Source organism: Corythoichthys intestinalis, chromosome 4 (genome assembly GCF_030265065.1).
Source record: "Corythoichthys intestinalis isolate RoL2023-P3 chromosome 4, ASM3026506v1, whole genome shotgun sequence".
Taxonomy (NCBI): domain Eukaryota; kingdom Metazoa; phylum Chordata; class Actinopteri; order Syngnathiformes; family Syngnathidae; genus Corythoichthys; species Corythoichthys intestinalis.
Window position 1 is genome coordinate 64978063 of NC_080398.1, and position 144179 is coordinate 65122241.

Here is a 144179-nt window from a genome sequence, read left to right on the forward strand (position 1 = left end):
TGACTTTTTTAATTAAGTTTGATGATTGCGCTCAAACAAAATTTCCTAGAACAAAATTTTCAAATGTAACTACTAGATTGTGATACAATACACTATTGGGTGAAGTTTGGTTGACTTCTGCGCAGCGGTTTGGGAGTGAACATCAAAATTACATTTCTCGGCCATATCGCATAGATCTCACTGTGAAAAGGCTTAAATGGCTTTTTTGACCTAAGTTTGAGGATTGCGCTCAAATCAAATGTCCTAGAACCAAATTTCCACATGTAACTACTAGATTGTGATAAAATACACTAATGGGTGAAGTTTGGTTGACTTCTGCGCAGCGGTTTGGGAGTTAACATCAAAATTACATTTCTCGGCCATATCGCATAGATCTCACTGTGAAAAGGCTTAAATGACTTTTTTAATTAAGTTTGATGATTGCGCTCAAACAAAATTTCCTAGAACAAAATTTTCAAATGTAACTACTAGATTGTGATACACTACACTATTGGGTGAAGTTTGGTTGACTTCTGCGCAGCGGTTTGGGAGTTAACATCAAAATTACATTTCTCGGCCATATCGCATAGATCTCACTGTGAAAAGGCTTAAATGGCTTTTTTGACCTAAGTTTGAGGATTGCGCTCAAATCAAATGTCCTATAACCAAATTTCCACATGTAACTACTAGATTGTGATACAATACACTAATGGGTGAAGTTTGGTTGACTTCTGCGCAGCGGTTTGGGAGTTAACATCAAAATTACATTTCTCGGCCATATCGCATAGATCTCACTGTGAAAAGGCTTAAATGACTTTTTTAATTAAGTTTGATGATTGCGTTCAAACAAAATGTCCTAGAACAAAATTTTTAAATGTAACTACTAGATTGTGATACAATACACTATTGGGTGAAGTTTGGTTGACTTCTGCGCAGCGGTTTGGGAGTTAACATCAAAATTACATTTCTCGGCCATATCGCATAGATCTCACTGTGAAAAGGCTTAAATGGCTTTTTTGACCTAAGTTTGAGGATTGCGCTCAAATCAAATGTCCTAGAACCAAATTTCCACATGTAATTACTAGATTATGATACAATACACTAATGGGTGAAGTTTGGTTGACTTCTGCGCAGCGGTTTGGGAGTTAACATCAAAATTACATTTCTCGGCCATATCGCATAGATCTCACTGTGAAAAGGCTTAAATGACTTTTTTAATTAAGTTTGATGATTGCGCTCAAACAAAATTTCCTAGAACAAAATTTTCAAATGTAACTACTAGATTGTGATACAATACACTATTGGGTGAAGTTTGGTTGACTTCTGCGCAGCGGTTTGGGAGTTAACATCAAAATTACATTTCTCGGCCATATCGCATAGATCTCACTGTGAAAAGGCTTAAATGACTTTTTTAATTAAGTTTGATGATTGCGTTCAAACAAAATGTCCTAGAACAAAATTTTCAAATGTAACTACTAGATTGTGATACAATACACTATTGGGTGAAGTTTGGTTGACTTCTGCGCAGCGGTTTGGGAGTTAACATCAAAATTACATTTCTCGGCCATATCGCATAGATCTCACTGTGAAAAGGCTTAAATGGCTTTTTTGACCTAAGTTTGAGGATTGCGCTCAAACAAAATGTCCTAGAACAAAATTTTCAAATGTAACTACTAGATTGTGATACAATACACTATTGGGTGAAGTTTGGTTGACTTCTGCGCAGCGGTTTGGGAGTTAACAACAAAATTACATTTCTCGGCCATATCGCATAGATCTCACGGTGAAAAGGCTTAAATGACTTTTTTAATTAAGTTTGATGATTGCGTTCAAACAAAATGTCCTAGAACAAAATTTTCAAATGTAACTACTAGATTGTGATACAATACACTAATGGGTGAAGTTTGGTTGACTTCTGCGCAGCGGTTTGGGAGTTAACATCAAAATTACATTTCTCGGCCATATCGCATAGATCTCACTGTGAAAAGGCTTAAATGGCTTTTTTGACCTAAGTTTGAGGATTGCGCTCAAACCAAATGTCCTAGAACGAAATTTTCAAATCTAACTACTAAAATGTGATACAATACACTATTGGGTGAAGTTTGGTTGACTTCTGCGCAGCGGTTTGGGAGTTAACATCAAAATTACATTTCTCGGCCATATCGCATAGATCTCACTGTGAAAAGGCTTAAATGGCTTTTTTGACCTAAGTTTGAGGATTGCGCTCAAATCAAATGTCCTAGAACCAAATTTCCACATGTAACTACTAGATTTTGATAAAATACACTATTGGGTGAAGTTTGGTTGACTTCTGCGCAGCGGTTTGAGAGTTAACATCAAAATTACATTTCTCGGCCATATCGCATAGATCTCACTGTGAAAAGGCTTAAATGGCTTTTTTTACCTAAGTTTGAGGATTGCGCTCAAACCAAATGTCCTAGAACGAAATTTTCAAATGTAACTACTAGAATGTGATACAATACACTATTGGGTGAAGTTTGGTTGACTTCTGCGCAGCGGTTTGGGAGTTAACATCAAAATTACATTTCTCGGCCATATCGCATAGATCTCACTGTGAAAAGGCTTAAATGGCTTTTTTGACCTAAGTTTGAGGATTGCGCTCAAACCAAATGTCCTAGAACGAAATTTTCAAATGTAACTACTAGAATGTGATACAATACACTATTGGGTGAAGTTTGGTTGACTTCTGCGCAGCGGTTTGGGAGTTAACATCAAAATTACATTTCTCGGCCATATCGCATAGATCTCACTGTGAAAAGGCTTAAATGGCTTTTTTGACCTAAGTTTGAGGATTGCGCTCAAATCAAATGTCCTAGAACCAAATTTCCACATGTAACTACTAGATTGTGATAAAATACACTAATGGGTGAAGTTTGGTTGACTTCTGCGCAGCGGTTTGGGAGTTAACATCAAAATTACATTTCTCGGCCATATCGCATAGATCTCACTGTGAAAAGGCTTAAATGACTTTTTTAATTAAGTTTGATGATTGCGTTCAAACAAAATGTCCTAGAACAAAATTTTCAAATGTAACTACTAGATTGTGATACAATACACTATTGGGTGAAGTTTGGTTGACTTCTGCGCAGCGGTTTGAGAGTTAACATCAAAATTACATTTCTCGGCCATATCGCATAGATCTCACTGTGAAAAGGCTTAAATGGCTTTTTTGACCTAAGTTTGAGGATTGCGCTCAAACCAAATGTCCTAGAACGAAATTTTCAAATGTAACTACTAGAATGTGATACAATACACTATTGGGTGAAGTTTGGTTGACTTCTGCGCAGCGGTTTGGGAGTTAACATCAAAATTACATTTCTCGGCCATATCGCATAGATCTCACTGTGAAAAGGCTTTAATGACTTTTTTAATTAAGTTTGATGATTGCGCTCAAACAAAATTTCCTAGAACCAAATTTCCAAATGTAACTACTAGATTGTGATACAATACACTAATGGGTGAAGTTTGGTTGACTTCTGCGCAGCGGTTTGGGAGTTAACATCAAAATTACATTTCTCGGCCATATCGCATAGATCTCACTGTGAAAAGGCTTAAATGACTTTTTTAATTAAGTTTGATGATTGCGCTCAAACAAAATTTCCTAGAACAAAATTTTCAAATGTAACTACTAGATTGTGATACAATACACTATTGGGTGAAGTTTGGTTGACTTCTGCGCAGCGGTTTGGGAGTTAACATCAAAATTACATTTCTCGGCCATATCGCATAGATCTCACTGTGAAAAGGCTTAAATGGCTTTTTTGACCTAAGTTTGAGGATTGCGCTCAAACCAAATGTCCTAGAACGAAATTTTCAAATGTAACTACTAGAATGTGATACAATACACTATTGGGTGAAGTTTGGTTGACTTCTGCGCAGCGGTTTGGGAGTTAACATCAAAATTACATTTCTCGGCCATATCGCATAGATCTCACTGTGAAAAGGCTTAAATGGCTTTTTTGACCTAAGTTTGAGGATTGCGCTCAAATCAAATGTCCTAGAACCAAATTTCCACATGTAACTACTAGATTGTGATAAAATACACTAATGGGTGAAGTTTGGTTGACTTCTGCGCAGCGGTTTGGGAGTTAACATCAAAATTACATTTCTCGGCCATATCGCATAGATCTCACTGTGAAAAGGCTTAAATGACTTTTTTAATTAAGTTTGATGATTGCGCTCAAACAAAATTTCCTAGAACAAAATTTTCAAATGTAACTACTAGATTGTGATACAATACACTATTGGGTGAAGTTTGGTTGACTTCTGCGCAGCGGTTTGGGAGTGAACATCAAAATTACATTTCTCGGCCATATCGCATAGATCTCACTGTGAAAAGGCTTAAATGGCTTTTTTGACCTAAGTTTGAGGATTGCGCTCAAATCAAATGTCCTAGAACCAAATTTCCACATGTAACTACTAGATTGTGATAAAATACACTAATGGGTGAAGTTTGGTTGACTTCTGCGCAGCGGTTTGGGAGTTAACATCAAAATTACATTTCTCGGCCATATCGCATAGATCTCACTGTGAAAAGGCTTAAATGACTTTTTTAATTGTTTGATGATTGCGCTCAAACAAAATTTCCTAGAACAAAATTTTCAAATGTAACTACTAGATTGTGATACACTACACTATTGGGTGAAGTTTGGTTGACTTCTGCGCAGCGGTTTGGGAGTTAACATCAAAATTACATTTCTCGGCCATATCGCATAGATCTCACTGTGAAAAGGCTTAAATGGCTTTTTTGACCTAAGTTTGAGGATTGCGCTCAAATCAAATGTCCTATAACCAAATTTCCACATGTAACTACTAGATTGTGATACAATACACTAATGGGTGAAGTTTGGTTGACTTCTGCGCAGCGGTTTGGGAGTTAACATCAAAATTACATTTCTCGGCCATATCGCATAGATCTCACTGTGAAAAGGCTTAAATGACTTTTTTAATTAAGTTTGATGATTGCGTTCAAACAAAATGTCCTAGAACAAAATTTTCAAATGTAACTACTAGATTGTGATACAATACACTATTGGGTGAAGTTTGGTTGACTTCTGCGCAGCGGTTTGGGAGTTAACATCAAAATTACATTTCTCGGCCATATCGCATAGATCTCACTGTGAAAAGGCTTAAATGGCTTTTTTGACCTAAGTTTGAGGATTGCGCTCAAACCAAATGTCCTAGAACGAAATTTTCAAATGTAACTACTAGAATGTGATACAATACACTATTGGGTGAAGTTTGGTTGACTTCTGCGCAGCGGTTTGGGAGTTAACATCAAAATTACATTTCTCGGCCATATCGCATAGATCTCACTGTGAAAAGGCTTAAATGGCTTTTTTGACCTAAGTTTGAGGATTGCGCTCAAATCAAATGTCCTAGAACCAAATTTCCACATGTAACTACTAGATTGTGATAAAATACACTAATGGGTGAAGTTTGGTTGACTTCTGCGCAGCGGTTTGGGAGTTAACATCAAAATTACATTTCTCGGCCATATCGCATAGATCTCACTGTGAAAAGGCTTAAATGACTTTTTTAATTAAGTTTGATGATTGCGCTCAAACAAAATTTCCTAGAACAAAATTTTCAAATGTAACTACTAGATTGTGATACAATACACTATTGGGTGAAGTTTGGTTGACTTCTGCGCAGCGGTTTGGGAGTTAACATCAAAATTACATTTCTCGGCCATATCGCATAGATCTCACTGTGAAAAGGCTTAAATGGCTTTTTTGACCTAAGTTTGAGGATTGCGCTCAAACCAAATGTCATAGAACGAAATTTTCAAATGTAACTACTAGAATGTGATACAATACACTATTGGGTGAAGTTTGGTTGACTTCTGCGCAGCGGTTTGGGAGTTAACATCAAAATTACATTTCTCGGCCATATCGCATAGATCTCACTGTGAAAAGGCTTAAATGGCTTTTTTGACCTAAGTTTGAGGATTGCGCTCAAATCAAATGTCCTAGAACCAAATTTCCACATGTAACTACTAGATTGTGATAAAATACACTAATGGGTGAAGTTTGGTTGACTTCTGCGCAGCGGTTTGGGAGTTAACATCAAAATTACATTTCTCGGCCATATCGCATAGATCTCACTGTGAAAAGGCTTAAATGACTTTTTTAATTGTTTGATGATTGCGCTCAAACAAAATTTCCTAGAACAAAATTTTCAAATGTAACTACTAGATTGTGATACACTACACTATTGGGTGAAGTTTGGTTGACTTCTGCGCAGCGGTTTGGGAGTTAACATCAAAATTACATTTCTCGGCCATATCGCATAGATCTCACTGTGAAAAGGCTTAAATGGCTTTTTTGACCTAAGTTTGAGGATTGCGCTCAAATCAAATGTCCTATAACCAAATTTCCACATGTAACTACTAGATTGTGATACAATACACTAATGGGTGAAGTTTGGTTGACTTCTGCGCAGCGGTTTGGGAGTTAACATCAAAATTACATTTCTCGGCCATATCGCATAGATCTCACTGTGAAAAGGCTTATATGACTTTTTTAATTAAGTTTGATGATTGCGTTCAAACAAAATGTCCTAGAACAAAATTTTCAAATGTAACTACTAGATTGTGATACAATACACTATTGGGTGAAGTTTGGTTGACTTCTGCGCAGCGGTTTGGGAGTTAACATCAAAATTACATTTCTCGGCCATATCGCATAGATCTCACTGTGAAAAGGCTTAAATGGCTTTTTTGACCTAAGTTTGAGGATTGCGCTCAAACCAAATGTCCTAGAACGAAATTTTCAAATGTAACTACTAGAATGTGATACAATACACTATTGGGTGAAGTTTGGTTGACTTCTGCGCAGCGGTTTGGGAGTTAACATCAAAATTACATTTCTCGGCCATATCGCATAGATCTCACTGTGAAAAGGCTTAAATGGCTTTTTTGACCTAAGTTTGAGGATTGCGCTCAAATCAAATGTCCTAGAACCAAATTTCCACATGTAACTACTAGATTGTGATAAAATACACTAATGGGTGAAGTTTGGTTGACTTCTGCGCAGCGGTTTGGGAGTTAACATCAAAATTACATTTCTCGGCCATATCGCATAGATCTCACTGTGAAAAGGCTTAAATGACTTTTTTAATTAAGTTTGATGATTGCGCTCAAACAAAATTTCCTAGAACAAAATTTTCAAATGTAACTACTAGATTGTGATACAATACACTATTGGGTGAAGTTTGGTTGACTTCTGCGCAGCGGTTTGGGAGTTAACATCAAAATTACATTTCTCGGCCATATCGCATAGATCTCACTGTGAAAAGGCTTAAATGGCTTTTTTGACCTAAGTTTGAGGATTGCGCTCAAACCAAATGTCATAGAACGAAATTTTCAAATGTAACTACTAGAATGTGATACAATACACTATTGGGTGAAGTTTGGTTGACTTCTGCGCAGCGGTTTGGGAGTTAACATCAAAATTACATTTCTCGGCCATATCGCATAGATCTCACTGTGAAAAGGCTTAAATGGCTTTTTTGACCTAAGTTTGAGGATTGCGCTCAAATCAAATGTCCTAGAACCAAATTTCCACATGTAACTACTAGATTGTGATAAAATACACTAATGGGTGAAGTTTGGTTGACTTCTGCGCAGCGGTTTGGGAGTTAACATCAAAATTACATTTCTCGGCCATATCGCATAGATCTCACTGTGAAAAGGCTTAAATGACTTTTTTAATTAAGTTTGATGATTGCGTTCAAACAAAATTTCCTAGAACAAAATTTTCAAATGTAACTACTAGATTGTGATACAATACACTATTGGGTGAAGTTTGGTTGACTTCTGCGCAGCGGTTTGGGAGTTAACATCAAAATTACATTTCTCGGCCATATCGCATAGATCTCACTGTGAAAAGGCTTAAATGGCTTTTTTGACCTAAGTTTGAGGATTGCGCTCAAATCAAATGTCCTATAACCAAATTTCCACATGTAACTACTAGATTGTGATACAATACACTAATGGGTGAAGTTTGGTTGACTTCTGCGCAGCGGTTTGGGAGTTAACATCAAAATTACATTTCTCGGCCATATCGCATAGATCTCACTGTGAAAAGGCTTAAATGACTTTTTTAATTAAGTTTGATGATTGCGTTCAAACAAAATGTCCTAGAACAAAATTTTCAAATGTAACTACTAGATTGTGATACAATACACTATTGGGTGAAGTTTGGTTGACTTCTGCTCAGCGGTTTGGGAGTTAACATCAAAATTACATTTCTCGGCCATATCGCATAGATCTCACTGTGAAAAGGCTTAAATGACTTTTTTAATTAAGTTTGATGATTGCGTTCAAACAAAATGTCCTAGAACAAAATTTTCAAATGTAACTACTAGATTGTGATACAATACACTATTGGGTGAAGTTTGGTTGACTTCTGCGCAGCGGTTTGGGAGTTAACATCAAAATTACATTTCTCGGCCATATCGCATAGATCTCACTGTGAAAAGGCTTAAATGGCTTTTTTGACCTAAGTTTGAGGATTGCGCTCAAACAAAATGTCCTAGAACAAAATTTTCAAATGTAACTACTAGATTGTGATACAATACACTATTGGGTGAAGTTTGGTTGACTTCTGCGCAGCGGTTTGGGAGTTAACATCAAAATTACATTTCTCGGCCATATCGCATAGATCTCACTGTGAAAAGGCTTAAATGGCTTTTTTGACCTAAGTTTGAGGATTGCGCTCAAACCAAATGTCATAGAACGAAATTTTCAAATGTAACTACTAGAATGTGATACAATACACTATTGGGTGAAGTTTGGTTGACTTCTGCGCAGCGGTTTGGGAGTTAACATCAAAATTACATTTCTCGGCCATATCGCATAGATCTCACTGTGAAAAAGCTTAAATGGCTTTTTTGACCTAAGTTTGAGGATTGCGCTCAAATCAAATGTCCTAGAACCAAATTTCCACATGTAACTACTAGATTGTGATAAAATACACTAATGGGTGAAGTTTGGTTGACTTCTGCGCAGCGGTTTGGGAGTTAACATCAAAATTACATTTCTCGGCCATATCGCATAGATCTCACTGTGAAAAGGCTTAAATGACTTTTTTAATTAAGTTTGATGATTGCGCTCAAACAAAATTTCCTAGAACAAAATTTTCAAATGTAACTACTAGATTGTGATACAATACACTATTGGGTGAAGTTTGGTTGACTTCTGCGCAGCGGTTTGGGAGTTAACATCAAAATTACATTTCTCGGCCATATCGCATAGATCTCACTGTGAAAAGGCTTAAATGGCTTTTTTGACCTAAGTTTGAGGATTGCGCTCAAACCAAATGTCATAGAACGAAATTTTCAAATGTAACTACTAGAATGTGATACAATACACTATTGGGTGAAGTTTGGTTGACTTCTGCGCAGCGGTTTGGGAGTTAACATCAAAATTACATTTCTCGGCCATATCGCATAGATCTCACTGTGAAAAGGCTTAAATGGCTTTTTTGACCTAAGTTTGAGGATTGCGCTCAAATCAAATGTCCTAGAACCAAATTTCCACATGTAACTACTAGATTGTGATAAAATACACTAATGGGTGAAGTTTGGTTGACTTCTGCGCAGCGGTTTGGGAGTTAACATCAAAATTACATTTCTCGGCCATATCGCATAGATCTCACTGTGAAAAGGCTTAAATGACTTTTTTAATTAAGTTTGATGATTGCGCTCAAACAAAATTTCCTAGAAAAAAATTTTCAAATGTAACTACTAGATTGTGATACAATACACTATTGGGTGAAGTTTGGTTGACTTCTGCGCAGCGGTTTGGGAGTTAACATCAAAATTACATTTCTCGGCCATATCGCATAGATCTCACTGTGAAAAGGCTTAAATGGCTTTTTTGACCTAAGTTTGAGGATTGCGCTCAAATCAAATGTCCTATAACCAAATTTCCACATGTAACTACTAGATTGTGATACAATACACTAATGGGTGAAGTTTGGTTGACTTCTGCGCAGCGGTTTGGGAGTTAACATCAAAATTACATTTCTCGGCCATATCGCATAGATCTCACTGTGAAAAGGCTTAAATGACTTTTTTAATTAAGTTTGATGATTGCGTTCAAACAAAATGTCCTAGAACAAAATTTTCAAATGTAACTACTAGATTGTGATACAATACACTATTGGGTGAAGTTTGGTTGACTTCTGCGCAGCGGTTTGGGAGTTAACATCAAAATTACATTTCTCGGCCATATCGCATAGATCTCACTGTGAAAAGGCTTAAATGACTTTTTTAATTAAGTTTGATGATTGCGTTCAAACAAAATGTCCTAGAACAAAATTTTCAAATGTAACTACTAGATTGTGATACAATACACTATTGGGTGAAGTTTGGTTGACTTCTGCGCAGCGGTTTGGGAGTTAACATCAAAATTACATTTCTCGGCCATATCGCATAGATCTCACTGTGAAAAGGCTTAAATGGCTTTTTTGACCTAAGTTTGATGATTGCGCTCAAACAAAATGTCCTAGAACAAAATTTTCAAATGTAACTACTAGATTGTGATACAATACACTATTGGGTGAAGTTTGGTTGACTTCTGCGCAGCGGTTTGGGAGTTAACATCAAAATTACATTTCTCGGCCATATCGCATAGATCTCACTGTGAAAAGGCTTAAATGGCTTTTTTTGACCTAAGTTTGAGGATTGCGCTCAAACCAAATGTCCTAGAACGAAATTTTCAAATGTAACTACTAGAATGTGATACAATACACTATTGGGTGAAGTTTGGTTGACTTCTGCGCAGCGGTTTGGGAGTTAACATCAAAATTACATTTCTCGGCCATATCGCATAGATCTCACTGTGAAAAGGCTTAAATGGCTTTTTTGACCTAAGTTTGAGGATTGCGCTCAAATCAAATGTCCTAGAACCAAATTTCCACATGTAACTACTAGATTGTGATAAAATACACTAATGGGTGAAGTTTGGTTGACTTCTGCGCAGCGGTTTGGGAGTTAACATCAAAATTACATTTCTCGGCCATATCGCATAGATCTCACTGTGAAAAGGCTTAAATGACTTTTTTAATTAAGTTTGATGATTGTGCTCAAACAAAATTTCCTAGAACAAAATTTTCAAATGTAACTACTAGATTGTGATACAATACACTATTGGGTGAAGTTTGGTTGACTTCTGCGCAGCGGTTTGGGAGTTAACATCAAAATTACATTTCTCGGCCATATCGCATAGATCTCACTGTGAAAAGGCTTAAATGGCTTTTTTGACCTAAGTTTGAGGATTGCGCTCAAATCAAATGTCCTATAACCAAATTTCCACATGTAACTACTAGATTGTGATACAATACACTAATGGGTGAAGTTTGGTTGACTTCTGCGCAGCGGTTTGGGAGTTAACATCAAAATTACATTTCTCGGCCATATCGCATAGATCTCACTGTGAAAAGGCTTAAATGACTTTTTTAATTAGGTTTGATGATTGCGTTCAAACAAAATGTCCTAGAACAAAATTTTTAAATGTAACTACTAGATTGTGATACAATACACTATTGGGTGAAGTTTGGTTGACTTCTGCGCAGCGGTTTGGGAGTTAACATCAAAATTACATTTCTCGGCCATATCGCATAGATCTCACTGTGAAAAGGCTTAAATGGCTTTTTTGACCTAAGTTTGAGGATTGCGCTCAAATCAAATGTCCTAGAACCAAATTTCCACATGTAACTACTAGATTGTGATAAAATACACTAATGGGTGAAGTTTGGTTGACTTCTGCGCAGCGGTTTGGGAGTTAACATCAAAATTACATTTCTCGGCCATATCGCATAGATCTCACTGTGAAAAGGCTTAAATGACTTTTTTAATTAAGTTTGATGATTGCGCTCAAACAAAATTTTCTAGAACAAAATTTTCAAATGTAACTACTAGATTGTGATACAATACACTATTGGGTGAAGTTTGGTTGACTTCTGCGCAGCGGTTTGGGAGTTAACATCAAAATTACATTTCTCGGCCATATCGCATAGATCTCACTGTGAAAAGGCTTAAATGACTTTTTTATTTAAGTTTGATGATTGCGTTCAAACAAAATGTCCTAGAACAAAATTTTCAAATGTAACTACTAGATTGTGATACAATACACTATTGGGTGAAGTTTGGTTGACTTCTGCGCAGCGGTTTGAGAGTTAACATCAAAATTACATTTCTCGGCCATATCGCATAGATCTCACTGTGAAAAGGCTTAAATGGCTTTTTTGACCTAAGTTTGAGGATTGCGCTCAAACAAAATGTCCTAGAACAATATTTTCAAATGTAACTACTAGATTGTGATACAATACACTATTGGGTGAAGTTTGGTTGACTTCTGCGCAGCGGTTTGGGAGTTAACATCAAAATTACATTTCTCGGCCATATCGCATAGATCTCACTGTGAAAAGGCTTAAATGACTTTTTTGACCTAAGTTTGAGGATTGCGCTCAAACCAAATGTCCTAGAACGAAATTTTCAAATGTAACTACTAGAATGTGATACAATACACTATTGGGTGAAGTTTGGTTGACTTCTGCGCAGCGGTTTGGGAGTTAACATCAAAATTAAATTTCTCGGCCATATCGCATAGATCTCACTGTGAAAAGGCTTAAATGGCTTTTTTGACCTAAGTTTGAGGATTGCGCTCAAATCAAATGTCCTAGAACCAAATTTCCACATGTAACTACTAGATTGTGATAAAATACACTAATGGGTGAAGTTTGGTTGACTTCTGCGCAGCGGTTTGGGAGTTAACATCAAAATTACATTTCTCGGCCATATCGCATAGATCTCACTGTGAAAAGGCTTAAATGGCTTTTTTGACCTAAGTTTGAGGATTGCGCTAAAACCAAATGTCCTAGAACGAAATTTTCAAATGTAACTACTAGAATGTGATACAATACACTATTGGGTGAAGTTTGGTTGACTTCTGCGCAGCGGTTTGGGAGTTAACATCAAAATTACATTTCTCGGCCATATCGCATAGATCTCACTGTGAAAAGGCTTAAATGACTTTTTTAATTAAGTTTGATGATTGCGCTCAAACAAAATTTCCTAGAAAAAAATTTTCAAATGTAACTACTAGATTGTGATACAATACACTATTGGGTGAAGTTTGGTTGACTTCTGCGCAGCGGTTTGGGAGTTAACATCAAAATTACATTTCTCGGCCATATCGCATAGATCTCACTGTGAAAAGGCTTAAATGGCTTTTTTGACCTAAGTTTGAGGATTGCGCTCAAATCAAATGTCCTAGAACCAAATTTCCACATGTAACTACTAGACTGTGATAAAATACACTAATGGGTGAAGTTTGGTTGACTTCTGCGCAGCGGTTTGGGAGTTAACATCAAAATTACATTTCTCGGCCATATCGCATAGATCTCACTGTGAAAAGGCTTAAATGGCTTTTTTGACCTAAGTTTGAGGATTGCGCTCAAACCAAATGTCCTAGAACCAAATTTCCACATGTAACTACTAGATTGTGATAAAATACACTAATGGGTGAAGTTTGGTTGACTTCTGCGCAGCGGTTTGGGAGTTAACATCAAAATTACATTTCTCGGCCATATCGCATAGATCTCACTGTGAAAAGGCTTAAATGACTTTTTTAATTAAGTTTGATGATTGCGCTCAAACAAAATTTCCTGGAACAAAATTTTCAAATGTAACTACTAGATTGTGATACAATACACTATTGGGTCAAGTTTGGTTGACTTCTGCGCAGCGGTTTGGGAGTTAACATCAAAATTACATTTCTCGGCCATATCGCATAGATCTCACTGTGAAAAAGCTTAAATGGCTTTTTTGACCTAAGTTTGAGGATTGCGCTCAAATCAAATGTCCTAGAACCAAATTTCCACATGTAACTACTAGATTGTGATAAAATACACTAATGGGTGAAGTTTGGTTGACTTCTGCGCAGCGGTTTGGGAGTTAACATCAAAATTACATTTCTCGGCCATATCGCATAGATCTCACTGTGAAAAGGCTTAAATGACTTTTTTAATTAAGTTTGATGATTGCGCTCAAACAAAATTTCCTAGAACAAAATTTTCAAATGTAACTACTAGATTGTGATACAATACACTATTGGGTGAAGTTTGGTTGACTTCTGCGCAGCGGTTTGGGAGTTAACATCAAAATTACATTTCTCGGCCATATCGCATAGATCTCACTGTGAAAAGGCTTAAATGGCTTTTTTGACCTAAGTTTGAGGATTGCGCTCAAACCAAATGTCATAGAACGAAATTTTCAAATGTAACTACTAGAATGTGATACAATACACTATTGGGTGAAGTTTGGTTGACTTCTGCGCAGCGGTTTGGGAGTTAACATCAAAATTACATTTCTCGGCCATATCGCATAGATCTCACTGTGAAAAGGCTTAAATGGCTTTTTTGACCTAAGTTTGAGGATTGCGCTCAAATCAAATGTCCTAGAACCAAATTTCCACATGTAACTACTAGATTGTGATAAAATACACTAATGGGTGAAGTTTGGTTGACTTCTGCGCAGCGGTTTGGGAGTTAACATCAAAATTACATTTCTCGGCCATATCGCATAGATCTCACTGTGAAAAGGCTTAAATGACTTTTTTAATTAAGTTTGATGATTGCGCTCAAACAAAATTTCCTAGAAAAAAATTTTCAAATGTAACTACTAGATTGTGATACAATACACTATTGGGTGAAGTTTGGTTGACTTCTGCGCAGCGGTTTGGGAGTTAACATCAAAATTACATTTCTCGGCCATATCGCATAGATCTCACTGTGAAAAGGCTTAAATGGCTTTTTTGACCTAAGTTTGAGGATTGCGCTCAAATCAAATGTCCTATAACCAAATTTCCACATGTAACTACTAGATTGTGATACAATACACTAATGGGTGAAGTTTGGTTGACTTCTGCGCAGCGGTTTGGGAGTTAACATCAAAATTACATTTCTCGGCCATATCGCATAGATCTCACTGTGAAAAGGCTTAAATGACTTTTTTAATTAAGTTTGATGATTGCGTTCAAACAAAATGTCCTAGAACAAAATTTTCAAATGTAACTACTAGATTGTGATACAATACACTATTGGGTGAAGTTTGGTTGACTTCTGCGCAGCGGTTTGGGAGTTAACATCAAAATTACATTTCTCGGCCATATCGCATAGATCTCACTGTGAAAAGGCTTAAATGACTTTTTTAATTAAGTTTGATGATTGCGTTCAAACAAAATGTCCTAGAACAAAATTTTCAAATGTAACTACTAGATTGTGATACAATACACTATTGGGTGAAGTTTGGTTGACTTCTGCGCAGCGGTTTGGGAGTTAACATCAAAATTACATTTCTCGGCCATATCGCATAGATCTCACTGTGAAAAGGCTTAAATGGCTTTTTTGACCTAAGTTTGATGATTGCGCTCAAACAAAATGTCCTAGAACAAAATTTTCAAATGTAACTACTAGATTGTGATACAATACACTATTGGGTGAAGTTTGGTTGACTTCTGCGCAGCGGTTTGGGAGTTAACATCAAAATTACATTTCTCGGCCATATCGCATAGATCTCACTGTGAAAAGGCTTAAATGGCTTTTTTTGACCTAAGTTTGAGGATTGCGCTCAAACCAAATGTCCTAGAACGAAATTTTCAAATGTAACTACTAGAATGTGATACAATACACTATTGGGTGAAGTTTGGTTGACTTCTGCGCAGCGGTTTGGGAGTTAACATCAAAATTACATTTCTCGGCCATATCGCATAGATCTCACTGTGAAAAGGCTTAAATGGCTTTTTTGACCTAAGTTTGAGGATTGCGCTCAAATCAAATGTCCTAGAACCAAATTTCCACATGTAACTACTAGATTGTGATAAAATACACTAATGGGTGAAGTTTGGTTGACTTCTGCGCAGCGGTTTGGGAGTTAACATCAAAATTACATTTCTCGGCCATATCGCATAGATCTCACTGTGAAAAGGCTTAAATGACTTTTTTAATTAAGTTTGATGATTGCGCTCAAACAAAATTTCCTGGAACAAAATTTTCAAATGTAACTACTAGATTGTGATACAATACACTATTGGGTCAAGTTTGGTTGACTTCTGCGCAGCGGTTTGGGAGTTAACATCAAAATTACATTTCTCGGCCATATCGCATAGATCTCACTGTGAAAAAGCTTAAATGGCTTTTTTGACCTAAGTTTGAGGATTGCGCTCAAATCAAATGTCCTAGAACCAAATTTCCACATGTAACTACTAGATTGTGATAAAATACACTAATGGGTGAAGTTTGGTTGACTTCTGCGCAGCGGTTTGGGAGTTAACATCAAAATTACATTTCTCGGCCATATCGCATAGATCTCACTGTGAAAAGGCTTAAATGACTTTTTTAATTAAGTTTGATGATTGCGCTCAAACAAAATTTCCTAGAACAAAATTTTCAAATGTAACTACTAGATTGTGATACAATACACTATTGGGTGAAGTTTGGTTGACTTCTGCGCAGCGGTTTGGGAGTTAACATCAAAATTACATTTCTCGGCCATATCGCATAGATCTCACTGTGAAAAGGCTTAAATGGCTTTTTTGACCTAAGTTTGAGGATTGCCCTTCAAACCAAATGTCATAGAACGAAATTTTCAAATGTAACTACTAGAATGTGATACAATACACTATTGGGTGAAGTTTGGTTGACTTCTGCGCAGCGGTTTGGGAGTTAACATCAAAATTACATTTCTCGGCCATATCGCATAGATCTCACTGTGAAAAGGCTTAAATGGCTTTTTTGACCTAAGTTTGAGGATTGCGCTCAAATCAAATGTCCTAGAACCAAATTTCCACATGTAACTACTAGATTGTGATAAAATACACTAATGGGTGAAGTTTGGTTGACTTCTGCGCAGCGGTTTGGGAGTTAACATCAAAATTACATTTCTCGGCCATATCGCATAGATCTCACTGTGAAAAGGCTTAAATGACTTTTTTAATTAAGTTTGATGATTGCGCTCAAACAAAATTTCCTAGAAAAAAATTTTCAAATGTAACTACTAGATTGTGATACAATACACTATTGGGTGAAGTTTGGTTGACTTCTGCGCAGCGGTTTGGGAGTTAACATCAAAATTACATTTCTCGGCCATATCGCATAGATCTCACTGTGAAAAGGCTTAAATGGCTTTTTTGACCTAAGTTTGAGGATTGCGCTCAAATCAAATGTCCTATAACCAAATTTCCACATGTAACTACTAGATTGTGATACAATACACTAATGGGTGAAGTTTGGTTGACTTCTGCGCAGCGGTTTGGGAGTTAACATCAAAATTACATTTCTCGGCCATATCGCATAGATCTCACTGTGAAAAGGCTTAAATGACTTTTTTAATTAAGTTTGATGATTGCGTTCAAACAAAATGTCCTAGAACAAAATTTTCAAATGTAACTACTAGATTGTGATACAATACACTATTGGGTGAAGTTTGGTTGACTTCTGCGCAGCGGTTTGGGAGTTAACATCAAAATTACATTTCTCGGCCATATCGCATAGATCTCACTGTGAAAAGGCTTAAATGACTTTTTTAATTAAGTTTGATGATTGCGTTCAAACAAAATGTCCTAGAACAAAATTTTCAAATGTAACTACTAGATTGTGATACAATACACTATTGGGTGAAGTTTGGTTGACTTCTGCGCAGCGGTTTGGGAGTTAACATCAAAATTACATTTCTCGGCCATATCGCATAGATCTCACTGTGAAAAGGCTTAAATGGCTTTTTTGACCTAAGTTTGATGATTGCGCTCAAACAAAATGTCCTAGAACAAAATTTTCAAATGTAACTACTAGATTGTGATACAATACACTATTGGGTGAAGTTTGGTTGACTTCTGCGCAGCGGTTTGGGAGTTAACATCAAAATTACATTTCTCGGCCATATCGCATAGATCTCACTGTGAAAAGGCTTAAATGGCTTTTTTTGACCTAAGTTTGAGGATTGCGCTCAAACCAAATGTCCTAGAACGAAATTTTCAAATGTAACTACTAGAATGTGATACAATACACTATTGGGTGAAGTTTGGTTGACTTCTGCGCAGCGGTTTGGGAGTTAACATCAAAATTACATTTCTCGGCCATATCGCATAGATCTCACTGTGAAAAGGCTTAAATGGCTTTTTTGACCTAAGTTTGAGGATTGCGCTCAAATCAAATGTCCTAGAACCAAATTTCCACATGTAACTACTAGATTGTGATAAAATACACTAATGGGTGAAGTTTGGTTGACTTCTGCGCAGCGGTTTGGGAGTTAACATCAAAATTACATTTCTCGGCCATATCGCATAGATCTCACTGTGAAAAGGCTTAAATGACTTTTTTAATTAAGTTTGATGATTGTGCTCAAACAAAATTTCCTAGAACAAAATTTTCAAATGTAACTACTAGATTGTGATACAATACACTATTGGGTGAAGTTTGGTTGACTTCTGCGCAGCGGTTTGGGAGTTAACATCAAAATTACATTTCTCGGCCATATCGCATAGATCTCACTGTGAAAAGGCTTAAATGGCTTTTTTGACCTAAGTTTGAGGATTGCGCTCAAATCAAATGTCCTATAACCAAATTTCCACATGTAACTACTAGATTGTGATACAATACACTAATGGGTGAAGTTTGGTTGACTTCTGCGCAGCGGTTTGGGAGTTAACATCAAAATTACATTTCTCGGCCATATCGCATAGATCTCACTGTGAAAAGGCTTAAATGACTTTTTTAATTAGGTTTGATGATTGCGTTCAAACAAAATGTCCTAGAACAAAATTTTTAAATGTAACTACTAGATTGTGATACAATACACTATTGGGTGAAGTTTGGTTGACTTCTGCGCAGCGGTTTGGGAGTTAACATCAAAATTACATTTCTCGGCCATATCGCATAGATCTCACTGTGAAAAGGCTTAAATGGCTTTTTTGACCTAAGTTTGAGGATTGCGCTCAAATCAAATGTCCTAGAACCAAATTTCCACATCTAACTACTAGATTGTGATAAAATACACTAATGGGTGAAGTTTGGTTGACTTCTGCGCAGCGGTTTGGGAGTTAACATCAAAATTACATTTCTCGGCCATATCGCATAGATCTCACTGTGAAAAGGCTTAAATGACTTTTTTAATTAAGTTTGATGATTGCGCTCAAACAAAATTTTCTAGAACAAAATTTTCAAATGTAACTACTAGATTGTGATACAATACACTATTGGGTGAAGTTTGGTTGACTTCTGCGCAGCGGTTTGGGAGTTAACATCAAAATTACATTTCTCGGCCATATCGCATAGATCTCACTGTGAAAAGGCTTAAATGACTTTTTTATTTAAGTTTGATGATTGCGTTCAAACAAAATGTCCTAGAACAAAATTTTCAAATGTAACTACTAGATTGTGATACAATACACTATTGGGTGAAGTTTGGTTGACTTCTGCGCAGCGGTTTGAGAGTTAACATCAAAATTACATTTCTCGGCCATATCGCATAGATCTCACTGTGAAAAGGCTTAAATGGCTTTTTTGACCTAAGTTTGAGGATTGCGCTCAAACAAAATGTCCTAGAACAATATTTTCAAATGTAACTACTAGATTGTGATACAATACACTATTGGGTGAAGTTTGGTTGACTTCTGCGCAGCGGTTTGGGAGTTAACATCAAAATTACATTTCTCGGCCATATCGCATAGATCTCACTGTGAAAAGGCTTAAATGACTTTTTTGACCTAAGTTTGAGGATTGCGCTCAAACCAAATGTCCTAGAACGAAATTTTCAAATGTAACTACTAGAATGTGATACAATACACTATTGGGTGAAGTTTGGTTGACTTCTGCGCAGCGGTTTGGGAGTTAACATCAAAATTAAATTTCTCGGCCATATCGCATAGATCTCACTGTGAAAAGGCTTAAATGGCTTTTTTGACCTAAGTTTGAGGATTGCGCTCAAATCAAATGTCCTAGAACCAAATTTCCACATGTAACTACTAGATTGTGATAAAATACACTAATGGGTGAAGTTTGGTTGACTTCTGCGCAGCGGTTTGGGAGTTAACATCAAAATTACATTTCTCGGCCATATCGCATAGATCTCACTGTGAAAAGGCTTAAATGGCTTTTTTGACCTAAGTTTGAGGATTGCGCTAAAACCAAATGTCCTAGAACGAAATTTTCAAATGTAACTACTAGAATGTGATACAATACACTATTGGGTGAAGTTTGGTTGACTTCTGCGCAGCGGTTTGGGAGTTAACATCAAAATTACATTTCTCGGCCATATCGCATAGATCTCACTGTGAAAAGGCTTAAATGACTTTTTTAATTAAGTTTGATGATTGCGCTCAAACAAAATTTCCTAGAAAAAAATTTTCAAATGTAACTACTAGATTGTGATACAATACACTATTGGGTGAAGTTTGGTTGACTTCTGCGCAGCGGTTTGGGAGTTAACATCAAAATTACATTTCTCGGCCATATCGCATAGATCTCACTGTGAAAAGGCTTAAATGGCTTTTTTGACCTAAGTTTGAGGATTGCGCTCAAATCAAATGTCCTAGAACCAAATTTCCACATGTAACTACTAGACTGTGATAAAATACACTAATGGGTGAAGTTTGGTTGACTTCTGCGCAGCGGTTTGGGAGTTAACATCAAAATTACATTTCTCGGCCATATCGCATAGATCTCACTGTGAAAAGGCTTAAATGGCTTTTTTGACCTAAGTTTGAGGATTGCGCTCAAACCAAATGTCCTAGAACCAAATTTCCACATGTAACTACTAGATTGTGATAAAATACACTAATGGGTGAAGTTTGGTTGACTTCTGCGCAGCGGTTTGGGAGTTAACATCAAAATTACATTTCTCGGCCATATCGCATAGATCTCACTGTGAAAAGGCTTAAATGACTTTTTTAATTAAGTTTGATGATTGCGCTCAAACAAAATTTCCTGGAACAAAATTTTCAAATGTAACTACTAGATTGTGATACAATACACTATTGGGTGAAGTTTGGTTGACTTCTGCGCAGCGGTTTGGGAGTGAACATCAAAATTACATTTCTCGGCCATATCGCATAGATCTCACTGTGAAAAGGCTTAAATGGCTTTTTTGACCTAAGTTTGAGGATTGCGCTCAAATCAAATGTCCTAGAACCAAATTTCCACATGTAACTACTAGACTGTGATAAAATACACTAATGGGTGAAGTTTGGTTGACTTCTGCGCAGCGGTTTGGGAGTTAACATCAAAATTACATTTCTCGGCCATATCGCATAGATCTCACTGTGAAAAGGCTTAAATGACTTTTTTAATTAAGTTTGATGATTGCGCTCAAACAAAATTTCCTAGAACAAAATTTTCAAATGTAACTACTAGATTGTGATACAATACACTATTGGGTGAAGTTTGGTTGACTTCTGCGCAGCGGTTTGGGAGTTAACATCAAAATTACATTTCTCGGCCATATCGCATAGATCTCACTGTGAAAAGGCTTAAATGACTTTTTTAATTAAGTTTGATGATTGCGTTCAAACAAAATGTCCTAGAACAAAATTTTTAAATGTAACTACTAGATTGTGATACAATACACTATTGGGTGAAGTTTGGTTGACTTCTGCGCAGCGGTTTGGGAGTTAACATCAAAATTAAATTTCTCGGCCATATCGCATAGATCTCACTGTGAAAAGGCTTAAATGGCTTTTTTGACCTAAGTTTGAGGATTGCGCTCAAATCAAATGTCCTAGAACCAAATTTCCACATGTAACTACTAGATTGTGATAAAATACACTAATGGGTGAAGTTTGGTTGAATTCTGCGCAGCGGTTTGGGAGTTAACATCAAAATTACATTTCTCGGCCATATCGCATAGATCTCACTGTGAAAAGGCTTAAATGACTTTTTTAATTAAGTTTGATGATTGCGCTCAAACAAAATTTTCTAGAACAAAATTTTCAAATGTAACTACTAGATTGTGATACAATACACTATTGGGTGAAGTTTGGTTGACTTCTGCGCAGCGGTTTGGGAGTTAACATCAAAATTACATTTCTCGGCCATATCGCATAGATCTCACTGTGAAAAGGCTTAAATGACTTTTTTAATTAAGTTTGATGATTGCGTTCAAACAAAATGTCCTAGAACAAAATTTTCAAATGTAACTACTAGATTGTGATACAATACACTATTGGGTGAAGTTTGGTTGACTTCTGCGCAGCGGTTTGAGAGTTAACATCAAAATTACATTTCTCGGCCATATCGCATAGATCTCACTGTGAAAAGGCTTAAATGGCTTTTTTGACCTAAGTTTGAGGATTGCGCTCAAACCAAATGTCCTAGAACGAAATTTTTAAATGTAACTACTAGAATGTGATACAATACACTATTGGGTGAAGTTTGGTTGACTTCTGCGCAGCGGTTTGGGAGTTAACATCAAAATTACATTTCTCGGCCATATCGCATAGATCTCACTGTGAAAAGGCTTAAATGACTTTTTTAATTAAGTTTGATGATTGCGCTCAAACAAAATTTCCTAGAACCAAATTTCCAAATGTAACTACTAGATTGTGATACAATACACTAATGGGTGAAGTTTGGTTGACTTCTGCGCAGCGGTTTGAGAGTTAACATCAAAATTACATTTCTCGGCCATATCGCATAGATCTCACTGTGAAAAGGCTTAAATGACTTTTTTAATTAAGTTTGATGATTGCGCTCAAACAAAATTTCCTAGAACAAAATTTTCAAATGTAACTACTAGATTGTGATACAATACACTATTGGGTGAAGTTTGGTTGACTTCTGCGCAGCGGTTTGGGAGTTAACATCAAAATTACATTTCTCGGCCATATCGCATAGATCTCACTGTGAAAAGGCTTAAATGGCTTTTTTGACCTAAGTTTGAGGATTGCGCTCAAACCAAATGTCCTAGAACGAAATTTTCAAATGTAACTACTAGAATGTGATACAATACACTATTGGGTGAAGTTTGGTTGACTTCTGCGCAGCGGTTTGGGAGTGAACATCAAAATTACATTTCTCGGCCATATCGCATAGATCTCACTGTGAAAAGGCTTAAATGGCTTTTTTGACCTAAGTTTGAGGATTGCGCTCAAATCAAATGTCCTAGAACCAAATTTCCACATGTAACTACTAGATTGTGATAAAATACACTAATGGGTGAAGTTTGGTTGACTTCTGCGCAGCGGTTTGGGAGTTAACATCAAAATTACATTTCTCGGCCATATCGCATAGATCTCACTGTGAAAAGGCTTAAATGACTTTTTTAATTAAGTTTGATGATTGCGCTCAAACAAAATTTCCTAGAACAAAATTTTCAAATGTAACTACTAGATTGTGATACACTACACTATTGGGTGAAGTTTGGTTGACTTCTGCGCAGCGGTTTGGGAGTTAACATCAAAATTACATTTCTCGGCCATATCGCATAGATCTCACTGTGAAAAGGCTTAAATGGCTTTTTTGACCTAAGTTTGAGGATTGCGCTCAAATCAAATGTCCTATAACCAAATTTCCACATGTAACTACTAGATTGTGATACAATACACTAATGGGTGAAGTTTGGTTGACTTCTGCGCAGCGGTTTGGGAGTTAACATCAAAATTACATTTCTCGGCCATATCGCATAGATCTCACTGTGAAAAGGCTTAAATGACTTTTTTAATTAAGTTTGATGATTGCGTTCAAACAAAATGTCCTAGAACAAAATTTTTAAATGTAACTACTAGATTGTGATACAATACACTATTGGGTGAAGTTTGGTTGACTTCTGCGCAGCGGTTTGGGAGTTAACATCAAAATTACATTTCTCGGCCATATCGCATAGATCTCACTGTGAAAAGGCTTAAATGGCTTTTTTGACCTAAGTTTGAGGATTGCGCTCAAATCAAATGTCCTAGAACCAAATTTCCACATGTAATTACTAGATTATGATACAATACACTAATGGGTGAAGTTTGGTTGACTTCTGCGCAGCGGTTTGGGAGTTAACATCAAAATTACATTTCTCGGCCATATCGCATAGATCTCACTGTGAAAAGGCTTAAATGACTTTTTTAATTAAGTTTGATGATTGCGCTCAAACAAAATTTCCTAGAACAAAATTTTCAAATGTAACTACTAGATTGTGATACAATACACTATTGGGTGAAGTTTGGTTGACTTCTGCGCAGCGGTTTGGGAGTTAACATCAAAATTACATTTCTCGGCCATATCGCATAGATCTCACTGTGAAAAGGCTTAAATGACTTTTTTAATTAAGTTTGATGATTGCGTTCAAACAAAATGTCCTAGAACAAAATTTTCAAATGTAACTACTAGATTGTGATACAATACACTATTGGGTGAAGTTTGGTTGACTTCTGCGCAGCGGTTTGGGAGTTAACATCAAAATTACATTTCTCGGCCATATCGCATAGATCTCACTGTGAAAAGGCTTAAATGGCTTTTTTGACCTAAGTTTGAGGATTGCGCTCAAACAAAATGTCCTAGAACAAAATTTTCAAATGTAACTACTAGATTGTGATACAATACACTATTGGGTGAAGTTTGGTTGACTTCTGCGCAGCGGTTTGGGAGTTAACAACAAAATTACATTTCTCGGCCATATCGCATAGATCTCACGGTGAAAAGGCTTAAATGACTTTTTTAATTAAGTTTGATGATTGCGTTCAAACAAAATGTCCTAGAACAAAATTTTCAAATGTAACTACTAGATTGTGATACAATACACTATTGGGTGAAGTTTGGTTGACTTCTGCGCAGCGGTTTGGGAGTTAACATCAAAATTACATTTCTCGGCCATATCGCATAGATCTCACTGTGAAAAGGCTTAAATGGCTTTTTTGACCTAAGTTTGAGGATTGCGCTCAAACCAAATGTCCTAGAACGAAATTTTCAAATGTAACTACTAAAATGTGATACAATACACTATTGGGTGAAGTTTGGTTGACTTCTGCGCAGCGGTTTGGGAGTTAACATCAAAATTACATTTCTCGGCCATATCGCATAGATCTCACTGTGAAAAGGCTTAAATGGCTTTTTTGACCTAAGTTTGAGGATTGCGCTCAAATCAAATGTCCTAGAACCAAATTTCCACATGTAACTACTAGATTGTGATAAAATACACTATTGGGTGAAGTTTGGTTGACTTCTGCGCAGCGGTTTGAGAGTTAACATCAAAATTACATTTCTCGGCCATATCGCATAGATCTCACTGTGAAAAGGCTTAAATGGCTTTTTTTACCTAAGTTTGAGGATTGCGCTCAAACCAAATGTCCTAGAACGAAATTTTCAAATGTAACTACTAGAATGTGATACAATACACTATTGGGTGGTTTGGTTGACTTCTGCGCAGCGGTTTGGGAGTTAACATCAAAATTACATTTCTCGGCCATATCGCATAGATCTCACTGTGAAAAGGCTTAAATGGCTTTTTTGACCTAAGTTTGAGGATTGCGCTCAAACCAAATGTCCTAGAACGAAATTTTCAAATGTAACTACTAGAATGTGATACAATACACTATTGGGTGAAGTTTGGTTGACTTCTGCGCAGCGGTTTGGGAGTTAACATCAAAATTACATTTCTCGGCCATATCGCATAGATCTCACTGTGAAAAGGCTTAAATGGCTTTTTTGACCTAAGTTTGAGGATTGCGCTCAAATCAAATGTCCTAGAACCAAATTTCCACATGTAACTACTAGATTGTGATAAAATACACTAATGGGTGAAGTTTGGTTGACTTCTGCGCAGCGGTTTGGGAGTTAACATCAAAATTACATTTCTCGGCCATATCGCATAGATCTCACTGTGAAAAGGCTTAAATGACTTTTTTAATTAAGTTTGATGATTGCGCTCAAACAAAATTTCCTAGAACAAAATTTTCAAATGTAACTACTAGATTGTGATACAATACACTATTAGGTGAAGTTTGGTTGACTTCTGCGCAGCGGTTTGGGAGTGAACATCAAAATTAAATTTCTCGGCCATATCGCATAGATCTCACTGTGAAAAGGCTTAAATGGCTTTTTTGACCTAAGTTTGAGGATTGCGCTCAAATCAAATGTCCTAGAACCAAATTTCCACATGTAACTACTAGATTGTGATAAAATACACTAATGGGTGAAGTTTGGTTGACTTCTGCGCAGCGGTTTGGGAGTTAACATCAAAATTACATTTCTCGGCCATATCGCATAGATCTCACTGTGAAAAGGCTTAAATGACTTTTTTAATTAAGTTTGATGATTGCGTTCAAACAAAATGTCCTAGAACAAAATTTTCAAATGTAACTACTAGATTGTGATACAATACACTATTGGGTGAAGTTTGGTTGACTTCTGCGCAGCGGTTTGAGAGTTAACATCAAAATTACATTTCTCGGCCATATCGCATAGATCTCACTGTGAAAAGGCTTAAATGGCTTTTTTGACCTAAGTTTGAGGATTGCGCTCAAACCAAATGTCCTAGAACGAAATTTTCAAATGTAACTACTAGAATGTGATACAATACACTATTGGGTGAAGTTTGGTTGACTTCTGCGCAGCGGTTTGGGAGTTAACATCAAAATTACATTTCTCGGCCATATCGCATAGATCTCACTGTGAAAAGGCTTTAATGACTTTTTTAATTAAGTTTGATGATTGCGCTCAAACAAAATTTCCTAGAACCAAATTTCCAAATGTAACTACTAGATTGTGATACAATACACTAATGGGTGAAGTTTGGTTGACTTCTGCGCAGCGGTTTGGGAGTTAACATCAAAATTACATTTCTCGGCCATATCGCATAGATCTCACTGTGAAAAGGCTTAAATGACTTTTTTAATTAAGTTTGATGATTGCGCTCAAACAAAATTTCCTAGAACAAAATTTTCAAATGTAACTACTAGATTGTGATACAATACACTATTGGGTGAAGTTTGGTTGACTTCTGCGCAGCGGTTTGGGAGTTAACATCAAAATTACATTTCTCGGCCATATCGCATAGATCTCACTGTGAAAAGGCTTAAATGGCTTTTTTGACCTAAGTTTGAGGATTGCGCTCAAACCAAATGTCCTAGAACGAAATTTTCAAATGTAACTACTAGAATGTGATACAATACACTATTGGGTGAAGTTTGGTTGACTTCTGCGCAGCGGTTTGGGAGTTAACATCAAAATTACATTTCTCGGCCATATCGCATAGATCTCACTGTGAAAAGGCTTAAATGGCTTTTTTGACCTAAGTTTGAGGATTGCGCTCAAATCAAATGTCCTAGAACCAAATTTCCACATGTAACTACTAGATTGTGATAAAATACACTAATGGGTGAAGTTTGGTTGACTTCTGCGCAGCGGTTTGGGAGTTAACATCAAAATTACATTTCTCGGCCATATCGCATAGATCTCACTGTGAAAAGGCTTAAATGACTTTTTTAATTAAGTTTGATGATTGCGCTCAAACAAAATTTCCTAGAACAAAATTTTCAAATGTAACTACTAGATTGTGATACAATACACTATTGGGTGAAGTTTGGTTGACTTCTGCGCAGCGGTTTGGGAGTGAACATCAAAATTACATTTCTCGGCCATATCGCATAGATCTCACTGTGAAAAGGCTTAAATGGCTTTTTTGACCTAAGTTTGAGGATTGCGCTCAAATCAAATGTCCTAGAACCAAATTTCCACATGTAACTACTAGATTGTGATAAAATACACTAATGGGTGAAGTTTGGTTGACTTCTGCGCAGCGGTTTGGGAGTTAACATCAAAATTACATTTCTCGGCCATATCGCATAGATCTCACTGTGAAAAGGCTTAAATGACTTTTTTAATTAAGTTTGATGATTGCGCTCAAACAAAATTTCCTAGAACAAAATTTTCAAATGTAACTACTAGATTGTGATACACTACACTATTGGGTGAAGTTTGGTTGACTTCTGCGCAGCGGTTTGGGAGTTAACATCAAAATTACATTTCTCGGCCATATCGCATAGATCTCACTGTGAAAAGGCTTAAATGGCTTTTTTGACCTAAGTTTGAGGATTGCGCTCAAATCAAATGTCCTATAACCAAATTTCCACATGTAACTACTAGATTGTGATACAATACACTAATGGGTGAAGTTTGGTTGACTTCTGCGCAGCGGTTTGGGAGTTAACATCAAAATTACATTTCTCGGCCATATCGCATAGATCTCACTGTGAAAAGGCTTAAATGACTTTTTTAATTAAGTTTGATGATTGCGTTCAAACAAAATGTCCTAGAACAAAATTTTTAAATGTAACTACTAGATTGTGATACAATACACTATTGGGTGAAGTTTGGTTGACTTCTGCGCAGCGGTTTGGGAGTTAACATCAAAATTACATTTCTCGGCCATATCGCATAGATCTCACTGTGAAAAGGCTTAAATGGCTTTTTTGACCTAAGTTTGAGGATTGCGCTCAAATCAAATGTCCTAGAACCAAATTTCCACATGTAATTACTAGATTATGATACAATACACTAATGGGTGAAGTTTGGTTGACTTCTGCGCAGCGGTTTGGGAGTTAACATCAAAATTACATTTCTCGGCCATATCGCATAGATCTCACTGTGAAAAGGCTTAAATGACTTTTTTAATTAAGTTTGATGATTGCGCTCAAACAAAATTTCCTAGAACAAAATTTTCAAATGTAACTACTAGATTGTGATACAATACACTATTGGGTGAAGTTTGGTTGACTTCTGCGCAGCGGTTTGGGAGTTAACATCAAAATTACATTTCTCGGCCATATCGCATAGATCTCACTGTGAAAAGGCTTAAATGACTTTTTTAATTAAGTTTGATGATTGCGTTCAAACAAAATGTCCTAGAACAAAATTTTCAAATGTAACTACTAGATTGTGATACAATACACTATTGGGTGAAGTTTGGTTGACTTCTGCGCAGCGGTTTGGGAGTTAACATCAAAATTACATTTCTCGGCCATATCGCATAGATCTCACTGTGAAAAGGCTTAAATGGCTTTTTTGACCTAAGTTTGAGGATTGCGCTCAAACAAAATGTCCTAGAACAAAATTTTCAAATGTAACTACTAGATTGTGATACAATACACTATTGGGTGAAGTTTGGTTGACTTCTGCGCAGCGGTTTGGGAGTTAACAACAAAATTACATTTCTCGGCCATATCGCATAGATCTCACTGTGAAAAGGCTTAAATGACTTTTTTAATTAAGTTTGATGATTGCGTTCAAACAAAATGTCCTAGAACAAAATTTTCAAATGTAACTACTAGATTGTGATACAATACACTATTGGGTGAAGTTTGGTTGACTTCTGCGCAGCGGTTTGGGAGTTAACATCAAAATTACATTTCTCGGCCATATCGCATAGATCTCACTGTGAAAAGGCTTAAATGGCTTTTTTGACATAAGTTTGAGGATTGCGCTCAAACCAAATGTCCTAGAACGAAATTTTCAAATGTAACTACTAAAATGTGATACAATACACTATTGGGTGAAGTTTGGTTGACTTCTGCGCAGCGGTTTGGGAGTTAACATCAAAATTACATTTCTCGGCCATATCGCATAGATCTCACTGTGAAAAGGCTTAAATGGCTTTTTTGACCTAAGTTTGAGGATTGCGCTCAAATCAAATGTCCTAGAACCAAATTTCCACATGTAACTACTAGATTGTGATAAAATACACTATTGGGTGAAGTTTGGTTGACTTCTGCGCAGCGGTTTGAGAGTTAACATCAAAATTACATTTCTCGGCCATATCGCATAGATCTCACTGTGAAAAGGCTTAAATGGCTTTTTTTACCTAAGTTTGAGGATTGCGCTCAAACCAAATGTCCTAGAACGAAATTTTCAAATGTAACTACTAGAATGTGATACAATACACTATTGGGTGAAGTTTGGTTGACTTCTGCGCAGCGGTTTGGGAGTTAACATCAAAATTACATTTCTCGGCCATATCGCATAGATCTCACTGTGAAAAGGCTTAAATGGCTTTTTTGACCTAAGTTTGAGGATTGCGCTCAAACCAAATGTCCTAGAACGAAATTTTCAAATGTAACTACTAGAATGTGATACAATACACTATTGGGTGAAGTTTGGTTGACTTCTGCGCAGCGGTTTGGGAGTTAACATCAAAATTACATTTCTCGGCCATATCGCATAGATCTCACTGTGAAAAGGCTTAAATGGCTTTTTTGACCTAAGTTTGAGGATTGCGCTCAAATCAAATGTCCTAGAACCAAATTTCCACATGTAACTACTAGATTGTGATAAAATACACTAATGGGTGAAGTTTGGTTGACTTCTGCGCAGCGGTTTGGGAGTTAACATCAAAATTACATTTCTCGGCCATATCGCATAGATCTCACTGTGAAAAGGCTTAAATGACTTTTTTAATTAAGTTTGATGATTGCGCTCAAACAAAATTTCCTAGAACAAAATTTTCAAATGTAACTACTAGATTGTGATACAATACACTATTGGGTGAAGTTTGGTTGACTTCTGCGCAGCGGTTTGGGAGTGAACATCAAAATTACATTTCTCGGCCATATCGCATAGATCTCACTGTGAAAAGGCTTAAATGGCTTTTTTGACCTAAGTTTGAGGATTGCGCTCAAATCAAATGTCCTAGAACAAAATTTCCACATGTAACTACTAGATTGTGATAAAATACACTAATGGGTGAAGTTTGGTTGACTTCTGCGCAGCGGTTTGGGAGTTAACATCAAAATTACATTTCTCGGCCATATCGCATAGATCTCACTGTGAAAAGGCTTAAATGACTTTTTTAATTAAGTTTGATGATTGCGCTCAAACAAAATTTCCTAGAACAAAATTTTCAAATGTAACTACTAGATTGTGATACAATACACTATTGGGTGAAGTTTGGTTGACTTCTGCGCAGCGGTTTGGGAGTTAACATCAAAATTACATTTCTCGGCCATATCGCATAGATCTCACTGTGAAAAGGCTTAAATGACTTTTTTAATTAAGTTTGATGATTGCGTTCAAACGAAATGTCCTAGAACAAAATTTTTAAATGTAACTACTAGATTGTGATACAATACACTATTCGGTGAAGTTTGGTTGACTTCTGCGCAGCGGTTTGGGAGTTAACATCAAAATTACATTTCTCGGCCATATCGCATAGATCTCACTGTGAAAAGGCTTAAATGGCTTTTTTGACCTAAGTTTGAGGATTGCGCTCAAATCAAATGTCCTAGAACCAAATTTCCACATGTAACTACTAGATTGTGATAAAATACACTAATGGGTGAAGTTTGGTTGACTTCTGCGCAGCGGTTTGGGAGTTAACATCAAAATTACATTTCTCGGCCATATCGCATAGATCTCACTGTGAAAAGGCTTAAATGACTTTTTTAATTAAGTTTGATGATTGCGCTCAAACAAAATTTCCTAGAACAAAATTTTCAAATGTAACTACTAGATTGTGATACAATACACTATTGGGTGAAGTTTGGTTGACTTCTGCGCAGCGGTTTGGGAGTTAACATCAAAATTACATTTCTCGGCCATATCGCATAGATCTCACTGTGAAAAGGCTTAAATGACTTTTTTAATTAAGTTTGATGATTGCGCTCAAACAAAATTTCCTAGAACCAAATTTCCAAATGTAACTACTAGATTGTGATACAATACACTAATGGGTGAAGTTTGGTTGACTTCTGCGCAGCGGTTTGGGAGTTAACATCAAAATTACATTTCTCGGCCATATCGCATAGATCTCACTGTGAAAAGGCTTAAATGACTTTTTTTAATTAAGTTTGATGATTGCGCTCAAACAAAATTTCCTAGAACAAAATTTTCAAATGTAACTACTAGATTGTGATACAATACACTATTGGGTGAAGTTTGGTTGACTTCTGCGCAGCGGTTTGGGAGTTAACATCAAAATTACATTTCTCGGCCACATCGCATAGATCTCACTGTGAAAAGGCTTAAATGACTTTTTTAATTAAGTTTGATGATTGCGCTCAAACAAAATTTCCTAGAACAAAATTTTCAAATGTAACTACTAGATTGTGATACAATACACTATTGGGTGAATTTTGGTTGACTTCTGCGCAGCGGTTTGGGAGTGAACATCAAAATTACATTTCTCGGCCATATCGCATAGATCTCACTGTGAAAAGGCTTAAATGGCTTTTTTGACCTAAGTTTGAGGATTGCGCTCAAATCAAATGTCCTAGAACCAAATTTCCACATGTAACTACTAGATTGTGATAAAATACACTAATGGGTGAAGTTTGGTTGACTTCTGCGCAGCGGTTTGGGAGTTAACATCAAAATTACATTTCTCGGCCATATCGCATAGATCTCACTGTGAAAAGGCTTAAATGACTTTTTTAATTAAGTTTGATGATTGCGCTCAAACAAAATTTCCTAGAACAAAATTTTCAAATGTAACTACTAGATTGTGATACAATACACTATTGGGTGAAGTTTGGTTGACTTCTGCGCAGCGGTTTGGGAGTTAACATCAAAATTACATTTCTCGGCCATATCGCATAGATCTCACTGTGAAAAGGCTTAAATGACTTTTTTAATTAAGTTTGATGATTGCGTTCAAACAAAATGTCCTAGAACAAAATTTTTAAATGTAACTACTAGATTGTGATACAATACACTATTCGGTGAAGTTTGGTTGACTTCGGCGCAGCGGTTTGGGAGTTAACATCAAAATTACATTTCTCGGCCATATCGCATAGATCTCACTGTGAAAAGGCTTAAATGGCTTTTTTGACCTAAGTTTGAGGATTGCGCTCAAATCAAATGTCCTAGAACCAAATTTCCACATGTAACTACTAGATTGTGATAAAATACACTAATGGGTGAAGTTTGGTTGACTTCTGCGCAGCGGTTTGGGAGTTAACATCAAAATTACATTTCTCGGCCATATCGCATAGATCTCACTGTGAAAAGGCTTAAATGACTTTTTTGACCTAAGTTTGAGGATTGCGCTCAAACAAAATGTCCTAGAACAAAATTTTCAAATGTAACTACTAGATTGTGATACAATACACTATTGGGTGAAGTTTGGTTGACTTCTGCGCAGCGGTTTGGGAGTTAACAACAAAATTACATTTCTCGGCCATATCGCATAGATCTCACTGTGAAAAGGCTTAAATGACTTTTTTAATTAAGTTTGATGATTGCGTTCAAACAAAATGTCCTAGAACGAAATTTTCAAATGTAACTACTAGAATGTGATACAATACACTATTGGGTGAAGTTTGGTTGACTTCTGCGCAGCGGTTTGGGAGTTAACATCAAAATTACATTTCTCGGCCATATCGCATAGATCTCACTGTGAAAAGGCTTAAATGGCTTTTTTGACCTAAGTTTGAGGATTGCGCTCAAACCAAATGTCCTAAAACGAAATTTTCAAATGTAACTACTAGAATGTGATACAATACACTATTGGGTGAAGTTTGGTTGACTTCTGCGCAGCGGTTTGGGAGTTAACATCAAAATTACATTTCTCGGCCATATCGCATAGATCTCACTGTGAAAAGGCTTAAATGGCTTTTTTGACCTAAGTTTGAGGATTGCGCTCAAATCAAATGTCCTAGAACCAAATTTCCACATGTAACTACTAGATTGTGATAAAATACACTAATGGGTGAAGTTTGGTTGACTTCTGCGCAGCGGTTTGGGAGTTAACATCAAAATTACATTTCTCGGCCATATCGCATAGATCTCACTGTGAAAAGGCTTAAATGACTTTTTTAATTAAGTTTGATGATTGCGCTCAAACAAAATTTCCTAGAACAAAATTTTCTAATGTAACTACTAGATTGTGATACAATACACTATTGGGTGAAGTTTGGTTGACTTCTGCGCAGCGGTTTGGGAGTGAACATCAAAATTACATTTCTCGGCCATATCGCATAGATCTCACTGTGAAAAGGCTTAAATGGCTTTTTTGACCTAAGTTTGAGGATTGCGCTCAAATCAAATGTCCTAGAACCAAATTTCCACATGTAACTACTAGATTGTGATAAAATACACTAATGGGTGAAGTTTGGTTGACTTCTGCGCAGCGGTTTGGGAGTTAACATCAAAATTACATTTCTCGGCCATATCGCATAGATCTCACTGTGAAAAGGCTTAAATGACTTTTTTAATTAAGTTTGATGATTGCGCTCAAACAAAATTTCCTAGAACAAAATTTTCAAATGTAACTACTAGATTGTGATACAATACACTATTGGGTGAAGTTTGGTTGACTTCTGCGCAGCGGTTTGGGAGTTAACATCAAAATTACATTTCTCGGCCATATCGCATAGATCTCACTGTGAAAAGGCTTAAATGACTTTTTTAATTAAGTTTGATGATTGCGTTCAAACAAAATGTCCTAGAACAAAATTTTTAAATGTAACTACTAGATTGTGATACAATACACTATTCGGTGAAGTTTGGTTGACTTCTGCGCAGCGGTTTGGGAGTTAACGTCAAAATTACATTTCTCGGCCATATCGCATAGATCTCACTGTGAAAAGGCTTAAATGGCTTTTTTGACCTAAGTTTGAGGATTGCGCTCAAATCAAATGTCCTAGAACCAAATTTCCACATGTAACTACTAGATTGTGATAAAATACACTAATGGGTGAAGTTTGGTTGACTTCTGCGCAGCGGTTTGGGAGTTAACATCAAAATTACATTTCTCGGCCATATCGCATAGATCTCACTGTGAAAAGGCTTAAATGACTTTTTTATTTAAGTTTGATGATTGCGCTCAAACAAAATTTCCTAGAACAAAATTTTCAAATGTAACTACTAGATTGTGATACAATACACTATTGGGTGAAGTTTGGTTGACTTCTGCGCAGCGGTTTGGGAGTTAACATCAAAATTACATTTCTCGGCCATATCGCATAGATCTCACTGTGAAAAGGCTTAAATGACTTTTTTAATTAAGTTTGATGATTGCGTTCAAACAAAATGTCCTAGAACAAAATTTTTAAATGTAACTACTAGATTGTGATACAATACACTATTCGGTGAAGTTTGGTTGACTTCTGCGCAGCGGTTTGGGAGTTAACATCAAAATTACATTTCTCGGCCATATCGCATAGATCTCACTGTGAAAAGGCTTAATTGGCTTTTTTGACCTAAGTTTGAGGATTGCGCTCAAATCAAATGTCCTAGAACCAAATTTCCACATGTAACTACTAGATTGTGATAAAATACACTAATGGGTGAAGTTTGGTTGACTTCTGCGCAGCGGTTTGGGAGTTAACATCAAAATTACATTTCTCGGCCATATCGCATAGATCTCACTGTGAAAAGGCTTAAATGGCTTTTTTGACCTAAGTTTGAGGATTGCGCTCAAACCAAATGTCCTAGAACGAAATTTTCAAATGTAACTACTAGAATGTGATACAATACACTATTGGGTGAAGTTTGGTTGACTTCTGCGCAGCGGTTTGGGAGTTAACATCAAAATTACATTTCTCGGCCATATCGCATAGATCTCACTGTGAAAAGGCTTAAATGGCTTTTTTGACCTAAGTTTGAGGATTGCGCTCAAACCAAATGTCCTAGAACGAAATTTTCAAATGTAACTACTAGAATGTGATACAATACACTATTGGGTGAAGTTTGGTTGACTTCTGCGCAGCGGTTTGGGAGTTAACATCAAAATTACATTTCTCGGCCATATCGCATAGATCTCACTGTGAAAAGGCTTAAATGGCTTTTTTGACCTAAGTTTGAGGATTGCGCTCAAATCAAATGTCCTAGAACCAAATTTCCACATGTAACTACTAGATTGTGATAAAATACACTAATGGGTGAAGTTTGGTTGACTTCTGCGCAGCGGTTTGGGAGTTAACATCAAAATTACATTTCTCGGCCATATCGCATAGATCTCACTGTGAAAAGGCTTAAATGACTTTTTTAATTATGTTTGATGATTGCGCTCAAACAAAATTTCCTAGAACAAAATTTTCAAATGTAACTACTAGATTGTGATACAATACACTATTGGGTGAAGTTTGGTTGACTTCTGCGCAGCGGTTTGGGAGTGAACATCAAAATTACATTTCTCGGCCATATCGCATAGATCTCACTGTGAAAAGGCTTAAATGGCTTTTTTGACCTAAGTTTGAGGATTGCGCTCAAATCAAATGTCCTAGAACCAAATTTCCACATGTAACTACTAGATTGTGATAAAATACACTAATGGGTGAAGTTTGGTTGACTTCTGCGCAGCGGTTTGGGAGTTAACATCAAAATTGCATTTCTCGGCCATATCGCATAGATCTCACTGTGAAAAGGCTTAAATGACTTTTTTAATTAAGTTTGATGATTGCGCTCAAACAAAATTTCCTAGAACAAAATTTTCAAATGTAACTACTAGATTGTGATACAATACACTATTGGGTGAAGTTTGGTTGACTTCTGCGCAGCGGTTTGGGAGTTAACATCAAAATTACATTTCTCGGCCATATCGCATAGATCTCACTGTGAAAAGGCTTAAATGACTTTTTTAATTAAGTTTGATGATTGCGTTCAAACGAAATGTCCTAGAACAAAATTTTTAAATGTAACTACTAGATTGTGATACAATACACTATTCGGTGAAGTTTGGTTGACTTCTGCGCAGCGGTTTGGGAGTTAACATCAAAATTACATTTCTCGGCCATATCGCATAGATCTCACTGTGAAAAGGCTTAAATGGCTTTTTTGACCTAAGTTTGAGGATTGCGCTCAAATCAAATGTCCTAGAACAAAATTTCCACATGTAACTACTAGATTGTGATAAAATACACTAATGGGTGAAGTTTGGTTGACTTCTGCGCAGCGGTTTGGGAGTTAACATCAAAATTACATTTCTCGGCCATATCGCATAGATCTCACTGTGAAAAGGCTTAAATGACTTTTTTAATTAAGTTTGATGATTGCGCTCAAACAAAATTTCCTAGAACAAAATTTTCAAATGTAACTACTAGATTGTGATACAATACACTATTGGGTGAAGTTTGGTTGACTTCTGCGCAGCGGTTTGGGAGTTAACATCAAAATTACATTTCTCGGCCATATCGCATAGATCTCACTGTGAAAAGGCTTAAATGACTTTTTTAATTAAGTTTGATGATTGCGTTCAAACGAAATGTCCTAGAACAAAATTTTTAAATGTAACTACTAGATTGTGATACAATACACTATTCGGTGAAGTTTGGTTGACTTCTGCGCAGCGGTTTGGGAGTTAACATCAAAATTACATTTCTCGGCCATATCGCATAGATCTCACTGTGAAAAGGCTTAAATGGCTTTTTTGACCTAAGTTTGAGGATTGCGCTCAAATCAAATGTCCTAGAACCAAATTTCCACATGTAACTACTAGATTGTGATAAAATACACTAATGGGTGAAGTTTGGTTGACTTCTGCGCAGCGGTTTGGGAGTTAACATCAAAATTACATTTCTCGGCCATATCGCATAGATCTCACTGTGAAAAGGCTTAAATGACTTTTTTAATTAAGTTTGATGATTGCGCTCAAACAAAATTTCCTAGAACAAAATTTTCAAATGTAACTACTAGATTGTGATACAATACACTATTGGGTGAAGTTTGGTTGACTTCTGCGCAGCGGTTTGGGAGTTAACATCAAAATTACATTTCTCGGCCATATCGCATAGATCTCACTGTGAAAAGGCTTAAATGACTTTTTTAATTAAGTTTGATGATTGCGCTCAAACAAAATTTCCTAGAACCAAATTTCCAAATGTAACTACTAGATTGTGATACAATACACTAATGGGTGAAGTTTGGTTGACTTCTGCGCAGCGGTTTGGGAGTTAACATCAAAATTACATTTCTCGGCCATATCGCATAGATCTCACTGTGAAAAGGCTTAAATGACTTTTTTTAATTAAGTTTGATGATTGCGCTCAAACAAAATTTCCTAGAACAAAATTTTCAAATGTAACTACTAGATTGTGATACAATACACTATTGGGTGAAGTTTGGTTGACTTCTGCGCAGCGGTTTGGGAGTTAACATCAAAATTACATTTCTCGGCCATATCGCATAGATCTCACTGTGAAAAGGCTTAAATGGCTTTTTTGACCTAAGTTTGAGGATTGCGCTCAAACCAAATGTCCTAGAACAAAATTTTCAAATGTAACTACTAGAATGTGATACAATACACTATTGGGTGAAGTTTGGTTGACTTCTGCGCAGCGGTTTGGGAGTTAACATCAAAATTACATTTCTCGGCCATATCGCATAGATCTCACTGTGAAAAGGCTTAAATGGCTTTTTTGACCTAAGTTTGAGGATTGCGCTCAAATCAAATGTCCTATAACCAAATTTCCACATGTAACTACTAGATTGTGATACAATACACTAATGGGTGAAGTTTGGTTGACTTCTGCGCAGCGGTTTGGGAGTTAACATCAAAATTACATTTCTCGGCCATATCGCATAGATCTCACTGTGAAAAGGCTTAAATGACTTTTTTAATTAAGTTTGATGATTGCGTTCAAACAAAATGTCCTAGAACAAAATTTTTAAATGTAACTACTAGATTGTGATACAATACACTATTGGGTGAAGTTTGGTTGACTTCTGCGCAGCGGTTTGGGAGTTAACATCAAAATTACATTTCTCGGCCATATCGCATAGATCTCACTGTGAAAAGGCTTAAATGGCTTTTTTGACCTAAGTTTGAGGATTGCGCTCAAATCAAATGTCCTAGAACCAAATTTCCACATGTAATTACTAGATTATGATACAATACACTAATGGGTGAAGTTTGGTTGACTTCTGCGCAGCGGTTTGGGAGTTAACATCAAAATTACATTTCTCGGCCATATCGCATAGATCTCACTGTGAAAAGGCTTAAATGACTTTTTTAATTAAGTTTGATGATTGCGCTCAAACAAAATTTCCTAGAACAAAATTTTCAAATGTAACTACTAGATTGTGATACAATACACTATTGGGTGAAGTTTGGTTGACTTCTGCGCAGCGGTTTGGGAGTTAACATCAAAATTACATTTCTCGGCCATATCGCATAGATCTCACTGTGAAAAGGCTTAAATGACTTTTTTAATTAAGTTTGATGATTGCGTTCAAACAAAATGTCCTAGAACAAAATTTTCAAATGTAACTACTAGATTGTGATACAATACACTATTGGGTGAAGTTTGGTTGACTTCTGCGCAGCGGTTTGGGAGTTAACAACAAAATTACATTTCTCGGCCATATCGCATAGATCTCACTGTGAAAAGGCTTAAATGACTTTTTTAATTAAGTTTGATGATTGCGTTCAAACAAAATGTCCTAGAACAATATTTTCAAATGTAACTACTAGATTGTGATACAATACACTATTGGGTGAAGTTTGGTTGACTTCTGCGCAGCGGTTTGGGAGTTAACATCAAAATTACATTTCTCGGCCATATCGCATAGATCTCACTGTGAAAAGGCTTAAATGGCTTTTTTGACCTAAGTTTGAGGATTGCGCTCAAACCAAATGTCCTAGAACGAAATTTTCAAATGTAACTACTAAAATGTGATACAATACACTATTGGGTGAAGTTTGGTTGACTTCTGCGCAGCGGTTTGGGAGTTAACATCAAAATTACATTTCTCGGCCATATCGCATAGATCTCACTGTGAAAAGGCTTAAATGGCTTTTTTGACCTAAGTTTGAGGATTGCGCTCAAATCAAATGTCCTAGAACCAAATTTCCACATGTAACTACTAGATTGTGATAAAATACACTATTGGGTGAAGTTTGGTTGACTTCTGCGCAGCGGTTTGAGAGTTAACATCAAAATTACATTTCTCGGCCATATCGCATAGATCTCACTGTGAAAAGGCTTAAATGGCTTTTTTTACCTAAGTTTGAGGATTGCGCTCAAACCAAATGTCCTAGAACGAAATTTTCAAATGTAACTACTAGAATGTGATACAATACACTATTGGGTGAAGTTTGGTTGACTTCTGCGCAGCGGTTTGGGAGTTAACATCAAAATTACATTTCTCGGCCATATCGCATAGATCTCACTGTGAAAAGGCTTAAATGGCTTTTTTGACCTAAGTTTGAGGATTGCGCTCAAACCAAATGTCCTAGAACGAAATTTTCAAATGTAACTACTAGAATGTGATACAATACACTATTGGGTGAAGTTTGGTTGACTTCTGCGCAGCGGTTTGGGAGTTAACATCAAAATTACATTTCTCGGCCATATCGCATAGATCTCACTGTAAAAAGGCTTAAATGGCTTTTTTGACCTAAGTTTGAGGATTGCGCTCAAATCAAATGTCCTAGAACCAAATTTCCACATGTAACTACTAGATTGTGATAAAATACACTAATGGGTGAAGTTTGGTTGACTTCTGCGCAGCGGTTTGGGAGTTAACATCAAAATTACATTTCTCGGCCACATCGCATAGATCTCACTGTGAAAAGGCTTAAATGACTTTTTTAATTAAGTTTGATGATTGCGCTCAAACAAAATTTCCTAGAACAAAATTTTCAAATGTAACTACTAGATTGTGATACAATACACTATTGGGTGAATTTTGGTTGACTTCTGCGCAGCGGTTTGGGAGTGAACATCAAAATTACATTTCTCGGCCATATCGCATAGATCTCACTGTGAAAAGGCTTAAATGGCTTTTTTGACCTAAGTTTGAGGATTGCGCTCAAATCAAATGTCCTAGAACCAAATTTCCACATGTAACTACTAGATTGTGATAAAATACACTAATGGGTGAAGTTTGGTTGACTTCTGCGCAGCGGTTTGGGAGTTAACATCAAAATTACATTTCTCGGCCATATCGCATAGATCTCACTGTGAAAAGGCTTAAATGACTTTTTTAATTAAGTTTGATGATTGCGCTCAAACAAAATTTCCTAGAACAAAATTTTCAAATGTAACTACTAGATTGTGATACAATACACTATTGGGTGAAGTTTGGTTGACTTCTGCGCAGCGGTTTGGGAGTTAACATCAAAATTACATTTCTCGGCCATATCGCATAGATCTCACTGTGAAAAGGCTTAAATGACTTTTTTAATTAAGTTTGATGATTGCGTTCAAACAAAATGTCCTAGAACAAAATTTTTAAATGTAACTACTAGATTGTGATACAATACACTATTCGGTGAAGTTTGGTTGACTTCGGCGCAGCGGTTTGGGAGTTAACATCAAAATTACATTTCTCGGCCATATCGCATAGATCTCACTGTGAAAAGGCTTAAATGGCTTTTTTGACCTAAGTTTGAGGATTGCGCTCAAATCAAATGTCCTAGAACCAAATTTCCACATGTAACTACTAGATTGTGATAAAATACACTAATGGGTGAAGTTTGGTTGACTTCTGCGCAGCGGTTTGGGAGTTAACATCAAAATTACATTTCTCGGCCATATCGCATAGATCTCACTGTGAAAAGGCTTAAATGACTTTTTTGACCTAAGTTTGAGGATTGCGCTCAAACAAAATGTCCTAGAACAAAATTTTCAAATGTAACTACTAGATTGTGATACAATACACTATTGGGTGAAGTTTGGTTGACTTCTGCGCAGCGGTTTGGGAGTTAACAACAAAATTACATTTCTCGGCCATATCGCATAGATCTCACTGTGAAAAGGCTTAAATGACTTTTTTAATTAAGTTTGATGATTGCGTTCAAACAAAATGTCCTAGAACGAAATTTTCAAATGTAACTACTAGAATGTGATACAATACACTATTGGGTGAAGTTTGGTTGACTTCTGCGCAGCGGTTTGGGAGTTAACATCAAAATTACATTTCTCGGCCATATCGCATAGATCTCACTGTGAAAAGGCTTAAATGGCTTTTTTGACCTAAGTTTGAGGATTGCGCTCAAACCAAATGTCCTAAAACGAAATTTTCAAATGTAACTACTAGAATGTGATACAATACACTATTGGGTGAAGTTTGGTTGACTTCTGCGCAGCGGTTTGGGAGTTAACATCAAAATTACATTTCTCGGCCATATCGCATAGATCTCACTGTGAAAAGGCTTAAATGGCTTTTTTGACCTAAGTTTGAGGATTGCGCTCAAATCAAATGTCCTAGAACCAAATTTCCACATGTAACTACTAGATTGTGATAAAATACACTAATGGGTGAAGTTTGGTTGACTTCTGCGCAGCGGTTTGGGAGTTAACATCAAAATTACATTTCTCGGCCATATCGCATAGATCTCACTGTGAAAAGGCTTAAATGACTTTTTTAATTAAGTTTGATGATTGCGCTCAAACAAAATTTCCTAGAACAAAATTTTCTAATGTAACTACTAGATTGTGATACAATACACTATTGGGTGAAGTTTGGTTGACTTCTGCGCAGCGGTTTGGGAGTGAACATCAAAATTACATTTCTCGGCCATATCGCATAGATCTCACTGTGAAAAGGCTTAAATGGCTTTTTTGACCTAAGTTTGAGGATTGCGCTCAAATCAAATGTCCTAGAACCAAATTTCCACATGTAACTACTAGATTGTGATAAAATACACTAATGGGTGAAGTTTGGTTGACTTCTGCGCAGCGGTTTGGGAGTTAACATCAAAATTACATTTCTCGGCCATATCGCATAGATCTCACTGTGAAAAGGCTTAAATGACTTTTTTAATTAAGTTTGATGATTGCGCTCAAACAAAATTTCCTAGAACAAAATTTTCAAATGTAACTACTAGATTGTGATACAATACACTATTGGGTGAAGTTTGGTTGACTTCTGCGCAGCGGTTTGGGAGTTAACATCAAAATTACATTTCTCGGCCATATCGCATAGATCTCACTGTGAAAAGGCTTAAATGACTTTTTTAATTAAGTTTGATGATTGCGTTCAAACAAAATGTCCTAGAACAAAATTTTTAAATGTAACTACTAGATTGTGATACAATACACTATTCGGTGAAGTTTGGTTGACTTCTGCGCAGCGGTTTGGGAGTTAACGTCAAAATTACATTTCTCGGCCATATCGCATAGATCTCACTGTGAAAAGGCTTAAATGGCTTTTTTGACCTAAGTTTGAGGATTGCGCTCAAATCAAATGTCCTAGAACCAAATTTCCACATGTAACTACTAGATTGTGATAAAATACACTAATGGGTGAAGTTTGGTTGACTTCTGCGCAGCGGTTTGGGAGTTAACATCAAAATTACATTTCTCGGCCATATCGCATAGATCTCACTGTGAAAAGGCTTAAATGACTTTTTTATTTAAGTTTGATGATTGCGCTCAAACAAAATTTCCTAGAACAAAATTTTCAAATGTAACTACTAGATTGTGATACAATACACTATTGGGTGAAGTTTGGTTGACTTCTGCGCAGCGGTTTGGGAGTTAACATCAAAATTACATTTCTCGGCCATATCGCATAGATCTCACTGTGAAAAGGCTTAAATGACTTTTTTAATTAAGTTTGATGATTGCGTTCAAACAAAATGTCCTAGAACAAAATTTTTAAATGTAACTACTAGATTGTGATACAATACACTATTCGGTGAAGTTTGGTTGACTTCTGCGCAGCGGTTTGGGAGTTAACATCAAAATTACATTTCTCGGCCATATCGCATAGATCTCACTGTGAAAAGGCTTAATTGGCTTTTTTGACCTAAGTTTGAGGATTGCGCTCAAATCAAATGTCCTAGAACCAAATTTCCACATGTAACTACTAGATTGTGATAAAATACACTAATGGGTGAAGTTTGGTTGACTTCTGCGCAGCGGTTTGGGAGTTAACATCAAAATTACATTTCTCGGCCATATCGCATAGATCTCACTGTGAAAAGGTTTAAATGGCTTTTTTGACCTAAGTTTGAGGATTGCGCTCAAACCAAATGTCCTAGAACGAAATTTTCAAATGTAACTACTAGAATGTGATACAATACACTATTGGGTGAAGTTTGGTTGACTTCTGCGCAGCGGTTTGGGAGTTAACATCAAAATTACATTTCTCGGCCATATCGCATAGATCTCACTGTGAAAAGGCTTAAATGGCTTTTTTGACCTAAGTTTGAGGATTGCGCTCAAACCAAATGTCCTAGAACGAAATTTTCAAATGTAACTACTAGAATGTGATACAATACACTATTGGGTGAAGTTTGGTTGACTTCTGCGCAGCGGTTTGGGAGTTAACATCAAAATTACATTTCTCGGCCATATCGCATAGATCTCACTGTGAAAAGGCTTAAATGGCTTTTTTGACCTAAGTTTGAGGATTGCGCTCAAATCAAATGTCCTAGAACCAAATTTCCACATGTAACTACTAGATTGTGATAAAATACACTAATGGGTGAAGTTTGGTTGACTTCTGCGCAGCGGTTTGGGAGTTAACATCAAAATTACATTTCTCGGCCATATCGCATAGATCTCACTGTGAAAAGGCTTAAATGACTTTTTTAATTATGTTTGATGATTGCGCTCAAACAAAATTTCCTAGAACAAAATTTTCAAATGTAACTACTAGATTGTGATACAATACACTATTGGGTGAAGTTTGGTTGACTTCTGCGCAGCGGTTTGGGAGTGAACATCAAAATTACATTTCTCGGCCATATCGCATAGATCTCACTGTGAAAAGGCTTAAATGGCTTTTTTGACCTAAGTTTGAGGATTGCGCTCAAATCAAATGTCCTAGAACCAAATTTCCACATGTAACTACTAGATTGTGATAAAATACACTAATGGGTGAAGTTTGGTTGACTTCTGCGCAGCGGTTTGGGAGTTAACATCAAAATTGCATTTCTCGGCCATATCGCATAGATCTCACTGTGAAAAGGCTTAAATGACTTTTTTAATTAAGTTTGATGATTGCGCTCAAACAAAATTTCCTAGAACAAAATTTTCAAATGTAACTACTAGATTGTGATACAATACACTATTGGGTGAAGTTTGGTTGACTTCTGCGCAGCGGTTTGGGAGTTAACATCAAAATTACATTTCTCGGCCATATCGCATAGATCTCACTGTGAAAAGGCTTAAATGACTTTTTTAATTAAGTTTGATGATTGCGTTAAACGAAATGTCCTAGAACAAAATTTTTAAATGTAACTACTAGATTGTGATACAATACACTATTCGGTGAAGTTTGGTTGACTTCTGCGCAGCGGTTTGGGAGTTAACATCAAAATTACATTTCTCGGCCATATCGCATAGATCTCACTGTGAAAAGGCTTAAATGGCTTTTTTGACCTAAGTTTGAGGATTGCGCTCAAATCAAATGTCCTAGAACCAAATTTCCACATGTAACTACTAGATTGTGATAAAATACACTAATGGGTGAAGTTTGGTTGACTTCTGCGCAGCGGTTTGGGAGTTAACATCAAAATTACATTTCTCGGCCATATCGCATAGATCTCACTGTGAAAAGGCTTAAATGACTTTTTTAATTAAGTTTGATGATTGCGCTCAAACAAAATTTCCTAGAACAAAATTTTCAAATGTAACTACTAGATTGTGATACAATACACTATTGGGTGAAGTTTGGTTGACTTCTGCGCAGCGGTTTGGGAGTTAACATCAAAATTACATTTCTCGGCCATATCGCATAGATCTCACTGTGAAAAGGCTTAAATGACTTTTTTAATTAAGTTTGATGATTGCGCTCAAACAAAATTTCCTAGAACCGAATTTCTAAATGTAACTACTAGATTGTGATACAATACACTAATGGGTGAAGTTTGGTTGACTTCTGCGCAGCGGTTTGGGAGTTAACAACAAAATTACATTTCTCGGCCATATCGCATAGATCTCACTGTGAAAAGGCTTAAATGACTTTTTTAATTAAGTTTGATGATTGCGTTCAAACAAAATGTCCTAGAACGAAATTTTCAAATGTAACTACTAGAATGTGATACAATACACTATTGGGTGAAGTTTGGTTGACTTCTGCGCAGCGGTTTGGGAGTTAACATCAAAATTACATTTCTCGGCCATATCGCATAGATCTCACTGTGAAAAGGCTTAAATGGCTTTTTTGACCTAAGTTTGAGGATTGCGCTCAAACCAAATGTCCTAAAACGAAATTTTCAAATGTAACTACTAGAATGTGATACAATACACTATTGGGTGAAGTTTGGTTGACTTCTGCGCAGCGGTTTGGGAGTTAACATCAAAATTACATTTCTCGGCCATATCGCATAGATCTCACTGTGAAAAGGCTTAAATGGCTTTTTTGACCTAAGTTTGAGGATTGCGCTCAAATCAAATGTCCTAGAACCAAATTTCCACATGTAACTACTAGATTGTGATAAAATACACTAATGGGTGAAGTTTGGTTGACTTCTGCGCAGCGGTTTGGGAGTTAACATCAAAATTACATTTCTCGGCCATATCGCATAGATCTCACTGTGAAAAGGCTTAAATGACTTTTTTAATTAAGTTTGATGATTGCGTTCAAACAAAATGTCCTAGAACAAAATTTTTAAATGTAACTACTAGATTGTGATACAATACACTATTCGGTGAAGTTTGGTTGACTTCTGCGCAGCGGTTTGGGAGTTAACGTCAAAATTACATTTCTCGGCCATATCGCATAGATCTCACTGTGAAAAGGCTTAAATGGCTTTTTTGACCTAAGTTTGAGGATTGCGCTCAAATCAAATGTCCTAGAACCAAATTTCCACATGTAACTACTAGATTGTGATAAAATACACTAATGGGTGAAGTTTGGTTGACTTCTGCGCAGCGGTTTGGGAGTTAACATCAAAATTACATTTCTCGGCCATATCGCATAGATCTCACTGTGAAAAGGCTTAAATGACTTTTTTATTTAAGTTTGATGATTGCGCTCAAACAAAATTTCCTAGAACAAAATTTTCAAATGTAACTACTAGATTGTGATACAATACACTATTGGGTGAAGTTTGGTTGACTTCTGCGCAGCGGTTTGGGAGTTAACATCAAAATTACATTTCTCGGCCATATCGCATAGATCTCACTGTGAAAAGGCTTAAATGACTTTTTTAATTAAGTTTGATGATTGCGTTCAAACAAAATGTCCTAGAACAAAATTTTTAAATGTAACTACTAGATTGTGATACAATACACTATTCGGTGAAGTTTGGTTGACTTCTGCGCAGCGGTTTGGGAGTTAACATCAAAATTACATTTCTCGGCCATATCGCATAGATCTCACTGTGAAAAGGCTTAATTGGCTTTTTTGACCTAAGTTTGAGGATTGCGCTCAAATCAAATGTCCTAGAACCAAATTTCCACATGTAACTACTAGATTGTGATAAAATACACTAATGGGTGAAGTTTGGTTGACTTCTGCGCAGCGGTTTGGGAGTTAACATCAAAATTACATTTCTCGGCCATATCGCATAGATCTCACTGTGAAAAGGCTTAAATGGCTTTTTTGACCTAAGTTTGAGGATTGCGCTCAAACCAAATGTCCTAGAACGAAATTTTCAAATGTAACTACTAGAATGTGATACAATACACTATTGGGTGAAGTTTGGTTGACTTCTGCGCAGCGGTTTGGGAGTTAACATCAAAATTACATTTCTCGGCCATATCGCATAGATCTCACTGTGAAAAGGCTTAAATGGCTTTTTTGACCTAAGTTTGAGGATTGCGCTCAAACCAAATGTCCTAGAACGAAATTTTCAAATGTAACTACTAGAATGTGATACAATACACTATTGGGTGAAGTTTGGTTGACTTCTGCGCAGCGGTTTGGGAGTTAACATCAAAATTACATTTCTCGGCCATATCGCATAGATCTCACTGTGAAAAGGCTTAAATGGCTTTTTTGACCTAAGTTTGAGGATTGCGCTCAAATCAAATGTCCTAGAACCAAATTTCCACATGTAACTACTAGATTGTGATAAAATACACTAATGGGTGAAGTTTGGTTGACTTCTGCGCAGCGGTTTGGGAGTTAACATCAAAATTACATTTCTCGGCCATATCGCATAGATCTCACTGTGAAAAGGCTTAAATGACTTTTTTAATTATGTTTGATGATTGCGCTCAAACAAAATTTCCTAGAACAAAATTTTCAAATGTAACTACTAGATTGTGATACAATACACTATTGGGTGAAGTTTGGTTGACTTCTGCGCAGCGGTTTGGGAGTGAACATCAAAATTACATTTCTCGGCCATATCGCATAGATCTCACTGTGAAAAGGCTTAAATGGCTTTTTTGACCTAAGTTTGAGGATTGCGCTCAAATCAAATGTCCTAGAACCAAATTTCCACATGTAACTACTAGATTGTGATAAAATACACTAATGGGTGAAGTTTGGTTGACTTCTGCGCAGCGGTTTGGGAGTTAACATCAAAATTGCATTTCTCGGCCATATCGCATAGATCTCACTGTGAAAAGGCTTAAATGACTTTTTTAATTAAGTTTGATGATTGCGCTCAAACAAAATTTCCTAGAACAAAATTTTCAAATGTAACTACTAGATTGTGATACAATACACTATTGGGTGAAGTTTGGTTGACTTCTGCGCAGCGGTTTGGGAGTTAACATCAAAATTACATTTCTCGGCCATATCGCATAGATCTCACTGTGAAAAGGCTTAAATGACTTTTTTAATTAAGTTTGATGATTGCGTTCAAACGAAATGTCCTAGAACAAAATTTTTAAATGTAACTACTAGATTGTGATACAATACACTATTCGGTGAAGTTTGGTTGACTTCTGCGCAGCGGTTTGGGAGTTAACATCAAAATTACATTTCTCGGCCATATCGCATAGATCTCACTGTGAAAAGGCTTAAATGGCTTTTTTGACCTAAGTTTGAGGATTGCGCTCAAATCAAATGTCCTAGAACCAAATTTCCACATGTAACTACTAGATTGTGATAAAATACACTAATGGGTGAAGTTTGGTTGACTTCTGCGCAGCGGTTTGGGAGTTAACATCAAAATTACATTTCTCGGCCATATCGCATAGATCTCACTGTGAAAAGGCTTAAATGACTTTTTTAATTAAGTTTGATGATTGCGCTCAAACAAAATTTCCTAGAACAAAATTTTCAAATGTAACTACTAGATTGTGATACAATACACTATTGGGTGAAGTTTGGTTGACTTCTGCGCAGCGGTTTGGGAGTTAACATCAAAATTACATTTCTCGGCCATATCGCATAGATCTCACTGTGAAAAGGCTTAAATGACTTTTTTAATTAAGTTTGATGATTGCGCTCAAACAAAATTTCCTAGAACCGAATTTCTAAATGTAACTACTAGATTGTGATACAATACACTAATGGGTGAAGTTTGGTTGACTTCTGCGCAGCGGTTTGGGAGTTAACAACAAAATTACATTTCTCGGCCATATCGCATAGATCTCACTGTGAAAAGGCTTAAATGACTTTTTTAATTAAGTTTGATGATTGCGTTCAAACAAAATGTCCTAGAACGAAATTTTCAAATGTAACTACTAGAATGTGATACAATACACTATTGGGTGAAGTTTGGTTGACTTCTGCGCAGCGGTTTGGGAGTTAACATCAAAATTACATTTCTCGGCCATATCGCATAGATCTCACTGTGAAAAGGCTTAAATGGCTTTTTTGACCTAAGTTTGAGGATTGCGCTCAAACCAAATGTCCTAAAACAAAATTTTCAAATGTAACTACTAGAATGTGATACAATACACTATTGGGTGAAGTTTGGTTGACTTCTGCGCAGCGGTTTGGGAGTTAACATCAAAATTACATTTCTCGGCCATATCGCATAGATCTCACTGTGAAAAGGCTTAAATGGCTTTTTTGACCTAAGTTTGAGGATTGCGCTCAAATCAAATGTCCTAGAACCAAATTTCCACATGTAACTACTAGATTGTGATAAAATACACTAATGGGTGAAGTTTGGTTGACTTCTGCGCAGCGGTTTGGGAGTTAACATCAAAATTACATTTCTCGGCCATATCGCATAGATCTCACTGTGAAAAGGCTTAAATGACTTTTTTAATTAAGTTTGATGATTGCGCTCAAACAAAATTTCCTAGAACAAAATTTTCTAATGTAACTACTAGATTGTGATACAATACACTATTGGGTGAAGTTTGGTTGACTTCTGCGCAGCGGTTTGGGAGTGAACATCAAAATTACATTTCTCGGCCATATCGCATAGATCTCACTGTGAAAAGGCTTAAATGGCTTTTTTGACCTAAGTTTGAGGATTGCGCTCAAATCAAATGTCCTAGAACCAAATTTCCACATGTAACTACTAGATTGTGATAAAATACACTAATGGGTGAAGTTTGGTTGACTTCTGCGCAGCGGTTTGGGAGTTAACATCAAAATTACATTTCTCGGCCATATCGCATAGATCTCACTGTGAAAAGGCTTAAATGACTTTTTTAATTAAGTTTGATGATTGCGCTCAAACAAAATTTCCTAGAACAAAATTTTCAAATGTAACTACTAGATTGTGATACAATACACTATTGGGTGAAGTTTGGTTGACTTCTGCGCAGCGGTTTGGGAGTTAACATCAAAATTACATTTCTCGGCCATATCGCATAGATCTCACTGTGAAAAGGCTTAAATGACTTTTTTAATTAAGTTTGATGATTGCGTTCAAACAAAATGTCCTAGAACAAAATTTTTAAATGTAACTACTAGATTGTGATACAATACACTATTCGGTGAAGTTTGGTTGACTTCTGCGCAGCGGTTTGGGAGTTAACGTCAAAATTACATTTCTCGGCCATATCGCATAGATCTCACTGTGAAAAGGCTTAAATGGCTTTTTTGACCTAAGTTTGAGGATTGCGCTCAAATCAAATGTCCTAGAACCAAATTTCCACATGTAACTACTAGATTGTGATAAAATACACTAATGGGTGAAGTTTGGTTGACTTCTGCGCAGCGGTTTGGGAGTTAACATCAAAATTACATTTCTCGGCCATATCGCATAGATCTCACTGTGAAAAGGCTTAAATGACTTTTTTATTTAAGTTTGATGATTGCGCTCAAACAAAATTTCCTAGAACAAAATTTTCAAATGTAACTACTAGATTGTGATACAATACACTATTGGGTGAAGTTTGGTTGACTTCTGCGCAGCGGTTTGGGAGTTAACATCAAAATTACATTTCTCGGCCATATCGCATAGATCTCACTGTGAAAAGGCTTAAATGACTTTTTTAATTAAGTTTGATGATTGCGTTCAAACAAAATGTCCTAGAACAAAATTTTTAAATGTAACTACTAGATTGTGATACAATACACTATTCGGTGAAGTTTGGTTGACTTCTGCGCAGCGGTTTGGGAGTTAACATCAAAATTACATTTCTCGGCCATATCGCATAGATCTCACTGTGAAAAGGCTTAATTGGCTTTTTTGACCTAAGTTTGAGGATTGCGCTCAAATCAAATGTCCTAGAACCAAATTTCCACATGTAACTACTAGATTGTGATAAAATACACTAATGGGTGAAGTTTGGTTGACTTCTGCGCAGCGGTTTGGGAGTTAACATCAAAATTACATTTCTCGGCCATATCGCATAGATCTCACTGTGAAAAGGCTTAAATGGCTTTTTTGACCTAAGTTTGAGGATTGCGCTCAAACCAAATGTCCTAGAACGAAATTTTCAAATGTAACTACTAGAATGTGATACAATACACTATTGGGTGAAGTTTGGTTGACTTCTGCGCAGCGGTTTGGGAGTTAACATCAAAATTACATTTCTCGGCCATATCGCATAGATCTCACTGTGAAAAGGCTTAAATGGCTTTTTTGACCTAAGTTTGAGGATTGCGCTCAAACCAAATGTCCTAGAACGAAATTTTCAAATGTAACTACTAGAATGTGATACAATACACTATTGGGTGAAGTTTGGTTGACTTCTGCGCAGCGGTTTGGGAGTTAACATCAAAATTACATTTCTCGGCCATATCGCATAGATCTCACTGTGAAAAGGCTTAAATGGCTTTTTTGACCTAAGTTTGAGGATTGCGCTCAAATCAAATGTCCTAGAACCAAATTTCCACATGTAACTACTAGATTGTGATAAAATACACTAATGGGTGAAGTTTGGTTGACTTCTGCGCAGCGGTTTGGGAGTTAACATCAAAATTACATTTCTCGGCCATATCGCATAGATCTCACTGTGAAAAGGCTTAAATGACTTTTTTAATTATGTTTGATGATTGCGCTCAAACAAAATTTCCTAGAACAAAATTTTCAAATGTAACTACTAGATTGTGATACAATACACTATTGGGTGAAGTTTGGTTGACTTCTGCGCAGCGGTTTGGGAGTGAACATCAAAATTACATTTCTCGGCCATATCGCATAGATCTCACTGTGAAAAGGCTTAAATGGCTTTTTTGACCTAAGTTTGAGGATTGCGCTCAAATCAAATGTCCTAGAACCAAATTTCCACATGTAACTACTAGATTGTGATAAAATACACTAATGGGTGAAGTTTGGTTGACTTCTGCGCAGCGGTTTGGGAGTTAACATCAAAATTGCATTTCTCGGCCATATCGCATAGATCTCACTGTGAAAAGGCTTAAATGACTTTTTTAATTAAGTTTGATGATTGCGCTCAAACAAAATTTCCTAGAACAAAATTTTCAAATGTAACTACTAGATTGTGATACAATACACTATTGGGTGAAGTTTGGTTGACTTCTGCGCAGCGGTTTGGGAGTTAACATCAAAATTACATTTCTCGGCCATATCGCATAGATCTCACTGTGAAAAGGCTTAAATGACTTTTTTAATTAAGTTTGATGATTGCGTTCAAACGAAATGTCCTAGAACAAAATTTTTAAATGTAACTACTAGATTGTGATACAATACACTATTCGGTGAAGTTTGGTTGACTTCTGCGCAGCGGTTTGGGAGTTAACATCAAAATTACATTTCTCGGCCATATCGCATAGATCTCACTGTGAAAAGGCTTAAATGGCTTTTTTGACCTAAGTTTGAGGATTGCGCTCAAATCAAATGTCCTAGAACCAAATTTCCACATGTAACTACTAGATTGTGATAAAATACACTAATGGGTGAAGTTTGGTTGACTTCTGCGCAGCGGTTTGGGAGTTAACATCAAAATTACATTTCTCGGCCATATCGCATAGATCTCACTGTGAAAAGGCTTAAATGACTTTTTTAATTAAGTTTGATGATTGCGCTCAAACAAAATTTCCTAGAACAAAATTTTCAAATGTAACTACTAGATTGTGATACAATACACTATTGGGTGAAGTTTGGTTGACTTCTGCGCAGCGGTTTGGGAGTTAACATCAAAATTACATTTCTCGGCCATATCGCATAGATCTCACTGTGAAAAGGCTTAAATGACTTTTTTAATTAAGTTTGATGATTGCGCTCAAACAAAATTTCCTAGAACCGAATTTCTAAATGTAACTACTAGATTGTGATACAATACACTAATGGGTGAAGTTTGGTTGACTTCTGCGCAGCGGTTTGGGAGTTAACATCAAAATTACATTTCTCGGCCATATCGCATAGATCTCACTGTGAAAAGGCTTAAATGGCTTTTTTGACCTAAGTTTGAGGATTGCGCTCAAACCAAATGTCCTAGAACGAAATTTTCAAATGTAACTACTAGAATGTGATACAATACACTATTGGGTGAAGTTTGGTTGACTTCTGCGCAGCGGTTTGGGAGTTAACATCAAAATTACATTTCTCGGCCATATCGCATAGATCTCACTGTGAAAAGGCTTAAATGGCTTTTTTGACCTAAGTTTGAGGATTGCGCTCAAATCAAATGTCCTAGAACCAAATTTCCACATGTAACTACTAGATTGTGATAAAATACACTAATGGGTGAAGTTTGGTTGACTTCTGCGCAGCGGTTTGGGAGTTAACATCAAAATTACATTTCTCGGCCATATCGCATAGATCTCACTGTGAAAAGGCTTAAATGGCTTTTTTGACCTAAGTTTGAGGATTGCGCTCAAATCAAATGTCCTAGAACCAAATTTCCACATGTAACTACTAGATTGTGATAAAATACACTAATGGGTGAAGTTTGGTTGACTTCTGCGCAGCGGTTTGGGAGTTAACATCAAAATTACATTTCTCGGCCATATCGCATAGATCTCACTGTGAAAAGGCTTAAATGACTTTTTTAATTAAGTTTGATGATTGCGCTCAAACAAAATTTCCTAGAACAAAATTTTCAAATGTAACTACTAGATTGTGATACACTACACTATTGGTTGAAGTTTGGTTGACTTCTGCGCAGCGGTTTGGGAGTTAACATCAAAATTACATTTCTCGGCCATATCGCATAGATCTCACTGTGAAAAGGCTTAAATGGCTTTTTTGACCTAAGTTTGAGGATTGCGCTCAAATCAAATGTCCTATAACCAAATTTCCACATGTAACTACTAGATTGTGATACAATACACTAATGGGTGAAGTTTGGTTAACTTCTGCGCAGCGGTTTGGGAGTTAACATCAAAATTACATTTCTCGGCCATATCGCATAGATCTCACTGTGAAAAGGCTTAAATGACTTTTTTAATTAAGTTTGATGATTGCGTTCAAACAAAATGTCCTAGAACAAAATTTTTAAATGTAACTACTAGATTGTGATACAATACACTATTGGGTGAAGTTTGGTTGACTTCTGCGCAGCGGTTTGGGAGTTAACATCAAAATTACATTTCTCGGCCATATCGCATAGATCTCACTGTGAAAAGGCTTAAATGGCTTTTTTGACCTAAGTTTGAGGATTGCGCTCAAATCAAATGTCCTAGAACCAAATTTCCACATGTAATTACTAGATTATGATACAATACACTAATGGGTGAAGTTTGGTTGACTTCTGCGCAGCGGTTTGGGAGTTAACATCAAAATTACATTTCTCGGCCATATCGCATAGATCTCACTGTGAAAAGGCTTAAATGACTTTTTTAATTAAGTTTGATGATTGCGCTCAAACAAAATTTCCTAGAACAAAATTTTCAAATGTAACTACTAGATTGTGATACAATACACTATTGGGTGAAGTTTGGTTGACTTCTGCGCAGCGGTTTGGGAGTTAACATCAAAATTACATTTCTCGGCCATATCGCATAGATCTCACTGTGAAAAGGCTTAAATGACTTTTTTAATTAAGTTTGATGATTGCGTTCAAACAAAATGTCCTAGAACAAAATTTTCAAATGTAACTACTAGATTGTGATACAATACACTATTGGGTGAAGTTTGGTTGACTTCTGCGCAGCGGTTTGGGAGTTAACAACAAAATTACATTTCTCGGCCATATCGCATAGATCTCACTGTGAAAAGGCTTAAATGACTTTTTTAATTAAGTTTGATGATTGCGTTCAAACAAAATGTCCTAGAACAAAATTTTCAAATGTAACTACTAGATTGTGATACAATACACTATTGGGTGAAGTTTGGTTGACTTCTGCGCAGCGGTTTGGGAGTTAACATCAAAATTACATTTCTCGGCCATATCGCATAGATCTCACTGTGAAAAGGCTTAAATGGCTTTTTTGACCTAAGTTTGAGGATTGCGCTCAAACCAAATGTCCTAGAACGAAATTTTCAAATGTAACTACTAAAATGTGATACAATACACTATTGGGTGAAGTTTGGTTGACTTCTGCGCAGCGGTTTGGGAGTTAACATCAAAATTACATTTCTCGGCCATATCGCATAGATCTCACTGTGAAAAGGCTTAAATGGCTTTTTTGACCTAAGTTTGAGGATTGCGCTCAAATCAAATGTCCTAGAACCAAATTTCCACATGTAACTACTAGATTGTGATAAAATACACTATTGGGTGAAGTTTGGTTGACTTCTGCGCAGCGGTTTGAGAGTTAACATCAAAATTACATTTCTCGGCCATATCGCATAGATCTCACTGTGAAAAGGCTTAAATGGCTTTTTTTACCTAAGTTTGAGGATTGCGCTCAAACCAAATGTCCTAGAACGAAATTTTCAAATGTAACTACTAGAATGTGATACAATACACTATTGGGTGAAGTTTGGTTGACTTTTGCGCAGCGGTTTGGGAGTTAACATCAAAATTACATTTCTCGGCCATATCGCATAGATCTCACTGTGAAAAGGCTTAAATGGCTTTTTTGACCTAAGTTTGATGATTGCGTTCAAACAAAATGTCCTAGAACAAAATTTTCAAATGTAACTACTAGATTGTGATACAATACACTATTGGGTGAAGTTTGGTTGACTTCTGCGCAGCGGTTTGGGAGTTAACATCAAAATTACATTTCTCGGCCATATCGCATAGATCTCACTGTGAAAAGGCTTAAATGGCTTTTTTGACCTAAGTTTGAGGATTGCGCTCAAATCAAATGTCCTAGAACCAAATTTCCACATGTAACTACTAGATTGTGATAAAATACACTAATGGGTGAAGTTTGGTTGACTTCTGCGCAGCGGTTTGGGAGTTAACATCAAAATTACATTTCTCGGCCATATCGCATAGATCTCACTGTGAAAAGGCTTAAATGACTTTTTTAATTAAGTTTGATGATTGCGCTCAAACAAAATTTCCTAGAACAAAATTTTCTAATGTAACTACTAGATTGTGATACAATACACTATTGGGTGAAGTTTGGTTGACTTCTGCGCAGCGGTTTGGGAGTGAACATCAAAATTACATTTCTCGGCCATATCGCATAGATCTCACTGTGAAAAGGCTTAAATGGCTTTTTTGACCTAAGTTTGAGGATTGCGCTCAAATCAAATGTCCTAGAACCAAATTTCCACATGTAACTACTAGATTGTGATAAAATACACTAATGGGTGAAGTTTGGTTGACTTCTGCGCAGCGGTTTGGGAGTTAACATCAAAATTACATTTCTCGGCCATATCGCATAGATCTCACTGTGAAAAGGCTTAAATGACTTTTTTAATTAAGTTTGATGATTGCGCTCAAACAAAATTTCCTAGAACAAAATTTTCAAATGTAACTACTAGATTGTGATACAATACACTATTGGGTGAAGTTTGGTTGACTTCTGCGCAGCGGTTTGGGAGTTAACATCAAAATTACATTTCTCGGCCATATCGCATAGATCTCACTGTGAAAAGGCTTAAATGACTTTTTTAATTAAGTTTGATGATTGCGTTCAAACAAAATGTCCTAGAACAAAATTTTTAAATGTAACTACTAGATTGTGATACAATACACTATTCGGTGAAGTTTGGTTGACTTCTGCGCAGCGGTTTGGGAGTTAACGTCAAAATTACATTTCTCGGCCATATCGCATAGATCTCACTGTGAAAAGGCTTAAATGGCTTTTTTGACCTAAGTTTGAGGATTGCGCTCAAATCAAATGTCCTAGAACCAAATTTCCACATGTAACTACTAGATTGTGATAAAATACACTAATGGGTGAAGTTTGGTTGACTTCTGCGCAGCGGTTTGGGAGTTAACATCAAAATTACATTTCTCGGCCATATCGCATAGATCTCACTGTGAAAAGGCTTAAATGACTTTTTTATTTAAGTTTGATGATTGCGCTCAAACAAAATTTCCTAGAACAAAATTTTCAAATGTAACTACTAGATTGTGATACAATACACTATTGGGTGAAGTTTGGTTGACTTCTGCGCAGCGGTTTGGGAGTTAACATCAAAATTACATTTCTCGGCCATATCGCATAGATCTCACTGTGAAAAGGCTTAAATGACTTTTTTAATTAAGTTTGATGATTGCGTTCAAACAAAATGTCCTAGAACAAAATTTTTAAATGTAACTACTAGATTGTGATACAATACACTATTCGGTGAAGTTTGGTTGACTTCTGCGCAGCGGTTTGGGAGTTAACATCAAAATTACATTTCTCGGCCATATCGCATAGATCTCACTGTGAAAAGGCTTAATTGGCTTTTTTGACCTAAGTTTGAGGATTGCGCTCAAATCAAATGTCCTAGAACCAAATTTCCACATGTAACTACTAGATTGTGATAAAATACACTAATGGGTGAAGTTTGGTTGACTTCTGCGCAGCGGTTTGGGAGTTAACATCAAAATTACATTTCTCGGCCATATCGCATAGATCTCACTGTGAAAAGGCTTAAATGGCTTTTTTGACCTAAGTTTGAGGATTGCGCTCAAACCAAATGTCCTAGAACGAAATTTTCAAATGTAACTACTAGAATGTGATACAATACACTATTGGGTGAAGTTTGGTTGACTTCTGCGCAGCGGTTTGGGAGTTAACATCAAAATTACATTTCTCGGCCATATCGCATAGATCTCACTGTGAAAAGGCTTAAATGGCTTTTTTGACCTAAGTTTGAGGATTGCGCTCAAACCAAATGTCCTAGAACGAAATTTTCAAATGTAACTACTAGAATGTGATACAATACACTATTGGGTGAAGTTTGGTTGACTTCTGCGCAGCGGTTTGGGAGTTAACATCAAAATTACATTTCTCGGCCATATCGCATAGATCTCACTGTGAAAAGGCTTAAATGGCTTTTTTGACCTAAGTTTGAGGATTGCGCTCAAATCAAATGTCCTAGAACCAAATTTCCACATGTAACTACTAGATTGTGATAAAATACACTAATGGGTGAAGTTTGGTTGACTTCTGCGCAGCGGTTTGGGAGTTAACATCAAAATTACATTTCTCGGCCATATCGCATAGATCTCACTGTGAAAAGGCTTAAATGACTTTTTTAATTATGTTTGATGATTGCGCTCAAACAAAATTTCCTAGAACAAAATTTTCAAATGTAACTACTAGATTGTGATACAATACACTATTGGGTGAAGTTTGGTTGACTTCTGCGCAGCGGTTTGGGAGTGAACATCAAAATTACATTTCTCGGCCATATCGCATAGATCTCACTGTGAAAAGGCTTAAATGGCTTTTTTGACCTAAGTTTGAGGATTGCGCTCAAATCAAATGTCCTAGAACCAAATTTCCACATGTAACTACTAGATTGTGATAAAATACACTAATGGGTGAAGTTTGGTTGACTTCTGCGCAGCGGTTTGGGAGTTAACATCAAAATTGCATTTCTCGGCCATATCGCATAGATCTCACTGTGAAAAGGCTTAAATGACTTTTTTAATTAAGTTTGATGATTGCGCTCAAACAAAATTTCCTAGAACAAAATTTTCAAATGTAACTACTAGATTGTGATACAATACACTATTGGGTGAAGTTTGGTTGACTTCTGCGCAGCGGTTTGGGAGTTAACATCAAAATTACATTTCTCGGCCATATCGCATAGATCTCACTGTGAAAAGGCTTAAATGACTTTTTTAATTAAGTTTGATGATTGCGTTCAAACGAAATGTCCTAGAACAAAATTTTTAAATGTAACTACTAGATTGTGATACAATACACTATTCGGTGAAGTTTGGTTGACTTCTGCGCAGCGGTTTGGGAGTTAACATCAAAATTACATTTCTCGGCCATATCGCATAGATCTCACTGTGAAAAGGCTTAAATGGCTTTTTTGACCTAAGTTTGAGGATTGCGCTCAAATCAAATGTCCTAGAACCAAATTTCCACATGTAACTACTAGATTGTGATAAAATACACTAATGGGTGAAGTTTGGTTGACTTCTGCGCAGCGGTTTGGGAGTTAACATCAAAATTACATTTCTCGGCCATATCGCATAGATCTCACTGTGAAAAGGCTTAAATGACTTTTTTAATTAAGTTTGATGATTGCGCTCAAACAAAATTTCCTAGAACAAAATTTTCAAATGTAACTACTAGATTGTGATACAATACACTATTGGGTGAAGTTTGGTTGACTTCTGCGCAGCGGTTTGGGAGTTAACATCAAAATTACATTTCTCGGCCATATCGCATAGATCTCACTGTGAAAAGGCTTAAATGACTTTTTTAATTAAGTTTGATGATTGCGCTCAAACAAAATTTCCTAGAACCGAATTTCTAAATGTAACTACTAGATTGTGATACAATACACTAATGGGTGAAGTTTGGTTGACTTCTGCGCAGCGGTTTGGGAGTTAACATCAAAATTACATTTCTCGGCCATATCGCATAGATCTCACTGTGAAAAGGCTTAAATGGCTTTTTTGACCTAAGTTTGAGGATTGCGCTCAAACCAAATGTCCTAGAACGAAATTTTCAAATGTAACTACTAGAATGTGATACAATACACTATTGGGTGAAGTTTGGTTGACTTCTGCGCAGCGGTTTGGGAGTTAACATCAAAATTACATTTCTCGGCCATATCGCATAGATCTCACTGTGAAAAGGCTTAAATGGCTTTTTTGACCTAAGTTTGAGGATTGCGCTCAAATCAAATGTCCTAGAACCAAATTTCCACATGTAACTACTAGATTGTGATAAAATACACTAATGGGTGAAGTTTGGTTGACTTCTGCGCAGCGGTTTGGGAGTTAACATCAAAATTACATTTCTCGGCCATATCGCATAGATCTCACTGTGAAAAGGCTTAAATGGCTTTTTTGACCTAAGTTTGAGGATTGCGCTCAAATCAAATGTCCTAGAACCAAATTTCCACATGTAACTACTAGATTGTGATAAAATACACTAATGGGTGAAGTTTGGTTGACTTCTGCGCAGCGGTTTGGGAGTTAACATCAAAATTACATTTCTCGGCCATATCGCATAGATCTCACTGTGAAAAGGCTTAAATGACTTTTTTAATTAAGTTTGATGATTGCGCTCAAACAAAATTTCCTAGAACAAAATTTTCAAATGTAACTACTAGATTGTGATACACTACACTATTGGTTGAAGTTTGGTTGACTTCTGCGCAGCGGTTTGGGAGTTAACATCAAAATTACATTTCTCGGCCATATCGCATAGATCTCACTGTGAAAAGGCTTAAATGGCTTTTTTGACCTAAGTTTGAGGATTGCGCTCAAATCAAATGTCCTATAACCAAATTTCCACATGTAACTACTAGATTGTGATACAATACACTAATGGGTGAAGTTTGGTTAACTTCTGCGCAGCGGTTTGGGAGTTAACATCAAAATTACATTTCTCGGCCATATCGCATAGATCTCACTGTGAAAAGGCTTAAATGACTTTTTTAATTAAGTTTGATGATTGCGTTCAAACAAAATGTCCTAGAACAAAATTTTTAAATGTAACTACTAGATTGTGATACAATACACTATTGGGTGAAGTTTGGTTGACTTCTGCGCAGCGGTTTGGGAGTTAACATCAAAATTACATTTCTCGGCCATATCGCATAGATCTCACTGTGAAAAGGCTTAAATGGCTTTTTTGACCTAAGTTTGAGGATTGCGCTCAAATCAAATGTCCTAGAACCAAATTTCCACATGTAATTACTAGATTATGATACAATACACTAATGGGTGAAGTTTGGTTGACTTCTGCGCAGCGGTTTGGGAGTTAACATCAAAATTACATTTCTCGGCCATATCGCATAGATCTCACTGTGAAAAGGCTTAAATGACTTTTTTAATTAAGTTTGATGATTGCGCTCAAACAAAATTTCCTAGAACAAAATTTTCAAATGTAACTACTAGATTGTGATACAATACACTATTGGGTGAAGTTTGGTTGACTTCTGCGCAGCGGTTTGGGAGTTAACATCAAAATTACATTTCTCGGCCATATCGCATAGATCTCACTGTGAAAAGGCTTAAATGACTTTTTTAATTAAGTTTGATGATTGCGTTCAAACAAAATGTCCTAGAACAAAATTTTCAAATGTAACTACTAGATTGTGATACAATACACTATTGGGTGAAGTTTGGTTGACTTCTGCGCAGCGGTTTGGGAGTTAACAACAAAATTACATTTCTCGGCCATATCGCATAGATCTCACTGTGAAAAGGCTTAAATGACTTTTTTAATTAAGTTTGATGATTGCGTTCAAACAAAATGTCCTAGAACAAAATTTTCAAATGTAACTACTAGATTGTGATACAATACACTATTGGGTGAAGTTTGGTTGACTTCTGCGCAGCGGTTTGGGAGTTAACATCAAAATTACATTTCTCGGCCATATCGCATAGATCTCACTGTGAAAAGGCTTAAATGGCTTTTTTGACCTAAGTTTGAGGATTGCGCTCAAACCAAATGTCCTAGAACGAAATTTTCAAATGTAACTACTAAAATGTGATACAATACACTATTGGGTGAAGTTTGGTTGACTTCTGCGCAGCGGTTTGGGAGTTAACATCAAAATTACATTTCTCGGCCATATCGCATAGATCTCACTGTGAAAAGGCTTAAATGGCTTTTTTGACCTAAGTTTGAGGATTGCGCTCAAATCAAATGTCCTAGAACCAAATTTCCACATGTAACTACTAGATTGTGATAAAATACACTATTGGGTGAAGTTTGGTTGACTTCTGCGCAGCGGTTTGAGAGTTAACATCAAAATTACATTTCTCGGCCATATCGCATAGATCTCACTGTGAAAAGGCTTAAATGGCTTTTTTTACCTAAGTTTGAGGATTGCGCTCAAACCAAATGTCCTAGAACGAAATTTTCAAATGTAACTACTAGAATGTGATACAATACACTATTGGGTGAAGTTTGGTTGACTTTTGCGCAGCGGTTTGGGAGTTAACATCAAAATTACATTTCTCGGCCATATCGCATAGATCTCACTGTGAAAAGGCTTAAATGGCTTTTTTGACCTAAGTTTGAGGATTGCGCTCAAACCAAATGTCCTAGAACGAAATTTTCAAATGTAACTACTAGAATGTGATACAATACACTATTGGGTGAAGTTTGGTTGACTTCTGCGCAGCGGTTTGGGAGTTAACATCAAAATTACATTTCTCGGCCATATCGCATAGATCTCACTGTAAAAAGGCTTAAATGGCTTTTTTGACCTAAGTTTGAGGATTGCGCTCAAATCAAATGTCCTAGAACCAAATTTCCACATGTAACTACTAGATTGTGATAAAATACACTAATGGGTGAAGTTTGGTTGACTTCTGCGCAGCGGTTTGGGAGTTAACATCAAAATTACATTTCTCGGCCATATCGCATAGATCTCACTGTGAAAAGGCTTAAATGACTTTTTTAATTAAGTTTGATGATTGCGCTCAAACAAAATTTCCTAGAACAAAATTTTCAAATGTAACTACTAGATTGTGATACAATACACTATTGGGTGAAGTTTGGTTGACTTCTGCGCAGCGGTTTGGGAGTGAACATCAAAATTACATTTCTCGGCCATATCGCATAGATCTCACTGTGAAAAGGCTTAAATGGCTTTTTTGACCTAAGTTTGAGGATTGCGCTCAAATCAAATGTCCTAGAACCAAATTTCCACATGTAACTACTAGATTGTGATAAAATACACTAATGGGTGAAGTTTGGTTGACTTCTGCGCAGCGGTTTGGGAGTTAACATCAAAATTACATTTCTCGGCCATATCGCATAGATCTCACTGTGAAAAGGCTTAAATGACTTTTTTAATTAAGTTTGATGATTGCGCTCAAACAAAATTTCCTAGAACAAAATTTTCAAATGTAACTACTAGATTGTGATACAATACACTATTGGGTGAAGTTTGGTTGACTTCTGCGCAGCGGTTTGGGAGTTAACATCAAAATTACATTTCTCGGCCATATCGCATAGATCTCACTGTGAAAAGGCTTAAATGACTTTTTTAATTGTTTGATGATTGCGTTCAAACAAAATGTCCTAGAACAAAATTTTTAAATGTAACTACTAGATTGTGATACAATACACTATTCGGTGAAGTTTGGTTGACTTCTGCGCAGCGGTTTGGGAGTTAACATCAAAATTACATTTCTCGGCCATATCGCATAGATCTCACTGTGAAAAGGCTTAAATGGCTTTTTTGACCTAAGTTTGAGGATTGCGCTCAAATCAAATGTCCTAGAACCAAATTTCCACATGTAACTACTAGATTGTGATAAAATACACTAATGGGTGAAGTTTGTTTGACTTCTGCGCAGCGGTTTGGGAGTTAACATCAAAATTACATTTCTCGGCCATATCGCATAGATCTCACTGTGAAAAGGCTTAAATGACTTTTTTAATTAAGTTTGATGATTGCGCTCAAACAAAATTTCCTAGAACAAAATTTTCAAATGTAACTACTAGATTGTGATACAATACACTATTGGGTGAAGTTTGGTTGACTTCTGCGCAGCGGTTTGGGAGTTAACATCAAAATTACATTTCTCGGCCATATCGCATAGATCTCACTGTGAAAAGGCTTAAATGACTTTTTTAATTAAGTTTGATGATTGCGTTCAAACAAAATGTCCTAGAACAAAATTTTCAAATGTAACTACTAGATTGTGATACAATACACTATTGGGTGAAGTTTGGTTGACTTCTGCGCAGCGGTTTGGGAGTTAACATCAAAATTACATTTCTCGGCCATATCGCATAGATCTCACTGTGAAAAGGCTTAAATGGCTTTTTTGACCTAAGTTTGAGGATTGCGCTCAAACAAAATGTCCTAGAACAAAATTTTCAAATGTAACTACTAGATTGTGATACAATACACTATTGGGTGAAGTTTGGTTGACTTCTGCGCAGCGGTTTGGGAGTTAACATCAAAATTACATTTCTCGGCCATATCGCATAGATCTCACTGTGAAAAGGCTTAAATGGCTTTTTTGACCTAAGTTTGAGGATTGCGCTCAAACAAAATGTCCTAGAACAAAATTTTCAAATGTAACTACTAGATTGTGATACAATACACTATTGGGTGAAGTTTGGTTGACTTCTGCGCAGCGGTTTGGGAGTTAACAACAAAATTACATTTCTCGGCCATATCGCATAGATCTCACTGTGAAAAGGCTTAAATGACTTTTTTAATTAAGTTTGATGATTGCGTTCAAACAAAATGTCCTAGAACAAAATTTTCAAATGTAACTACTAGATTGTGATACAATACACTATTGGGTGAAGTTTGGTTGACTTCTGCGCAGCGGTTTGGGAGTTAACATCAAAATTACATTTCACGGCCATATCGCATAGATCTCACTGTGAAAAGGCTTAAATGGCTTTTTTGACCTAAGTTTGAGGATTGCGCTCAAACCAAATGTCCTAGAACGAAATTTTCAAATGTAACTACTAAAATGTGATACAATACACTATTGGGTGAAGTTTGGTTGACTTCTGCGCAGCGGTTTGGGAGTTAACATCAAAATTACATTTCTCGGCCATATCGCATAGATCTCACTGTGAAAAGGCTTAAATGGCTTTTTTGACCTAAGTTTGAGGATTGCGCTCAAATCAAATGTCCTAGAACCAAATTTCCACATGTAACTACTAGATTGTGATAAAATACACTATTGGGTGAAGTTTGGTTGACTTCTGCGCAGCGGTTTGAGAGTTAACATCAAAATTACATTTCTCGGCCATATCGCATAGATCTCACTGTGAAAAGGCTTAAATGGCTTTTTTTACCTAAGTTTGAGGATTGCGCTCAAACCAAATGTCCTAGAACGAAATTTTCAAATGTAACTACTAGAATGTGATACAATACACTATTGGGTGAAGTTTGGTTGACTTCTGCGCAGCGGTTTGGGAGTTAACATCAAAATTACATTTCTCGGCCATATCGCATAGATCTCACTGTGAAAAGGCTTAAATGGCTTTTTTGACCTAAGTTTGAGGATTGCGCTCAAACCAAATGTCCTAAAACGAAATTTTCAAATGTAACTACTAGAATGTGATACAATACACTATTGGGTGAAGTTTGGTTGACTTCTGCGCAGCGGTTTGGGAGTTAACATCAAAATTACATTTCTCGGCCATATCGCATAGATCTCACTGTGAAAAGGCTTAAATGGCTTTTTTGACCTAAGTTTGAGGATTGCGCTCAAATCAAATGTCCTAGAACCAAATTTCCACATGTAACTACTAGATTGTGATAAAATACACTAATGGGTGAAGTTTGGTTGACTTCTGCGCAGCGGTTTGGGAGTTAACATCAAAATTACATTTCTCGGCCATATCGCATAGATCTCACTGTGAAAAGGCTTAAATGACTTTTTTAATTAAGTTTGATGATTGCGCTCAAACAAAATTTCCTAGAACAAAATTTTCTAATGTAACTACTAGATTGTGATACAATACACTATTGGGTGAAGTTTGGTTGACTTCTGCGCAGCGGTTTGGGAGTGAACATCAAAATTACATTTCTCGGCCATATCGCATAGATCTCACTGTGAAAAGGCTTAAATGGCTTTTTTGACCTAAGTTTGAGGATTGCGCTCAAATCAAATGTCCTAGAACCAAATTTCCACATGTAACTACTAGATTGTGATAAAATACACTAATGGGTGAAGTTTGGTTGACTTCTGCGCAGCGGTTTGGGAGTTAACATCAAAATTACATTTCTCGGCCATATCGCATAGATCTCACTGTGAAAAGGCTTAAATGACTTTTTTAATTAAGTTTGATGATTGCGCTCAAACAAAATTTCCTAGAACAAAATTTTCAAATGTAACTACTAGATTGTGATACAATACACTATTGGGTGAAGTTTGGTTGACTTCTGCGCAGCGGTTTGGGAGTTAACATCAAAATTACATTTCTCGGCCATATCGCATAGATCTCACTGTGAAAAGGCTTAAATGACTTTTTTAATTAAGTTTGATGATTGCGTTCAAACAAAATGTCCTAGAACAAAATTTTTAAATGTAACTACTAGATTGTGATACAATACACTATTCGGTGAAGTTTGGTTGACTTCTGCGCAGCGGTTTGGGAGTTAACATCAAAATTACATTTCTCGGCCATATCGCATAGATCTCACTGTGAAAAGGCTTAAATGGCTTTTTTGACCTAAGTTTGAGGATTGCGCTCAAATCAAATGTCCTAGAACCAAATTTCCACATGTAACTACTAGATTGTGATAAAATACACTAATGGGTGAAGTTTGGTTGACTTCTGCGCAGCGGTTTGGGAGTTAACATCAAAATTACATTTCTCGGCCATATCGCATAGATCTCACTGTGAAAAGGCTTAAATGACTTTTTTAATTAAGTTTGATGATTGCGCTCAAACAAAATTTCCTAGAACAAAATTTTCAAATGTAACTACTAGATTGTGATACAATACACTATTGGGTGAAGTTTGGTTGACTTCTGCGCAGCGGTTTGGGAGTTAACATCAAAATTACATTTCTCGGCCATATCGCATAGATCTCACTGTGAAAAGGCTTAAATGACTTTTTTAATTAAGTTTGATGATTGCGTTCAAACAAAATGTCCTAGAACAAAATTTTTAAATGTAACTACTAGATTGTGATACAATACACTATTCGGTGAAGTTTGGTTGACTTCTGCGCAGCGGTTTGGGAGTTAACATCAAAATTACATTTCTCGGCCATATCGCATAGATCTCACTGTGAAAAGGCTTAAATGGCTTTTTTGACCTAAGTTTGAGGATTGCGCTCAAATCAAATGTCCTAGAACCAAATTTCCACATGTAACTACTAGATTGTGATAAAATACACTAATGGGTGAAGTTTGGTTGACTTCTGCGCAGCGGTTTGGGAGTTAACATCAAAATTACATTTCTCACCATATCGCATAGATCTCACTGTGAAAACGCTTAAATGACTTTTTTAATTAAGTTTGATGATTGCGCTCAAACAAAATTTCCTAGAACAAAATTTTCAAATGTAACTACTAGATTGTGATACAATACACTATTGGGTGAAGTTTGGTTGACTTCTGCGCAGCGGTTTGGGAGTTAACATCAAAATTACATTTCTCGGCCATATCGCATAGATCTTACTGTGAAAAGGCTTAAATGACTTTTTTAATTAAGTTTGATGATTGCGTTCAAACAAAATGTCCTAGAACAAAATTTTCAAATGTAACTACTAGATTGTGATACAATACACTATTGGGTGAAGTTTGATTGACTTCTGCGCAGCGGTTTGGGAGTTAACATCAAAATTACATTTCTCGGCCATATCGCATAGATCTCACTGTGAAAAGGCTTAAATGGCTTTTTTGACCTAAGTTTGAGGATTGCGCTCAAATCAAATGTCCTAGAACCAAATTTCCACATGTAACTACTAGATTGTGATAAAATACACTAATGGGTGAAGTTTGGTTGACTTCTGCGCAGCGGTTTGGGAGTTAACATCAAAATTACATTTCTCGGCCATATCGCATAGATCTCACTGTGAAAAGGCTTAAATGACTTTTTTAATTAAGTTTGATGATTGCGCTCAAACAAAATTTCCTAGAACAAAATTTTCAAATGTAACTACTAGATTGTGATACAATACACTATTGGGTGAAGTTTGGTTGACTTCTGCGCAGCGGTTTGGGAGTTAACATCAAAATTACATTTCTCGGCCATATCGCATAGATCTTACTGTGAAAAGGCTTAAATGACTTTTTTAATTAAGTTTGATGATTGCGTTCAAACAAAATGTCCTAGAACAAAATTTTCAAATGTAACTACTAGATTGTGATACAATACACTATTGGGTGAAGTTTGATTGACTTCTGCGCAGCGGTTTGGGAGTTAACATCAAAATTACATTTCTCGGCCATATCGCATAGATCTCACTGTGAAAAGGCTTAAATGGCTTTTTTGACCTAAGTTTGAGGATTGCGCTCAAACCAAATGTCCTAGAACGAAATTTTCAAATGTAACTACTAGAATGTGATACAATACACTATTGGGTGAAGTTTGGTTGACTTCTGCGCAGCGGTTTGGGAGTTAACATCAAAATTACATTTCTCGGCCATATCGCATAGATCTCACTGTGAAAAGGCTTAAATGGCTTTTTTGACCTAAGTTTGAGGATTGCGCTCAAATCAAATGTCCTAGAACCAAATTTCCACATGTAACTACTAGATTGTGATAAAATACACTAATGGGTGAAGTTTGGTTGACTTCTGCGCAGCGGTTTGGGAGTTAACATCAAAATTACATTTCTCGGCCATATCGCATAGATCTCACTGTGAAAAGGCTTAAATGACTTTTTTAATTAAGTTTGATGATTGCGCTCAAACAAAATTTCCTAGAACAAAATTTTCAAATGTAACTACTAGATTGTGATACAATACACTATTGGGTGAAGTTTGGTTGACTTCTGCGCAGCGGTTTGGGAGTTAACATCAAAATTACATTTCTCGGCCATATCGCATAGATCTCACTGTGAAAAGGCTTAAATGACTTTTTTAATTAAGTTTGATGATTGCGCTCAAACAAAATTTCCTAGAACCAAATTTCCAAATGTAACTACTAGATTGTGATACAATACACTAATGGGTGAAGTTTGGTTGACTTCTGCGCAGCGGTTTGGGAGTTAACATCAAAATTACATTTCTCGGCCATATCGCATAGATCTCACTGTGAAAAGGCTTAAATGACTTTTTTTAATTAAGTTTGATGATTGCGCTCAAACAAAATTTCCTAGAACAAAATTTTCAAATGTAACTACTAGATTGTGATACAATACACTATTGGGTGAAGTTTGGTTGACTTCTGCGCAGCGGTTTGGGAGTTAACATCAAAATTACATTTCTCGGCCATATCGCATAGATCTCACTGTGAAAAGGCTTAAATGGCTTTTTTGACCTAAGTTTGAGGATTGCGCTCAAACCAAATGTCCTAGAACGAAATTTTCAAATGTAACTACTAGAATGTGATACAATACACTATTGGGTGAAGTTTGGTTGACTTCTGCGCAGCGGTTTGGGAGTTAACATCAAAATTACATTTCTCGGCCATATCGCATAGATCTCACTGTGAAAAGGCTTAAATGGCTTTTTTGACCTAAGTTTGAGGATTGCGCTCAAATCAAATGTCCTAGAACCAAATTTCCACATGTAACTACTAGATTGTGATAAAATACACTAATGGGTGAAGTTTGGTTGACTTCTGCGCAGCGGTTTGGGAGTTAACATCAAAATTACATTTCTCGGCCATATCGCATAGATCTCACTGTGAAAAGGCTTAAATGACTTTTTTAATTAAGTTTGATGATTGCGCTCAAACAAAATTTCCTAGAACAAAATTTTCAAATGTAACTACTAGATTGTGATACAATACACTATTGGGTGAAGTTTGGTTGACTTCTGCGCAGCGGTTTGGGAGTGAACATCAAAATTACATTTCTCGGCCATATCGCATAGATCTCACTGTGAAAAGGCTTAAATGGCTTTTTTGACCTAAGTTTGAGGATTGCGCTCAAATCAAATGTCCTAGAACCAAATTTCCACATGTAACTACTAGATTGTGATAAAATACACTAATGGGTGAAGTTTGGTTGACTTCTGCGCAGCGGTTTGGGAGTTAACATCAAAATTACATTTCTCGGCCATATCGCATAGATCTCACTGTGAAAAGGCTTAAATGACTTTTTTAATTAAGTTTGATGATTGCGCTCAAACAAAATTTCCTAGAACAAAATTTTCAAATGTAACTACTAGATTGTGATACACTACACTATTGGGTGAAGTTTGGTTGACTTCTGCGCAGCGGTTTGGGAGTTAACATCAAAATTACATTTCTCGGCCATATCGCATAGATCTCACTGTGAAAAGGCTTAAATGGCTTTTTTGACCTAAGTTTGAGGATTGCGCTCAAATCAAATGTCCTATAACCAAATTTCCACATGTAACTACTAGATTGTGATACAATACACTAATGGGTGAAGTTTGGTTGACTTCTGCGCAGCGGTTTGGGAGTTAACATCAAAATTACATTTCTCGGCCATATCGCATAGATCTCACTGTGAAAAGGCTTAAATGACTTTTTTAATTAAGTTTGATGATTGCGTTCAAACAAAATGTCCTAGAACAAAATTTTTAAATGTAACTACTAGATTGTGATACAATACACTATTGGGTGAAGTTTGGTTGACTTCTGCGCAGCGGTTTGGGAGTTAACATCAAAATTACATTTCTCGGCCATATCGCATAGATCTCACTGTGAAAAGGCTTAAATGGCTTTTTTGACCTAAGTTTGAGGATTGCGCTCAAATCAAATGTCCTAGAACCAAATTTCCACATGTAATTACTAGATTATGATACAATACACTAATGGGTGAAGTTTGGTTGACTTCTGCGCAGCGGTTTGGGAGTTAACATCAAAATTACATTTCTCGGCCATATCGCATAGATCTCACTGTGAAAAGGCTTAAATGACTTTTTTAATTAAGTTTGATGATTGCGCTCAAACAAAATTTCCTAGAACAAAATTTTCAAATGTAACTACTAGATTGTGATACAATACACTATTGGGTGAAGTTTGGTTGACTTCTGCGCAGCGGTTTGGGAGTTAACATCAAAATTACATTTCTCGGCCATATCGCATAGATCTCACTGTGAAAAGGCTTAAATGACTTTTTTAATTAAGTTTGATGATTGCGTTCAAACAAAATGTCCTAGAACAAAATTTTCAAATGTAACTACTAGATTGTGATACAATACACTATTGGGTGAAGTTTGGTTGACTTCTGCGCAGCGGTTTGGGAGTTAACAACAAAATTACATTTCTCTTCCATATCGCATAGATCTCACTGTGAAAAGGCTTAAATGACTTTTTTAATTAAGTTTGATGATTGCGTTCAAACAAAATGTCCTAGAACAAAATTTTCAAATGTAACTACTAGATTGTGATACAATACACTATTGGGTGAAGTTTGGTTGACTTCTGCGCAGCGGTTTGGGAGTTAACATCAAAATTACATTTCTCGGCCATATCGCATAGATCTCACTGTGAAAAGGCTTAAATGGCTTTTTTGACCTAAGTTTGAGGATTGCGCTCAAACCAAATGTCCTAGAACGAAATTTTCAAATGTAACTACTAAAATGTGATACAATACACTATTGGGTGAAGTTTGGTTGACTTCTGCGCAGCGGTTTGGGAGTTAACATCAAAATTACATTTCTCGGCCATATCGCATAGATCTCACTGTGAAAAGGCTTAAATGGCTTTTTTGACCTAAGTTTGAGGATTGCGCTCAAATCAAATGTCCTAGAACCAAATTTCCACATGTAACTACTAGATTGTGATAAAATACACTATTGGGTGAAGTTTGTTTGACTTCTGCGCAGCGGTTTGAGAGTTAACATCAAAATTACATTTCTCGGCCATATCGCATAGATCTCACTGTGAAAAGGCTTAAATGGCTTTTTTTACCTAAGTTTGAGGATTGCGCTCAAACCAAATGTCCTAGAACGAAATTTTCAAATGTAACTACTAGAATGTGATACAATACACTATTGGGTGAAGTTTGGTTGACTTCTGCGCAGCGGTTTGGGAGTTAACATCAAAATTACATTTCTCGGCCATATCGCATAGATCTCACTGTGAAAAGGCTTAAATGGCTTTTTTGACCTAAGTTTGAGGATTGCGCTCAAACCAAATGTCCTAGAACGAAATTTTCAAATGTAACTACTAGAATGTGATACAATACACTATTGGGTGAAGTTTGGTTGACTTCTGCGCAGCGGTTTGGGAGTTAACATCAAAATTACATTTCTCGGCCATATCGCATAGATCTCACTGTAAAAAGGCTTAAATGGCTTTTTTGACCTAAGTTTGAGGATTGCGCTCAAATCAAATGTCCTAGAACCAAATTTCCACATGTAACTACTAGATTGTGATAAAATACACTAATGGGTGAAGTTTGGTTGACTTCTGCGCAGCGGTTTGGGAGTTAACATCAAAATTACATTTCTCGGCCACATCGCATAGATCTCACTGTGAAAAGGCTTAAATGACTTTTTTAATTAAGTTTGATGATTGCGCTCAAACAAAATTTCCTAGAACAAAATTTTCAAATGTAACTACTAGATTGTGATACAATACACTATTGGGTGAATTTTGGTTGACTTCTGCGCAGCGGTTTGGGAGTGAACATCAAAATTACATTTCTCGGCCATATCGCATAGATCTCACTGTGAAAAGGCTTAAATGGCTTTTTTGACCTAAGTTTGAGGATTGCGCTCAAATCAAATGTCCTAGAACCAAATTTCCACATGTAACTACTAGATTGTGATAAAATACACTAATGGGTGAAGTTTGGTTGACTTCTGCGCAGCGGTTTGGGAGTTAACATCAAAATTACATTTCTCGGCCATATCGCATAGATCTCACTGTGAAAAGGCTTAAATGACTTTTTTAATTAAGTTTGATGATTGCGCTCAAACAAAATTTCCTAGAACAAAATTTTCAAATGTAACTACTAGATTGTGATACAATACACTATTGGGTGAAGTTTGGTTGAATTCTGCGCAGCGGTTTGGGAGTTAACATCAAAATTACATTTCTCGGCCATATCGCATAGATCTCACTGTGAAAAGGCTTAAATGGCTTTTTTGACCTAAGTTTGAGGATTGCGCTCAAATCAAATGTCCTAGAACCAAATTTCCACATGTAACTACTAGATTGTGATAAAATACACTAATGGGTGAAGTTTGGTTGACTTCTGCGCAGCGGTTTGGGAGTTAACATCAAAATTACATTTCTCGGCCATATCGCATAGATCTCACTGTGAAAAGGCTTAAATGACTTTTTTAATTAAGTTTGATGATTGCGCTCAAACAAAATTTCCTAGAACAAAATTTTCAAATGTAACTACTAGATTGTGATACAATACACTATTGGGTGAAGTTTGGTTGACTTCTGCGCAGCGGTTTGGGAGTTAACATCAAAATTACATTTCTCGGCCATATCGCATAGATCTCACTGTGAAAAGGCTTAAATGACTTTTTTAATTAAGTTTGATGATTGCGTTCAAACAAAATGTCCTAGAACAAAATTTTCAAATGTAACTACTAGATTGTGATACAATACACTATTGGGTGAAGTTTGGTTGACTTCTGCGCAGCGGTTTGGGAGTTAACATCAAAATTACATTTCTCGGCCATATCGCATAGATCTCACTGTGAAAAGGCTTAAATGGCTTTTTTGACCTAAGTTTGAGGATTGCGCTCAAACAAAATGTCCTAGAACAAAATTTTCAAATGTAACTACTAGATTGTGATACAATACACTATTGGGTGAAGTTTGGTTGACTTCTGCGCAGCGGTTTGGGAGTTAACATCAAAATTACATTTCTCGGCCATATCGCATAGATCTCACTGTGAAAAGGCTTAAATGGCTTTTTTGACCTAAGTTTGAGGATTGCGCTCAAACAAAATTTCCTAGAACAAAATTTTCAAATGTAACTACTAGATTGTGATACAATACACTATTGGGTGAAGTTTGGTTGACTTCTGCGCAGCGGTTTGGGAGTTAACATCAAAATTACATTTCTCGGCCATATCGCATAGATCTCACTGTGAAAAGGCTTAAATGACTTTTTTAATTAAGTTTGATGATTGCGCTCAAACAAAATTTCCTAGAACCAAATTTCCAAATGTAACTACTAGATTGTGATACAATACACTAATGGGTGAAGTTTGGTTGACTTCTGCGCAGCGGTTTGGGAGTTAACATCAAAATTACATTTCTCGGCCATATCGCATAGATCTCACTGTGAAAAGGCTTAAATGACTTTTTTAATTAAGTTTGATGATTGCGCTCAAACAAAATTTCCTAGAACAAAATTTTCAAATGTAACTACTAGATTGTGATACAATACACTATTGGGTGAAGTTTGGTTGACTTCTGCGCAGCGGTTTGGGAGTTAACATCAAAATTACATTTCTCGGCCATATCTCATAGATCTCACTGTGAAAAGGCTTAAATGGCTTTTTTGACCTAAGTTTGAGGATTGCGCTCAAACCAAATGTCCTAGAACGAAATTTTCAAATGTAACTACTAGAATGTGATACAATACACTATTGGGTGAAGTTTGGTTGACTTCTGCGCAGCGGTTTGGGAGTTAACATCAAAATTACATTTCTCGGCCATATCGCATAGATCTCACTGTGAAAAGGCTTAAATGGCTTTTTTGACCTAAGTTTGAGGATTGCGCTCAAATCAAATGTCCTAGAACCAAATTTCCACATGTAACTACTAGATTGTGATAAAATACACTAATGGGTGAAGTTTGGTTGACTTCTGCGCAGCGGTTTGGGAGTTAACATCAAAATTACATTTCTCGGCCATATCGCATAGATCTCACTGTGAAAAGGCTTAAATGACTTTTTTAATTAAGTTTGATGATTGCGCTCAAACAAAATTTCCTAGAACAAAATTTTCAAATGTAACTACTAGATTGTGATACAATACACTATTGGGTGAAGTTTGGTTGACTTCTGCGCAGCGGTTTGGGAGTGAACATCAAAATTACATTTCTCGGCCATATCGCATAGATCTCACTGTGAAAAGGCTTAAATGGCTTTTTTGACCTAAGTTTGAGGATTGCGCTCAAATCAAATGTCCTAGAACCAAATTTCCACATGTAACTACTAGATTGTGATAAAATACACTAATGGGTGAAGTTTGGTTGACTTCTGCGCAGCGGTTTGGGAGTTAACATCAAAATTACATTTCTCGGCCATATCGCATAGATCTCACTGTGAAAAGGCTTAAATGACTTTTTTAATTAAGTTTGATGATTGCGCTCAAACAAAATTTCCTAGAACAAAATTTTCAAATGTAACTACTAGATTGTGATACACTACACTATTGGGTGAAGTTTGGTTGACTTCTGCGCAGCGGTTTGGGAGTTAACATCAAAATTACATTTCTCGGCCATATCGCATAGATCTCACTGTGAAAAGGCTTAAATGGCTTTTTTGACCTAAGTTTGAGGATTGCGCTCAAATCAAATGTCCTATAACCAAATTTCCACATGTAACTACTAGATTGTGATACAATACACTAATGGGTGAAGTTTGGTTGACTTCTGCGCAGCGGTTTGGGAGTTAACATCAAAATTACATTTCTCGGCCATATCGCATAGATCTCACTGTGAAAAGGCTTAAATGACTTTTTTAATTAAGTTTGATGATTGCGTTCAAACAAAATGTCCTAGAACAAAATTTTTAAATGTAACTACTAGATTGTGATACAATACACTATTGGGTGAAGTTTGGTTGACTTCTGCGCAGCGGTTTGGGAGTTAACATCAAAATTACATTTCTCGGCCATATCGCATAGATCTCACTGTGAAAAGGCTTAAATGACTTTTTTAATTAAGTTTGATGATTGCGCTCAAACAAAATTTCCTAGAACAAAATTTTCAAATGTAACTACTAGATTGTGATACAATACACTATTGGGTGAAGTTTGGTTGACTTCTGCGCAGCGGTTTGGGAGTTAACATCAAAATTACATTTCTCGGCCATATCGCATAGATCTCACTGTGAAAAGGCTTAAATGACTTTTTTAATTAAGTTTGATGATTGCGTTCAAACAAAATGTCCTAGAACAAAATTTTCAAATGTAACTACTAGATTGTGATACAATACACTATTGGGTGAAGTTTGGTTGACTTCTGCGCAGCGGTTTGGGAGTTAACATCAAAATTACATTTCTCGGCCATATCGCATAGATCTCACTGTGAAAAGGCTTAAATGGCTTTTTTGACCTAAGTTTGAGGATTGCGCTCAAACCAAATGTCCTAGAACGAAATTTTCAAATGTAACTACTAAAATGTGATACAATACACTATTGGGTGAAGTTTGGTTGACTTCTGCGCAGCGGTTTGGGAGTTAACATCAAAATTACATTTCTCGGCCATATCGCATAGATCTCACTGTGAAAAGGCTTAAATGGCTTTTTTGACCTAAGTTTGAGGATTGCGTTCAAACAAAATGTCCTAGAACAAAATTTTCAAATGTAACTACTAGATTGTGATACAATACACTATTGGGTGAAGTTTGGTTGACTTCTGCGCAGCGGTTTGGGAGTTAACAACAAAATTACATTTCTCTTCCATATCGCATAGATCTCACTGTGAAAAGGCTTAAATGACTTTTTTAATTAAGTTTGATGATTGCGTTCAAACAAAATGTCCTAGAACAAAATTTTCAAATGTAACTACTAGATTGTGATACAATACACTATTGGGTGAAGTTTGGTTGACTTCTGCGCAGCGGTTTGGGAGTTAACAACAAAATTACATTTCTCGGCCATATCGCATAGATCTCACTGTGAAAAGGCTTAAATGACTTTTTTAATTAAGTTTGATGATTGCGTTCAAACAAAATGTCCTAGAACAAAATTTTCAAATGTAACTACTAGATTGTGATACAATACACTATTGGGTGAAGTTTGGTTGACTTCTGCGCAGCGGTTTGGGAGTTAACATCAAAATTACATTTCTCGGCCATATCGCATAGATCTCACTGTGAAAAGGCTTAAATGGCTTTTTTGACCTAAGTTTGAGGATTGCGCTCAAACCAAATGTCCTAGAACGAAATTTTCAAATGTAACTACTAAAATGTGATACAATACACTATTGGGTGAAGTTTGGTTGACTTCTGCGCAGCGGTTTGGGAGTTAACATCAAAATTACATTTCTCGGCCATATCGCATAGATCTCACTGTGAAAAGGCTTAAATGGCTTTTTTGACCTAAGTTTGAGGATTGCGCTCAAATCAAATGTCCTAGAACCAAATTTCCACATGTAACTACTAGATTGTGATAAAATACACTATTGGGTGAAGTTTGGTTGACTTCTGCGCAGCGGTTTGAGAGTTAACATCAAAATTACATTTCTCGGCCATATCGCATAGATCTCACTGTGAAAAGGCTTAAATGGCTTTTTTTACCTAAGTTTGAGGATTGCGCTCAAACCAAATGTCCTAGAACGAAATTTTCAAATGTAACTACTAGAATGTGATACAATACACTATTGGGTGAAGTTTGGTTGACTTCTGCGCAGCGGTTTGGGAGTTAACATCAAAATTACATTTCTCGGCCATATCGCATAGATCTCACTGTGAAAAGGCTTAAATGGCTTTTTTGACCTAAGTTTGAGGATTGCGCTCAAACCAAATGTCCTAGAACGAAATTTTCAAATGTAACTACTAGAATGTGATACAATACACTATTGGGTGAAGTTTGGTTGACTTCTGCGCAGCGGTTTGGGAGTTAACATCAAAATTACATTTCTCGGCCATATCGCATAGATCTCACTGTAAAAAGGCTTAAATGGCTTTTTTGACCTAAGTTTGAGGATTGCGCTCAAATCAAATGTCCTAGAACCAAATTTCCACATGTAACTACTAGATTGTGATAAAATACACTAATGGGTGAAGTTTGGTTGACTTCTGCGCAGCGGTTTGGGAGTTAACATCAAAATTACATTTCTCGGCCATATCGCATAGATCTCACTGTGAAAAGGCTTAAATGACTTTTTTAATTAAGTTTGATGATTGCGCTCAAACAAAATTTCCTAGAACAAAATTTTCAAATGTAACTACTAGATTGTGATACAATACACTATTGGGTGAAGTTTGGTTGACTTCTGCGCAGCGGTTTGGGAGTGAACATCAAAATTACATTTCTCGGCCATATCGCATAGATCTCACTGTGAAAAGGCTTAAATGGCTTTTTTGACCTAAGTTTGAGGATTGCGCTCAAATCAAATGTCCTAGAACCAAATTTCCACATGTAACTACTAGATTGTGATAAAATACACTAATGGGTGAAGTTTGGTTGACTTCTGCGCAGCGGTTTGGGAGTTAACATCAAAATTACATTTCTCGGCCATATCGCATAGATCTCACTGTGAAAAGGCTTAAATGGCTTTTTTGACCTAAGTTTGAGGATTGCGCTCAAACAAAATGTCCTAGAACAAAATTTTCAAATGTAACTACTAGATTGTGATACAATACACTATTGGGTGAAGTTTGGTTGACTTCTGCGCAGCGGTTTGGGAGTTAACAACAAAATTACATTTCTCGGCCATATCGCATAGATCTCACTGTGAAAAGGCTTAAATGACTTTTTTAATTAAGTTTGATGATTGCGCTCAAACAAAATTTCCTAGAACAAAATTTTCAAATGTAACTACTAGATTGTGATACAATACACTATTGGGTGAAGTTTGGTTGACTTCTGCGCAGCGGTTTGGGAGTTAACATCAAAATTACATTTCTCGGCCATATCGCATAGATCTCACTGTGAAAAGGCTTAAATGGCTTTTTTGACCTAAGTTTGAGGATTGCGCTCAAACAAAATGTCCTAGAACAAAATTTTCAAATGTAACTACTAGATTGTGATACAATACACTATTGGGTGAAGTTTGGTTGACTTCTGCGCAGCGGTTTGGGAGTTAACATCAAATTTACATTTCTCGGCCATATCGCATAGATCTCACTGTGAAAAGGCTTAAATGACTTTTTTAATTAAGTTTGATGATTGCGTTCAAACAAAATGTCCTAGAACAAAATTTTCAAATGTAACTACTAGATTGTGATACAATACACTATTGGGTGAAGTTTGGTTGACTTCTGCGCAGCGGTTTGGGAGTTAACATCAAAATTACATTTCTCGGCCATATCGCATAGATCTCACTGTGAAAAGGCTTAAATGGCTTTTTTGACCTAAGTTTGAGGATTGCGCTCAAACCAAATGTCCTAGAACGAAATTTTCAAATGTAACTACTAGAATGTGATACAATACACTATTGGGTGAAGTTTGGTTGACTTCTGCGCAGCGGTTTGGGAGTTAACATCAAAATTACATTTCTCGGCCATATCGCATAGATCTCACTGTGAAAAGGCTTAAATGGCTTTTTTGACCTAAGTTTGAGGATTGCGCTCAAATCAAATGTCCTAGAACCAAATTTCCACATGTAACTACTAGATTGTGATAAAATACACTAATGGGTAAAGTTTGGTTGACTTCTGCGCAGCGGTTTGGGAGTTAACATCAAAATTACATTTCTCGGCCATATCGCATAGATCTCACTGTGAAAAGGCTTAAATGGCTTTTTTGACCTAAGTTTGAGGATTGCGCTCAAATCAAATGTCCTAGAACCAAATTTCCACATGTAACTACTAGATTGTGATAAAATACACTATTGGGTGAAGTTTGGTTGACTTCTGCGCAGCGGTTTGAGAGTTAACATCAAAATTACATTTCTCGGCCATATCGCATAGATCTCACTGTGAAAAGGCTTAAATGGCTTTTTTTACCTAAGTTTGAGGATTGCGCTCAAACCAAATGTCCTAGAACGAAATTTTCAAATGTAACTACTAGAATGTGATACAATACACTATTGGGTGAAGTTTGGTTGACTTCTGCGCAGCGGTTTGGGAGTTAACATCAAAATTACATTTCTCGGCCATATCGCATAGATCTCACTGTGAAAAGGCTTAAATGGCTTTTTTGACCTAAGTTTGAGGATTGCGCTCAAACCAAATGTCCTAAAACGAAATTTTCAAATGTAACTACTAGAATGTGATACAATACACTATTGGGTGAAGTTTGGTTGACTTCTGCGCAGCGGTTTGGGAGTTAACATCAAAATTACATTTCTCGGCCATATCGCATAGATCTCACTGTGAAAAGGCTTAAATGGCTTTTTTGACCTAAGTTTGAGGATTGCGCTCAAATCAAATGTCCTAGAACCAAATTTCCACATGTAACTACTAGATTGTGATAAAATACACTAATGGGTGAAGTTTGGTTGACTTCTGCGCAGCGGTTTGGGAGTTAACATCAAAATTACATTTCTCGGCCATATCGCATAGATCTCACTGTGAAAAGGCTTAAATGACTTTTTTAATTAAGTTTGATGATTGCGCTCAAACAAAATTTCCTAGAACAAAATTTTCTAATGTAACTACTAGATTGTGATACAATACACTATTGGGTGAAGTTTGGTTGACTTCTGCGCAGCGGTTTGGGAGTGAACATCAAAATTACATTTCTCGGCCATATCGCATAGATCTCACTGTGAAAAGGCTTAAATGGCTTTTTTGACCTAAGTTTGAGGATTGCGCTCAAATCAAATGTCCTAGAACCAAATTTCCACATGTAACTACTAGATTGTGATAAAATACACTAATGGGTGAAGTTTGGTTGACTTCTGCGCAGCGGTTTGGGAGTTAACATCAAAATTACATTTCTCGGCCATATCGCATAGATCTCACTGTGAAAAGGCTTAAATGACTTTTTTAATTAAGTTTGATGATTGCGCTCAAACAAAATTTCCTAGAACAAAATTTTCAAATGTAACTACTAGATTGTGATACAATACACTATTGGGTGAAGTTTGGTTGACTTCTGCGCAGCGGTTTGGGAGTTAACATCAAAATTACATTTCTCGGCCATATCGCATAGATCTCACTGTGAAAAGGCTTAAATGACTTTTTTAATTAAGTTTGATGATTGCGTTCAAACAAAATGTCCTAGAACAAAATTTTTAAATGTAACTACTAGATTGTGATACAATACACTATTCGGTGAAGTTTGGTTGACTTCTGCGCAGCGGTTTGGGAGTTAACATCAAAATTACATTTCTCGGCCATATCGCATAGATCTCACTGTGAAAAGGCTTAAATGGCTTTTTTGACCTAAGTTTGAGGATTGCGCTCAAATCAAATGTCCTAGAACCAAATTTCCACATGTAACTACTAGATTGTGATAAAATACACTAATGGGTGAAGTTTGGTTGACTTCTGCGCAGCGGTTTGGGAGTTAACATCAAAATTACATTTCTCGGCCATATCGCATAGATCTCACTGTGAAAAGGCTTAAATGACTTTTTTAATTAAGTTTGATGATTGCGCTCAAACAAAATTTCCTAGAACAAAATTTTCAAATGTAACTACTAGATTGTGATACAATACACTATTGGGTGAAGTTTGGTTGACTTCTGCGCAGCGGTTTGGGAGTTAACATCAAAATTACATTTCTCGGCCATATCGCATAGATCTCACTGTGAAAAGGCTTAAATGACTTTTTTAATTAAGTTTGATGATTGCGTTCAAACAAAATGTCCTAGAACAAAATTTTTAAATGTAACTACTAGATTGTGATACAATACACTATTCGGTGAAGTTTGGTTGACTTCTGCGCAGCGGTTTGGGAGTTAATATCAAAATTACATTTCTCGGCCATATCGCATAGATCTCACTGTGAAAAGGCTTAAATGGCTTTTTTGACCTAAGTTTGAGGATTGCGCTCAAATCAAATGTCCTAGAACCAAATTTCCACATGTAACTACTAGATTGTGATAAAATACACTAATGGGTGAAGTTTGGTTGACTTCTGCGCAGCGGTTTGGGAGTTAACATCAAAATTACATTTCTCGGCCATATCGCATAGATCTCACTGTGAAAAGGCTTAAATGACTTTTTTAATTAAGTTTGATGATTGCGCTCAAACAAAATTTCCTAGAACAAAATTTTCAAATGTAACTACTAGATTGTGATACAATACACTATTGGGTGAAGTTTGGTTGACTTCTGCGCAGCGGTTTGGGAGTTTACATCAAAATTACATTTCTCGGCCATATCGCATAGATCTCACTGTGAAAAGGCTTAAATGACTTTTTTAATTAAGTTTGATGATTGCGTTCAAACAAAATGTCCTAGAACAAAATTTTCAAATGTAACTACTAGATTGTGATACAATACACTATTGGGTGAAGTTTGGTTGACTTCTGCGCAGCGGTTTGGGAGTTAACATCAAAATTACATTTCTCGGCCATATCGCATAGATCTCACTGTGAAAAGGCTTAAATGGCTTTTTTGACCTAAGTTTGAGGATTGCGCTCAAACAAAATGTCCTAGAACAAAATTTTCAAATGTAACTACTAGATTGTGATACAATACACTATTGGGTGAAGTTTGGTTGACTTCTGCGCAGCGGTTTGGGAGTTAACATCAAATTTACATTTCTCGGCCATATCGCATAGATCTCACTGTGAAAAGGCTTAAATGACTTTTTTAATTAAGTTTGATGATTGCGCTCAAACAAAATTTCCTAGAACAAAATTTTCAAATGTAACTACTAGATTGTGATACAATACACTATTGGGTGAAGTTTGGTTGACTTCTGCGCATAGGTTTGGGAGTTTACATCAAAATTACATTTCTCGGCCATATCGCATAGATCTCACTGTGAAAAGGCTTAAATGACTTTTTTAATTAAGTTTGAGGATTGCGCTCAAACCAAATGTCCTAGAACGAAATTTTCAAATGTAACTACTAGAATGTGATACAATACACTATTGGGTGAAGTTTGGTTGACTTCTGCGCAGCGGTTTGGGAGTTAACATCAAAATTACATTTCTCGGCCATATCGCATAGATCTCACTGTGAAAAGGCTTAAATGGCTTTTTTGACCTAAGTTTGAGGATTGCGCTCAAATCAAATGTCCTAGAACCAAATTTCCACATGTAACTACTAGATTGTGATAAAATACACTAATGGGTGAAGTTTGGTTGACTTCTGCGCAGCGGTTTGGGAGTTAACATCAAAATTACATTTCTCGGCCATATCGCATAGATCTCACTGTGAAAAGGCTTAAATGACTTTTTTAATTAAGTTTGATGATTGCGCTCAAACAAAATTTCCTAGAACAAAATTTTCAAATGTAACTACTAGATTGTGATACAATACACTATTGGGTGAAGTTTGGTTGACTTCTGCGCAGCGGTTTGGGAGTTAACATCAAAATTACATTTCTCGGCCATATCGCATAGATCTCACTGTGAAAAGGCTTAAATGGCTTTTTTGACCTAAGTTTGAGTATTGCGCTCAAACCAAATGTCCTAGAACGAAATTTTCAAATGTAACTACTAGAATGTGATACAATACACTATTGGGTGAAGTTTGGTTGACTTCTGCGCAGCGGTTTGGGAGTTAACATCAAAATTACATTTCTCGGCCATATCGCATAGATCTCACTGTGAAAAGGCTTAAATGGCTTTTTTGACCTAAGTTTGAGGATTGCGCTCAAATCAAATGTCCTAGAACCAAATTTCCACATGTAACTACTAGATTGTGATAAAATACACTAATGGGTGAAGTTTGGTTGACTTCTGCGCAGCGGTTTGGGAGTTAACATCAAAATTACATTTCTCGGCCATATCGCATAGATCTCACTGTGAAAAGGCTTAAATGACTTTTTTAATTAAGTTTGATGATTGCGCTCAAACAAAATTTCCTAGAACAAAATTTTCAAATGTAACTACTAGATTGTGATACAATACACTATTGGGTGAAGTTTGGTTGACTTCTGCGCAGCGGTTTGGGAGTTAACATCAAAATTACATTTCTCGGCCATATCGCATAGATCTCACTGTGAAAAGGCTTAAATGGCTTTTTTGACCTAAGTTTGAGGATTGCGCTCAAACAAAATGTCCTAGAACAAAATTTTCAAATGTAACTACTAGATTGTGATACAATACACTATTGGGTGAAGTTTGGTTGACTTCTGCGCAGCGGTTTGGGAGTTAACATCAAATTTACATTTCTCGGCCATATCGCATAGATCTCACTGTGAAAAGGCTTAAATGACTTTTTTAATTAAGTTTGATGATTGCGTTCAAACAAAATGTCCTAGAACAAAATTTTCAAATGTAACTACTAGATTGTGATACAATACACTATTGGGTGAAGTTTGGTTGACTTCTGCGCAGCGGTTTGGGAGTTAACATCAAAATTACATTTCTCGGCCATATCGCATAGATCTCACTGTGAAAAGGCTTAAATGGCTTTTTTGACCTAAGTTTGAGGATTGCGCTCAAACCAAATGTCCTAGAACGAAATTTTCAAATGTAACTACTAGAATGTGATACAATACACTATTGGGTGAAGTTTGGTTGACTTCTGCGCAGCGGTTTGGGAGTTAACATCAAAATTACATTTCTCGGCCATATCGCATAGATCTCACTGTGAAAAGGCTTAAATGGCTTTTTTGACCTAAGTTTGAGGATTGCGCTCAAATCAAATGTCCTAGAACCAAATTTCCACATGTAACTACTAGATTGTGATAAAATACACTAATGGGTGAAGTTTGGTTGACTTCTGCGCAGCGGTTTGGGAGTTAACATCAAAATTACATTTCTCGGCCATATCGCATAGATCTCACTGTGAAAAGGCTTAAATGACTTTTTTAATTAAGTTTGATGATTGCGCTCAAACAAAATTTCCTAGAACAAAATTTTCAAATGTAACTACTAGATTGTGATACAATACACTATTGGGTGAAGTTTGGTTGACTTCTGCGCAGCGGTTTGGGAGTTAACATCAAAATTACATTTCTCGGCCATATCGCATAGATCTCACTGTGAAAAGGCTTAAATGGCTTTTTTGACCTAAGTTTGAGGATTGCGCTCAAATCAAATGTCCTATAACCAAATTTCCACATGTAACTACTAGATTGTGATACAATACACTAATGGGTGAAGTTTGGTTGACTTCTGCGCAGCGGTTTGGGAGTTAACATCAAAATTACATTTCTCGGCCATATCGCATAGATCTCACTGTGAAAAGGCTTAAATGACTTTTTTAATTAAGTTTGATGATTGCGTTCAAACAAAATGTCCTAGAACAAAATTTTCAAATGTAACTACTAGATTGTGATACAATACACTATTGGGTGAAGTTTGGTTGACTTCTGCGCAGCGGTTTGGGAGTTAACATCAAAATTACATTTCTCGGCCATATCGCATAGATCTCACTGTGAAAAGGCTTAAATGACTTTTTTAATTAAGTTTGATGATTGCGTTCAAACAAAATGTCCTAGAACAAAATTTTCAAATGTAACTACTAGATTGTGATACAATACACTATTGGGTGAAGTTTGGTTGACTTCTGCGCAGCGGTTTGGGAGTTAACATCAAAATTACATTTCTCGGCCATATCGCATAGATCTCACTGTGAAAAGGCTTAAATGACTTTTTTAATTAAGTTTGATGATTGCGTTCAAACAAAATGTCCTAGAACAAAATTTTCAAATGTAACTACTAGATTGTGATACAATACACTATTGGGTGAAGTTTGGTTGACTTCTGCGCAGCGGTTTGGGAGTTAACATCAAAATTACATTTCTCGGCCATATCGCATAGATCTCACTGTGAAAAGGCTTAAAAGGCTTTTTTTGACCTAAGTTTGAGGATTGCGCTCAAACCAAATGTCCTAGAACCAAATTTCCACATGTAACTACTAGATTGTGATAAAATACACTAATGGGTGAAGTTTGGTTGACTTCTGCGCAGCGGTTTGGGAGTTAACATCAAAATTACATTTCTCGGCCATATCGCATAGATCTCACTGTGAAAAGGCTTAAATGGCTTTTTTGACCTAAGTTTGAGGATTGCGCTCAAATCAAATGTCCTAGAACCAAATTTCCACATGTAACTACTAGATTGTGATAAAATACACTAATGGGTGAAGTTTGGTTGACTTCTGCGCAGCGGTTTGGGAGTTAACATCAAAATTACATTTCTCGGCCATATCGCATAGATCTCACTGTGAAAAGGCTTAAATGACTTTTTTAATTAGGTTTGATGATTGCGTTCAAACAAAATGTCCTAGAACAAAATTTTTAAATGTAACTACTAGATTGTGATACAATACACTATTGGGTGAAGTTTGGTTGACTTCTGCGCAGCGGTTTGGGAGTTAACATCAAAATTACATTTCTCGGCCATATCGCATAGATCTCACTGTGAAAAGGCTTAAATGGCTTTTTTGACCTAAGTTTGAGGATTGCGCTCAAATCAAATGTCCTAGAACCAAATTTCCACATGTAACTACTAGATTGTGATAAAATACACTAATGGGTGAAGTTTGGTTGACTTCTGCGCAGCGGTTTGGGAGTTAACATCAAAATTACATTTCTCGGCCATATCGCATAGATCTCACTGTGAAAAGGCTTAAATGACTTTTTTAATTAAGTTTGATGATTGCGCTCAAACAAAATTTTCTAGAACAAAATTTTCAAATGTAACTACTAGATTGTGATACAATACACTATTGGGTGAAGTTTGGTTGACTTCTGCGCAGCGGTTTGGGAGTTAACATCAAAATTACATTTCTCGGCCATATCGCATAGATCTCACTGTGAAAAGGCTTAAATGACTTTTTTAATTAAGTTTGATGATTGCGTTCAAACAAAATGTCCTAGAACAAAATTTTCAAATGTAACTACTAGATTGTGATACAATACACTATTGGGTGAAGTTTGGTTGACTTCTGCGCAGCGGTTTGAGAGTTAACATCAAAATTACATTTCTCGGCCATATCGCATAGATCTCACTGTGAAAAGGCTTAAATGGCTTTTTTGACCTAAGTTTGAGGATTGCGCTCAAACAAAATGTCCTAGAACAAAATTTTCAAATGTAACTACTAGATTTTGATACAATACACTATTGAGTGAAGTTTGGTTGACTTCTGCGCAGCGGTTTGGGAGTTAACATCAAAATTACATTTCTCGGCCATATCGCATAGATCTCACTGTGAAAAGGCTTAAATGACTTTTTTGACCTAAGTTTGAGGATTGCGCTCAAACCAAATGTCCTAGAACGAAATTTTCAAATGTAACTACTAGAATGTGATACAATACACTATTGGGTGAAGTTTGGTTGACTTCTGCGCAGCGGTTTGGGAGTTAACATCAAAATTACATTTCTCGGCCATATCGCATAGATCTCACTGTGAAAAGGCTTAAATGGCTTTTTTGACCTAAGTTTGAGGATTGCGCTCAAATCAAATGTCCTAGAACCAAATTTCCACATGTAACTACTAGATTGTGATAAAATACACTAATGGGTGAAGTTTGGTTGACTTCTGCGCAGCGGTTTGGGAGTTAACATCAAAATTACATTTCTCGGCCATATCGCATAGATCTCACTGTGAAAAGGCTTAAATGACTTTTTTAATTAAGTTTGATGATTGCGCTCAAACAAAATTTCCTAGAACAAAATTTTCAAATGTAACTACTAGATTGTGATACAATACACTATTGGGTGAAGTTTGGTTGACTTCTGCGCAGCGGTTTGGGAGTTAACATCAAAATTACATTTCTCGGCCATATCGCATAGATCTCACTGTGAAAAGGCTTAAATGGCTTTTTTGACCTAAGTTTGAGGATTGCGCTCAAATCAAATGTCCTATAACCAAATTTCCACATGTAACTACTAGATTGTGATACAATACACTAATGGGTGAAGTTTGGTTGACTTCTGCGCAGCGGTTTGGGAGTTAACATCAAAATTACATTTCTCGGCCATATCGCATAGATCTCACTGTGAAAAGGCTTAAATGACTTTTTTAATTAAGTTTGATGATTGCGTTCAAACAAAATGTCCTAGAACAAAATTTTCAAATGTAACTACTAGATTGTGATACAATACACTATTGGGTGAAGTTTGGTTGACTTCTGCGCAGCGGTTTGGGAGTTAACATCAAAATTACATTTCTCGGCCATATCGCATAGATCTCACTGTGAAAATGCTTAAATGACTTTTTTAATTAAGTTTGATGATTGCGTTCAAACAAAATGTCCTAGAACAAAATTTTCAAATGTAACTACTAGATTGTGATACAATACACTATTGGGTGAAGTTTGGTTGACTTCTGCGCAGCGGTTTGGGAGTTAACATCAAAATTACATTTCTCGGCCATATCGCATAGATCTCACTGTGAAAAGGCTTAAATGGCTTTTTTGACCTAAGTTTGAGGATTGCGCTCAAACAAAATGTCCTAGAACAAAATTTTCAAATGTAACTACTAGATTGTGATACAATACACTATTGGGTGAAGTTTGGTTGACTTCTGCGCAGCGGTTTGGGAGTTAACATCAAAATTACATTTCTCGGCCATATCGCATAGATCTCACTGTGAAAAGGCTTAAATGACTTTTTTAATTAAGTTTGATGATTGCGTTCAAACAAAATGTCCTAGAACAAAATTTTCAAATGTAACTACTAGATTGTGATACAATACACTATTGGGTGAAGTTTGGTTGACTTCTGCGCAGCGGTTTGGGAGTTAACATCAAAATTACATTTCTCGGCCATATCGCATAGATCTCACTGTGAAAAGGCTTAAATGACTTTTTTGACCTAAGTTTGAGGATTGCGCTCAAACCAAATGTCCTAGAACGAAATTTTCAAATGTAACTACTAGAATGTGATACAATACACTATTGGGTGAAGTTTGGTTGACTTCTGCGCAGCGGTTTGGGAGTTAACATCAAAATTACATTTCTCGGCCATATCGCATAGATCTCACTGTGAAAAGGCTTAAATGACTTTTTTAATTAACTTGCTGTGAAAAGGCTTAAATGGCTTTTTTGACCTAAGTTTGAGGATTGCGCTCAAATCAAATTTCCTAGAACCAAATTTCCACATGTAACTACTAGATTGTGATAAAATACACTAATGGGTGAAGTTTGGTTGACTTCTGCGCAGCGGTTTGGGAGTTAACATCAAAATTACATTTCTCGGCCATATCGCATAGATCTCACTGTGAAAAGGCTTAAATGACTTTTTTAATTAAGTTTGATGATTGCGCTCAAACAAAATTTCCTAGAACAAAATTTTCAAATGTAACTACTAGATTGTGATACAATACACTATTGGTTGAAGTTTGGTTGACTTCTGCGCAGCGGTTTGGGAGTTAACATCAAAATTACATTTCTCGGCCATATCGCATAGATCTCACTGTGAAAAGGCTTAAATGACTTTTTTAATTAAGTTTGATGATTGCGTTCAAACAAAATGTCCTAGAACAAAATTTTCAAATGTAACTACTAGATTGTGATACAATACACTATTGGGTGAAGTTTGGTTGACTTCTGCGCAGCGGTTTGGGAGTTAACATCAAAATTACATTTCTCGGCCATATCGCATAGATCTCACTGTGAAAAGGCTTAAATGGCTTTTTTGACCTAAGTTTAAAGATTGCGCTCAAACCAAATGTCCTAGAACGAAATTTTCAAATGTAACTACTAGATTGTGATACAATACACTAATGGGTGAAGTTTGGTTGACTTCTGCGCAGCGGTTTGGGAGTTAACATCAAAATTACATTTCTCGGCCATATCGCATAGATCTCACTGTGAAAAGGCTTAAATGGCTTTTTTGACCTAAGTTTGAGGATTGCGCTCAAATCAAATGTCCTAGAACAAAATTTTCAAATGTAACTACTAGATTGTGATACAATACACTATTGGGTGAAGTTTGGTTGACTTCTGCGCAGCGGTTTGGGAGTTAACATCAAAATTACATTTCTCGGCCATATCGCATAGATCTCACTGTGAAAAGGCTTAAATGGCTTTTTTGACCTAAGTTTGAGGATTGCGCTCAAATCAAATGTCCTATAACCAAATTTCCACATGTAACTACTAGATTGTGATACAATACACTAATGGGTGAAGTTTGGTTGACTTCTGCGCAGCGGTTTGGGAGTTAACATCAAAATTACATTTCTCGGCCATATCGCATAGATCTCACTGTGAAAAGGCTTAAATGACTTTTTTAATTAAGTTTGATGATTGCGTTCAAACAAAATGTCCTAGAACAAAATTTTCAAATGTAACTACTAGATTGTGATACAATACACTATTGGGTGAAGTTTGGTTGACTTCTGCGCAGCGGTTTGGGAGTTAACATCAAAATTACATTTCTCGGCCATATCGCATAGATCACACTGTGAAAAGGCTTAAATGGCTTTTTTGACCTAAGTTGTAGGATTGCGCTCAAATCAAATGTCCTAAAACCAAATTTCCACATGTAACTACTAGATTGTGATAAAATACACTAATGGGTGAAGTTTGGTTGACTTCTGCGCAGCGGTTTGGGAGTTAACATCAAAATTACATTTCTCGGCCATATCGCATAGATCTCACTGTGAAAAGGCTTAAATGACTTTTTTAATTAAGTTTGATGATTGCGCTCAAACAAAATTTCCTAGAACAAAATTTTCAAATGTAACTACTAGATTGTGATACAATACACTATTGGGTGAAGTTTGGTTGACTTCTGCGCAGCGGTTTGGGAGTTAACATCAAAATTACATTTCTCGGCCATATCGCATAGATCTCACTGTGAAAAGGCTTAAATGACTTTTTTAATTAAGTTTGATGATTGCGTTCAAACAAAATGTCCTAGAACAAAATTTTCAAATGTAACTACTAGATTGTGATACAATACACTATTGGGTGAAGTTTGGTTGACTTCTGCGCAGCGGTTTGGGAGTTAACATCAAAATTACATTTCTCGGCCATATCGCATAGATCTCACTGTGAAAAGGCTTAAATGACTTTTTTAATTAAGTTTGATGATTGCGCTCAAACAAAATTTCCTAGAACAAAATTTTCAAATGTAACTACTAGATTGTGATACAATACACTATTGGGTGAAGTTTGGTTGACTTCTGCGCAGCGGTTTGGGAGTTAACATCAAAATTACATTTCTCGGCCATATCGCATAGATCTCACTGTGAAAAGGCTTAAATGGCTTTTTTGACCTAAGTTTGAGGATTGCGCTCAAACAAAATGTCCTAGAACAAAATTTTCAAATGTAACTACTAGATTGTGATACAATACACTATTGGGTGAAGTTTGGTTGACTTCTGCGCAGCGGTTTGGGAGTTAACATCAAAATTACATTTCTCGGCCATATCGCATAGATCTCACTGTGAAAAGGCTTAAATGACTTTTTTAATTAAGTTTGATGATTGCGTTCAAACAAAATGTCCTAGAACAAAATTTTCAAATGTAACTACTAGATTGTGATACAATACACTATTGGGTGAAGTTTGGTTGACTTCTGCGCAGCGGTTTGGGAGTTAACATCAAAATTACATTTCTCGGCCATATCGCATAGATCTCACTGTGAAAAGGCTTAAATGACTTTTTTAATTAAGTTTGATGATTGCGTTCAAACAAAATGTCCTAGAACAAAATTTTCAAATGTAACTACTAGATTGTGATACAATACACTATTGGGTGAAGTTTGGTTGACTTCTGCGCAGCGGTTTGGGAGTTAACATCAAAATTACATTTCTCGGCCATATCGCATAGATCTCACTGTGAAAAGGCTTAAATGGCTTTTTTGACCTAAGTTTGAGGATTGCGCTCAAACCAAATGTCCTAGAACGAAATTTTCAAATGTAACTACTAAAATGTGATACAATACACTATTGGGTGAAGTTTGGTTGACTTCTGCGCAGCGGTTTGGGAGTTAACATCAAAATTACATTTCTCGGCCATATCGCATAGATCTCACTGTGAAAAGGCTTAAATGGCTTTTTTGACCTAAGTTTGAGGATTGCGCTCAAATCAAATGTCCTAGAACCAAATTTCCACATGTAACTACTAGATTGTGATAAAATACACTAATGGGTGAAGTTTGGTTGACTTCTGCGCAGCGGTTTGGGAGTTAACATCAAAATTACATTTCTCGGCCATATCGCATAGATCTCACTGTGAAAAGGCTTAAATGACTTTTTTAATTAAGTTTGATGATTGCGCTCAAACAAAATTTCCTAGAACAAAATTTTCAAATGTAACTACTAGATTGTGATACAATACACTATTGGGTGAAGTTTGGTTGACTTCTGCGCAGCGGTTTGGGAGTTAACATCAAAATTACATTTCTCGGCCATATCGCATAGATCTCACTGTGAAAAGGCTTAAATGGCTTTTTTGACCTAAGTTTGAGGATTGCGCTCAAATCAAATGTCCTATAACCAAATTTCCACATGTAACTACTAGATTGTGATACAATACACTAATGGGTGAAGATTGGTTGACTTCTGCGCAGCGGTTTGGGAGTTAACATCAAAATTACATTTCTCGGCCATATCGCATAGATCTCACTGTGAAAAGGCTTAAATGACTTTTTTAATTAAGTTTGATGATTGCGTTCAAACAAAATGTCCTAGAACAAAATTTTTAAATGTAACTACTAGATTGTGATACAATACACTATTGGGTGAAGTTTGGTTGACTTCTGCGCAGCGGTTTGGGAGTTAACATCAAAATTACATTTCTCGGCCATATCGCATAGATCTCACTGTGAAAAGGCTTAAATGGCTTTTTTGACCTAAGTTTGAGGATTGCGCTCAAATCAAATGTCCTAGAACCAAATTTCCACATGTAACTACTAGATTGTGATAAAATACACTAATGGGTGAAGTTTGGTTGACTTCTGCGCAGCGGTTTGGGAGTTAACATCAAAATTACATTTCTCGGCCATATCGCATAGATCTCACTGTGAAAAGGCTTAAATGACTTTTTTAATTAAGTTTGATGATTGCGCTCAAACAAAATTTTCTAGAACAAAATTTTCAAATGTAACTACTAGATTGTGATACAATACACTATTGGGTGAAGTTTGGTTGACTTCTGCGCAGCGGTTTGGGAGTTAACATCAAAATTACATTTCTCGGCCATATCGCATAGATCTCACTGTGAAAAGGCTTAAATGACTTTTTTAATTAAGTTTGATGATTGCGTTCAAACAAAATGTCCTAGAACAAAATTTTCAAATGTAACTACTAGATTGTGATACAATACACTATTGGGTGAAGTTTGGTTGACTTCTGCGCAGCGGTTTGAGAGTTAACATCAAAATTACATTTCTCGGCCATATCGCATAGATCTCACTGTGAAAAGGCTTAAATGGCTTTTTTGACCTAAGTTTGAGGATTGCGCTCAAACCAAATGTCCTAGAACGAAATTTTCAAATGTAACTACTAGAATGTGATACAATACACTATTGGGTGAAGTTTGGTTGACTTCTGCGCAGCGGTTTGGGAGTTAACATCAAAATTACATTTCTCGGCCATATCGCATAGATCTCACTGTGAAAAGGCTTAAATGACTTTTTTAATTAAGTTTGATGATTGCGCTCAAACAAAATTTCCTAGAACCAAATTTCCAAATGTAACTACTAGATTGTTATACAATACACTAATGGGTGAAGTTTGGTTGACTTCTGCGCAGCGGTTTGGGAGTTAACATCAAAATTACATTTCTCGGCCATATCGCATAGATCTCACTGTGAAAAGGCTTAAATGGCTTTTTTGACCTAAGTTTGAGGATTGCGCTCAAATCAAATGTCCTAGAACCAAATTTCCACATGTAACTACTAGAGTGTGATACAATACACTTTTGGGTGAAGTTTGGTTGACTTCTGCGCAGCGGTTTGGGAGTTAACATCAAAATTACATTTCTCGGCCATATCGCATAGATCTCACTGTGAAAAGGCTTAAATGACTTTTTTAATTAAGTTTGATGATTGCGTTCAAACAAAATGTCCTAGAACAAAATTTTCAAATGTAACTACTAGATTGTGATACAATACACTATTGGGTGAAGTTTGGTTGACTTCTGCGCAGCGGTTTGAGAGTTAACATCAAAATTACATTTCTCGGCCATATCGCATAGATCTCACTGTGAAAAGGCTTAAATGGCTTTTTTGACCTAAGTTTGAGGATTGCGCTCAAACCAAATGTCCTAGAACGAAATTTTCAAATGTAACTACTAGAATGTGATACAATACACTATTGGGTGAAGTTTGGTTGACTTCTGCGCAGCGGTTTGGGAGTTAACATCAAAATTACATTTCTCGGCCATATCGCATAGATCTCACTGTGAAAAGGCTTAAATGACTTTTTTAATTAAGTTTGATGATTGCGCTCAAACAAAATTTCCTAGAACCAAATTTCCAAATGTAACTACTAGATTGTGATACAATACACTAATGGGTGAAGTTTGGTTGACTTCTGCGCAGCGGTTTGGGAGTTAACATCAAAATTACATTTCTCGGCCATATCGCATAGATCTCACTGTGAAAAGGCTTAAATGACTTTTTTAATTAAGTTTGATGATTGCGCTCAAACAAAATTTCCTAGAACAAAATTTTCAAATGTAACTACTAGATTCTGATACAATACACTATTGGGTGAAGTTTGGTTGACTTCTGCGCAGCGGTTTGGGAGTTAACATCAAAATTACATTTCTCGGCCATATCGCATAGATCTCACTGTCAAAAGGCTTAAATGGCTTTTTTGACCTAAGTTTGAGGATTGCGCTCAAACCAAATGTCCTAGAACGAAATTTTAAAATGTAACTACTAGAATGTGATACAATACACTATTGGGTGAAGTTTGGTTGACTTCTGCGCAGCGGTTTGGGAGTTAACATCAAAATTACATTTCTCGGCCATATCGCATAGATCTCACTGTGAAAAGGCTTAAATGGCTTTTTTGACCTAAGTTTGAGGATTGCGCTCAAATCAAATGTCCTAGAACCAAATTTCCACATGTAACTACTAGATTGTGATAAAATACACTAATGGGTGAAGTTTGGTTGACTTTTGCGCAGCGGTTTGGGAGTTAACATCAAAATTACATTTCTCGGCCATATCGCATAGATCTCACTGTGAAAAGGCTTAAATGACTTTTTTAATTAAGTTTGATGATTGCGTTCAAACAAAATGTCCTAGAACAAAATTTTCAAATGTAACTACTAGATTGTGATACAATACACTATTGGGTGAAGTTTGGTTGACTTCTGCGCAGCGGTTTGGGAGTTAACATCAAAATTACATTTCTCGGCCATATCGCATAGATCTCACTGTGAAAAGGCTTAAATGGCTTTTTTGACCTAAGTTTGAGGATTGCGCTCAAACCAAATGTCCTAGAACGAAATTTTCAAATGTAACTACTAGAATGTGATACAATACACTATTGGGTGAAGTTTGGTTGACTTCTGCGCAGCGGTTTGGGAGTGAACATCAAAATTACATTTCTCGGCCATATCGCATAGATCTCACTGTGAAAAGGCTTAAATGACTTTTTTAATTAAGTTTGATGATTGCGCTCAAACAAAATTTCCTAGAACAAAATTTTCAAATGTAACTACTAGATTGTGATACAATACACTATTGGGTGAAGTTTGGTTGACTTCTGCGCAGCGGTTTGGGAGTTAACATCAAAATTACATTTCTCGGCCATATCGCATAGATCTCACTGTGAAAAGGCTTAAATGACTTTTTTAATTAAGTTTGATGATTGCGTTCAAACAAAATGTCCTAGAAAAAAATTTTCAAATGTAACTACTAGATTGTGATACAATACACTATTGGGTGAAGTTTGGTTGACTTCTGCGCAGCGGTTTGGGAGTTAACATCAAAATTACATTTCTCGGCCATATCGCATAGATCTCACTGTGAAAAGGCTTAAATGGCTTTTTTGACCTAAGTTTGAGGATTGCGCTCAAACAAAATGTCCTAGAACAAAATTTTCAAATGTAACTACTAGATTGTGATACAATACACTATTGGGTGAAGTTTGGTTGACTTCTGCGCAGCGGTTTGGGAGTTAACATCAAAATTACATTTCTCGGCCATATCGCATAGATCTCACTGTGAAAAGGCTTAAATGGCTTTTTTGACCTAAGTTTGAGGATTGCGCTCAAACCAAATGTCCTAGAACGAAATTTTCAAATGTAACTACTAGAATGTGATACAATACACTATTGGGTGAAGTTTGGTTGACTTCTACGCAGCGGTTTGGGAGTTAACATCAAAATTACATTTCTCGGCCATATCGCATAGATCTCACTGTGAAAAGGCTTAAATGGCTTTTTTGACCTAAGTTTGAGGATTGCGCTCAAATCAAATGTCCTAGAACCAAATTTCCACATGTAACTACTAGATTGTGATAAAATACACTAATGGGTGAAGTTTGGTTGACTTCTGCGCAGCGGTTTGGGAGTTAACATCAAAATTACATTTCTCGGCCATATCGCATAGATCTCACTGTGAAAAGGCTTAAATGACTTTTTTAATTAAGTTTGATGATTGCGCTCAAACAAAATTTCCTAGAACAAAATTTTCAAATGTAACTACTAGATTGTGATACAATACACTATTGGGTGAAGTTTGGTTGACTTCTGCGCAGCGGTTTGGGAGTTAACATCAAAATTACATTTCTCGGCCATATCGCATAGATCTCACTGTGAAAAGGCTTAAATGGCTTTTTTGACCTAAGTTTGAGGATTGCGCTCAAATCAAATGTCCTAGAACAAAATTTCCACATGTAACTACTAGATTGTGATAAAATACACTAATGGGTGAAGTTTGGTTGACTTCTGCGCAGCGGTTTGGGAGTTAACATCAAAATTACATTTCTCGGCCATATCGCATAGATCTCACTGTGAAAAGGCTTAAATGACTTTTTTAATTAAGTTTGATGATTGCGCTCAAACAAAATTTTCTAGAACAAAATTTTCAAATGTAACTACTAGATTGTGATACAATACACTATTGGGTGAAGTTTGGTTGACTTCTGCGCAGCGGTTTGGGAGTTAACATCAAAATTACATTTCTCGGCCATATCGCATAGATCTCACTGTGAAAAGGCTTAAATGACTTTTTTAATTAAGTTTGATGATTGCGTTCAAACAAAATGTCCTAGAACAAAATTTTCAAATGTAACTACTAGATTGTGATACAATACACTATTGGGTGAAGTTTGGTTGACTTCTGCGCAGCGGTTTGAGAGTTAACATCAAAATTACATTTCTCGGCCATATCGCATAGATCTCACTGTGAAAAGGCTTAAATGGCTTTTTTGACCTAAGTTTGAGGATTGCGCTCAAACCAAATGTCCTAGAACGAAATTTTCAAATGTAACTACTAGAATGTGATACAATACACTATTGGGTGAAGTTTGGTTGACTTCTGCGCAGCGGTTTGGGAGTTAACATCAAAATTACATTTCTCGGCCATATCGCATAGATCTCACTGTGAAAAGGCTTAAATGACTTTTTTAATTAAGTTTGATGATTGCGCTCAAACAAAATTTCCTAGAACCAAATTTCCAAATGTAACTACTAGATTGTGATACAATACACTAATGGGTGAAGTTTGGTTGACTTCTGCGCAGCGGTTTGGGAGTTAACATCAAAATTACATTTCTCGGCCATATCGCATAGATCTCACTGTGAAAAGGCTTAAATGACTTTTTTAATTAAGTTTGATGATTGCGCTCAAACAAAATTTCCTAGAACAAAATTTTCAAATGTAACTACTAGATTGTGATACAATACACTATTGGGTGAAGTTTGGTTGACTTCTGCGCAGCGGTTTGGGAGTTAACATCAAAATTACATTTCTCGGCCATATCGCATAGATCTCACTGTGAAAAGGCTTAAATGGCTTTTTTGACCTAAGTTTGAGGATTGCGCTAAAACCAAATGTCCTAGAACGAAATTTTCAAATGTAACTACTAGAATGTGATACAATACACTATTGGGTGAAGTTTGGTTGACTTCTGCGCAGCGGTTTGGGAGTTAACATCAAAATTACATTTCTCGGCCATATCGCATAGATCTCACTGTGAAAAGGCTTAAATGACTTTTTTAATTAAGTTTGATGATTGCGCTCAAACAAAATTTCCTAGAACCAAATTTCCAAATGTAACTACTAGATTGTGATACAATACACTAATGGGTGAAGTTTGGTTGACTTCTGCGCAGCGGTTTGGGAGTTAACATCAAAATTACATTTCTCGGCCATATCGCATAGATCTCACTGTGAAAAGGCTTAAATGACTTTTTTAATTAAGTTTGATGATTGCGCTCAAACAAAATTTCCTAGAACAAAATTTTCAAATGTAACTACTAGATTGTGATACAATACACTATTGGGTGAAGTTTGGTTGACTTCTGCGCAGCGGTTTGGGAGTTAACATCAAAATTACATTTCTCGGCCATATCGCATAGATCTCACTGTGAAAAGGCTTAAATGGCTTTTTTGACCTAAGTTTGAGGATTGCGCTCAAACCAAATGTCCTAGAACGAAATTTTCAAATGTAACTACTAGAATGTGATACAATACACTATTGGGTGAAGTTTGGTTGACTTCTGCGCAGCGGTTTGGGAGTTAACATCAAAATTACATTTCTCGGCCATATCGCATAGATCTCACTGTGAAAAGGCTTAAATGGCTTTTTTGACCTAAGTTTGAGGATTGCGCTCAAATCAAATGTCCTAGAACCAAATTTCCACATGTAACTACTAGATTGTGATAAAATACACTAATGGGTGAAGTTTGGTTGACTTCTGCGCAGCGGTTTGGGAGTTAACATCAAAATTACATTTCTCGGCCATATCGCATAGATCTCACTGTGAAAAGGCTTAAATGACTTTTTTAATTAAGTTTGATGATTGCGCTCAAACAAAATTTCCTAGAACAAAATTTTCAAATGTAACTACTAGATTGTGATACAATACACTATTGGGTAAAGTTTGGTTGACTTCTGCGCAGCGGTTTGGGAGTTAACATCAAAATTACATTTCTCGGCCATATCGCATAGATCTCACTGTGAAAAGGCTTAAATGGCTTTTTTGACCTAAGTTTGAGGATTGCGCTCAAATCAAATGTCCTAGAACCAAATTTCCACATGTAACTACTAGATTGTGATAAAATACACTATTGGGTGAAGTTTGGTTGACTTCTGCGCAGCGGTTTGAGAGTTAACATCAAAATTACATTTCTCGGCCATATCGCATAGATCTCACTGTGAAAAGGCTTAAATGGCTTTTTTTACCTAAGTTTGAGGATTGCGCTCAAACCAAATGTCCTAGAACGAAATTTTCAAATGTAACTACTAGAATGTGATACAATACACTATTGGGTGAAGTTTGGTTGACTTCTGCGCAGCGGTTTGGGAGTTAACATCAAAATTACATTTCTCGGCCATATCGCATAGATCTCACTGTGAAAAGGCTTAAATGGCTTTTTTGACCTAAGTTTGAGGATTGCGCTCAAACCAAATGTCCTAGAACGAAATTTTCAAATGTAACTACAAGAATGTGATACAATACACTATTGGGTGAAGTTTGGTTGACTTCTGCGCAGCGGTTTGGGAGTTAACATCAAAATTACATTTCTCGGCCATATCGCATAGATCTCACTGTGAAAAGGCTTAAATGGCTTTTTTGACCTAAGTTTGAGGATTGCGCTCAAATCAAATGTCCTAGAACCAAATTTCCACATGTAACTACTAGATTGTGATAAAATACACTAATGGGTGAAGTTTGGTTGACTTCTGCGCAGCGGTTTGGGAGTTAACATCAAAATTACATTTCTCGGCCATATCGCATAGATCTCACTGTGAAAAGGCTTAAATGACTTTTTTAATTAAGTTTGATGATTGCGCTCAAACAAAATTTCCTAGAACAAAATTTTCAAATGTAACTACTAGATTGTGATACAATACACTATTGGGTGAAGTTTGGTTGACTTCTGCGCAGCGGTTTGGGAGTGAACATCAAAATTACATTTCTCGGCCATATCGCATAGATCTCACTGTGAAAAGGCTTAAATGGCTTTTTTGACCTAAGTTTGAGGATTGCGCTCAAATCAAATGTCCTAGAACCAAATTTCCACATGTAACTACTAGATTGTGATAAAATACACTAATGGGTGAAGTTTGGTTGACTTCTGCGCAGCGGTTTGGGAGTTAACATCAAAATTACATTTCTCGGCCATATCGCATAGATCTCACTGTGAAAAGGCTTAAATGACTTTTTTAATTAAGTTTGATGATTGCGCTCAAACAAAATTTCCTAGAACAAAATTTTCAAATGTAACTACTAGATTGTGATACAATACACTATTGGGTGAAGTTTGGTTGACTTCTGCGCAGCGGTTTGGGAGTTAACATCAAAATTACATTTCTCGGCCATATCGCATAGATCTCACTGTGAAAAGGCTTAAATGACTTTTTTAATTAAGTTTGATGATTGCGTTCAAACAAAATGTCCTAGAACAAAATTTTTAAATGTAACTACTAGATTGTGATACAATACACTATTCGGTGAAGTTTGGTTGACTTCTGCGCAGCGGTTTGGGAGTTAACATCAAAATTACATTTCTCGGCCATATCGCATAGATCTCACTGTGAAAAGGCTTAAATGGCTTTTTTGACCTAAGTTTGAGGATTGCGCTCAAATCAAATGTCCTAGAACCAAATTTCCACATGTAACTACTAGATTGTGATAAAATACACTAATGGGTGAAGTTTGGTTGACTTCTGCGCAGCGGTTTGGGAGTTAACATCAAAATTACATTTCTCGGCCATATCGCATAGATCTCACTGTGAAAAGGCTTAAATGACTTTTTTAATTAAGTTTGATGATTGCGCTCAAACAAAATTTCCTAGAACAAAATTTTCAAATGTAACTACTAGATTGTGATACAATACACTATTGGGTGAAGTTTGGTTGACTTCTGCGCAGCGGTTTGGGAGTTAACATCAAAATTACATTTCTCGGCCATATCGCATAGATCTCACTGTGAAAAGGCTTAAATGACTTTTTTAATTAAGTTTGATGATTGCGTTCAAACAAAATGTCCTAGAACAAAATTTTCAAATGTAACTACTAGATTGTGATACAATACACTATTGGGTGAAGTTTGGTTGACTTCTGCGCAGCGGTTTGGGAGTTAATATCAAAATTACATTTCTCGGCCATATCGCATAGATCTCACTGTGAAAAGGCTTAAATGGCTTTTTTGACCTAAGTTTGAGGATTGCGCTCAAACAAAATGTCCTAGAACAAAATTTTCAAATGTAACTACTAGATTGTGATACAATACACTATTGGGTGAAGTTTGGTTGACTTCTGCGCAGCGGTTTGGGAGTTAACATCAAAATTACATTTCTCGGCCATATCGCATAGATCTCACTGTGAAAAGGCTTAAATGGCTTTTTTGACCTAAGTTTGAGGATTGCGCTCAAACAAAATGTCCTAGAACAAAATTTTCAAATGTAACTACTAGATTGTGATACAATACACTATTGGGTGAAGTTTGGTTGACTTCTGCGCAGCGGTTTGGGAGTTAACAACAAAATTACATTTCTCGGCCATATCGCATAGATCTCACTGTGAAAAGGCTTAAATGACTTTTTTAATTAAGTTTGATGATTGCGTTCAAACAAAATGTCCTAGAACAAAATTTTCAAATGTAACTACTAGATTGTGATACAATACACTATTGGGTGAAGTTTGGTTGACTTCTGCGCAGCGGTTTGGGAGTTAACATCAAAATTACATTTCTCGGCCATATCGCATAGATCTCACTGTGAAAAGGCTTAAATGGCTTTTTTGACCTAAGTTTGAGGATTGCGCTCAAACCAAATGTCCTAGAACGAAATTTTCAAATGTAACTACTAAAATGTGATACAATACACTATTGGGTGAAGTTTGGTTGACTTCTGCGCAGCGGTTTGGGAGTTAACATCAAAATTACATTTCTCGGCCATATCGCATAGATCTCACTGTGAAAAGGCTTAAATGGCTTTTTTGACCTAAGTTTGAGGATTGCGCTCAAATCAAATGTCCTAGAACCAAATTTCCACATGTAACTACTAGATTGTGATAAAATACACTATTGGGTGAAGTTTGGTTGACTTCTGCGCAGCGGTTTGAGAGTTAACATCAAAATTACATTTCTCGGCCATATCGCATAGATCTCACTGTGAAAAGGCTTAAATGGCTTTTTTTACCTAAGTTTGAGGATTGCGCTCAAACCAAATGTCCTAGAACGAAATTTTCAAATGTAACTACTAGAATGTGATACAATACACTATTGGGTGAAGTTTGGTTGACTTCTGCGCAGCGGTTTGGGAGTTAACATCAAAATTACATTTCTCGGCCATATCGCATAGATCTCACTGTGAAAAGGCTTAAATGGCTTTTTTGACCTAAGTTTGAGGATTGCGCTCAAACCAAATGTCCTAGAACGAAATTTTCAAATGTAACTACTAGAATGTGATACAATACACTATTGGGTGAAGTTTGGTTGACTTCTGCGCAGCGGTTTGGGAGTTAACATCAAAATTACATTTCTCGGCCATATCGCATAGATCTCACTGTGAAAAGGCTTAAATGGCTTTTTTGACCTAAGTTTGAGGATTGCGCTCAAATCAAATGTCCTAGAACCAAATTTCCACATGTAACTACTAGATTGTGATAAAATACACTAATGGGTGAAGTTTGGTTGACTTCTGCGCAGCGGTTTGGGAGTTAACATCAAAATTACATTTCTCGGCCATATCGCATAGATCTCACTGTGAAAAGGCTTAAATGACTTTTTTAATTAAGTTTGATGATTGCGCTCAAACAAAATTTCCTAGAACAAAATTTTCAAATGTAACTACTAGATTGTGATACAATACACTATTGGGTGAAGTTTGGTTGACTTCTGCGCAGCGGTTTGGGAGTGAACATCAAAATTACATTTCTCGGCCATATCGCATAGATCTCACTGTGAAAAGGCTTAAATGGCTTTTTTGACCTAAGTTTGAGGATTGCGCTCAAATCAAATGTCCTAGAACCAAATTTCCACATGTAACTACTAGATTGTGATAAAATACACTAATGGGTGAAGTTTGGTTGACTTCTGCGCAGCGGTTTGGGAGTTAACATCAAAATTACATTTCTCGGCCATATCGCATAGATCTCACTGTGAAAAGGCTTAAATGACTTTTTTAATTAAGTTTGATGATTGCGCTCAAACAAAATTTCCTAGAACAAAATTTTCAAATGTAACTACTAGATTGTGATACAATACACTATTGGGTGAAGTTTGGTTGACTTCTGCGCAGCGGTTTGGGAGTTAACATCAAAATTACATTTCTCGGCCATATCGCATAGATCTCACTGTGAAAAGGCTTAAATGACTTTTTTAATTGTTTGATGATTGCGTTAAAATAAAATGTCCTAGAACAAAATTTTTAAATGTAACTACTAGATTGTGATACAATACACTATTCGGTGAAGTTTGGTTGACTTCTGCGCAGCGGTTTGGGAGTTAACATCAAAATTACATTTCTCGGCCATATCGCATAGATCTCACTGTGAAAAGGCTTAAATGGCTTTTTTGACCTAAGTTTGAGGATTGCGCTCAAATCAAATGTCCTAGAACCAAATTTCCACATGTAACTACTAGATTGTGATAAAATACACTAATGGGTGAAGTTTGGTTGACTTCTGCGCAGCGGTTTGGGAGTTAACATCAAAATTACATTTCTCGGCCATATCGCATAGATCTCACTGTGAAAAGGCTTAAATGACTTTTTTAATTAAGTTTGATGATTGCGCTCAAACAAAATTTCCTAGAACAAAATTTTCAAATGTAACTACTAGATTGTGATACAATACACTATTGGGTGAAGTTTGGTTGACTTCTGCGCAGCGGTTTGGGAGTTAACATCAAAATTACATTTCTCGGCCATATCGCATAGATCTCACTGTGAAAAGGCTTAAATGGCTTTTTTTACCTAAGTTTGAGGATTGCGCTCAAACCAAATGTCCTAGAACGAAATTTTCAAATGTAACTACTAGAATGTGATACAATACACTATTGGGTGAAATTTGGTTGACTTCTGCGCAGCGGTTTGGGAGTTAACATCAAAATTACATTTCTCGGCCATATCGCATAGATCTCACTGTGAAAAGGCTTAAATGGCTTTTTTGAACTAAGTTTGAGGATTGCGCTCAAACCAAATGTCCTAGAACGAAATTTTCAAATGTAACTACTAGAATGTGATACAATACACTATTGGGTGAAGTTTGGTTGACTTCTGCGCAGCGGTTTGGGAGTTAACATCAAAATTACATTTCTCGGCCATATCGCATAGATCTCACTGTGAAAAGGCTTAAATGGCTTTTTTGACCTAAGTTTGAGGATTGCGCTCAAATCAAATGTCCTAGAACCAAATTTCCACATGTAACTACTAGATTGTGATAAAATACACTAATGGGTGAAGTTTGGTTGACTTCTGCGCAGCGGTTTGGGAGTTAACATCAAAATTACATTTCTCGGCCATATCGCATAGATCTCACTGTGAAAAGGCTTAAATGACTTTTTTAATTAAGTTTGATGATTGCGCTCAAACAAAATTTCCTAGAACAAAATTTTCAAATGTAACTACTAGATTGTGATACAATACACTATTGGGTGAAGTTTGGTTGACTTCTGCGCAGCGGTTTGGGAGTGAACATCAAAATTACATTTCTCGGCCATATCGCATAGATCTCACTGTGAAAAGGCTTAAATGGCTTTTTTGACCTAAGTTTGAGGATTGCGCTCAAATCAAATGTCCTAGAACCAAATTTCCACATGTAACTACTAGATTGTGATAAAATACACTAATGGGTGAAGTTTGGTTGACTTCTGCGCAGCGGTTTGGGAGTTAACATCAAAATTACATTTCTCGGCCATATCGCATAGATCTCACTGTGAAAAGGCTTAAATGACTTTTTTAATTAAGTTTGATGATTGCGCTCAAACAAAATTTCCTAGAACAAAATTTTCAAATGTAACTACTAGATTGTGATACAATACACTATTGGGTGAAGTTTGGTTGACTTCTGCGCAGCGGTTTGGGAGTTAACATCAAAATTACATTTCTCGGCCATATCGCATAGATCTCACTGTGAAAAGGCTTAAATGACTTTTTTAATTGTTTGATGATTGCGTTCAAACAAAATGTCCTAGAACAAAATTTTTAAATGTAACTACTAGATTGTGATACAATACACTATTCGGTGAAGTTTGGTTGACTTCTGCGCAGCGGTTTGGGAGTTAACATCAAAATTACATTTCTCGGCCATATCGCATAGATCTCACTGTGAAAAGGCTTAAATGGCTTTTTTGACCTAAGTTTGAGGATTGCGCTCAAATCAAATGTCCTAGAACCAAATTTCCACATGTAACTACTAGATTGTGATAAAATACACTAATGGGTGAAGTTTGGTTGACTTCTGCGCAGCGGTTTGGGAGTTAACATCAAAATTACATTTCTCGGCCATATCGCATAGATCTCACTGTGAAAAGGCTTAAATGACTTTTTTAATTAAGTTTGATGATTGCGCTCAAACAAAATTTCCTAGAACAAAATTTTCAAATGTAACTACTAGATTGTGATACAATACACTATTGGGTGAAGTTTGGTTGACTTCTGCGCAGCGGTTTGGGAGTTAACATCAAAATTACATTTCTCGGCCATATCGCATAGATCTCACTGTGAAAAGGCTTAAATGACTTTTTTAATTAAGTTTGATGATTGCGTTCAAACAAAATGTCCTAGAACAAAATTTTTAAATGTAACTACTAGATTGTGATACAATACACTATTCGGTGAAGTTTGGTTGACTTCTGCGCAGCGGTTTGGGAGTTAACATCAAAATTACATTTCTCGGCCATATCGCATAGATCTCACTGTGAAAAGGCTTAAATGACTTTTTTAATTAAGTTTGATGATTGCGCTCAAACAAAATTTCCTAGAACAAAATTTTCAAATGTAACTACTAGATTGTGATACAATACACTATTGGGTGAAGTTTGGTTGACTTCTGCGCAGCGGTTTGGGAGTTAACATCAAAATTACATTTCTCGGCCATATCGCATAGATCTCACTGTGAAAAGGCTTAAATGACTTTTTTAATTAAGTTTGATGATTGCGTTCAAACAAAATGTCCTAGAACAAAATTTTCAAATGTAACTACTAGATTGTGATACAATACACTATTGGGTGAAGTTTGGTTGACTTCTGCGCAGCGGTTTGGGAGTTAACATCAAAATTACATTTCTCGGCCATATCGCATAGATCTCACTGTGAAAAGGCTTAAATGGCTTTTTTGACCTAAGTTTGAGGATTGCGCTCAAACAAAATGTCCTAGAACAAAATTTTCAAATGTAACTACTAGATTGTGATACAATACACTATTGGGTGAAGTTTGGTTGACTTCTGCGCAGCGGTTTGGGAGTTAACATCAAATTTACATTTCTCGGCCATATCGCATAGATCTCACTGTGAAAAGGCTTAAATGACTTTTTTAATTAAGTTTGATGATTGCGTTCAAACAAAATGTCCTAGAACAAAATTTTCAAATGTAACTACTAGATTGTGATACAATACACTATTGGGTGAAGTTTGGTTGACTTCTGCGCAGCGGTTTGGGAGTTAACATCAAAATTACATTTCTCGGCCATATCGCATAGATCTCACTGTGAAAAGGCTTAAATGACTTTTTTGACCTAAGTTTGAGGATTGCGCTCAAATCAAATGTCCTATAACCAAATTTCCACATGTAACTACTAGATTGTGATACAATACACTAATGGGTGAAGTTTGGTTGACTTCTGCGCAGCGGTTTGGGAGTTAACATCAAAATTACATTTCTCGGCCATATCGCATAGAGCTCACTGTGAAAAGGCTTAAATGACTTTTTTAATTAGGTTTGATGATTGCGTTCAAACAAAATGTCCTAGAACAAAATTTTTAAATGTAACTACTAGATTGTGATACAATACACTATTGGGTGAAGTTTGGTTGACTTCTGCGCAGCGGTTTGGGAGTTAACATCAAAATTACATTTCTCGGCCATATCGCATAGATCTCACTGTGAAAAGGCTTAAATGGCTTTTTTGACCTAAGTTTGAGGATTGCGCTCAAATCAAATGTCCTAGAACCAAATTTCCACATGTAACTACTAGATTGTGATAAAATTCACTAATGGGTGAAGTTTGGTTGACTTCTGCGCAGCGGTTTGGGAGTTAACATCAAAATTACATTTCTCGGCCATATCGCATAGATCTCACTGTGAAAAGGCTTAAATGACTTTTTTAATTAAGTTTGATGATTGCATTCAAACAAAATGTCCTAGAACAAAATTTTCAAATGTAACTACTAGATTGTGATACAATACACTATTGGGTGAAGTTTGGTTGACTTCTGCGCAGCGGTTTGAGAGTTAACATCAAAATTACATTTCTCGGCCATATCGCATAGATCTCACTGTGAAAAGGCTTAAATGCCTTTTTTGACCTAAGTTTGAGGATTGCGCTCAAACAAAATGTCCTAGAACAAAATTTTCAAATGTAACTACTAGATTGTGATACAATACACTATTGGGTGAAGTTTGGTTGACTTCTGCGCAGCGGTTTGGGAGTTAACATCAAAATTACATTTCTCGGCCATATCGCATAGATCTCACTGTGAAAAGGCTTAAATGGCTTTTTTGACCTAAGTTTGAGGATTGCGCTCAAACCAAATGTCCTAGAACGAAATTTTCAAATGTAACTACTAGAATGTGATACAATACACTATTGGGTGAAGTTTGGTTGACTTCTGCGCAGCGGTTTGGGAGTTAACATCAAAATTACATTTCTCGGCCATATCGCATAGATCTCACTGTGAAAAGGCTTAAATGGCTTTTTTGACCTAAGTTTGAGGATTGCGCTCAAATCAAATGTCCTAGAACCAAATTTCCACATGTAACTACTAGATTGTGATAAAATACACTAATGGGTGAAGTTTGGTTGACTTCTGCGCAGCGGTTTGGGAGTTAACATCAAAATTACATTTCTCGGCCATATCGCATAGATCTCACTGTGAAAAGGCTTAAATGACTTTTTTAATTAAGTTTGATGATTGCGCTCAAACAAAATTTCCTAGAACAAAATTTTCAAATGTAACTACTAGATTGTGATACAATACACTATTGGGTGAAGTTTGGTTGACTTCTGCGCAGCGGTTTGGGAGTTAACATCAAAATTACATTTCTCGGCCATATCGCATAGATCTCACTGTGAAAAGGCTTAAATGGCTTTTTTGACCTAAGTTTGAGGATTGCGCTCAAATCAAATGTCCTATAACCAAATTCCCACATGTAACTACTAGATTGTGATACAATACACTAATGGGTGAAGTTTGGTTGACTTCTGCGCAGCGGTTTGGGAGTTAACATCAAAATTACATTTCTCGGCCATATCGCATAGATCTCACTGTGAAAAGGCTTAAATGACTTTTTTGACCTAAGTTTGAGGATTGCGCTCAAACAAAATGTCCTAGAACAAAATTTTCAAATGTAACTACTAGATTGTGATACAATACACTATTGGGTGAAGTTTGGTTGACTTCTGCGCAGCGGTTTGGGAGTTAACATCAAAATTACATTTCTCGGCCATATCGCATAGATCTCACTGTGAAAAGGCTTAAATGACTTTTTTAATTAAGTTTGATGATTGCGTTCAAACAAAATGTCCTAGAACAAAATTTTCAAATGTAACTACTAGATTGTGATACAATACACTATTGGGTGAAGTTTGGTTGACTTCTGCGCAGCGGTTTGGGAGTTAACATCAAAATTACATTTCTCGGCCATATCGCATAGATCTCACTGTGAAAAGGCTTAAATGGCTTTTTTTGACCTAAGTTTGAGGATTGCGCTCAAACCAAATGTCCTAGAACGAAATTTTCAAATGTAACTACTAGAATGTGATACAATACACTATTGGGTGAAGTTTGGTTGACTTCTGAGCAGCGGTTTGGGAGTTAACATCAAAATTACATTTCTCGGCCATATCGCATAGATCTCACTGTGAAAAGGCTTAAATGGCTTTTTTGACCTAAGTTTGAGGATTGCGCTCAAATCAAATGTCCTAGAACCAAATTTCCACATGTAACTACTAGATTGTGATAAAATACACTAATGGGTGAAGTTTGGTTGACTTCTGCGCAGCGGTTTGGGAGTTAACATCAAAATTACATTTCTCGGCCATATCGCATAGATCTCACTGTGAAAAGGCTTAAATGACTTTTTTAATTAAGTTTGATGATTGCGCTCAAACAAAATTTCCTAGAACAAAATTTTCAAATGTAACTACTAGATTGTGATACAATACACTATTGGGTGAAGTTTGGTTGACTTCTGCGCAGCGGTTTGGGAGTTAACATCAAAATTACATTTCTCGGCCATATCGCATAGATCTCACTGTGAAAAGACTTAAATGGCTTTTTTGACCTAAGTTTGAGGATTGCGCTCAAATCAAATGTCCTATAACCAAATTTCCACATGTAACTACTAGATTGTGATACAATACACTAATGGGTGAAGTTTGGTTGACTTCTGCGCAGCGGTTTGGGAGTTAACATCAAAATTACATTTCTCGGCCATATCGCATAGATCTCACTGTGAAAAGGCTTAAATGACTTTTTTAATTAGGTTTGATGATTGCGTTCAAACAAAATGTCCTAGAACAAAATTTTTAAATGTAACTACTAGATTGTGATACAATACACTATTGGGTGAAGTTTGGTTGACTTCTGCGCAGCGGTTTGGGAGTTAACATCAAAATTACATTTCTCGGCCATATCGCATAGATCTCACTGTGAAAAGGCTTAAATGGCTTTTTTGACCTAAGTTTGAGGATTGCGCTCAAATCAAATGTCCTAGAACCAAATTTCCACATGTAACTACTAGATTGTGATAAAATACACTAATGGGTGAAGTTTGGTTGACTTCTGCGCAGCGGTTTGGGAGTTAACATCAAAATTACATTTCTCGGCCATATCGCATAGATCTCACTGTGAAAAGGCTTAAATGACTTTTTTAATTAAGTTTGATGATTGCGCTCAAACAAAATTTTCTAGAACAAAATTTTCAAATGTAACTACTAGATTGTGATACAATACACTATTGGGTGAAGTTTGGTTGACTTCTGCGCAGCGGTTTGGGAGTTAACATCAAAATTACATTTCTCGGCCATATCGCATAGATCTCACTGTGAAAAGGCTTAAATGGCTTTTTTGACCTAAGTTTGAGGATTGCGCTCAAATCAAATGTCCTAGAACCAAATTTCCACATGTAACTACTAGATTGTGATAAAATTCACTAATGGGTGAAGTTTGGTTGACTTCTGCGCAGCGGTTTGGGAGTTAACATCAAAATTACATTTCTCGGCCATATCGCATAGATCTCACTGTGAAAAGGCTTAAATGACTTTTTTAATTAAGTTTGATGATTGCATTCAAACAAAATGTCCTAGAACAAAATTTTCAAATGTAACTACTAGATTGTGATACAATACACTATTGGGTGAAGTTTGGTTGACTTCTGCGCAGCGGTTTGAGAGTTAACATCAAAATTACATTTCTCGGCCATATCGCATAGATCTCACTGTGAAAAGGCTTAAATGCCTTTTTTGACCTAAGTTTGAGGATTGCGCTCAAACAAAATGTCCTAGAACAAAATTTTCAAATGTAACTACTAGATTGTGATACAATACACTATTGGGTGAAGTTTGGTTGACTTCTGCGCAGCGGTTTGGGAGTTAACATCAAAATTACATTTCTCGGCCATATCGCATAGATCTCACTGTGAAAAGGCTTAAATGGCTTTTTTGACCTAAGTTTGAGGATTGCGCTCAAACCAAATGTCCTAGAACGAAATTTTCAAATGTAACTACTAGAATGTGATACAATACACTATTGGGTGAAGTTTGGTTGACTTCTGCGCAGCGGTTTGGGAGTTAACATCAAAATTACATTTCTCGGCCATATCGCATAGATCTCACTGTGAAAAGGCTTAAATGGCTTTTTTGACCTAAGTTTGAGGATTGCGCTCAAATCAAATGTCCTAGAACCAAATTTCCACATGTAACTACTAGATTGTGATACAATACACTAATGGGTGAAGTTTGGTTGACTTCTGCGCAGCGGTTTGGGAGTTAACATCAAAATTACATTTCTCGGCCATATCGCATAGATCTCACTGTGAAAAGGCTTAAATGACTTTTTTAATTAAGTTTGATGATTGCGCTCAAACAAAATTTCCTAGAACAAAATTTTCAAATGTAACTACTAGATTGTGATACAATACACTATTGGGTGAAGTTTGGTTGACTTCTGCGCAGCGGTTTGGGAGTTAACATCAAAATTACATTTCTCGGCCATATCGCATAGATCTCACTGTGAAAAGGCTTAAATGGCTTTTTTGACCTAAGTTTGAGGATTGCGCTCAAATCAAATGTCCTATAACCAAATTTCCACATGTAACTACTAGATTGTGATACAATACACTAATGGGTGAAGTTTGGTTGACTTCTGCGCAGCGGTTTGGGAGTTAACATCAAAATTACATTTCTCGGCCATATCGCATAGATCTCACTGTGAAAAGGCTTAAATGACTTTTTTGACCTAAGTTTGAGGATTGCGCTCAAACAAAATGTCCTAGAACAAAATTTTCAAATGTAACTACTAGATTGTGATACAATACACTATTGGGTGAAGTTTGGTTGACTTCTGCGCAGCGGTTTGGGAGTTAACATCAAAATTACATTTCTCGGCCATATCGCATAGATCTCACTGTGAAAAGGCTTAAATGACTTTTTTAATTAAGTTTGATGATTGCGTTCAAACAAAATGTCCTAGAACAAAATTTTCAAATGTAACTACTAGATTGTGATACAATACACTATTGGGTGAAGTTTGGTTGACTTCTGCGCAGCGGTTTGGGAGTTAACATCAAAATTACATTTCTCGGCCATATCGCATAGATCTCACTGTGAAAAGGCTTAAATGGCTTTTTTTGACCTAAGTTTGAGGATTGCGCTCAAACCAAATGTCCTAGAACGAAATTTTCAAATGTAACTACTAGAATGTGATACAATACACTATTGGGTGAAGTTTGGTTGACTTCTGCGCAGCGGTTTGGGAGTTAACATCAAAATTACATTTCTCGGCCATATCGCATAGATCTCACTGTGAAAAGGCTTAAATGGCTTTTTTGACCTAAGTTTGAGGATTGCGCTCAAATCAAATGTCCTAGAACCAAATTTCCACATGTAACTACTAGATTGTGATAAAATACACTAATGGGTGAAGTTTGGTTGACTTCTGCGCAGCGGTTTGGGAGTTAACATCAAAATTACATTTCTCGGCCATATCGCATAGATCTCACTGTGAAAAGGCTTAAATGACTTTTTTAATTAAGTTTGATGATTGCGCTCAAACAAAATTTCCTAGAACAAAATTTTCAAATGTAACTACTAGATTGTGATACAATACACTATTGGGTGAAGTTTGGTTGACTTCTGCGCAGCGGTTTGGGAGTTAACATCAAAATTACATTTCTCGGCCATATCGCATAGATCTCACTGTGAAAAGACTTAAATGGCTTTTTTGACCTAAGTTTGAGGATTGCGCTCAAATCAAATGTCCTATAACCAAATTTCCACATGTAACTACTAGATTGTGATACAATACACTAATGGGTGAAGTTTGGTTGACTTCTGCGCAGCGGTTTGGGAGTTAACATCAAAATTACATTTCTCGGCCATATCGCATAGATCTCACTGTGAAAAGGCTTAAATGACTTTTTTAATTAGGTTTGATGATTGCGTTCAAACAAAATGTCCTAGAACAAAATTTTTAAATGTAACTACTAGATTGTGATACAATACACTATTGGGTGAAGTTTGGTTGACTTCTGCGCAGCGGTTTGGGAGTTAACATCAAAATTACATTTCTCGGCCATATCGCATAGATCTCACTGTGAAAAGGCTTAAATGGCTTTTTTGACCTAAGTTTGAGGATTGCGCTCAAATCAAATGTCCTAGAACCAAATTTCCACATGTAACTACTAGATTGTGATAAAATACACTAATGGGTGAAGTTTGGTTGACTTCTGCGCAGCGGTTTGGGAGTTAACATCAAAATTACATTTCTCGGCCATATCGCATAGATCTCACTGTGAAAAGGCTTAAATGACTTTTTTAATTAAGTTTGATGATTGCGCTCAAACAAAATTTTCTAGAACAAAATTTTCAAATGTAACTACTAGATTGTGATACAATACACTATTGGGTGAAGTTTGGTTGACTTCTGCGCAGCGGTTTGGGAGTTAACATCAAAATTACATTTCTCGGCCATATCGCATAGATCTCACTGTGAAAAGGCTTAAATGACTTTTTTAATTAAGTTTGATGATTGCGTTCAAACAAAATGTCCTAGAACAAAATTTTCAAATGTAACTACTAGATTGTGATACAATACACTATTGGGTGAAGTTTGGTTGACTTCTGCGCAGCGGTTTGAGAGTTAACATCAAAATTACATTTCTCGGCCATATCGCATAGATCTCACTGTGAAAAGGCTTAAATGGCTTTTTTGACCTAAGTTTGAGGATTGCGCTCAAACAAAATGTCCTAGAACAAAATTTTCAAATGTAACTACTAGATTGTGATACAATACACTATTGGGTGAAGTTTGGTTGACTTCTGCGCAGCGGTTTGGGAGTTAACATCAAAATTACATTTCTCGGCCATATCGCATAGATCTCACTGTGAAAAGGTTTAAATGACTTTTTTGACCTAAGTTTGAGGATTGCGCTCAAACCAAATGTCCTAGAACGAAATTTTCAAATGTAACTACTAGAATGTGATACAATACACTATTGGGTGAAGTTTGGTTGACTTCTGCGCAGCGGTTTGGGAGTTAACATCAAAATTACATTTCTCGGCCATATCGCATAGATCTCACTGTGAAAAGGCTTAAATGGCTTTTTTGACCTAAGTTTGAGGATTGCGCTCAAATCAAATGTCCTAGAACCAAATTTCCACATGTAACTACTAGATTGTGATAAAATACACTAATGGGTGAAGTTTGGTTGACTTCTGCGCAGCGGTTTGGGAGTTAACATCAAAATTACATTTCTCGGCCATATCGCATAGATCTCACTGTGAAAAGGCTTAAATGACTTTTTTAATTAAGTTTGATGATTGCGCTCAAACAAAATTTCCTAGAACAAAATTTTCAAATGTAACTACTAGATTGTGATACAATACACTATTGGGTGAAGTTTGGTTGACTTCTGCGCAGCGGTTTGGGAGTGAACATCAAAATTACATTTCTCGGCCATATCGCATAGATCTCACTGTGAAAAGGCTTAAATGGCTTTTTTGACCTAAGTTTGAGGATTGCGCTCAAATCAAATGTCCTAGAACCAAATTTCCACATGTAACTACTAGATTGTGATAAAATACACTAATGGGTGAAGTTTGGTTGACTTCTGCGCAGCGGTTTGGGAGTTAACATCAAAATTACATTTCTCGGCCATATCGCATAGATCTCACTGTGAAAAGGCTTAAATGACTTTTTTAATTAAGTTTGATGATTGCGCTCAAACAAAATTTCCTAGAACAAAATTTTCAAATGTAACTACTAGATTGTGATACAATACACTATTGGGTGAAGTTTGGTTGACTTCTGCGCAGCGGTTTGGGAGTTAACATCAAAATTACATTTCTCGGCCATATCGCATAGATCTCACTGTGAAAAGGCTTAAATGACTTTTTTAATTGTTTGATGATTGCGTTCAAACAAAATGTCCTAGAACAAAATTTTTAAATGTAACTACTAGATTGTGATACAATACACTATTCGGTGAAGTTTGGTTGACTTCTGCGCAGCGGTTTGGGAGTTAACATCAAAATTACATTTCTCGGCCATATCGCATAGATCTCACTGTGAAAAGGCTTAAATGGCTTTTTTGACCTAAGTTTGAGGATTGCGCTCAAATCAAATGTCCTAGAACCAAATTTCCACATGTAACTACTAGACTGTGATAAAATACACTAATGGGTGAAGTTTGGTTGACTTCTGCGCAGCGGTTTGGGAGTTAACATCAAAATTACATTTCTCGGCCATATCGCATAGATCTCACTGTGAAAAGGCTTAAATGACTTTTTTAATTAAGTTTGATGATTGCGCTCAAACAAAATTTCCTAGAACAAAATTTTCAAATGTAACTACTAGATTGTGATACAATACACTATTGGGTGAAGTTTGGTTGACTTCTGCGCAGCGGTTTGGGAGTTAACATCAAAATTACATTTCTCGGCCATATCGCATAGATCTCACTGTGAAAAGGCTTAAATGACTTTTTTAATTAAGTTTGATGATTGCGTTCAAACAAAATGTCCTAGAACAAAATTTTCAAATGTAACTACTAGATTGTGATACAATACACTATTGGGTGAAGTTTGGTTGACTTCTGCGCAGCGGTTTGAGAGTTAACATCAAAATTACATTTCTCGGCCATATCGCATAGATCTCACTGTGAAAAGGCTTAAATGGCTTTTTTGACCTAAGTTTGAGGATTGCGCTCAAACCAAATGTCCTAGAACGAAATTTTCAAATGTAACTACTAGAATGTGATACAATACACTATTGGGTGAAGTTTGGTTGACTTCTGCGCAGCGGTTTGGGAGTTAACATCAAAATTACATTTCTCGGCCATATCGCATAGATCTCACTGTGAAAAGGCTTAAATGACTTTTTTAATTAAGTTTGATGATTGCGCTCAAACAAAATTTCCTAGAACCAAATTTCCAAATGTAACTACTAGATTGTGATACAATACACTAATGGGTGAAGTTTGGTTGACTTCTGCGCAGCGGTTTGGGAGTTAACATCAAAATTACATTTCTCGGCCATATCGCATAGATCTCACTGTGAAAAGGCTTAAATGACTTTTTTAATTAAGTTTGATGATTGCGCTCAAACAAAATTTCCTAGAACAAAATTTTCAAATGTAACTACTAGATTGTGATACAATACACTATTGGGTGAAGTTTGGTTGACTTCTGCGCAGCGGTTTGGGAGTTAACATCAAAATTACATTTCTCGGCCATATCGCATAGATCTCACTGTGAAAAGGCTTAAATGGCTTTTTTGACCTAAGTTTGAGGATTGCGCTCAAACCAAATGTCCTAGAACGAAATTTTCAAATGTAACTACTAGAATGTGATACAATACACTATTGGGTGAAGTTTGGTTGACTTCTGCGCAGCGGTTTGGGAGTTAACATCAAAATTACATTTCTCGGCCATATCGCATAGATCTCACTGTGAAAAGGCTTAAATGGCTTTTTTGACCTAAGTTTGAGGATTGCGCTCAAATCAAATGTCCTAGAACCAAATTTCCACATGTAACTACTAGATTGTGATAAAATACACTAATGGGTGAAGTTTGGTTGACTTCTGCGCAGCGGTTTGGGAGTTAACATCAAAATTACATTTCTCGGCCATATCGCATAGATCTCACTGTGAAAAGGCTTAAATGACTTTTTTAATTAAGTTTGATGATTGCGCTCAAACAAAATTTCCTAGAACAAAATTTTCAAATGTAACTACTAGATTGTGATACAATACACTATTGGGTGAAGTTTGGTTGACTTCTGCGCAGCGGTTTGGGAGTTAACATCAAAATTACATTTCTCGGCCATATCGCATAGATCTCACTGTGAAAAGGCTTAAATGGCTTTTTTGACCTAAGTTTGAGGATTGCGCTCAAATCAAATGTCCTATAACCAAATTTCCACATGTAACTACTAGATTGTGATACAATACACTAATGGGTGAAGTTTGGTTGACTTCTGCGCAGCGGTTTGGGAGTTAACATCAAAATTACATTTCTCGGCCATATCGCATAGATCTCACTGTGAAAAGGCTTAAATGACTTTTTTGACCTAAGTTTGAGGATTGCGCTCAAACAAAATGTCCTAGAACAAAATTTTCAAATGTAACTACTAGATTGTGATACAATACACTATTGGGTGAAGTTTGGTTGACTTCTGCGCAGCGGTTTGGGAGTTAACATCAAAATTACATTTCTCGGCCATATCGCATAGATCTCACTGTGAAAAGGCTTAAATGACTTTTTTAATTAAGTTTGATGATTGCGTTCAAACAAAATGTCCTAGAACAAAATTTTCAAATGTAACTACTAGATTGTGATACAATACACTATTGAGTGAAGTTTGGTTGACTTCTGCGCAGCGGTTTGGGAGTTAACATCAAAATTACATTTCTCGGCCATATCGCATAGATCTCACTGTGAAAAGGCTTAAATGGCTTTTTTTGACCTAAGTTTGAGGATTGCGCTCAAACCAAATGTCCTAGAACGAAATTTTCAAATGTAACTACTAGAATGTGATACAATACACTATTGGGTGAAGTTTGGTTGACTTCTGCGCAGCGGTTTGGGAGTTAACATCAAAATTACATTTCTCGGCCATATCGCATAGATCTCACTGTGAAAAGGCTTAAATGGCTTTTTTGACCTAAGTTTGAGGATTGCGCTCAAATCAAATGTCCTAGAACCAAATTTCCACATGTAACTACTAGATTGTGATAAAATACACTAATGGGTGAAGTTTGGTTGACTTCTGCGCAGCGGTTTGGGAGTTAACATCAAAATTACATTTCTCGGCCATATCGCATAGATCTCACTGTGAAAAGGCTTAAATGACTTTTTTAATTAAGTTTGATGATTGCGTTCAAACAAAATGTCCTAGAACAAAATTTTTAAATGTAACTACTAGATTGTGATACAATACACTATTCGGTGAAGTTTGGTTGACTTCTGCGCAGCGGTTTGGGAGTTAACATCAAAATTACATTTCTCGGCCATATCGCATAGATCTCACTGTGAAAAGGCTTAAATGGCTTTTTTGACCTAAGTTTGAGGATTGCGCTCAAATCAAATGTCCTAGAACCAAATTTCCACATGTAACTACTAGATTGTGATAAAATACACTAATGGGTGAAGTTTGGTTGACTTCTGCGCAGCGGTTTGGGAGTTAACATCAAAATTACATTTCTCGGCCATATCGCATAGATCTCACTGTGAAAAGGCTTAAATGACTTTTTTAATTAAGTTTGATGATTGCGCTCAAACAAAATTTCCTAGAACAAAATTTTCAAATGTAACTACTAGATTGTGATACAATACACTATTGGGTGAAGTTTGGTTGACTTCTGCGCAGCGGTTTGGGAGTTAACATCAAAATTACATTTCTCGGCCATATCGCATAGATCTCACTGTGAAAAGGCTTAAATGACTTTTTTAATTAAGTTTGATGATTGCGTTCAAACAAAATGTCCTAGAACAAAATTTTCAAATGTAACTACTAGATTGTAATACAATACACTATTGGGTGAAGTTTGGTTGACTTCTGCGCAGCGGTTTGGGAGTTAACATCAAAATTACATTTCTCGGCCATATCGCATAGATCTCACTGTGAAAAGGCTTAAATGGCTTTTTTGACCTAAGTTTGAGGATTGCGCTCAAACAAAATGTCCTAGAACAAAATTTTCAAATGTAACTACTAGATTGTGATACAATACACTATTGGGTGAAGTTTGGTTGACTTCTGCGCAGCGGTTTGGGAGTTAACATCAAAATTACATTTCTCGGCCATATCGCATAGATCTCACTGTGAAAAGGCTTAAATGGCTTTTTTGACCTAAGTTTGAGGATTGCGCTCAAACAAAATGTCCTAGAACAAAATTTTCAAATGTAACTACTAGATTGTGATACAATACACTATTGGGTGAAGTTTGGTTGACTTCTGCGCAGCGGTTTGGGAGTTAACAAAATTACATTTCTCGGCCATATCGCATAGATCTCACTGTGAAAAGGCTTAAATGACTTTTTTAATTAAGTTTGATGATTGCGTTCAAACAAAATGTCCTAGAACAAAATTTTCAAATGTAACTACTAGATTGTGATACAATACACTATTGGGTGAAGTTTGGTTGACTTCTGCGCAGCGGTTTGGGAGTTAACATCAAAATTACATTTCTCGGCCATATCGCATAGATCTCACTGTGAAAAGGCTTAAATGGCTTTTTTGACCTAAGTTTGAGGATTGCGCTCAAACCAAATGTCCTAGAACGAAATTTTCAAATGTAACTACTAAAATGTGATACAATACACTATTGGGTGAAGTTTGGTTGACTTCTGCGCAGCGGTTTGGGAGTTAACATCAAAATTACATTTCTCGGCCATATCGCATAGATCTCACTGTGAAAAGGCTTAAATGACTTTTTTGACCTAAGTTTGAGGATTGCGCTCAAACCAAATGTCCTAGAACGAAATTTTTAAATGTAACTACTAGAATGTGATACAATACACTATTGGGTGAAGTTTGGTTGACTTCTGCGCAGCGGTTTGGGAGTTAACATCAAAATTACATTTCTCGGCCATATCGCATAGATCTCACTGTGAAAAGGCTTAAATGGCTTTTTTGACCTAAGTTTGAGGATTGCGCTCAAATCAAATGTCCTAGAACCAAATTTCCACATGTAACTACTAGATTGTGATAAAATACACTAATGGGTGAAGTTTGGTTGACTTCTGCGCAGCGGTTTGGGAGTTAACATCAAAATTACATTTCTCGGCCATATCGCATAGATCTCACTGTGAAAAGGCTTAAATGACTTTTTTAATTAAGTTTGATGATTGCGCTCAAACAAAATTTCCTAGAACAAAATTTTCAAATGTAACTACTAGATTGTGATACAATACACTATTGGGTGAAGTTTGGTTGACTTCTGCGCAGCGGTTTGGGAGTTAACATCAAAATTACATTTCTCGGCCATATCGCATAGATCTCACTGTGAAAAGGCTTAAATGGCTTTTTTGACCTAAGTTTGAGGATTGCGCTCAAATCAAATGTCCTATAACCAAATTTCCACATGTAACTACTAGATTGTGATACAATACACTAATGGGTGAAGTTTGGTTGACTTCTGCGCAGCGGTTTGGGAGTTAACATCAAAATTACATTTCTCGGCCATATCGCATAGATCTCACTGTGAAAAGGCTTAAATGACTTTTTTGACCTAAGTTTGAGGATTGCGCTCAAACAAAATGTCCTAGAACAAAATTTTCAAATGTAACTACTAGATTGTGATACAATACACTATTGGGTGAAGTTTGGTTGACTTCTGCGCAGCGGTTTGGGAGTTAACATCAAAATTACATTTCTCGGCCATATCGCATAGATCTCACTGTGAAAAGGCTTAAATGACTTTTTTAATTAAGTTTGATGATTGCGTTCAAACAAAATGTCCTAGAACAAAATTTTCAAATGTAACTACTAGATTGTGATACAATACACTATTGAGTGAAGTTTGGTTGACTTCTGCGCAGCGGTTTGGGAGTTAACATCAAAATTACATTTCTCGGCCATATCGCATAGATCTCACTGTGAAAAGGCTTAAATGGCTTTTTTTGACCTAAGTTTGAGGATTGCGCTCAAACCAAATGTCCTAGAACGAAATTTTCAAATGTAACTACTAGAATGTGATACAATACACTATTGGGTGAAGTTTGGTTGACTTCTGCGCAGCGGTTTGGGAGTTAACATCAAAATTACATTTCTCGGCCATATCGCATAGATCTCACTGTGAAAAGGCTTAAATGGCTTTTTTGACCTAAGTTTGAGGATTGCGCTCAAATCAAATGTCCTAGAACCAAATTTCCACATGTAACTACTAGATTGTGATAAAATACACTAATGGGTGAAGTTTGGTTGACTTCTGCGCAGCGGTTTGGGAGTTAACATCAAAATTACATTTCTCGGCCATATCGCATAGATCTCACTGTGAAAAGGCTTAAATGACTTTTTTAATTAAGTTTGATGATTGCGCTCAAACAAAATTTCCTAGAACAAAATTTTCAAATGTAACTACTAGATTGTGATACAATACACTATTGGGTGAAGTTTGGTTGACTTCTGCGCAGCGGTTTGGGAGTTAACATCAAAATTACATTTCTCGGCCATATCGCATAGATCTCACTGTGAAAAGGCTTAAATGGCTTTTTTGACCTAAGTTTGAGGATTGCGCTCAAATAAAATGTCCTATAACCAAATTTCCACATGTAACTACTAGATTGTGATACAATACACTAATGGGTGAAGTTTGGTTGACTTCTGCGCAGCGGTTTGGGAGTTAACATCAAAATTACATTTCTCGGCCATATCGCATAGATCTCACTGTGAAAAGGCTTAAATGACTTTTTTAATTAGGTTTGATGATTGCGTTCAAACAAAATGTCCTAGAACAAAATTTTTAAATGTAACTACTAGATTGTGATACAATACACTATTGGGTGAAGTTTGGTTGACTTCTGCGCAGCGGTTTGGGAGTTAACATCAAAATTACATTTCTCGGCCATATCGCATAGATCTCACTGTGAAAAGGCTTAAATGGCTTTTTTGACCTAAGTTTGAGGATTGCGCTCAAATCAAATGTCCTAGAACCAAATTTCCACATGTAACTACTAGATTGTGATAAAATACACTAATGGGTGAAGTTTGGTTGACTTCTGCGCAGCGGTTTGGGAGTTAACATCAAAATTACATTTCTCGGCCATATCGCATAGATCTCACTGTGAAAAGGCTTAAATGACTTTTTTAATTAAGTTTGATGATTGCGCTCAAACAAAATTTTCTAGAACAAAATTTTCAAATGTAACTACTAGATTGTGATACAATACACTATTGGGTGAAGTTTGGTTGACTTCTGCGCAGCGGTTTGGGAGTTAACATCAAAATTACATTTCTCGGCCATATCGCATAGATCTCACTGTGAAAAGGCTTAAATGACTTTTTTAATTAAGTTTGATGATTGCGTTCAAACAAAATGTCCTAGAACAAAATTTTCAAATGTAACTACTAGATTGTGATACAATACACTATTGGGTGAAGTTTGGTTGACTTCTGCGCAGCGGTTTGAGAGTTAACATCAAAATTACATTTCTCGGCCATATCGCATAGATCTCACTGTGAAAAGGCTTAAATGGCTTTTTTGACCTAAGTTTGAGGATTGCGCTCAAACAAAATGTCCTAGAACAAAATTTTCAAATGTAACTACTAGATTGTGATACAATACACTATTGGGTGAAGTTTGGTTGACTTCTGCGCAGCGGTTTGGGAGTTAACATCAAAATTACATTTCTCGGCCATATCGCATAGATCTCACTGTGAAAAGGCTTAAATGACTTTTTTGACCTAAGTTTGAGGATTGCGCTCAAACCAAATGTCCTAGAACGAAATTTTCAAATGTAACTACTAGAATGTGATACAATACACTATTGGGTGAAGTTTGGTTGACTTCTGCGCAGCGGTTTGGGAGTTAACATCAAAATTACATTTCTCGGCCATATCGCATAGATCTCACTGTGAAAAGGCTTAAATGGCTTTTTTGACCTAAGTTTGAGGATTGCGCTCAAATCAAATGTCCTAGAACCAAATTTCCACATGTAACTACTAGATTGTGATAAAATACACTAATGGGTGAAGTTTGGTTGACTTCTGCGCAGCGGTTTGGGAGTTAACATCAAAATTACATTTCTCGGCCATATCGCATAGATCTCACTGTGAAAAGGCTTAAATGACTTTTTTAATTAAGTTTGATGATTGCGCTCAAACAAAATTTCCTAGAACAAAATTTTCAAATGTAACTACTAGATTGTGATACAATACACTATTGGGTGAAGTTTGGTTGACTTCTGCGCAGCGGTTTGGGAGTGAACATCAAAATTACATTTCTCGGCCATATCGCATAGATCTCACTGTGAAAAGGCTTAAATGGCTTTTTTGACCTAAGTTTGAGGATTGCGCTCAAATCAAATGTCCTAGAACCAAATTTCCACATGTAACTACTAGATTGTGATAAAATACACTAATGGGTGAAGTTTGGTTGACTTCTGCGCAGCGGTTTGGGAGTTAACATCAAAATTACATTTCTCGGCCATATCGCATAGATCTCACTGTGAAAAGGCTTAAATGACTTTTTTAATTAAGTTTGATGATTGCGCTCAAACAAAATTTCCTAGAACAAAATTTTCAAATGTAACTACTAGATTGTGATACAATACACTATTGGGTGAAGTTTGGTTGACTTCTGCGCAGCGGTTTGGGAGTTAACATCAAAATTACATTTCTCGGCCATATCGCATAGATCTCACTGTGAAAAGGCTTAAATGACTTTTTTAATTGTTTGAGGATTGCGCTCAAACCAAATGTCCTAGAACGAAATGTTCAAATGTAACTACTAGAATGTGATACAATACACTATTGGGTGAAGTTTGGTTGACTTCTGCGCAGCGGTTTGGGAGTTAACATCAAAATTACATTTCTCGGCCATATCGCATAGATCTCACTGTGAAAAGGCTTAAATGGCTTTTTTGACCTAAGTTTGAGGATTGCGCTCAAATCAAATGTCCTAGAACCAAATTTCCACATGTAACTACTAGATTGTGATAAAATACACTAATGGGTGAAGTTTGGTTGACTTCTGCGCAGCGGTTTGGGAGTTAACATCAAAATTACATTTCTCGGCCATATCGCATAGATCTCACTGTGAAAAGGCTTAAATGACTTTTTTAATTAAGTTTGATGATTGCGCTCAAACAAAATTTCCTAGAACAAAATTTTCAAATGTAACTACTAGATTGTGATACAATACACTATTGGGTGAAGTTTGGTTGACTTCTGCGCAGCGGTTTGGGAGTTAACATCAAAATTACATTTCTCGGCCATATCGCATAGATCTCACTGTGAAAAGGCTTAAATGGCTTTTTTGACCTAAGTTTGAGGATTGCGCTCAAACCAAATGTCCTAGAACGAAATTTTCAAATGTAACTACTAGAATGTGATACAATACACTATTGGGTGAAGTTTGGTTGACTTCTGCGCAGCGGTTTGGGAGTTAACATCAAAATTACATTTCTCGGCCATATCGCATAGATCTCACTGTGAAAAGGCTTAAATGGCTTTTTTGACCTAAGTTTGAGGATTGCGCTCAAATCAAATGTCCTAGAACCAAATTTCCACATGTAACTACTAGATTGTGATAAAATACACTAATGGGTGAAGTTTGGTTGACTTCTGCGCAGCGGTTTGGGAGTTAACATCAAAATTACATTTCTCGGCCATATCGCATAGATCTCACTGTGAAAAGGCTTAAATGACTTTTTTAATTAAGTTTGATGATTGCGCTCAAACAAAATTTCCTAGAACAAAATTTTCAAATGTAACTACTAGATTGTGATACAATACACTATTGGGTGAAGTTTGGTTGACTTCTGCGCAGCGGTTTGGGAGTTAACATCAAAATTACATTTCTCGGCCATATCGCATAGATCTCACTGTGAAAAGGCTTAAATGGCTTTTTTGACCTAAGTTTGAGGATTGCGCTCAAATCAAATGTCCTATAACCAAATTTTCACATGTAACTACTAGATTGTGATACAATACACTAATGGGTGAAGTTTGGTTGACTTCTGCGCAGCGGTTTGGGAGTTAACATCAAAATTACATTTCTCGGCCATATCGCATAGATCTCACTGTGAAAAGGCTTAAATGACTTTTTTGACCTAAGTTTGAGGATTGCGCTCAAACAAAATGTCCTAGAACAAAATTTTCAAATGTAACTACTAGATTGTGATACAATACACTATTGGGTGAAGTTTGGTTGACTTCTGCGCAGCGGTTTGGGAGTTAACATCAAAATTACATTTCTCGGCCATATCGCATAGATCTCACTGTGAAAAGGCTTAAATGACTTTTTTAATTAAGTTTGATGATTGCGTTCAAACAAAATGTCCTAGAACAAAATTTTCAAATGTAACTACTAGATTGTGATACAATACACTATTGGGTGAAGTTTGGTTGACTTCTGCGCAGCGGTTTGGGAGTTAACATCAAAATTACATTTCTCGGCCATATCGCATAGATCTCACTGTGAAAAGGCTTAAATGGCTTTTTTGACCTAAGTTTGAGGATTGCGCTCAAATCAAATGTCCTATAACCAAATTTCCACATGTAACTACTAGATTGTGATACAATACACTAATGGGTGAAGTTTGGTTGACTTCTGCGCAGCGGTTTGGGAGTTAACATCAAAATTACATTTCTCGGCCATATCGCATAGATCTCACTGTGAAAAGGCTTAAATGACTTTTTTAATTAAGTTTGATGATTGCGCTCAAACAAAATTTCCTAGAACAAAATTTTCAAATGTAACTACTAGATTGTGATACAATACACTATTGGGTGAAGTTTGGTTGACTTCTGCGCAGCGGTTTGGGAGTTAACATCAAAATTACATTTCTCGGCCATATCGCATAGATCTCACTGTGAAAAGGCTTAAATGACTTTTTTAATTAAGTTTGATGATTGCGTTCAAACAAAATGTCCTAGAACAAAATTTTTAAATGTAACTACTAGATTGTGATACAATACACTATTGTGAAAAGGCTTAAATGACTTTTTTAATTAAGTTTGATGATTGCGCTCAAACAAAATTTCCTAGAACAAAATTTTCAAATGTAACTACTAGATTGTGATACAATACACTATTGGGTGAAGTTTGGTTGACTTCTGCGCAGCGGTTTGGGAGTTAACATCAAAATTACATTTCTCGGCCATATCGCATAGATCTCACTGTGAAAAGGCTTAAATGACTTTTTTAATTAAGTTTGATGATTGCGTTCAAACAAAATGTCCTAGAACAAAATTTTCAAATGTAACTACTAGATTGTGATACAATACACTATTGGGTGAAGTTTGGTTGACTTCTGCGCAGCGGTTTGGGAGTTAACATCAAAATTACATTTCTCGGCCATATCGCATAGATCTCACTGTGAAAAGGCTTAAATGGCTTTTTTGACCTAAGTTTGAGGATTGCGCTCAAACAAAATGTCCTAGAACAAAATTTTCAAATGTAACTACTAGATTGTGATACAATACACTATTGGGTGAAGTTTGGTTGACTTCTGCGCAGCGGTTTGGGAGTTAACATCAAATTTACATTTCTCGGCCATATCGCATAGATCTCACTGTGAAAAGGCTTAAATGACTTTTTTAATTAAGTTTGATGATTGCGTTCAAACAAAATGTCCTAGAACAAAATTTTCAAATGTAACTACTAGATTGTGATACAATACACTATTGGGTGAAGTTTGGTTGACTTCTGCGCAGCGGTTTGGGAGTTAACATCAAAATTACATTTCTCGGCCATATCGCATAGATCTCACTGTGAAAAGGCTTAAATGACTTTTTTGACCTAAGTTTGAGGATTGCGCTAAATTCAAATGTCCTATAACCAAATTTCCACATGTAACTACTAGATTGTGATACAATACACTAATGGGTGAAGTTTGGTTGACTTCTGCGCAGCGGTTTGGGAGTTAACATCAAAATTACATTTCTCGGCCATATCGCATAGATCTCACTGTGAAAAGGCTTAAATGACTTTTTTAATTAGGTTTGATGATTGCGTTCAAACAAAATGTCCTAGAACAAAATTTTTAAATGTAACTACTAGATTGTGATACAATACACTATTGGGTGAAGTTTGGTTGACTTCTGCGCAGCGGTTTGGGAGTTAACATCAAAATTACATTTCTCGGCCATATCGCATAGATCTCACTGTGAAAAGGCTTAAATGGCTTTTTTGACCTAAGTTTGAGGATTGCGCTCAAATCAAATGTCCTAGAACCAAATTTCCACATGTAACTACTAGATTGTGATAAAATACACTAATGGGTGAAGTTTGGTTGACTTCTGCGCAGCGGTTTGGGAGTTAACATCAAAATTACATTTCTCGGCCATATCGCATAGATCTCACTGTGAAAAGGCTTAAATGACTTTTTTAATTAAGTTTGATGATTGCGCTCAAACAAAATTTTCTAGAACAAAATTTTCAAATGTAACTACTAGATTGTGATACAATACACTATTGGGTGAAGTTTGGTTGACTTCTGCGCAGCGGTTTGGGAGTTAACATCAAAATTACATTTCTCGGCCATATCGCATAGATCTCACTGTGAAAAGGCTTAAATGACTTTTTTAATTAAGTTTGATGATTGCGTTCAAACAAAATGTCCTAGAACAAAATTTTCAAATGTAACTACTAGATTGTGATACAATACACTATTGGGTGAAGTTTGGTTGACTTCTGCGCAGCGGTTTGAGAGTTAACATCAAAATTACATTTCTCGGCCATATCGCATAGATCTCACTGTGAAAAGGCTTAAATGGCTTTTTTGACCTAAGTTTGAGGATTGCGCTCAAACAAAATGTCCTAGAACAAAATTTTCAAATGTAACTACTAGATTGTGATACAATACACTATTGGGTGAAGTTTGGTTGACTTCTGCGCAGCGGTTTGGGAGTTAACATCAAAATTACATTTCTCGGCCATATCGCATAGATCTCACTGTGAAAAGACTTAAATGACTTTTTTGACCTAAGTTTGAGGATTGCGCTCAAACCAAATGTCCTAGAACGAAATTTTCAAATGTAACTACTAGAATGTGATACAATACACTATTGGGTGAAGTTTGGTTGACTTCTGCGCAGCGGTTTGGGAGTTAACATCAAAATTACATTTCTCGGCCATATCGCATAGATCTCACTGTGAAAAGGCTTAAATGGCTTTTTTGACCTAAGTTTGAGGATTGCGCTCAAATCAAATGTCCTAGAACCAAATTTCCACATGTAACTACTAGATTGTGATAAAATACACTAATGGGTGAAGTTTGGTTGACTTCTGCGCAGCGGTTTGGGAGTTAACATCAAAATTACATTTCTCGGCCATATCGCATAGATCTCACTGTGAAAAGGCTTAAATGACTTTTTTAATTAAGTTTGATGATTGCTCTCAAACAAAATTTCCTAGAACAAAATTTTCAAATGTAACTACTAGATTGTGATACAATACACTATTGGGTGAAGTTTGGTTGACTTCTGCGCAGCGGTTTGGGAGTTAACATCAAAATTACATTTCTCGGCCATATCGCATAGATCTCACTGTGAAAAGGCTTAAATGGCTTTTTTGACCTAAGTTTGAGGATTGCGCTCAAATCAAATGTCCTATAACCAAATTTCCACATGTAACTACTAGATTGTGATACAATACACTAATGGGTGAAGTTTGGTTGACTTCTGCGCAGCGGTTTGGGAGTTAATATCAAAATTACATTTCTCGGCCATATCGCATAGATCTCACTGTGAAAAGGCTTAAATGACTTTTTTGACCTAAGTTTGAGGATTGCGCTCAAACAAAATGTCCTAGAACAAAATTTTCAAATGTAACTACTAGATTGTGATACAATACACTATTGGGTGAAGTTTGGTTGACTTCTGCGCAGCGGTTTGGGAGTTAACATCAAAATTACATTTCTCGGCCATATCGCATAGATCTCACTGTGAAAAGGCTTAAATGACTTTTTTAATTAAGTTTGATGATTGCGTTCAAACAAAATGTCCTAGAACAAAATTTTCAAATGTAACTACTAGATTGTGATACAATACACTATTGGGTGAAGTTTGGTTGACTTCTGCGCAGCGGTTTGGGAGTTAACATCAAAATTACATTTCTCGGCCATATCGCATAGATCTCACTGTGAAAAGGCTTAAATGGCTTTTTTTGACCTAAGTTTGAGGATTGCGCTCAAACCAAATGTCCTAGAACGAAATTTTCAAATGTAACTACTAGAATGTGATACAATACACTATTGGGTGAAGTTTGGTTGACTTCTGCGCAGCGGTTTGGGAGTTAACATCAAAATTACATTTCTCGGCCATATCGCATAGATCTCACTGTGAAAAGGCTTAAATGGCTTTTTTGACCTAAGTTTGAGGATTGCGCTCAAATCAAATGTCCTAGAACCAAATTTCCACATGTAACTACTAGATTGTGATAAAATACACTAATGGGTGAAGTTTGGTTGACTTCTGCGCAGCGGTTTGGGAGTTAACATCAAAATTACATTTCTCGGCCATATCGCATAGATCTCACTGTGAAAAGGCTTAAATGACTTTTTTAATTAAGTTTGATGATTGCGCTCAAACAAAATTTCCTAGAACAAAATTTTCAAATGTAACTACTAGATTGTGATACAATACACTATTGGGTGAAGTTTGGTTGACTTCTGCGCAGCGGTTTGGGAGTTAACATCAAAATTACATTTCTCGGCCATATCGCATAGATCTCACTGTGAAAAGGCTTAAATGGCTTTTTTGACCTAAGTTTGAGGATTGCGCTCAAATCAAATGTCCTATAACCAAATTTCCACATGTAACTACTAGATTGTGATACAATACACTAATGGGTGAAGTTTGGTTGACTTCTGCGCAGCGGTTTGGGAGTTAACATCAAAATTACATTTCTCGGCCATATCGCATAGATCTCACTGTGAAAAGGCTTAAATGACTTTTTTAATTAGGTTTGATGATTGCGTTCAAACAAAATGTCCTAGAACAAAATTTTTAAATGTAACTACTAGATTGTGATACAATACACTATTGGGTGAAGTTTGGTTGACTTCTGCGCAGCGGTTTGGGAGTTAACATCAAAATTACATTTCTCGGCCATATCGCATAGATCTCACTGTGAAAAGGCTTAAATGGCTTTTTTGACCTAAGTTTGAGGATTGCGCTCAAATCAAATGTCCTAGAACCAAATTTCCACATGTAACTACTAGATTGTGATAAAATACACTAATGGGTGAAGTTTGGTTGACTTCTGCGCAGCGGTTTGGGAGTTAACATCAAAATTACATTTCTCGGCCATATCGCATAGATCTCACTGTGAAAAGGCTTAAATGACTTTTTTAATTAAGTTTGATGATTGCGCTCAAACAAAATTTTCTAGAACAAAATTTTCAAATGTAACTACTAGATTGTGATACAATACACTATTGGGTGAAGTTTGGTTGACTTCTGCGCAGCGGTTTGGGAGTTAACATCAAAATTACATTTCTCGGCCATATCGCATAGATCTCACTGTGAAAAGGCTTAAATGACTTTTTTAATTAAGTTTGATGATTGCGTTCAAACAAAATGTCCTAGAACAAAATTTTCAAATGTAACTACTAGATTGTGATACAATACACTATTGGGTGAAGTTTGGTTGACTTCTGCGCAGCGGTTTGAGAGTTAACATCAAAATTACATTTCTCGGCCATATCGCATAGATCTCACTGTGAAAAGGCTTAAATGGCTTTTTTGACCTAAGTTTGAGGATTGCGCTCAAACAAAATGTCCTAGAACAAAATTTTCAAATGTAACTACTAGATTGTGATACAATACACTATTGGGTGAAGTTTGGTTGACTTCTGCGCAGCGGTTTGGGAGTTAACATCAAAATTACATTTCTCGGCCATATCGCATAGATCTCACTATGAAAAGGCTTAAATGACTTTTTTGACCTAAGTTTGAGGATTGCGCTCAAACCAAATGTCCTAGAACGAAATTTTCAAATGTAACTACTAGAATGTGATACAATACACTATTGGGTGAAGTTTGGTTGACTTCTGCGCAGCGGTTTGGGAGTTAACATCAAAATTACATTTCTCGGCCATATCGCATAGATCTCACTGTGAAAAGGCTTAAATGGCTTTTTTGACCTAAGTTTGAGGATTGCGCTCAAATCAAATGTCCTAGAACCAAATTTCCACATGTAACTACTAGATTGTGATAAAATACACTAATGGGTGAAGTTTGGTTGACTTCTGCGCAGCGGTTTGGGAGTTAACATCAAAATTACATTTCTCGGCCATATCGCATAAATCTCACTGTGAAAAGGCTTAAATGACTTTTTTAATTAAGTTTGATGATTGCGCTCAAACAAAATTTCCTAGAACAAAATTTTCAAATGTAACTACTAGATTGTGATACAATACACTATTGGGTGAAGTTTGGTTGACTTCTGCGCAGCGGTTTGGGAGTGAACATCAAAATTACATTTCTCGGCCATATCGCATAGATCTCACTGTGAAAAGGCTTAAATGGCTTTTTTGACCTAAGTTTGAGGATTGCGCTCAAATCAAATGTCCTAGAACCAAATTTCCACATGTACCTACTAGATTGTGATAAAATACACTAATGGGTGAAGTTTGGTTGACTTCTGCGCAGCGGTTTGGGAGTTAACATCAAAATTACATTTCTCGGCCATATCGCATAGATCTCACTGTGAAAAGGCTTAAATGACTTTTTTAATTAAGTTTGATGATTGCGCTCAAACAAAATTTCCTAGAACAAAATTTTCAAATGTAACTACTAGATTGTGATACAATACACTATTGGGTGAAGTTTGGTTGACTTCTGCGCAGCGGTTTGGGAGTTAACATCAAAATTACATTTCTCGGCCATATCGCATAGATCTCACTGTGAAAAGGCTTAAATGACTTTTTTAATTGTTTGATGATTGCGTTCAAACAAAATGTCCTAGAACAAAATTTTTAAATGTAACTACTAGATTGTGATACAATACACTATTCGGTGAAGTTTGGTTGACTTCTGCGCAGCGGTTTGGGAGTTAACATCAAAATTACATTTCTCGGCCATATCGCATAGATCTCACTGTGAAAAGGCTTAAATGGCTTTTTTGACCTAAGTTTGAGGATTGCGCTCAAATCAAATGTCCTAGAACCAAATTTCCACATGTAACTACTAGATTGTGATAAAATACACTAATGGGTGAAGTTTGGTTGACTTCTGCGCAGCGGTTTGGGAGTTAACATCAAAATTACATTTCTCGGCCATATCGCATAGATCTCACTGTGAAAAGGCTTAAATGACTTTTTTAATTAAGTTTGATGATTGCGCTCAAACAAAATTTCCTAGAACAAAATTTTCAAATGTAACTACTAGATTGTGATACAATACACTATTGGGTGAAGTTTGGTTGACTTCTGCGCAGCGGTTTGGGAGTTAACATCAAAATTACATTTCTCGGCCATATCGCATAGATCTCACTGTGAAAAGGCTTAAATGACTTTTTTAATTAAGTTTGATGATTGCGTTCAAACAAAATGTCCTAGAACAAAATTTTTAAATGTAACTACTAGATTGTGATACAATACACTATTCGGTGAAGTTTGGTTGACTTCTGCGCAGCGGTTTGGGAGTTAACATCAAAATTACATTTCTCGGCCATATCGCATAGATCTCACTGTGAAAAGGCTTAAATGGCTTTTTTGACCTAAGTTTGAGGATTGCGCTCAAATCAAATGTCCTAGAACCAAATTTCCACATGTAACTACTAGATTGTGATAAAATACACTAATGGGTGAAGTTTGGTTGACTTCTGCGCAGCGGTTTGGGAGTTAACATCAAAATTACATTTCTCGGCCATATCGCATAGATCTCACTGTGAAAAGGCTTAAATGACTTTTTTAATTAAGTTTGATGATTGCGCTCAAACAAAATTTCCTAGAACAAAATTTTCAAATGTAACTACTAGATTGTGATACAATACACTATTGGGTGAAGTTTGGTTGACTTCTGCGCAGCGGTTTGGGAGTTAACATCAAAATTACATTTCTCGGCCATATCGCATAGATCTCACTGTGAAAAGGCTTAAATGACTTTTTTAATTAAGTTTGATGATTGCGTTCAAACAAAATGTCCTAGAACAAAATTTTCAAATGTAACTACTAGATTGTGATACAATACACTATTGGGTGAAGTTTGGTTGACTTCTGCGCAGCGGTTTGGGAGTTAACATCAAAATTACATTTCTCGGCCATATCGCATAGATCTCACTGTGAAAAGGCTTAAATGGCTTTTTTGACCTAAGTTTGAGGATTGCGCTCAAACAAAATGTCCTAGAACAAAATTTTCAAATGTAACTACTAGATTGTGATACAATACACTATTGGGTGAAGTTTGGTTGACTTCTGCGCAGCGGTTTGGGAGTTAACATCAAATTTACATTTCTCGGCCATATCGCATAGATCTCACTGTGAAAAGGCTTAAATGACTTTTTTAATTAAGTTTGATGATTGCGTTCAAACAAAATGTCCTAGAACAAAATTTTCAAATGTAACTACTAGATTGTGATACAATACACTATTGGGTGAAGTTTGGTTGACTTCTGCGCAGCGGTTTGGGAGTTAACATCAAAATTACATTTCTCGGCCATATCGCATAGATCTCACTGTGAAAAGGCTTAAATGGCTTTTTTGACCTAAGTTTGAGGATTGCGCTCAAACCAAATGTCCTAGAACGAAATTTTCAAATGTAACTACTAGAATGTGATACAATACACTATTGGGTGAAGTTTGGTTGACTTCTGCGCAGCGGTTTGGGAGTTAACATCAAAATTACATTTCTCGGCCATATCGCATAGATCTCACTGTGAAAAGGCTTAAATGGCTTTTTTGACCTAAGTTTGAGGATTGCGCTCAAATCAAATGTCCTAGAACCAAATTTCCACATGTAACTACTAGATTGTGATAAAATACACTAATGGGTGAAGTTTGGTTGACTTCTGCGCAGCGGTTTGGGAGTTAACATCAAAATTACATTTCTCGGCCATATCGCATAGATCTCACTGTGAAAAGGCTTAAATGACTTTTTTAATTAAGTTTGATGATTGCGCTCAAACAAAATTTCCTAGAACAAAATTTTCAAATGTAACTACTAGATTGTGATACAATACACTATTGGGTGAAGTTTGGTTGACTTCTGCGCAGCGGTTTGGGAGTTAACATCAAAATTACATTTCTCGGCCATATCGCATAGATCTCACTGTGAAAAGGCTTAAATGGCTTTTTTGACCTAAGTTTGAGGATTGCGCTCAAACCAAATGTCCTAGAACGAAATTTTCAAATGTAACTACTAGAATGTGATACAATACACTATTGGGTGAAGTTTGGTTGACTTCTGCGCAGCGGTTTGGGAGTTAACATCAAAATTACATTTCTCGGCCATATCGCATAGATCTCACTGTGAAAAGGCTTAAATGGCTTTTTTGACCTAAGTTTGAGGATTGCGCTCAAATCAAATGTCCTAGAACCAAATTTCCACATGTAACTACTAGATTGTGATAAAATACACTAATGGGTGAAGTTTGGTTGACTTCTGCGCAGCGGTTTGGGAGTTAACATCAAAATTACATTTCTCGGCCATATCGCATAGATCTCACTGTGAAAAGGCTTAAATGACTTTTTTAATTAAGTTTGATGATTGCGCTCAAACAAAATTTCCTAGAACAAAATTTTCAAATGTAACTACTAGATTGTGATACAATACACTATTGGGTGAAGTTTGGTTGACTTCTGCGCAGCGGTTTGGGAGTTAACATCAAAATTACATTTCTCGGCCATATCGCATAGATCTCACTGTGAAAAGGCTTAAATGGCTTTTTTGACCTAAGTTTGAGGATTGCGCTCAAATCAAATGTCCTATAACCAAATTTCCACATGTAACTACTAGATTGTGATACAATACACTAATGGGTGAAGTTTGGTTGACTTCTGCGCAGCGGTTTGGGAGTTAACATCAAAATTACATTTCTCGGCCATATCGCATAGATCTCACTGTGAAAAGGCTTGAAATGACTTTTTTGACCTAAGTTTGAGGATTGCGCTCAAACAAAATGTCCTAGAACAAAATTTTCAAATGTAACTACTAGATTGTGATACAATACACTATTGGGTGAAGTTTGGTTGACTTCTGCGCAGCGGTTTGGGAGTTAACATCAAAATTACATTTCTCGGCCATATCGCATAGATCTCACTGTGAAAAGGCTTAAATGACTTTTTTAATTAAGTTTGATGATTGCGTTCAAACAAAATGTCCTAGAACAAAATTTTCAAATGTAACTACTAGATTGTGATACAATACACTATTGGGTGAAGTTTGGTTGACTTCTGCGCAGCGGTTTGGGAGTTAACATCAAAATTACATTTCTCGGCCATATCGCATAGATCTCACTGTGAAAAGGCTTAAATGGCTTTTTTTGACCTAAGTTTGAGGATTGCGCTCAAACCAAATGTCCTAGAACGAAATTTTCAAATGTAACTACTAGAATGTGATACAATACACTATTGGGTGAAGTTTGGTTGACTTCTGCGCAGCGGTTTGGGAGTTAACATCAAAATTACATTTCTCGGCCATATCGCATAGATCTCACTGTGAAAAGGCTTAAATGGCTTTTTTGACCTAAGTTTGAGGATTGCGCTCAAATCAAATGTCCTAGAACCAAATTTCCACATGTAACTACTAGATTGTGATAAAATACACTAATGGGTGAAGTTTGGTTGACTTCTGCGCAGCGGTTTGGGAGTTAACATCAAAATTACATTTCTCGGCCATATCGCATAGATCTCACTGTGAAAAGGCTTAAATGACTTTTTTAATTAAGTTTGATGATTGCGCTCAAACAAAATTTCCTAGAACAAAATTTTCAAATGTAACTACTAGATTGTGATACAATACACTATTGGGTGAAGTTTGGTTGACTTCTGCGCAGCGGTTTGGGAGTTAACATCAAAATTACATTTCTCGGCCATATCGCATAGATCTCACTGTGAAAAGGCTTAAATGGCTTTTTTGACCTAAGTTTGAGGATTGCGCTCAAATCAAATGTCCTATAACCAAATTTCCACATGTAACTACTAGATTGTGATACAATACACTAATGGGTGAAGTTTGGTTGACTTCTGCGCAGCGGTTTGGGAGTTAACATCAAAATTACATTTCTCGGCCATATCGCATAGATCTCACTGTGAAAAGGCTTAAATGACTTTTTTAATTAGGTTTGATGATTGCGTTCAAACAAAATGTCCTAGAACAAAATTTTTAAATGTAACTACTAGATTGTGATACAATACACTATTGGGTGAAGTTTGGTTGACTTCTGCGCAGCGGTTTGGGAGTTAACATCAAAATTACATTTCTCGGCCATATCGCATAGATCTCACTGTGAAAAGGCTTAAATGGCTTTTTTGACCTAAGTTTGAGGATTGCGCTCAAATCAAATGTCCTAGAACCAAATTTCCACATGTAACTACTAGATTGTGATAAAATACACTAATGGGTGAAGTTTGGTTGACTTCTGCGCAGCGGTTTGGGAGTTAACATCAAAATTACATTTCTCGGCCATATCGCATAGATCTCACTGTGAAAAGGCTTAAATGACTTTTTTAATTAAGTTTGATGATTGCGCTCAAACAAAATTTTCTAGAACAAAATTTTCAAATGTAACTACTAGATTGTGATACAATACACTATTGGGTGAAGTTTGGTTGACTTCTGCGCAGCGGTTTGGGAGTTAACATCAAAATTACATTTCTCGGCCATATCGCATAGATCTCACTGTGAAAAGGCTTAAATGACTTTTTTAATTAAGTTTGATGATTGCGTTCAAACAAAATGTCCTAGAACAAAATTTTTAAATGTAACTACTAGATTGTGATACAATACACTATTGGGTGAAGTTTGGTTGACTTCTGCGCAGCGGTTTGAGAGTTAACATCAAAATTACATTTCTCGGCCATATCGCATAGATCTCACTGTGAAAAGGCTTAAATGGCTTTTTTGACCTAAGTTTGAGGATTGCGCTCAAACAAAATGTCCTAGAACAAAATTTTCAAATGTAACTACTAGATTGTGATACAATACACTATTGGGTGAAGTTTGGTTGACTTCTGCGCAGCGGTTTGGGAGTTAACATCAAAATTACATTTCTCGGCCATATCGCATAGATCTCACTGTGAAAAGGCTTAAATGACTTTTTTGACCTAAGTTTGAGGATTGCGCTCAAACCAAATGTCCTAGAACGAAATTTTCAAATGTAACTACTAGAATGTGATACAATACACTATTGGGTGAAGTTTGGTTGACTTCTGCGCAGCGGTTTGGGAGTTAACATCAAAATTACATTTCTCGGCCATATCGCATAGATCTCACTGTGAAAAGGCTTAAATGGCTTTTTTGACCTAAGTTTGAGGATTGCGCTCAAATCAAATGTCCTAGAACCAAATTTCCACATGTAACTACTAGATTGTGATAAAATACACTAATGGGTGAAGTTTGGTTGACTTCTGCGCAGCGGTTTGGGAGTTAACATCAAAATTACATTTCTCGGCCATATCGCATAGATCTCACTGTGAAAAGGCTTAAATGACTTTTTTAATTAAGTTTGATGATTGCGCTCAAACAAAATTTCCTAGAACAAAATTTTCAAATGTAACTACTAGATTGTGATACAATACACTATTGGGTGAAGTTTGGTTGACTTCTGCGCAGCGGTTTGGGAGTTAACATCAAAATTACATATCTCGGCCATATCGCATAGATCTCACTGTGAAAAGGCTTAAATGGCTTTTTTGACCTAAGTTTGAGGATTGCGCTCAAACCAAATGTCCTAGAACGAAATTTTCAAATGTAACTACTAGAATGTGATGCAATACACTATTGGGTGAAGTTTGGTTGACTTCTGCGCAGCGGTTTGGGAGTTAACATCAAAATTACATTTCTCGGCCATATCGCATAGATCTCACTGTGAAAAGGCTTAAATGGCTTTTTTGACCTAAGTTTGAGGATTGCGCTCAAATCAAATGTCCTAGAACCAAATTTCCACATGTAACTACTAGATTGTGATAAAATACACTAATGGGTGAAGTTTGGTTGACTTCTGCGCAGCGGTTTGGGAGTTAACATCAAAATTACATTTCTCGGCCATATCGCATAGATCTCACTGTGAAAAGGCTTAAATGACTTTTTTAATTAAGTTTGATGATTGCGCTCAAACAAAATTTCCTAGAACAAAATTTTCAAATGTAACTACTAGATTGTGATACAATACACTATTGGGTGAAGTTTGGTTGACTTCTGCGCAGCGGTTTGGGAGTGAACATCAAAATTACATTTCTCGGCCATATCGCATAGATCTCACTGTGAAAAGGCTTAAATGGCTTTTTTGACCTAAGTTTGAGGATTGCGCTCAAATCAAATGTCCTAGAACCAAATTTCCACATGTAACTACTAGATTGTGATAAAATACACTAATGGGTGAAGTTTGGTTGACTTCTGCGCAGCGGTTTGGGAGTTAACATCAAAATTACATTTCTCGGCCATATCGCATAGATCTCACTGTGAAAAGGCTTAAATGACTTTTTTAATTAAGTTTGATGATTGCGCTCAAACAAAATTTCCTAGAACAAAATTTTCAAATGTAACTACTAGATTGTGATACACAACACTATTGGGTGAAGTTTGGTTGACTTCTGCGCAGCGGTTTGGGAGTTAACATCAAAATTACATTTCTCGGCCATATCGCATAGATCTCACTGTGAAAAGGCTTAAATGGCTTTTTTGACCTAAGTTTGAGGATTGCGCTCAAATCAAATGTCCTATAACCAAATTTCCACATGTAACTACTAGATTGTGATACAATACACTAATGGGTGAAGTTTGGTTGACTTCTGCGCAGCGGTTTGGGAGTTAACATCAAAATTACATTTCTCGGCCATATCGCATAGATCTCACTGTGAAAAGGCTTAAATGGCTTTTTTGACCTAAGTTTGAGGATTGCGCTCAAACAAAATGTCCTAGAACAAAATTTTCAAATGTAACTACTAGATTGTGATACAATACACTATTGGGTGAAGTTTGGTTGACTTCTGCGCAGCGGTTTGGGAGTTAACAACAAAATTACATTTCTCGGCCATATCGCATAGATCTCACTGTGAAAAGGCTTAAATGACTTTTTTAATTAAGTTTGATGATTGCGTTCAAACAAAATGTCCTAGAACAAAATTTTCAAATGTAACTACTAGAATGTGATACAATACACTATTGGGTGAAGTTTGGTTGACTTCTGCGCAGCGGTTTGGGAGTTAACATCAAAATTACATTTCTCGGCCATATCGCATAGATCTCACTGTGAAAAGGCTTAAATGGCTTTTTTGACCTAAGTTTGAGGATTGCGCTCAAATCAAATGTCCTAGAACCAAATTTCCACATGTAACTACTAGATTGTGATAAAATACACTATTGGGTGAAGTTTGGTTGACTTCTGCGCAGCGGTTTGAGAGTTAACATCAAAATTACATTTCTCGGCCATATCGCATAGATCTCACTGTGAAAAGGCTTAAATGGCTTTTTTGACCTAAGTTTGAGGATTGCGCTCAAATCAAATGTCCTAGAACCAAATTTCCACATGTAACTACTAGATTGTGATAAAATACACTAATGGGTGAAGTTTGGTTGACTTCTGCGCAGCGGTTTGGGAGTTAACATCAAAATTACATTTCTCGGCCATATCGCATAGATCTCACTGTGAAAAGGCTTAAATGACTTTTTTAATTAAGTTTGATGATTGCGCTCAAACAAAATTTCCTAGAACAAAATTTTCAAATGTAACTACTAGATTGTGATACACAACACTATTGGGTGAAGTTTGGTTGACTTCTGCGCAGCGGTTTGGGAGTTAACATCAAAATTACATTTCTCGGCCATATCGCATAGATCTCACTGTGAAAAGGCTTAAATGGCTTTTTTGACCTAAGTTTGAGGATTGCGCTCAAATCAAATGTCCTATAACCAAATTTCCACATGTAACTACTAGATTGTGATACAATACACTAATGGGTGAAGTTTGGTTGACTTCTGCGCAGCGGTTTGGGAGTTAACATCAAAATTACATTTCTCGGCCATATCGCATAGATCTCACTGTGAAAAGGCTTAAATGGCTTTTTTGACCTAAGTTTGAGGATTGCGCTCAAACAAAATGTCCTAGAACAAAATTTTCAAATGTAACTACTAGATTGTGATACAATACACTATTGGGTGAAGTTTGGTTGACTTCTGCGCAGCGGTTTGGGAGTTAACAACAAAATTACATTTCTCGGCCATATCGCATAGATCTCACTGTGAAAAGGCTTAAATGACTTTTTTAATTAAGTTTGATGATTGCGTTCAAACAAAATGTCCTAGAACAAAATTTTCAAATGTAACTACTAGAATGTGATACAATACACTATTGGGTGAAGTTTGGTTGACTTCTGCGCAGCGGTTTGGGAGTTAACATCAAAATTACATTTCTCGGCCATATCGCATAGATCTCACTGTGAAAAGGCTTAAATGGCTTTTTTGACCTAAGTTTGAGGATTGCGCTCAAATCAAATGTCCTAGAACCAAATTTCCACATGTAACTACTAGATTGTGATAAAATACACTAATGGGTGAAGTTTGGTTGACTTCTGCGCAGCGGTTTGGGAGTTAACATCAAAATTACATTTCTCGGCCATATCGCATAGATCTCACTGTGAAAAGGCTTAAATGACTTTTTTAATTAAGTTTGATGATTGCGCTCAAACAAAATTTCCTAGAACAAAATTTTCAAATGTAACTACTAGATTGTGATACACAACACTATTGGGTGAAGTTTGGTTGACTTCTGCGCAGCGGTTTGGGAGTTAACATCAAAATTACATTTCTCGGCCATATCGCATAGATCTCACTGTGAAAAGGCTTAAATGGCTTTTTTGACCTAAGTTTGAGGATTGCGCTCAAATCAAATGTCCTATAACCAAATTTCCACATGTAACTACTAGATTGTGATACAATACACTAATGGGTGAAGTTTGGTTGACTTCTGCGCAGCGGTTTGGGAGTTAACATCAAAATTACATTTCTCGGCCATATCGCATAGATCTCACTGTGAAAAGGCTTAAATGGCTTTTTTGACCTAAGTTTGAGGATTGCGCTCAAACAAAATGTCCTAGAACAAAATTTTCAAATGTAACTACTAGATTGTGATACAATACACTATTGGGTGAAGTTTGGTTGACTTCTGCGCAGCGGTTTGGGAGTTAACAACAAAATTACATTTCTCGGCCATATCGCATAGATCTCACTGTGAAAAGGCTTAAATGACTTTTTTAATTAAGTTTGATGATTGCGTTCAAACAAAATGTCCTAGAACAAAATTTTCAAATGTAACTACTAGAATGTGATACAATACACTATTGGGTGAAGTTTGGTTGACTTCTGCGCAGCGGTTTGGGAGTTAACATCAAAATTACATTTCTCGGCCATATCGCATAGATCTCACTGTGAAAAGGCTTAAATGGCTTTTTTGACCTAAGTTTGAGGATTGCGCTCAAATCAAATGTCCTAGAACCAAATTTCCACATGTAACTACTAGATTGTGATAAAATACACTATTGGGTGAAGTTTGGTTGACTTCTGCGCAGCGGTTTGAGAGTTAACATCAAAATTACATTTCTCGGCCATATCGCATAGATCTCACTGTGAAAAGGCTTAAATGGCTTTTTTGACCTAAGTTTGAGGATTGCGCTCAAATCAAATGTCCTAGAACCAAATTTCCACATGTAACTACTAGATTGTGATAAAATACACTAATGGGTGAAGTTTGGTTGACTTCTGCGCAGCGGTTTGGGAGTTAACATCAAAATTACATTTCTCGGCCATATCGCATAGATCTCACTGTGAAAAGGCTTAAATGACTTTTTTAATTAAGTTTGATGATTGCGCTCAAACAAAATTTCCTAGAACAAAATTTTCAAATGTAACTACTAGATTGTGATACACAACACTATTGGGTGAAGTTTGGTTGACTTCTGCGCAGCGGTTTGGGAGTTAACATCAAAATTACATTTCTCGGCCATATCGCATAGATCTCACTGTGAAAAGGCTTAAATGGCTTTTTTGACCTAAGTTTGAGGATTGCGCTCAAATCAAATGTCCTATAACCAAATTTCCACATGTAACTACTAGATTGTGATACAATACACTAATGGGTGAAGTTTGGTTGACTTCTGCGCAGCGGTTTGGGAGTTAACATCAAAATTACATTTCTCGGCCATATCGCATAGATCTCACTGTGAAAAGGCTTAAATGGCTTTTTTGACCTAAGTTTGAGGATTGCGCTCAAACAAAATGTCCTAGAACAAAATTTTCAAATGTAACTACTAGATTGTGATACAATACACTATTGGGTGAAGTTTGGTTGACTTCTGCGCAGCGGTTTGGGAGTTAACAACAAAATTACATTTCTCGGCCATATCGCATAGATCTCACTGTGAAAAGGCTTAAATGACTTTTTTAATTAAGTTTGATGATTGCGTTCAAACAAAATGTCCTAGAACAAAATTTTCAAATGTAACTACTAGAATGTGATACAATACACTATTGGGTGAAGTTTGGTTGACTTCTGCGCAGCGGTTTGGGAGTTAACATCAAAATTACATTTCTCGGCCATATCGCATAGATCTCACTGTGAAAAGGCTTAAATGGCTTTTTTGACCTAAGTTTGAGGATTGCGCTCAAATCAAATGTCCTAGAACCAAATTTCCACATGTAACTACTAGATTGTGATAAAATACACTATTGGGTGAAGTTTGGTTGACTTCTGCGCAGCGGTTTGAGAGTTAACATCAAAATTACATTTCTCGGCCATATCGCATAGATCTCACTGTGAAAAGGCTTAAATGGCTTTTTTTACCTAAGTTTGAGGATTGCGCTCAAACCAAATGTCCTAGAACGAAATTTTCAAATGTAACTACTAGAATGTGATACAATACACTATTGGGTGAAGTTTGGTTGACTTCTGCGCAGCGGTTTGGGAGTTAACATCAAAATTACATTTCTCGGCCATATCGCATAGATCTCACTGTGAAAAGGCTTAAATGGCTTTTTTGACCTAAGTTTGAGGATTGCGCTCAAACCAAATGTCCTAGAACGAAATTTTCAAATGTAACTACTAGAATGTGATACAATACACTATTGGGTGAAGTTTGGTTGACTTCTGCGCAGCGGTTTGGGAGTTAACATCAAAATTACATTTCTCGGCCATATCGCATAGATCTCACTGTGAAAAGGCTTAAATGGCTTTTTTGACCTAAGTTTGAGGATTGCGCTCAAATCAAATGTCCTAGAACCAAATTTCCACATGTAACTACTAGATTGTGATAAAATACACTAATGGGTGAAGTTTGGTTGACTTCTGCGCAGCGGTTTGGGAGTTAACATCAAAATTACATTTCTCGGCCATATCGCATAGATCTCACTGTGAAAAGGCTTAAATGACTTTTTTAATTAAGTTTGATGATTGCGCTCAAACAAAATTTCCTAGAACAAAATTTTCAAATGTAACTACTAGATTGTGATACAATACACTATTGGGTGAAGTTTGGTTGACTTCTGCGCAGCGGTTTGGGAGTGAACATCAAAATTACATTTCTCGGCCATATCGCATAGATCTCACTGTGAAAAGGCTTAAATGGCTTTTTTGACCTAAGTTTGAGGATTGCGCTCAAATCAAATGTCCTAGAACCAAATTTCCACATGTAACTACTAGATTGTGATAAAATACACTAATGGGTGAAGTTTGGTTGACTTCTGCGCAGCGGTTTGGGAGTTAACATCAAAATTACATTTCTCGGCCATATCGCATAGATCTCACTGTGAAAAGGCTTAAATGACTTTTTTAATTAAGTTTGATGATTGCGCTCAAACAAAATTTCCTAGAACAAAATTTTCAAATGTAACTACTAGATTGTGATACAATACACTATTGGGTGAAGTTTGGTTGACTTCTGCGCAGCGGTTTGGGAGTTAACATCAAAATTACATTTCTCGGCCATATCGCATAGATCTCACTGTGAAAAGGCTTAAATGACTTTTTTAATTAAGTTTGATGATTGCGTTCAAACAAAATGTCCTAGAACAAAATTTTTAAATGTAACTACTAGATTGTGATACAATACACTATTCGGTGAAGTTTGGTTGACTTCTGCGCAGCGGTTTGGGAGTTAACATCAAAATTACATTTCTCGGCCATATCGCATAGATCTCACTGTGAAAAGGCTTAAATGGCTTTTTTGACCTAAGTTTGAGGATTGC